The 137,026-nt window shown below is 46.8% G+C and overlaps 3 protein-coding genes across 5 annotated transcripts; all 3 read left to right on the plus strand.

The window, feature by feature from the left end:
* Nucleotides 1-1,647: 1,647 nt before the first annotated feature.
* Nucleotides 1,648-28,622, plus strand: LOC311183690 (calpain-9-like; the record flags this gene model as incomplete). The annotated part of the gene is made up of 16 exons (XM_084253234.1): nucleotides 1,648-1,839; nucleotides 3,807-3,876; nucleotides 6,956-7,074; nucleotides 7,419-7,552; nucleotides 9,741-9,909; nucleotides 10,764-10,847; nucleotides 12,258-12,343; nucleotides 14,638-14,715; nucleotides 17,892-18,052; nucleotides 19,323-19,480; nucleotides 19,640-19,848; nucleotides 23,461-23,497; nucleotides 28,021-28,070; nucleotides 28,162-28,273; nucleotides 28,458-28,521; nucleotides 28,615-28,622. 16 exons carry the CDS (start codon nucleotides 1,648-1,650, stop codon nucleotides 28,620-28,622), a joined length of 1,731 nt encoding a protein of 576 aa, XP_084109360.1.
* Nucleotides 28,623-59,734: 31,112 nt separating this feature from the next.
* Nucleotides 59,735-78,104, plus strand: LOC311183691 (calpain-9-like; the record flags this gene model as incomplete). Its single annotated transcript, XM_084253235.1, has 11 exons — nucleotides 59,735-59,929; nucleotides 61,891-61,960; nucleotides 64,839-64,957; nucleotides 65,306-65,439; nucleotides 67,628-67,793; nucleotides 68,648-68,731; nucleotides 70,172-70,257; nucleotides 73,059-73,136; nucleotides 76,037-76,197; nucleotides 77,480-77,637; nucleotides 77,797-78,104. 11 exons carry the CDS (start codon nucleotides 59,735-59,737, stop codon nucleotides 78,007-78,009), a joined length of 1,464 nt encoding a protein of 487 aa, XP_084109361.1. The 3' UTR covers nucleotides 78,010-78,104.
* Nucleotides 78,105-88,830: 10,726 nt separating this feature from the next.
* LOC311184284 (calpain-9) lies at nucleotides 88,831-120,232 on the plus strand (the record flags this gene model as incomplete). 3 transcript variants are annotated; one of them, XM_084254152.1, is made up of 20 exons in its annotated part: nucleotides 88,831-89,043; nucleotides 91,010-91,079; nucleotides 93,698-93,816; nucleotides 94,161-94,294; nucleotides 96,554-96,722; nucleotides 97,575-97,658; nucleotides 99,052-99,137; nucleotides 101,439-101,516; nucleotides 104,431-104,591; nucleotides 105,882-106,039; nucleotides 106,197-106,405; nucleotides 108,415-108,451; nucleotides 109,469-109,549; nucleotides 110,745-110,802; nucleotides 112,825-112,889; nucleotides 114,343-114,411; nucleotides 114,763-114,841; nucleotides 116,637-116,753; nucleotides 117,444-117,502; nucleotides 120,206-120,232. In XM_084254152.1, the coding sequence occupies 20 exons, from the start codon at nucleotides 88,831-88,833 to the stop codon at nucleotides 120,230-120,232; spliced, it is 2,073 nt and encodes a 690-aa protein (XP_084110278.1). The 3 variants fall into 3 exon arrangements, with proteins under 3 accessions (XP_084110278.1, XP_084110279.1, XP_084110280.1); XM_084254153.1 differs by lacking the exon at nucleotides 101,439-101,516; XM_084254154.1 differs by lacking the exons at nucleotides 91,010-91,079; nucleotides 93,698-93,816.
* Between the last annotated feature and the right edge of the window lie 16,794 nt (nucleotides 120,233-137,026).

A 137,026-nucleotide genomic window follows, 5' to 3' on the forward strand; every position in this document is an offset into this window, starting at 1 on the left:
TGAACTAACAGGAGCAATACAGTTGGTGAGGATGTAACGTGTACAATTGATGTGAAAGGCATGGTGATGATAAGTAATTTTCAAATGTCCGGGACCTTCAACAAGAAGGGCGTGTGGAGGGCCTACACAGGCCCTTTTGATGGAAGAGTTAATAGAATGTCCCAGTCGTTGAAAGAAGACAGTTGATGTAGTGGCCAAGAGGCGAAACAAATCATGATAGGCATGAGTCCCATTGGAAGCCTTGAAGAAGTAGGTGGGAGCAATCCATCCAGTTGAATACCATCGGGTGATGGGTTCCAAAGGTGGAAGGAGGTGATCAGACCGGTTGTAAATGGCGGAGCCCTGTCGGTAAAACTTACAGTTTTTGGAGACATTGGTGGTGGAGGCATCTGCTCCAGGCTCTGAGAAGTTATAAACAGAAAGATTAGTCTGATAAGGCTGGTAGTGAATTCCTGCTGAGGGAAATATGCAATTATGCCAAAGGGGAAATCTGTGATCATTGTCAGGAGTTTTTTAGGAATCATCTAGGTTGTTAACTCTTTATCTCACTGAGAACAAGCATATTTTAAAACATAAAAGAACGCTTTTATTTTGAGAACAGGAGAAGAGGTAAATTTTTACAGTCTGCCTGTTTTGAGGCTTTTATTAAAATCTGAGGCTTAGAATTTAGCTCAAAAATGTCTGTATTATTATTTCATATTTTACCAGGTTAATTAGTTTTAACATGAAACTTAACCTTTTACAGGAAACTTAACCAATTTACAATTAAGTAACTTTAAAAACTTTTATTCAACCAATAAGCATTTTGCATAGCTTGTTAGCCAGTCCAAAGTAACTCAGTAATTTTTACCCTAGACAATGTAGACTTTAAAATAAAAAAAAAAAGGGAAATAGAACCTTTTTTTCTAAAATGAACCAAAATAGTTTTTTAAGGTGCACGATGGAAAAGCCCAGTTCCCCACAGCAGGAAGGCAGTAGAGACCTGCCAGTGATCTCAACACCAGAGAAAAAGTCCAGGCAGCTGCTTGTTGAGACCAGGGGGAGCCCCCACCATCAGCTGCAGTGGGTTTATACTATTTTAGTAAAAAACTTTTAGTCATATTATAGTCATATACAGTCATGTAGTCATCTATAACCATTTTCTCTCACCTTAATAATTGTGAATGAACTTTGAGTATTATTACTTAAAAATACCTTATTTATTTATTTAAAAAGAACAAATGGCAAAACTGTAGTGGGGGGAACCTCCAGTGGGGGGAACATAGCCTCCTCCCCAAAAAATTAACAGGAAAAGCTTGAAGCATTTTTTTTTTTTATTTATAAGATCATGTCACATTATCTCTTACTTGTTTTTGAATTTTTATTTTTATATCCTAATAATCTCAGCCCAGTCCGGGCTGGAAATCAGTTCGGATTTTGGAAGAGTTTCATAATTAAGAACCCACGCCCTCTCTGAGAGGTCTGCATTTGCTGGAGAACTATTTTCTGACCTTTGAAAAACTATTTCATCAACTGAAGAGTCCTGATCACTTTCTTCAACACTGTAGACTATTTCTTCTTTCACTTTTGGTTTTGCCTCCTTTGTTTCGCCTTCAGCCAGGCTTAGCTGGGAGCTCTTGGGGCCCTGGGATCAGGTAGAGGTAAGACATGGCTGCTGGCTGCTCCCCAGCTCGCAAGGACGCTCGCATCATCCATTCCTCAGGCCAGAGCTTCGAGCAGTTGAGGCAGGAGTGCCTGCGGAAGGGCACGCTGTTTGAGGACCCAGACTTCCCGGCCAACAGCTGCTCTCTCTACTACAGCAAGGAGCCCGAGAGCCCCGTCGTGTGGAAACGGCCAGGGGTGAGTGCAGCCAGAGGTGGGGGTGACAGGCAGGGGGTTTGCAAGGAGGATCCAAGGACCCAGGGGAGGGCAGCAGGAGAGGAGGGAGCAGGAGGGGAGGCAGAGCACAAACCCGATCCAGGCCGGCTTCCCAGGGGAGGCCATGCAGAGTGATGGCTGGAATGATGCAGGGGGCACACAACAGCTGGCAGGGCTGGGGGTGCTCTAAGGGGGCCTCCAGGGCATCTGCTGCATCCAGCCCCCAGCAGTCTCACTCCCATGGAGGTCAGGACTCGAGTCTGATAGTGTCTTGGTAGTCAGGGAGTGGAGGTCAAGGCTATTCAGGATGAGTTGGGCCAGTCCCAGGCAACAGGTCCCACCCACGGGGAGAGGATGGGGGGCAGCCCCAGCCCCCACTCCAGGAGGGTGTTCACCTGGGTGATGTATGTAAAGTGCTCAGCAGCTTCTGCTCAGAGCCCAGGGTGCTCAGTGTGGACGGGGCTCACGAAGCAAGCGTGCAGTGTCTCCATGATAGGGGGTGCATAGGACGCAAGGGGCTGCCCAACACACCCTGTTTTCCCTTCCCCCAGTACCCATGAGCCAGTGTCCATGCCTCCCCACCCCTAACAATTGGAGGTGATGGTCCCAAGGGCCATCACATGCTGCCTGGGACAAGGAGTCAGTATTTCCTGTGCTGGGTTAGTCAGGGCTCAGCCTCTGACTGGGTGGTCCTGGCTGCCTTCCCTCAGGTGGGGACCCGCCTGGGAGAGCCCCCAGGGGTGGGCTGTGACGGCAAGGAATGGAGTGCAGAGAGGGCCGGGGCACAGGTGAGACCCTACCACCCATCTGTCCAGGGACTGTGGTCACACCAGTCACACCCTGCACTCCCCACACCTCAGTCTCCTCCCTGTGAAGCTGAGACACTAGTGTCCACGGTAGACACGGCGTCCTGCTGCGGTTACTGGCATCACCATCATTTGCTCTGCATCCCACCTTCTGAAAGGCACTGGGTGCCCCATGTCTGCCTTCATGCTGTCTCCTTTCATGAAAATAATGAAGACGTGTTAAATACACAGCCTGTCTACTTAAAACACACACACGATTCTGGAACTTCAGGGCAGAGTTCAAGGTACACATGAGTTCTTTATACAGTGATAAGCTCTTTATTGCTATTTCCTAATGGGGGTGTGTGTGTGTGTGTGTGTGTGTACTGCCCTATTTACCAGTCCACCAGAATCGTGTCTAAACTGCTTCTGGACGTCTAGTATTTTCCTAAACCTGACAAGGCTATCACTGAGTGCCTCAGGCTTTCTCCTGAGAAATTCTAGTTACTTCCTTCCTCCTGCTGGCCTCCCTGCCTCCACTTTCACCCAATCAAGTAACTCCCCCACCCCCGCCACCTGCGGGGCTCATGCCATCCCTTGCTCAGTGCCCTCTCTGGGGCCAGCACTGCGTAGCAATGAGGCATGGATTCCCCCATAGGCCTCATCCTACCACAGCCTCCCCTTGTCCCGCCACCACAACACACTGTGACCATTACTCAGAATGCTGGGCATGGTGTAGGAAGCTGAGGAACAATGGGGTTCTCACAGGCAAGCCAGTGCCAGCCTCACAGAAGACGGGCTCTGAAGGGGTCGTCACAGGCAACAACAGCACCGATGGTTTCATTCAAACAGTATGAGTTGGAAAGAAGACACCAAGGGTGCTTGGGGGGATGAAAGCTTCCGAGGGAGGGTCCCTGAGCATGAGACCAAGTTCCCCAAGCAGAGAAGAGGCTCCTGCACTGACCGGCATGTAGGCAGAGGGGACGGAGGAGCCAAGTGCTGTGACTGGCGCATCCTACCATGAGGCTAGGCTGTCCCTTTGCTTGTCCCTCCATGGGAAAAACATAATGCAACAGGAATGAAGTGTTCTGCTGCAAGAAAGGAGAGCCAGCCAGGAAGGGGTGGGAGGGCCAGGCCTCACTGACGATGCCCTCATTCTTCCAGGAAATAGTGAAAAACCCAGAATTCATTTTTGGAGTGGCCACCAGGACTGACATCTGCCAAGGGGAGCTTGGTGAGTGAGAAGGTCGCGCACGGAGAGCTGGTGGTTGGACAGATGCCCCTGGGGGTCTGAGCTGCCGCCAAGGCTCAAGCAGCACAGGTCCCCAGCCACTCCCTGCACAGGGATTGGGGAACATGACTGCTCCCATCTTCTGCTTCCCCCTCCTCCCCAGTTGGCCTCCTGCTCTGCTGAAGGGGAGCCAGAGGACTCCACATCCCTGGCGCTCTGCTCCCCACCGGTTTTCAGAGAACAGACAGACCCAGAGGCGCTGCCTGGCTGCTGCCTCCATCAGAACATTAGCTCGGTCACCTGCTAGGCCTCCCCTCAGCACTCATTGCCTCACTTCGTCTTCCCAACCACGCTCCCAATTTTACAGAGAAACCCAAGTTGAGGGAGGCAAAGTAAATTATCCAAAGTCACAGACATGATAGATATGCAGAGTCAGTGCCCCAAATTCCTCTTTTTTTTATTTTTATTTTTTAATTTAGTTATTTATTCATACAAGCACTGGGTACAGTCAGAAGCACGGGAGGGTGAGAGAATTCACCAGAGCCAGAGCGGGGAGCAGAGCAGGCAGAAGGACCGAAGTACACTGCTGAGGGGAGCAGCGGGCGGCAGGAGAGGTCTGCGCGCTGCCCCAAATTCCTCTTAACCACTTGGCCACACTGCCTCTGGGGTTCATGCTTTAAGGACCACCTCAACCCCCAGAGGAATGAACCAAAGAGAGCAAACTACTGTGAGCGGGAGCAGACACTGAGTTCCCCACAGCTGAGGTCACCACTGTGGTCTGACGGATGAAGTGGGACATGCCGGGAGCTTCATGACAAGTGGCTGAGTTACCCTCCCAGAACTCAAAAGTCGAACCTAGAATGGTGATAGATGATTGATACACAGACAGACAGACAGACACATGAATCATGACAGAAGAGAAACAGATGACGGACAGGTAGGTAGGTAGATGGTAGACATAGAGACACAGACATGGTGGATACATGGAATTATACATTCTAAATATGACCTTGGCTTTTCAAAAAAAATAAAGTGTTCAGGTTGGTCTTCATTTTCTGAGGTTTAGCCCCCCTAAGAGGTTCTCCCTGTTCCCCACAACATCTCCCTCTCAGTTGTCAACCCCATTCTTCCTCTACTCCCCTCACCCACCCCTCCACGCATCCCTCTGGTGATTCTCTTTCACTAGGGATTATCATTCACTAGAAAATCATTGATGGGACTCTTGTTTTTTTCAAAGTTTTAATTTGTCACTTTGTTTTAAAACTATTTTGAAATTACAACTTTAGTTGATGGTTGATGACAAACATTATTTTTGGTACTTTTTCTACATCTGAATACCATATATAACATATGAATGAGGGGCCTCCCCTGGTGGTGCAGCAGTTGAGCACTGGGTTGCTAAGCTGCCTGCAGCCTCTGCAGCGCTGGGTCCATCCCCGGCCACCGGGCGAGGGTCCCACATGGCGTGATAGACCTCTCCTGCCGTCCGCTGTTCCCCTCAGCAATGTATTTCATCAGTCTGCCTGTTCTGTTCCCTGCTCTGGCTCTGGTGAATTCACTCACCCTCCCGCACATCTGACTGTACCCAGTGCTTGTATAAATAAATAAACAAATCTTAAAAAAAAAAATAACATATGAATGAAGGAGGGCCTCCCTGGTGGCCCAGGGGTTGAGTCTCAGTGCTATTACTGCTATGGCCTGAGTTCGATTCCCAGCCAGGGAGCTAACCCACATATGGTGCAGCAGACCTCGCCTGTCTAGCACGTGCTGCCCTTAGCAGTGTATTTCAGTAAGTCCACCTGTTTTGCTCCCCACTCTGTCTCTGGTGAATCCTCTCACCACTCCACATGTGGCCTATACTCCACTTCTAAGCAAAAAAAAAAAAAAAAAACAAGACGTAAGTAAAGAATAACAATAAAATCGACAGCTGTGAACCAGCCCCCCAAATAAGCACTTGACTATCACCAACACCATCATTGCCCTCCCTATCAGTGGCCACCTGCAAGCTTTCACCCGACAAACTGAACTTTGCGGGCATCTTCACCCAGCATCGTGCTTGAGGTGGCCAAACCTATCCCTTGGCACAGACTCTACAGTGATCAGTAATTTTTATCTCTTCTAGGGGTTTTCCCTTATTTTGAATTGTGTAAATAGAATCTGAATCTCTCTCTTCAAAAGCTCAGCACATTTCTGGCAAAATAGTCTCTGGCAATGATCAAAAAATGGTTGTGTGTCAGTGTCCCAAGTCCAATGGTACAAAGAACTTTCCAGAAATGTCAACTCCCAGGAAGCCACACTTGAGGTCCAATGAATTCAAGTGGTATTATCGACAACAAGCAAATACATTTGGGGTAGAATGGAAGGTTGTTGGTTAAATAGGTAATTCCCATTGTCTGCTCAGACATCTTTCACAGGCAGCAGCTAGAGCTCTGATAGGTACAGATGAGGTGCTGGCCCCACGCTCAGTATGAGCACATGAACGCATGTGGGAGTCTGTACAGTGCAAGCTTAAAACACTGCTTGATGTTTGCACTCTCTTTTGTGTTTTCCCCTGAATGGGGCCTAACTTGAAGGTTATAGCTGGGGAAACCAGCAGATCAGTCTACAAATCTTGAAAATGCTAAATAAGTGAAAGTGGATGATGCCCATGGAGCTATTATTACCTACAACAAAGCTAAGTCTAGCCTGAGGAGGCATGAGCCCAGGCAAAGTGCTCCCTCCGAGCTCACCCCAAGTGCCACAGGCCAAGCAGGCATGAGACGTCACTCACCCTGGCCCGCTGACACTAACTCTTACAGCCCTGGCCTCCTGGCCCTCCACGGAGCTGACATGCAGTAGAGCACAGTGACACCCACGTGGGCAAAACCTATACCACTGCCAAGACAAGAGCTGTCTGTGCTAAGTGGGCAGGAGAGCTGGGAAGGGAGGCAGAGGGGAGAGATTTGCTGGTAACCTTCCATAGTTTAAGATACAGGAAAAAATGTGGTCACATCTGGAATGCCCCAATATCCTTTGGCCTGTAGTTGTCCTGTTTACTACAAATTAAAAGTAAGACCTGAGATTGATGACTTTTCACTTACAGGTGACTGCTGGCTGGCAGCTGCCATTGCCTCCCTGACGAGCAACAAGAAAGCACTGGCCAGAGTGGTCCCCAAGGACCAAAACTTTGGCTCCGGTTATGCTGGGATCTTCCATTTCCGGGTAAGTGAACTTACCTCATTGGGGCGCAGTGTTATGTCAGGTGTTTCTGCAGCTGCTGGTCATCATGGGTGCCTTTTCCTCTTGAGAGAGAACTGGTCGGAGAGCCCTGGAGTGCCCACCCCGGCTCTGAGGGGCTCAGGAAGAGTCTTCGAGCCGATGTCAAGGGCGGGTGGTATGCTCCGCACGTGGCTCTGTGGACAAAGCACAGCTGAGCCCATCGCAGAACCCACATGAGAGTTTCCTCCAGATCTGAGGGAGAAAAAGCCAAGTGATAACGTGGACAAAGGGGGGCTGGACCTCCTGTGAGACTCAACCCTGCAATCTCTCTCTGCCCCGGGTGACAGTTCTGGCAATACAACGAGTGGGTAGACGTGGTCATTGATGACCGGCTGCCCACCACCAGTGACCGCTTGATCTACCTCCACTCGGCCTACCACAACGAGTTCTGGGGCGCCCTGCTGGAGAAAGCCTATGCCAAGTGAGTGTCGCCCAGTGCGGGCAGGCCCCTGTCCCAGGGAGGCCAGTCTCCCTCCTGGGTCCTTTTCAGGGGACAGCCATGGAGAGGGACACTGAGGCTCTGGGATGGCATGTGTGGGCAGCAGGGCCACCCGCCTGGGGCCCAGTCAGGGCTGAGGTGGAACAGGCGTGGCTGGGGCAGCTTGCTGTCGGGGTCTAGCTGTGCCCATCCTCAGACACATGGCGACGTGCATCCCTTTCTGCCCCTGCATGTGGATCCTGCCTTTGGCAGCAGCCAGAGTGCAGGGATGTTTCTGGGCAACGTCCCTGCCAGCACAGCCAGGGCAGATCCTCAGGGCTCCTGGCCAGCCGATACTGAGATGTCACTTTCCCACTTTGGAATTCTCCTTGAAAATTTTTTAAATTGTACATTGACTGTTTTAAACATTTTTAACTGTATATTTCAGTGGCATCAAGTTCATTCACATTGTTAGGCAACCATCACCCACACAGCTTCATCCTGCCAGACTCAAACTCTGCACCCTTCAACACTACACCCCCTCCCTGCCCCCCCAGCCCCCGGCCACCACCCTGCTACTTTCTGTCTCTGTGGATGTCACTAACCTAGGAACCCCGGCTAAGTAGAATCTCGACAGTCATTTCTAATCACCCGAGTGGCTGAAGTTCCTCTGGCAATGTCACTCTCCAGCCCACCAGCTAGTCAGCAGCAGCCATGATAGCAGAGCTCCCACAGGTTCCCCTGGGCTCAACCTGGATCTTCAAGCTGTGGAAATCCATCCTCAGAGACAGGAAGCAGGGAGGAAGGCCATGCTTCTACCTCCAAGTGGGTATGTAAGTGGCCAAATAAAGTGAAGGAAAACTGAGGCTCAATTAATCCTCAAATTAGCAGGATGGAATTAAACCATGAAAGAACCCAAGGTGCTCCTTTGCCCACATGCCCACCTGGTCTGCATAAACCCCCTCGGTGCCACTGATAGGCTTGGGGTGAGCAAAGGGGATGCTTTCCAGGCCTGGTGGGGGCAACCCAGTCCTTCAATGAGTCCTACCATCAGGGTCCCTTCTCTCTAGGGTCAGCTTCTCTGCTTGGGGCTGGGTTGGGGGTGGTTTCATTCTCCAGGAGCTCAGAAGAGGGAACCCCTCACCTCCCCACACCCCAAGCTGTGCAAAAGACTTGAGTCACTTGGTAGGATTTGAAACTTTTGCCTCAAGGAGAAGAGTGCAGAATAGGTTTCCTAAAAAGAAGGCAAATTAGCTCATAGGGAGATGTTCAACATCATTTGTCATTAAGAAACTGTAAATGGGGGCCTCCCTGGTGGAGCAAGGGATTAAGCACAGCACTATGAGGCAATCCCCAGCCTCTGCAGAATGAGTTCGATCCCTGACCTGCCAGAGGGACCCACATGGCGCAGCAGACCTCTCCTGCCTCTCCCGCTGCTCCCCTCAGCAGTGTATTTCAGTCAGTCTGCCTGTTCTGTTCCCTGCTCTGTCTCTGGTGAATCCTCTCACCCCCTGCATCTCTGGCCTGTACCCCAGCTCTTTTATGCATAAATAATAAATCTTTTTAAAAAAAAAAAGAAACTGCAAATGAAAACAATAGTGAACATTGTTACACACCGACAGTTTATTTTATAATTCAAGCAGAGTATACATCCATAAAGTGTGTGTCTATATGCATATTCTGGGTGTAGGTATGTGTATGTGTACATGTACAGACATATTACGTGTGCAGTTTTGTGACTGGGTGTACCTGAGAACACGTAGGAAAAGCTCTTAGCTCTCTTTCTACACGACTAATTCTTTCTTGGTCAGGTCCTATGAAGAGAGAGAGAGACTTATTTAAACATCACAGCAGTCCTAGAGGGGAGAGGACAACTGTGCCCCCCACTTTGCAAATCATGAAACTGAATCATGAGCGGGTTCGCACAACAACACTCAGCTTGTAAGAGGTGGGTCTGGCACTTGAACCCGCCGTCAGAGTAACCCACACCAGGCTGCCTATCTCACAGAGATTTCTTGTGTCTTCAGAGCATCAAGTAAACCCCAAAACCTACTTCCCTTCTTCCTTCCATGCCACCCAGCCAGGGCAAGCCTTGGAGGTTTCTGATTCAGTTAGAAAAACCTCTGGCTGGGGGCGCCACCTGGTGGCCTTCCTCATCCCTGCAGCCGCTTCCAAACTTCTGGCTTCACAGGTTGAATGGGAGCTATGAGGCACTCTACTGGGGCAGCACCATCGAGGCCATGGTAGACTTCACTGGGGGTGTACCTGAGACCTTCACAAATGAAGAGGCTCCAGAGAACTTCTATGAGATTCTCGAGAAGGCCTTGAAGAGGGGCTCTCTGGTGGGCTGCATCACCAATGTAAGTCGCTCACCTGTCTCTCCCTTCCAAGCTCTCTGCCAGAGTCAGAGGCATGAGCAGGTGCCCTGAGCACACACAGCAGGGCTGGCACTTCCAGGACTGGGGAGTGTCAGTGTTTGTTTATTTAATTCAAAGCAGAATTTTCTATTTAATGTCTTTCAAATGACAAAGCTCAGACACCCTTGCTGTGTCAGGTAGAACAATCCCGACAAATCTCTCTCCCTTTCTCTACCCCAGCAGTGCTGTGTGTCCCCTTCTCAGCTCTGCCCTTGCTCATACAAGCAGCCACACACACTCAGGAACGCATGGCTAGGTTTGATTTCATGAAATGAAACCCTAATGTTTTCTGGACTCTTTGTTGATGTCACACATCATGGAAAATATATCAGTAGATATTTAACAGTATTTTTTCTTATCTCTTCATGTACACACATACATAGTTTTGCCTTGTCAAGTTGTGAAACTTATCCAAGTTTTCTCTTTCCTCTTGAGTTAGCCTTGGGAATTTGCTCTTTGCTACTAAATGACCCTTCTCCTGGGGTTTTCAAGCTGGTGACCCAGAGCTGAGTGTAACACAGTGTCTCCTCATGCATGTGACTGTGCACCCCCATGAGGGGATGATCAGACAGTTCTGTTTGGGGCCATAAAGTCAACACTTTGTTAGAATGAGGGGCTTCTCATCCTGGGGAGAGGCTGGGAATACCTCATTGTCACTGCTAAGGGGCCTCCTGTAGAACATTTTGTGTGTCCCTTCCTCCTGGGGAGCAAAGAGTCTGGGCCAGGCAGAGTTGGGTCTGGCCTGGTAAGGGAGTGACTTACACGATGGGCCTAACAGTGCTATTTTCATGTTATAGGCCAGAAGTACTGCAGAGTCCAAAGCCCGGGACCCTTTTGGTCTCATTAAGGGTCATTGCTACACTGTGACGGGAATTGATCAGGTAGGTGACGTACACTCCTGCTGGTAGGTGCAGGGACAGCTGTGACCATACTCGTCCTTTTCCTTAGTGTGTTGAAGCCTAAACTGCTTTCAGACTTCAGAGAATGTGTCATCTAGAGGAGGCAGCCAGCATTTAAAACTGAAAAACAGGGAAGAAAGCAACATGAGCTTCCCTCATAGTTCCCAACTTGTGCAGCAGATAGGAGAACCTGGAATTTGTTTTTCTTTTCTTCTCTAATTTCACATCAATCCTGTAATAGCGTTCTCCAGAGAAAAGAATCAATAGGATGGATGGGTGGCTGGCTGGCTGGCTGGATATATGGATGGATGGATGGATGGTAGGTAGAGATAGATGGATAGATGGAGATTGGTACAGATACAGGTGCACAGTGGACCCTTGATGCAGGGATACTAGCTACACATAACTGTTGACTCTTCAAAAGCTTAAGTGCAATTGTCCTTTAGTGCCTGTGGGATATTGGTTTTAGAGCAACCCTCCACCCTTATGGATACCAAAATTCACAGATGCCTAAGTCCCTTATAGCAGGTTCTCCAAATTCAAGATTCAACCAACAAAGCAACAACCAGGGTTGCTTATATCTGAACTTGGAACTCTCTGAAAGAATAAAATCCAAGAAAGTGGAGCAACTCAGTTCATTCACACTGATATTGTTTTGTCATGTGTAGTGTGATGTATGTGTATACATACATATACACCTGTGTGTATATACATGTATACCTATGTGTATATACACATATACATACATACCTATATCAGGGGAACTGCTCTGAGAGCCCAAATTTCTGGCTAGTTGATGAGTAGAAGTCTTATTTTCTCTTTCTCCAAAGCCCTTGTGAGCTGTGCAGTTCCTGCCCCAGAGCAGAGTAAGGACGGCTGGCTGGGCTTTCTTTCCTGACTCCGGGCTATTGATGTGGACAGCAGAGATCCTCAGATGACACCCCAAATAGGAGACTATTGGCTTTGGAAGACATAGACGTGGTTTTTTTTTGTTGTTGTTGCTGTTTAAATTCCCAACATGTGTTTCTATGCTTGTCGTTCTCTGTGAGTAAGAGGCTAAGGAGGAAGGAAAGTCAGGAGTAGCTCACTGAGAATTTCTGAGAATTACTCTTCACCTTTCTCTGTGGATTCTGAGGCTCCCCAGATAAACAAGCCTCTAGGAAAATTGCAGTCTAGCAAGTCACTCATTCATTTGAAGATTCATATAACGTTAGCCACTATGTTTAGCAGGACAATTCCGAGAGCAAGTTAAGAATGGATGAGTTTTGCCATGATTTTAATGTATAGAAGTCAAGAGTCTTCCGGTAAAGCCAGCCCTGGCTGAGAGGAACCACTCCAGAACTCACACATGAACTGATCCTTTCACATTCCCCTGCTGCCTTTGCCTTCCAGGTAAACTTCCGAGGCCGGAAAACTGAGCTGATCAGAGTCCGGGACCCTTGGGGCCGGGCCATGTGGAATGGGCCCTGGAGTGACAGGTGGGTCCCCACCACGTCTCTCTAGCTCATGCCCACCTTAATGCTTTTCATGGCGTCCAGTGGGCCAAGGCTGGCTGGTGTGTCCTGGGAAGTTTGTCTAACATGCTCCCCTGGCTTCTATATGACCTCACCTCTTTCCCCTCATCCCCTGGGGCCTGCCTGGCAGTCAAACTTGACTCTCAGGAAAGATTCTTAGAGTGGCCTTTTATCTTCTCTGGGATTGTAGTCATGTCAGTGACTGTATTGCCTCCCATGTGGATAGTTCACATCCCCATGTATCGTGGGGCTTTATCTCCACATATGAGTGGCCCCAGTGAAGTGTGTGTGTGTGTGTGTGTGTGTCTGTACGTGTGTGTGTGTGTGTGGTGGCAGTGAGTATTTTGGGTGTGAGAATCCCTGAGTGCTGACAGCAGGTCAGTACAGGATTCTCTGGCCATTGGCCAGAAGCCCAGTGGCCCAGGAGAGGCAGACAAAGTGGAATAGAAAATTCAGCCACTACGACTGCTCTGATGACCAGCATTATTTATTTGACTCCAATTATAGGAAAGGTCTTCCTTTCAGACCTGTGTCCCCTCCATGTCCCTTGAGTGGTGGACCCTGTGACTGGGATGATGGGATGGAGCAGGTGTGCACAGGCAGGATGCACCCTGACCTGTCTCTACCGCCTCCCTCTCTCCTTCCTCACCCAGAGCTCTGGCCAGCTTGGGCTCTTGCTGGCCTCTCTGCCCACCTGCAGCTCCTGGGATTCTAGGGAGTCTGCACAAATCTAGAACTTGATTAAAGCCAAGTCCGTGTTTGTCCTCAGCTCAGACAAGTCTCCAGGGGGCGCCAGTCATCTGTGTGTCTGTGGCTTTATTAACCAGACTCCAGCTTGAGGGCACAAGACTGACACTGAAGTGTCCCCCATCACTGCTCCCTTCCTGCCACCCCCACCTCTCCTGCCTTCCACCGCCTCAGAACCAAGGGACTTTGGCAGAGACTGATTCACACCAGACCCACATCAAAGCAGGCATGAACTCGGCCTTCCTCTCCTGGCGGAAAGGGAAGGAAGAGAAATCACGAAATCTAAAGGAATGAGACTGCTTTTAGCTCCTAAGATTGATAGAGTCCCTTAACTCAGGGGACAGAGTCTCTAAAAGGACAAAGCCTACTTTTTCCTTTCCCTGAGAGACATGATGAAGAGGGAGAAATGGGTTTACTGGAACACAGCTGGGGACTGCCTGCCTCCAGGCAGCCTTGGAGGGATGGGAGGGTCTGTCCTCACCCTGCTTCCAGATGCTGATTCTGCCTGGTGCCAGAGGGCGGCTGAAAAGCTCAGCTTAGCCTTTGGACCCATTATGTGGTGTGAGCCATTAGAAGAAAATGGCCCAAAGGAAAAATCTAGGCTCTTAGTTCTGTTCTCCAGACCCCGCCAGGGGCAACCTGGAGAGAGCCTCTGGGTTCACTTGGCTCTTCTGAGCCCTCCCCCAGGAGTCAAGACCCATGGGGTTGGGGAAATGGTTCACCCCGTGAGAGTGCTGAGGTGGTGGCAGCGCCATTTGAACTGCACTTGGTCCTTCAACAACACAGATTTAACTGTACACGTTCATTATACTCAGATCTGTTACCTCTCAGCAGATTCTGCTGCCACTGATTCAATCAACCTTGCATGATGGTTGGCTGAATCCTCAGATGCAGAACCTTCAGGATAAGGAGGACTGACAATAAGTTACATTTGGATTTTCTACTGCACAGGAGGTTGATCACCCCAAGTTGTTCAAGGGCGAACTGCACCTGGAGACAGGGGTGTGTGTGTGTGTGTGTGTGTGTGCGTGTGTGTGTTGGAGGGAGGAGGATGTCCCAAAGAAGTAGTGGCCTTAGAGGTGTCATTCCCAATCTGGAGGGCAGTAGGTAGCTGCTCACCTGAGGACAGGCAAGGCCCTCTGGCAGAACACGATGCAGCTTCCTAGGGAGGTCGCAGAAAGAAAGTACTTGGTAGATGAATGTCAAACAAGCTTGTCAAACAAATTATGATTATGACTTTTCAAAGTGTCAGGTGACAAAGAACAGAGGTCAAGTGAGTTTCTCTGCCTGTGGTGGTCTCATGAGAAGCACCTTCTTCCATTGGCTGTGCTTTGAAATGTACTTTCTGACCAATCTCAAAGCCTCTGGCACATTTCTGGGGTCCATGGTATAGTCACTGACCAGGATCTATTCCTTTCATAACCGCACACCCTGGTTCCTAGGAAAGGGTGCTCCCCCAACCCAAGGCCAGTACTGCTCATGACCCACATGCTGATTTCTTTTCCTCCTAGTTCTCCTGAGTGGCTTCATGTGGACCCTGCTGAGAAAAAGCGCCTGCGTCACCCTTCTCTGCATTATGGAGAATTCTGGTACAGTTCTTACCTCTTTATTTCTGTATTAACTGCAAAACAGATATAACAGGCCCCAGTGGCCTTTGGTTGTAAAGAACACCCCATTTCTTCCTATCATTTTATTGTACATTTCAGTAAATCACAGACACCTGTCTCAAAACCCTTATATCCACCCAGGTTGGCAAATCCACGTGATTTAATATATCACGTGTTGGGGACTCTCCCCATCTCCAGACTTGTTTAGAGTGTCAAGGAAATCCATATGACCCAGGAAACAGAAGGCTCAGCCTCCCAGCTCTCACCCAGCCTCCCTCCACTAAACCATCCATCATCCAAGTTTGCATTTGAATCTGCAGCCCAGTGAATTTGCATGCAGGCAGCAAGCTGCTCCTGGGTCACTACCTCCAGGCCCAACTTGGTGACAGGGACCCTTGAAGGCAGCCACCTTTGGAGCATCTCAAAATACAGATCAGTGGGAAGGAATTCTTAATGTGGCCTTTCCACAGAGCTGAACATCTTTGCTAATGGAAAGTTGGTTAATGGCCCTTTATCTCTAGAAATCATTTCAAGTCTTGTTTCTTCCTGTGGGACCTGGAAACAGTTGACTCTTTCCAACTCTGCAAGACCACAGATGTCTGATTTCTGGTTCTGTTTCCTTTCATATGCTCACACCAGTGAATTCTTGCCTGAGTCCTTCCCTTTTTTTGTTTTCATTTTATATATTTTTACATCATTTTTCATTTTTGCACAATGTATGCATTTTCATCTTGATTATATTCCCCATACAATTCCCACCCCCTTTATTTTGACACTAATCCCTCCCCTCCTCTCGCCCACCCCTGCCCATATTGTGTCTCTGGTTTATAGTTGCTTATTGATTTTGATTTTTACTTTATTTAATTGGTCTTTTTCCTGGTCCCTTATTTAGGTTTTCCAAATTCCAGCTATGGGTGAGACCATCCGGTATTTTTCTTTTTCTGTCTTATTTCACTGAGCATGATCCCTTCCAGCGCCATCCATGTTGCTGCAAATTGCCTGAGTTTATCTTTTTTGATTGCTGAGAAATATTCCATTGTGTATATGTACCACATCTTCTTGATCCAGTCATGTATTTTGGGGTATTTGTGTTGTTTCCATAGCTTAGCTATGGTAAATAGTGCTGCTATAAACCAAGGGGTGCAGGTGCCTTTTTGAATTAGTGTTTTTGTGTCCTTTATGTCATTATACACAAGCAAAACCTAGTCCCTCTCATTAGATGCTTCCCAAATTCCCTTTCTTTACTTAAAAAAAAGACACTTTTTATCACTTTCAACACTAAGAAAATCCAAGTTTGGGGAGCCATTTGTCAGAAACTGTGGATAAAGACCAAATATATGAGAAATATACTTTGATCACCTTAATGACAAAATATTTCTTATAAATTACAATATCACACTGTCTTTACACTGATACTGAAACCAGCAATAGGCTCACTTCCTGTCACTCCTCAAAATCAACCACTACAGCACCATTTTGAGGGAAAGAAAGTTGTTTTTTTTTTTTAAGAGGCATGTTTCATTTATTTATTTGTTTGTTTGTTTGTTTATGCATGCACTGGGTACAGTCAGAAGCATGGGAGGGTGAGAGAATTCACCAGAGCCAGAGCAGGGAGCAGAGCAGGCAGAAGGACCGAAGTACACTGCTGAGGGGAGCAGCGGGAGGCAGGAGAGGTCTGCGCGCCATGTGGGACCCTCCTCTGGTGGCCGGGGAGCAGCTGGGGATCGAACCGGCACCGCGGAGGCCGCGGGCAGCTTCACAACCCAGCGCTCAACCGCTGCGCCACCGGGGAGGCCCAGAAAGTTTTTTTTCATTGTGAGGTCAACCAACAAGGAGATAGGAGGTAAGGCTCAAATCTGGAAAGTAGAAATGATTTGATAGAAATGGAGGAAGAAAGGAAATAAAAGTTAGGAATGTAAAGTTTATGGGCTTGACTGAGTCTGATCAAATAGTTACAAATGGATCTATATATGAAAAGGTTTCCAGATTCTTGGGATGGACCCCTTGCTTCTGGATGTGGTCTAATCTGTTCTTTTTTCCTGTTTTCTTGGTTTTGTGTCAGTAGTCTCTTGGTTTTGATCAGTTGGAATATGGCTTAAGATCAATTTCTTCTGCACACTGTTGTGTCATAGGACTCATAGAAAAGTGTCACACGATGTTGCCTTCCTAGGAGGAAGTTCAAGAGATTGTCAAACATGCACAACTATCTGAGGATCACCCATGGTTGCAATACTCCCAAGTTTATATCTGCAGTTCCTGTCCTTGGAATTCCAGATCCATATATTCAAGGATCTACTCAGTGTCTCCCTGTGAATATCTACTCAATAGCACATCACAGGATCACATGCCTGAACCTCAAATCCTTCTCTCCCAAACTTGCTACAACACAGTCTTCTCCATCTTTATCCATCCAACTATTCAAACCACACATCTTCTTGCCTTTCTTTCTTTTCCTCACAATTAATCCTCCAGCCAGTCCTATAGGCTCAACCTTCAAAATATGTCTTAAACCTGATCACTGCTCACCACCTCCCATCCTACCAGCCTGGACTGACCCACCCTCATCTGTCACCTGGACAACAGCACGCACTTCATAGCTGGTGACTCCACTTCTATCTGTGCCCTTTCTCATGGGTCAAGGGTTATAGTCATGTTAACATGTCCTAATGTTTCTCCATCTATTCAGAGTCAAAGCTGAAAACCTTATGATGACTACCCTGGTCCACCATTATCTTTGAACATCATCCTTTACTGACTTAGCTGTCTTAAGATCTTGTTCTCCAACTTCCTGGACTGCCAAAAAGCATTATGTCCCTACCCCTACACTCCAGGCCTCCACCTGAACAGTCAGAAGTTCCCTTAGCTGTTTATCTAAAATATCCCCCACACTGCACGCTAACCCTTAACCCTACTTTGTTTTCCTTTGTAGTGCTTCTATATATATAAACCTGTATTTTAAGGTTTTCTTCCTTTTTACCTTTCTTAACCTTTTCTTTTCCTTTTTTTGGGAGGGAGTCTATCTTCTTCTCCCCAGGCCTGATTTCTCCCCAGTCCTCCAGGACAGAAGCAAGTGCTCAATAACTGTTGGATGATTGAATGAATGAGTTGGTCATGCAATGTCATCTCTCCACAGCATGTCTCTCTCTACTTGGCTGCAGGATGGCATTTGCAGACTTCAAGGCCCATTTTGTCAAAGTGCAGATCTGCTACCTCACTCCTAATGCCCTAGAGGAGGATGCCCACCGCAAGTGGAAAGTGACGGTCCACCAAGGAAGCTGGGTGAGGGGCTCCACTGCTGGAGGCTCCCATGAATTCCTGGGTTGGTAGTCTCCCTGCCCTTCTCTTTGTCATCCCCAAGTGTTGAGTCCAAACCAGGACATCAGTGGATCAGGCCCAGGACCCTAGAGAACGCCCAAAACATGGAGCTAGACAGAAGCATTTCAGTGATGATTGGGAAAAGAGGATGGCAAAGGTTTGGTAGGACTTTGAATAAGAATTGCTCAAGGAACCTCCTTTGTTTTACCACTTGGGTTATCTACCCTGGCAAGTAATAGAAAACACAATACGCTGGTTTAGAAAGAAAAAGAATTGGGCCTCCCTGGTGGCATAAGGGTAGCATTATGCAACTATCTACAGCCTCTACAGCATGAGTTCAATCCCCGGCCAGAGAGGTGATCCACATATGGCGCAGCAGACCTCTCCTGTCTCGCCTGCTGCTCCCCTCAGCAGTGTATTTCAGTCAGTCTGCCTGTTCTGTTCCCCATTTTGTCTCTGGTGAATGCTCTCACACCCACACCTCTGGCATGTACCCTAATTCTTGTATGCATAAATAAATAAGTCTTCAAAAAAAAGAAACAAAATAAAAAGAATTTATTGTCCTACATAACTGAAAAGTCCAGAGGAGTAAAGTGGGCTTCAAGCACAGATCGATCAGTGATATGCTTGTGATAGTCTGTTCTGCCCTCTTTGCTCGGTTGACTTCTCCCTCAGACTGTTTCACTTTACAGGGATGGGAGGGCAGCCAGCTCCCCAGCCCTCATTCACTGACCTGCTCAGCAAGAACTCCTAAGGGTCATCAGACAAAAGCCCTGAACTTCCCTCTAACTGGGGATTCCTTAAGCCTGCATGCCTGGTGAATGCTGTTGACTGGACTTGTCGCAGTTCCCTGTGGCAAGAGGGAATCGTGTGGAACAGTCAGCTTTCACTCTGGGAGGTGGCCTGAGGTCACTTCTGCTCAAATCACACCACCATTGAGTGGGCCCTGGGAGGCAAGCACAGCGCCCTGCACTGTCCTTTGAAATGCCAAATGGGAAACAAAAAGATAGAACAAATTGCAGTGGACAAAATGCAGAAGAATGTCTTTGAACAGTTGCATGGGAAATGGTTCCAAGAGGTAGAAGGAAAAGAGACCCCTTTTCATTCTCCCAGGGGGTTGTAGAAAATAGGGCAAGAGGGAAATCAGGACAGGGAGAAACACTTTCTCAGGTTTGGGAGAATTAGTTGGGCATGGGTAGGATGTGTGTGTCCCCTTTGTTTTTTGTTTTGGGAGTTTTTTAAAGGGAAAATAACCTGCGTCTTTCGAATGGCAGATACCTTTTGGACCAATCCACAGATAAAATTTTCTCTGACTGAGAAAGATGAGGGGCAGGAGGAATGCACTTTCCTTGTGGCCCTGATGCAGAAAGATCGAAGGAAACGCAAGAGGTTTGGAGCTGATGAGCTGAAAATCGGCTACGCTATTTACCAGGTGGGTAGATGCCAAATTACAGTTGAGAATCCATGGAGTCCTAAGTTCTTGGTCCCTTTTCAGTCTCACACCTGACACTCAATGCCAGTCCCTCAACTGTGTCCAAATAGTCGAAACCCGCAGCCAGGAAAACCACTTTCTGTCACACTCCTGTTGCAGTGCCCAAGCAAAGACGCGCACCTGAGCAAAGAGTTCTTCAGAGACCACACTCCCCAGGCCAAAAGCAAGTTTTTCCTCAAAGAGAGGGAAGTTTCTGACCGGTTCAAACTGCCCCCTGGGGAGTACATCCTGATTCCCAGCACTTCCGAGCCCAATCAGGAAGCAGATTTCTGCCTGAGGATCTTTTCAAAGAAGAAGGCCATTACCCGGTGAGTTTCAAGACTCCCTCTTTGGTGCTTTACTCCCAGAGATGTCACCAGAGGGTGGTTGGAGTCATGGCCCCCTGTCCTCTTCCATGATCTACTTGAGAAACCAGGAGGGGGCCAAAGGGAGGGTCTGAACCCATCAGCAAGCAAAGGCATATTTCCAGTTTCGTTCTCACATGAAACAGTTGCTCTGTCCAACTGACCCCAGAACCATGCTCACAAGACACTCTTGGTGAAGCCCTTCATTTTCCAGACTCTATTACCAAGAACCTTCTGGAGTGGGAGCGATGTGAGGGGGATGCTAGAGGTGTTTCTGTGCATGATAAAGGGGGTGGCTATTCCAGCTCTCAAGAATCACATATTCTTTCAGCTCCATTTTAGTGCCCTTTTACATACCCAATATGCTGCCATCTCTCCCTCATAATGTCTTAGCAAAATTATTTTGTATCTGTTATTTCTGTGGAAGAAGTTTCTCTTTCATGCATTTACCATTAATAACTCTGTGGCAGATATGGTCAACTAATCTTTGACAAAGGAGCAAAGAATATGCCCTGGAGCAAAGAAAGTTTGTTCAATAAATGGTGCTGGGAAAACTGGGTCGCTACTTGCAAAACAATGAAGCTTGTCTACTACCTAACACCATACACAAAAACCAACTCAAAATGGATTAAAGAACTAGATATAAGAACTGAAACCATAAAATATATAGAAGGAAATATTGGTGAAACACTACATGACATGCACCTCAAAGACATCTTTACAGATGCATCACCCAAAGCTGTGATAGTGAAGGCAAAGATAAACAGCTGGGACTACATCAAATTAAAGAGCTTCTACACAGCAACAGAGACAATAACCAAAATAAAGAGAAACCCCAGCGACTGGGAGAAAATTTTTTACACGACACTAATGATGAAGGACTGATCACAATAATCTACAAAGAGCTGATGAGACTCAACAAAAACAAATAAAATGAATCCAGTCAAAAAATGGGCAGAAGAACTAAAAAGAAACTTCTCCAAAGAGGAAATGCAAATGGCCAACAGGCATATGAAAAAATGTTCAACATCACTTGTAATCAGGAAAAAGCAAATCAAAACTACCATGAGATAACATCTCACACCAGTGAGAATGGCACGTATTAAAAAAACTAGCAACAACAAATGTTGGCGAGGATGTGGAGAAAAAGGAACTCTCCTGCACTGCTGGTGGGAGTGCAAACTGGTCCAACCACTATGGAGAGCTGTGTGGAGATTTCTGGACCCACTAAACATAGAGTTTCCATATGATCCAGCCATTCCACTCCTAGGTATTTACCCAAAGGACACAGAAACATCAATTCCAAAGAACACCTGCACCCCTATGTTTATAGCAGCACTGTTTACAATAGCTAAGCTTTGGAAACAGCCCAAATGCCCAAAAATGGATGACTGGATCAAGAAGATGTGGTACATATATACCATGGAATATTACTCAGCATTCAAAAAAGATAAACACATGCAATTTGCAGCCACATGGATGGCGCTGGAAGAGATCATGCTCAGCGAAATAAGCCAGAAAGAAAAAGAAAAATACCGGATGGTCTCACTCATAGCAGGAATCTAGAAAACCTAAATAAGGGACCAGGAAAAAGAATAACTATAAGAAAGAAAAAAAATCAAAATCAACAAAAAACTATGAACCAGAAACACACTTTGGGGGGGGGCAGGGAAAGGAGGGGATGGGGTCAAAATCAGGGGGTTGCAATTGTATGGGGAATATTAAAAAAAAAATACTGTGGCAGGGGCAGGAGTGGGTGTTTCAATTTTCAAGAACCTATTTCTTCTCCCAATGGAAACTCTCTAGGTATCCCAGAGAGTGACAAGTTCTACTTATTCTGTTTCTGTTGATTCCCATCAAAGTATCAACCTGTGACAACAAGATGGAGATGACTGTGGCTGCGTGGCCTGTTCTGGATAAGGGTTATAAGTATTAGAGCTCCTGTTTGTCCTTTGGCATTGTGAATTGCTATTATTTGTTTTGGCTAGTGGCATGGAATTGCACTGTGTTGTGGACTGAGTTTCACAATTACAAAGTCTGGTTGGGTTTCCCAAGCTGACTGCAGAAGCTGTGGTTCTTTCTCGTCAGCAACAGAGAAGCAATGCAATCTTAGATTTTTAAAACTCGGCTGCAAAGTCTTTCTCCAGTCTTCTCTCAGTCACTGATACACACTGAGGATGAACTGACCAGTATCCACTCACACAAAAGAACTCTATGCGATATCCGTGCCGATCAGCAACTCCCGTGGCTGAGCCAATATTTTACCCTCATGTTCTCTCTCTGTTGGGGGGTGAGGTCAAAGGTAACTCCATTCTCAGTGCATGTACAATAGTGTATATTGAACCTAAGAAATGCAGCGTATAGTCTGCTGTGATAGTGAATATCATACACATGCACCATCTGCTGTGATTCCACAAGTATCAGTAACAGACACAAGTAGCTCAGTCACAGAAAAGCCACCTTCAGCTCAATTTCCCTTGGCTTCATCCTCACTGGAGACTCCTAAACTATAATGAAAAGCTCTGAAAGGGTTATGTTGTGGAGGCCCAGGGCATGAGGAATTAAAGGGGACTGTCCTGGTTTCATCTTAATGTTTGATTATTTTTTTCCCTTTGAATTTTCAATAATTTGTCTTTGGAAATGCTTCAGGATTTAATCTGTAAAACTGAATTCTTCCAGGGCCTCCCGTGGTGGCGCAGCGGTTGAGCGCCAGGCTGCGAAGCGGCCCGCAGCCTCTGCAGGGCTGGATCGATCCCGGCGCGGCTGCAAAGCAGCCCGCAGTCTCTGAAGTGCCCATTGGATCCCCAGCAGCTGGCAAGGGTCCCACATGGTGCGATGGACTTCTCCCCGAGCTGTCCTCCCTCTATGAAGCTGTTGTCTCCCTGCTCTGACTCTGGTAAATTTTCTCACCTCCCGCGCTTCTTGTATAAATAAATAAATAAATTTATTTATTTATTGTGCTTGTATAAATAAATAAATAAATCTTTAAAAAGAAAAAAAAACTGAATTCTTCCAGGTATTTCCATATTCAACAGCTGAAGCCTGCTCCTCCCCTAATCTGACTACTTCCCAAGTACTGTGGGTTCCCCTATATGTATGGGCAGCAAAGTAACCTGCTGTCACGGTTCTCCTGATTCCTCCACCTGTGAGCACAGAAACTCAACCTCCCAGTGGGTTCAGGGGTTCACATCCATGGGGGAAGGTCTAAGGGTGAAGAATCAGGCTTCAAAAGTGATGTTGTTGGTTCCACCTCAACTTGCTTTATAAGCTTTTAAAATTTTCCCACGAATGATTAACCCTCAACGAGCTGAGTGTCTCCTTTCACAATCCAGAATGGACAAGTTCTGCTTGGAGTGATGACCACATGGTCTTCCTCCAACTTTCATGCTGAGCAAGGTCTGAGTGACAAGTGGAGAGGGAGGTCCGTGCCTGGAGGCTGCACACCCTGTGAAATGCAGTCACAGAAGAGGAAGGCTTCTATGGTACAGAACCTTCCAGCACTTCTGAACCTGTAGCTCTGCAGCGTCTAGTGGGGAAGTGAATCTATGATTATCAACATGGTTTTTGTGCCCACCGGGACATGGATGGAAATGTAGACATTGCCCTTCCTGAGGTGAGCCTTCTTGGGCTACTGTGGAGGGTGGGATTCAGCGACTGTGCTGATAATTTCCTTCAGACCATAACATCACTTAAAATTCCCAAGTTCAAGGAATGGTTACCGCGATGCAAGGAAGTATCTTGATTCTAACCTCTTGGAGAACAAAAGTGACCTTTCTTCCAACAGAACTGCCCACTCCCTCTGTTCCCTGAGAGGTTACTGATGGTTTAGGTAGATGGAATCTCTTTAAAAAGTATGCAATTTCAGAAAAGCAACTGATAAAACAAAAACGGGAGAAACAGGCAGAATTTTTGACCATGGACTTGGGGAACACATCAGTTCTCCCTGATGTTGTCTGTTGGGAGAGAGGTCGGGGCTGCTTTTATTCTTGTCCAAGGGTTGTAAGGCTTCCAAGAGATGCTGGTGTGACCAGAACATCTGACACCCCCATCTCGGGCAGTGACCAGTTTTCAGGAAGGACTTTCTTCTCCTTGCTGCCCTCTCTGGGATGCAGCTTATGAGCAGACCCGAAACAAAACATCCAAAACCTTTACTGACCTTTTGCCATGACCCGACCCAGTGCTCTGTACTGGAAAGATCCTGCCTATAAAGATTTACCACCTACCGTGACAAATGATGAAGCAGGTAATGATAGTCAAGGTGGTGCAGTATGCCCTGGCAGAAGGGGAGGGTGATGGCAGCCCTGGCTGGACCAGGCCTCTGCCAGGAGTCAGGTTTCCATAAATCCTCTCATCTGTCAGATGAGGAGTGCACCACCAGTCCCAGGAAGTCCTTCCAGATGTTTCTTCTAACGAGCCCTCACAAGGAGAGGAAACTCTCATTCCTAATGCTACTGGCTGTGGCCAGTCCTGGGCACCACCCAGCACAGGCCTGTGAGGCTGCCATGGAGGTCCTGGCCTCTCCCCCGGGGGGCGGCGCCACCTCCTGCCCAGGGCTCGCCTTTCCTGCTTTTTCTTTGGGAAAATAAATGTCCATTTCTCTCTTGTGGCTCCCAAGCAAGTTCCTCTGGTTCATTTTTTTCTTCAGCAGCCAACTTCGCCTGCTCGGGAGACAGAGGAGGAGCAGCAGTTCCAGGTCCTGTTTGAACAAATCGCTGGTGAGGTAGGGCTGCCCGTGCCCTTGATGCCCTGCAGGGCTGAGGGGCCTGGCCTCCCCCTCCAAGCATGAGGTGACACTTCCCAGAGACGGACCCAGAGGCAGGCAGGAGCTGGCGGGGAGAAAGCAGCCCTGTTCTCTTGAGAAGGGCTGAGGACGGCCTCCTCCTCACAGCTCTCACTCCAGACTGCACTGATGGGGCCACAGCACCCAGCGGAGCCCAGCCAGGCCCAGAAACTTTATGTGGGAACCACAGAAAGCCTTAGGAGGGAATTCCTTTGACCTCTGCCCAGAAATTGGCACCTTCATCCTGCTCTCTCTGCTCTGCTGAAGGTGGTGTTGCCAGGGCAGTTCCTGTGATGCCACCAATGCATGCCCGCATTTTGCCATTTAACAGATGTGGCCAGGTTGGGCAGCTGCGGGTCAGGCAATCTGGAGCGTCTGTGCCCTGCTTCCTGCCTTTCCCTGCCTGTTCCCACCCTCTCAGCTGCTCAGCTTGCTTGTTGGAGACCCTGGCTGTTTGGGGGTCGGGGGAGTGGGGGTCTTCCCTGTCCTGCCCAGGCTTCCTATGTCCTTGATACTGCTCTAGCCGTGTTCCCTTGAAAGCTCTCGGTTGGTAGTTGTAAATAATATTAGCCTAGGTCTAAGACTCTGTATTTCTCTCAAGCTTCTGAGCACAGCTTGTGCCGAGATTTAGTGGGATTTACTGGACCATCTAGGTCAATGGTTCTGAAATTCATCCCCAGAGCTTCTAAAAATAATCAATGAATCATACCCCCAGTTGTCCTGATCAAAGTGGGATAAGCCCCAGTATGGGCATTCCTGAAGCTCTCCCGGTGCTTCTGCAGTGACGGAGGCTTGGACACTCAGATCCCAGTGTCCTCTGACACAGGAGCCATTTAGGGATCTCAGGCTCAGGGCTGGGGGAAGCATGCTTGGGCTGGCCTGACTTACCTCCCTCCCTGGGTGGCTGGAAGGTCCCAGAGATGTGAGCTGGCTGCGGCCAACAGTGCAGGGGACCTGGGCAAGCAACAGGGTGCTGAGGGATGGACTAGCTCTCAAGTCAAATGTGAAATTCACATACATACAGTATAACCATTTAAAGCACACAACCCAATCGCTCTTAGTAATTCACAGAATTATGCAATCATCACCACAATCAATTCTGAGAGCATTTCATCACTCTAAAAAGAAACCCTGTACCCATTTGCCTTCGCCACTTCCTCCAACCCTGCCACCACTATTATACTCTCTGTCTCTATAGATTTGCCTGTTCTGGACTTTTTATATAAAAGGAATCGTGTAATATGTGGTTCTTTTGTATCCGGCTTCTTTCACTTAACAGGACATTTTCAAGGTTCATCCACGTTGTAGCATGTAATATACAGGATAATATTCAGTCATATGACATGTTTGTTGTGTCGAAATGTATTTTCATGTCTCTTGAGAATACAGTTAAAAGAATTGCTCAAATTCAGAAGTAATTTTATAGCCAATGTTTTAAGGAACTGCCTGACCGTTTTCCAAAGCATTTCTTTCACATTTCCATTAGCAGTGTATGAATGTTCAATTTCTCCAATAATTTTAACCCTGTTTTGTAGACTGAATTTTTATGAACATTTCCCCCAGATCATTAAATATGCTTAAAAATTCCTAAAGACTGTGTAATAACCCATCATAGGAACATAACCCAACTTATTGTTGAGACCCTTCCATTGGTCCTTTCTAGAACTTCTAATTTTTGCCATTATAAATAACCTAATAATAAGTCTTCATTTACAATTCTTTGCTTACAAATCATAAGGAGAGGGCCTCCCTGGTGGCGCAGGCAGTTGAGCGCCGCACTGTGAAGCTGTCCACAGCCTCTGCAGTGCAGGTTTGATCCCAGCTGGCCGGTGAGGGTCCCACATGGCACAGCAGACCTCTCCTGTCTCGCCCGCTGCTCCCCTCAGCAATGTGTTTAATCAGTCTGCTTGTTCTGCTCCCCACTCTGTCTCTGGTGAATCCTCTTCCCTTCCCGCACATCTGGCCTGTACCCCAGTTCCTGTATAAATAAAAATCTTTTTTTAAAAAGAGGGGGGGAGGTTTAATTTTTAAAAAAAAAGAAATCATAAAGAGAGGATAAATGGATGGAAGGATATTCCCATTTTTAAGGCATTATTCATATTTTGTAAATTTTCCTCCCCAAGGGCCATACCAACTTCTACTTTTCTTGGTATCCTAAGAGACTGACAAGGTCAACACCCTAGTCAGCCACAGATCTGACCACACTGTGGGACTCTCAGCAGCTGGGAACAGTCTTATCAGATTTCAACTGAATTCTGCTTTCATGTGTGATTTCAGAAAAGGACATTCAGTTTAAGAAGCTAAGTCTGATTTCCTGTAAAAACATCATTTCTCTAATGGACGTATCATTCCAAATAAGTGGGCAAAAATAGATGTTAAATGTTTTGGTCTGCAGACCTCCCTAGGACATGACACCCATAACCTGCAGGCTAGTCTTCACAAACAGTAGCCAAATACTGGTAGACGCCTGGAACTAGAAATGGAACAGAACCCAAAGGCATTGACTCTCTGTGGGGGATTGTTTTTGATGTTACCAGAGCCAGGGTCCAGCTATGTGCAGCTTGAAGGCCAAAGCTCGAGAGACCAGAGCTGGTGGAAGGAAAACAGGTTTAATCAGGAGCCAGTGACCTGAAGAGGTGTAGGCTATTTTCTCAAAGGCCATCTCTGACCTCTAAAGGTGCAGGGGCTGTGGGGCAGGTGGATGAGCATGTGCTACCTGTTATGTTGACTCACGGCCATTAGGTGACGGGTTGGCATCATTCATCAAGGGTAGGGGCTATGGAATTCACCACCTCAGTCCCAACTCCTGTTTTCCTTAAGTCAATTCAGTGTTGGTGATTCCTGCAAAATTTCTCCATCTCATTCTCAGCTGGGTTTGTCTTCAGGACCAGAGCAAGGAAGAGGAACTTTTAGTAACCAGGCTGGTGATATACCTCATTCTGGAGTTACTCCTGCTCCTCACCTCACCAACCTGCTCCTCATTCTTGAGGGGTGATGAGCAAGGCCTTTCTTCTGGACCTGCTTCCCACCAAGAGCAGGGGCTGAGATTTGGGGCCCAAATGAATTATAACTGATTGTCACAGGGTTGTAAGCCCAATGTTTTATACCATTGAGGGACAATTATTTGGAAGTTTTAATGTCCCCAGCCTTTGGGAGACAAAGGGAACTAAGCAATTCAGGGCAGAAAGGGTCCAAGATGAAAAGAAGCTGAACAATAGGTGAGAGGCAAAGAAATACGGGCTTGGCTGAAGGTTATTGGCTAGTCATGGGACACTTCATAATGATGAATGAAGAAGCTTCTCATCAGATAATGGCAGTTTTGAATTTCCGTTGGTGCTGCCCCCCTCCCCTGGCAGTATCTCTCTCTGCATCTCAGTTCCCAGCTGGCCCTGGAGCTCAGCCCAAGGTTGTTTGCATTTGCTGCATTGAACCATCTCCCTAGAAGGCCGAATCCACGTCACCCATGCCAGTCACACTGCCCGGGTCTGAATTCTCAGGTTGAAACATACTTGCTTCTTCCTCAACTCACTCCTGACACAAACCAGCGGCAACGGGAAGCTGGAGTTTGACGAATTCAACAAGTTCTGGGACAAACTGAAGAAGTGGATGGTACTAACCCTGCCGTGCTTGGCCCCGAGGGGATTGTACAGACCTAGAGCAGAAGGGGCTTTTAAAGATCATGGTGTTGTAGGCAAGAGGGTTAATTTTCAGAAAAGGCACAAGAAAACAAACATAATGAAATTCCAGGAGGGCTTGTGATACTTCTGGAGGCACCACGTGCTTCCTCCCCAAGGGAAAGCCAAAGGAAGCGACCTTCTTTGCAGGGCTCAACACAGCCCTTGGCTCTTTGGGCCCTGGTGAGGACTCTGCCCTCCACACTGGCCGCCCCCCACTACTGCACGGCCCTCCCCGGGGGCCCTCCTCCTCCATGCTCTGCTCTCCTCCCCCAGAACCTTAATACACTGACAAATCCGGCCCCATGTCCTCCTATGAGCTGCGGATTGCCCTGAAGGCCGCAGGTAACAAAAGCCTGGGGCCAGGGGCAGGCTGCCTGTGTGTCAGGTGCTGCCTGCAGACACCGCTTGCTTTGCTCTGGACTCCAGGAGGTGGCGGGTTTTTGACCTGAGCAGATGCCTCTTAAGGGCAGAGCCAGAAGTCAGACCCAGAACTCGCTCAATCACTTCAGGGCCCACATTTTAAATCACTGTGCAATGTTGGCAGGATATTTAAAAATATATCCACAGAAGATGAACTTATTGTGACCCTCAGAGGCCTCTGAGCCTCGGACCAAGTTTTCTGCCCAAGCAGAGTTACATGGGACCCTTCGGCGCAAGCCACAGTGCTGCCAGGCCTCCGATCTGCTTTCAGAGGGTGAGGGTTACGCACAGACAGGGCACGCCTGGGCTGTGGTTTGCAGGCAGCGGCCGCTCAAGACTCACACACTCACAGACTCTGCCGTCGGCGGCCCTTCCCCCGGCTTGCTCCCCAGCAGACTGAATCCTAACCGGATGATTTATACATAGTTCGTCCACTGCTCCCGGCAGGAAGGATGGGTTTGGGGGTGCCTCTGGCTATGCCACGGCCATGGCAGGCTGAGCCTCTGGGGCTCCACTGTCCTTTGCACCCCACAGCCCCCGCCAAGCTGTGTGGTACTTCTCACAGAGCATGTTTCAGGGAAATGGCCCCTGGCCTCTACCGACACCTGTGCTCTCGTTCCCTCCCAGGTAACCAAGCACCTGGAAAGCTCGTCAGCTTTCAGATCTAAAGGGACAGAATTTACAAAATCAGCACCATTTTGGTCCTATGTGAGGGAGAAGACAAGAGATGACTTTCAAGTGTGAGAAACAGTTGAGATGAGCCTGGTTTTCCTAGGGGTTGGTGACCTGTTTCCAGAGGAAGAAACCCAAGTAGGGGACACAAAATTTGCCCTTCCGAGAGGGATGTGACCAATCTTTCCCATCCTGATTTGGGGAGAGAATGGGGTCGTCCTCCCCACCTTGTCCCCAGTGAGTGCAGCTGCAGCACTCTGGGCACCCACCCTGCAGGCTCCCAAAACTACTCAGGGGTTGGTCTTCTCTGTGTGGAGCCGGGACTGAGCAGACAGGGAGACCCTGGCAGGGCTTCTAAGTAATACTTTGACCATTTCCTGGCCAGGGAGTATGCAGGTTAAAATAAAATTGAAGGGGGAAAAATCATTCCTAAGGAAATTGGTTAAAAATCAAAGCATTAAATTTTGCCTCTAGAAGGAATTTTACTTGGGGAAACCCCATATTCCACCAATGAGGAAACTCAAGTAAAGCCCACCCCCCACCGGCCTGAGCAGCACCCACCTTGCATGCAGGCCTGTGACCCACCTGGTGTTCTCCCTCCCCCAGAAATGTGTGTGAATGAAGCCTGCACCTTTTCATTCACTCTGGGCAGCGGCATCTCCTTTGAGAAACAGGTTTCTGGAACCCCCAACAACTTTTTGTCCAAATGCCACTGAGAAATGTTCACTTACTATGGGTTTTGTGGCTGGAATCCCCAGATGCCCAGCAGGAGCAGCTGGAGGTGAGCTCAGGCAGGGAACTAGAGGGAGGCTGGGGGAGAACGTGAGTGGGTCTCATTGACATCAAGACCCAATTTCATTGAACCCCGGCAAAGCTGCCTCCCTCCTGGACATACTCCACCTGCTGCATTCAAACCCAGGACAGTTATCAAAAAATAAAGTGGCAGGCCTAAATCTAACCATCTCCATAATTATATTAAATATAAATAGACTAAACACTATAATCTAAAGACAATGATTTTCAGACTTTATAAAAAAAAGCAAGAGTCAACAGATATTATATACAAGAGGGACATATTTCATGTAAAAAAATACAAATGATGAAAAGGGTATACCATGCAAACAGTCGCAATAAGAGTCAAGGTGACTTGACTTTATACTACTTGATACTACTATCAGGCAAGATAGACTTTAAGATAAAAAAATGTCACTAGAGACAAGGAGGGGCATTTCATCATGATAAAAGGTAAATGCATTAGGAAGATAGAACAATTATAAATGTAATAGTACCTAATAGCAGAGTCTCAAAATTTAGGAAGCAAAAATGAATAGAATTGAAAGACAAAATAAACAATTTAACAATTACAGTTGAATATTCCACTTTCAATAGTTGATAGAACTACCCTGTAGATTGTCATTCAATATTCAGACAATCATACAAGTTTGGTCTTCTCATCCCCCTAAGACACATTTTAAAACAACCCAAACCGAATCTCCAAGGGCTCTAGAACTAGCTGAGGAACAATTTGAAGCCAATGCCATCCACTTTCTATTGGAGCAAAAATTGGATGAAGATGTTGAAGCCTCAGTTGGAGGAAGTGGAGTTCTTCTCAATCTTCAGAATCTATGTTTTCATTAAAAAACCTGAAAAGTATTCTCATAACAGTCTATGTGATTAAGGAAATTTTAAAAACAATCTCCTCCTCTGCTCTCATTTTGAAGTGAAATTTGCTGGAAGCCTAAGGAGTGGTGTTCCTCTTGGGATGGAAGGTTGCAGTGTGGACACCCTCTCTGTGAGCAGTGCCTGCTCACCTGAGCCAGCTCCACTCAGAAGGGTGACCCAACTTTCTGGGATGAAAGATGCACAATGGGAGACACAGTGAAATGTGTGTGTTAGATAGCAGTGCTTGACACATTGTAAGTCTTTGGGAAAAGACAATCTAGAAGGAAAAAATTCTCTAATAGCACCAGAGCAGCCCTGGGCCACAGCGAAGAACATCACTCCTCCAGCCTATTCCCTGGGGCGGCAGAGGTGACTCCCCCAAGCATCTCCCAACAGGCCTGTTCCCAGACACAACAGTTGCAGCCCTGCGGTCACATCTAAAGAGCCTGCACCCAACTCAGGGAGTGAAAATCTTTCCTCACAAGTCCTTACACTAAGTCCCTTGTGCCTCAACAGGTGGGAACCATGGGCCTAGACCAGGAATGCAGAAACTTCTCCCGGCTGCTTTCTCTGTCCTGTCCTGTGCAGGTGCACTGAGGGGCAGGGATTCAGAAAGTGCCAGTCATGTGGCCTGTTGGCAGGAGTGCTGAGGTTACTGGTGCCAGCTCAGTTCAGTGCACTGGATCATTTGTGATAACAAAGCACCGTTGTGCTGAGAGCCAAGACCTCCTGCCAAGTACCACTTGGAGGGCTGTGCCCGTGCTGGCACTGCAGTGAATCAACAGTAGGCTGTGCTTGCTACTGAGGCCCGCCTGGGGCATTTTCTCAGCCCACAGTGCCTTTCTGATAGGGGAAGGGGCTGGGGAAATGAAAGTGGGACTAGGGGGAGAAGGAGAGAGAGGGAGGGGGGAGTAAGAGGAGAAAGGGGGTTGGGGAGGGAGAAAGCAAGAGACAGAGGGATGTCGAGGGAGAGAAAGACTCCCCTGGATGCCTGAATGACACTTGAAGATGGAAGAACTTAGCCAGGGATGTTCCTGAGGATTATCCGTGCTTCACCACGGATCTCTGCTGGGGGAAAGAGTCACTCTCTTGCCAAAGGAAGGGGAAAACCATCGTTAGGTAACTGAGCCATATGAAACAAATACACAATCATATTATGGAAATGACACTGGATTTGCAGTCCAGAAACGAGTATTCTCGTCTGGAATTTACCTCCAACCAGCAGGTGCTTAACCCCGTCACTTGACCTGTCTGGGCTTGCCTTGCCCTGGGCACGTATATGGCTGCTTCGTTAACTCCGGACCTCGAAGGCAAGGCAAGCCCTGGCTCCACGGGTCGGAGACAGGCAGAGGTGGGCCCGGCAGGCCTCAGAACTCATTGATGTGATTCCTAAGAGGCTTCTGAGAAGAATGAGACTGTCTAGAGGATTCTCTAGGCATGTCAAGTCCTGGCTCCTAAAAACCCTTTGTAGACAATCCTTCCTTTCAGCATCTCAACATACAAAGCTCCTCTGTCTTCTAAACTCACTAGAACTCAACTTACCCATTTGGTTTCAACTTTCCTTATGGCGGTCCTTCTGGAAGCGGAAAATGTCCAAAGTTATGTTGAAATTGATAGTAAAGGGGAAGGCAATGACACAACTGCTGCAGTGAAAGTCCCATTAGATGAACATTCCAACCCACGTGCAATAAGCAAGTTTGATTTCCCTCATCCCTTGCAAGTTCTCCTTTTGTCTGATGGAGTCAGGCTGGCCTTTACACTAGCAAGGCTGCATGCCAAGAGGAGGGGGCTGCTGGAGACCAGCTCCAGCTAGATGTCCTGTCAGGGGTCCCCAAAAGGAGAGGACATCGTCTGTGAAAACTTGGGGGGCTGAGGGTGAGGCAGACACAGGCACTCTTATATTGGTGCAAGTCTCTCCTACTGAGGGTCTCAGCGGGTCTTTTTTTATACAATAAGGTGAGCGGTGAGATTACATCAGCACAAGCATTGAGTAGCACAAAGACAATCATTACATATTTTCTCATGAAACTATAAAGACTACCTTGGTCTCATCACAAAAGGGCATTTCTTTGGTTACCTTAAAAAACATCAAGACAAATAGTTTTCTAGGTACAGGTCATATTCTAACATGATCAATTATTTCAGACAGCACATTTGGTGACAATTAATCATTCTATTAAACTTTCCTAGTTTTGGAGTGGGTGTGAAAGTCCTATTCTATATTGTATCACTGAAATCAGCCTGCCTCCTAGCACTCAATTAACTTGGCTAATTTATCAATTACTTCAAAGTGGCCTAAAGCAACTCATCAAATCTATGTTAGTTCTACTGAAGTCTAACTCTAAACTAGAAATTTTAAATACTGAGAGAACCACAAATAATTCAGTCTTTTGGGCTGAAGTTTCAGTTGTTTGAACGGACATTTGTTTGTCATTGATAATGAAATCAGCCTTGCCATTGGAGGAACCGTCCGTAAACACCAAACCTGGCAAACATGACTATTCTAAATGGGTTCTGCCATCCGCCGCATCAACACAAAACATAGGAGACTTTAGTGGGAAAGAACTTTGATACAATTAGAAAACAATGCAGAAAAGGCAAAGAATATAGTTTCTAAATCAAGCACCCAAAATTACCTGTCCCCTCGTGGGTAAAATTTCACCCAAGCAGGATTGGCCCAGAGCCGGCCCCAAAGCCTGCCCAAAGTCTGAAGCATCTTCCAGTGGGGACCCACAGAAAAGGATCAGAAACAACCAGACAAGTCTGGAAGGAAAAGAGCAAAATCAAAATCAAGACAAAAACTGCCATTGTCACCTCCCCACGGGTCTCTCACCCACATCTGTGTCACTCAGTCCACGACCAAAAGGCAAGTATAGTTTCTTCATGTGTCTCTTGGCTCCATGTGCCTCCTCCAGGTCTCCTTCTGGATCTCCATCCTGCTTCCTTCCTTCCTCAGTCTCATCTGCAGCTTCTTCTCTCCCTGCTCAGCTCCACCCTCCATTTGGGTGGGGCAGGGAACCTGGAACCTCCCCCTTTCCTGGGGACCACCCTGTTACAAAATGAGAACAGGGAATACTTGGCCAAAAAGTTCAATGCTCCTATGCCTTCCTTTAACAATGAACACAGCTACTAGAGAGGCATAGGGACAAACAACCTTCTTTGCTGTGACTGGTAAATGCAACCATTCCTATGGCCCTTTTTGCCACAAAATTCCGGTGGCGTGTGTGGGGTGGCTACGATTATGAATTCCCATGGCTTGGTACAATCTAGCCTTAATAGTTGCTGATCGTTCAACACAGCATTAACCTTTTCTAAGGCTTGTGCAGCTTCTGGTGTTAACTGCCTAGGGGAGTTTGGATTAGAATCATCTTTTAACACATCAAACAGTGGGCTTAAATCAGCAGTTGTCAGTTGCAAATGAGCTCGAATCTAATTTATGTCTCCAAGTAGTTTCTGAAAATCATTTGACATTTGTAAAGAGTCTGTTCGCAGCTGCAGTTTTTGTGGTAACACAGTTAAAGAACAAATGACCCTTCCCAAATAATTAATTGGCAGAGATGTTTGGATTTTTTCTGGTGCTACTACAAGTCCAAAACTCTGCAATAAAACCACCAGACGCGTCAAGGCCTGATTTAACAGATCTACTTGGGCGTTACTGATTAGTATGTCGTCCATATAATGAACACAGTAAATGGAAGGATACTGATCCCTAAAGGATGATAGAACCATGTCTACGTATTTTTGGCATAAAGTTGGACTGTTTTTCATGCCTTGGGGAAGAACTGCCCATTCATATCGCTGAAATAGCCTCCTTAAATTTACAGAGGGGACACTAGATGCAAATCTTTTGCAGTCTTGGGGAGACAGAGGAATGGTAAAGAAGCAATCTTTTAAATCAATAACAATAATATGATCATTTTTTGGTACGGCCATGAGCGATGGCAATCCTGGTGTTATTTCCTATATCTTGCATAGTAACATTTATTGCTCTGATGTCTTGTAACAGCCTCCATTTTCCTGATTTCTTTTTTTTTTTTAATATTTTTTTTTATAGAGGCATGTTTTATTTATTTATTCATTTGTTTGTTTTGTTTATACATGCACTGGGTACAGTCAGAAGCGCGGGAGGGTGAGAGAATTCACCAGAGCCAGAGCGGGGAGCAGAGCAGGCAGAAGGACTGAAGTACACTGCTGAGGGGAGCAGCGGGCGGCAGGAGAGGTCTGCGCGCCATGTGGGACCCTCCTCCGGTGGCTGGGGAGCAGCCGGGGATCGAACCGGCGCTGCAGAGGCTGTGGGCAGCTTCGCAACCCAGCGCTCAACCGCTGCGCCACCAGGGAGGCCCCTGATTTCTTTTTTATCACAAATATAGGAGTGTTCCAAAGGCTGGTTGTAGGGCGAATATGTCCCTTTTTTAATTGTTCCTGATTTAAAGTAGTTACAGCCTGAATCTTTTCTTCTGTCAGGGACCACTGCTCAACCCAAACTGGCTCGTCACTCTTCCAGACAATTGGTTGGTTGTAACCTTTGCAATGGCCCCCTTCATAAATTTGAATTGTACCCCAAACCTTGTCCTGGCTCTCTTTGAGTCACCTCAATGGGACACCTGCCTCCCTCCAGTCTCTTTCCTAGACCTTGATCTGGATGAAAACCCATTCGTAACATCTGAGCAGTAACTTTATCATTGGGGCTAAATGAAAGCACCCCCATCTGGGAGAGAATATCCCTCCACCATAATGTCATAGGAAGAGATGGCACGGCATAAGGTTGAAAAGTCCCAGATATTTCTCCATCATTCCAATTTAAAATTTGAGAGCTTTTAGCCACATTGTTTGCATATCCTAAGCTGACCAGAGTAGCAGGCGTGGTCTTAGTAGGCCAGGCACTAGGACAACCATGTCCCGCTACACAAGTTAACATCGGCGCCTGTATCTAGCAATCCTTCGATTGCTTTTCCTTGAATTTTTATAATTTTGATTATTGGTCTAGTGTCTTTGATTTGTTGGACCCAAAAAGCCGCGTCACTGGATGCAAAACCTGAATCCCCTTTCCACGTATTGGATGCAATATTTTTTTATTTATAATTTTATTTTCATATTCCCCATACAATTGCAACCCCCTGATTTTGACCCTAATCACTCCTTTCCCCGCCCCCCACCAAGTGTGTCTCTGGTTCATAGTTGTTTGTTGATTTTGATTTTTTTCTTTCTTATAGTTATTCTTTTTCCTGATCCCTTATTTAGGTTTTCTAGATTCCTGCTATGAGTGAGACCATCCGGTATTTTTCTTTTTCTTTCTGGCTTATTTCGCTGAGCATGATCCCTTCCAGCTCCATCCATGTTGCTGCAAATTGCATGTGTTTATTTTATTTGAATGCTGAGTAATATTCCATGGTGTATATGTACCACATCTTCTTGATCCAGGCATCTATTTTTGGGCATTTGGGTTGTTTCCAAAGCTTAGCTATTGTAAATTGTGCTGCTATAAACATAGGGGTGCAGGTGCTCTTTGGAATTGATGTTTCTGTGTCCTTTGGGAAAATACCTGGGAGTGGAATTGCTGGATCATATGGAAGCTCTATCTTTAGCAGGTTGAGGAATTTCCACACAGCTCTCCATGTGTACCCAATGCTGGGCAACAGCATTGCAAAGTTCTGGTTGTAGCCTTGTCCGCTTGGAATTGTGTACTGGTTGCTGGTGCTCTGTCTTTCAAGACTGTAGCTCAGTGTTCGACAGGTGCTGGTGGCTGTTGTTTTGGCCCTGTTAGCTACATGACAGCTTTCCATAGTGGTTGGACCAGTTTGCACTCCCGCCAGCAGTGCAGGAGAGTTCCTTTTTCTCCACATCCTCGCCAACATTTGTTGTTGCTAGTTTTTTTAATATGTGCCATTCTCACTGGTGTGAGATGGTATCTCATTGTTGGATGCAGTTTTATTGTCAATCGATACCATGGGCAACAAAAGCAATTGAGCAACTTTTTGTACCGGGGCGAATTTGTATTGTTTTTCCTGGAGGCTCCAGTTATGACTTTTATTTCATTGGTAAAATTTGAGTTAATAACAGCAGATATTATTTAATGACTTGCAATGAGGTAGAGCCCCGGCCAAATACCAGCCCCGCTGTGTCAGGCAGGAGGGGCCCATACACTTCCGTCACTGCCGCAGTATATGATTGATCAGGAGGTAACGTCCTGTGGAGGTGGAAGGCCAGTCCAGGCCTGCTCTGGTTGAAGTCGTGCGGGCGAAATCAGAGACTACTTTCCGCTCTGGCCATTCAAGTCCCCAATTATTTGAGGAGCCTGGGCTGGGCCCCTCACCCAGTTTCCCAACCGCAAGGTATTGTTTGAAAAACCAGTCGGGGCGGTGGCAGCAATAGATTGTCCATGAGGTGGCAGTAAAGTGCCGTTTTTATGAAATTTGCATCGACAGTGCTTTACCCCATGAAATCCTTTATTGCATGGAGGACAAAGACCTTTTGGAGGCGTTACATTCAAAGGAGCCACACTATTATTGGCTGCAAATGGCTTATTGAACTGTTGAAACAAGGTTGATGGAGGCCCAGAGACTGGTTTATTGGGGCAATTTCTGCTGAAGTGCCCCTGTTGTCCGCAAGAAAAACAGGTACCAAAAGTTTGGCACCACCATTGTTTGTTTGTTTGCCCTTTTGTCTATGAATGGAGGCCAACCACTGGCTGCTGGTCTGTCCCTCTAAGGCAGCCGCTATAGCCACTCCTTGAAGGTAGGATGGTGTGACTTCTGAACAGACTCAGACATATTCTTTAAGGACATATTCATTAAGGTCGCCTGTTCTTTGAATTGGTCTTCTTAATGTCTGACATGAGATCAAACCATTTTCAAAAGCCAGCTGTTTTATTAGCATTTGAGCTGCCTCCTCATTATGAATAGTTTTGTAGACAGCATCCATCAGCCGAGACAAAAAATCTTGGTAAGTTTCCTCGGTTCCCTGTTTGCTATTACTAAGGCCAGAGGTTTTCATTTCACCGGCTGGTAACTGGGTCCATGCAAGAACTGCAGCCTCATGCACAATATGGAAGGCTGCTGATAGAATCCGGATTTGAGCACTATTTTCATGCCAATCATCTTGGCCCATAACCATTTCAAGCGGAATTTCATCTTTTTTCCTTTTTGCTTCCCTATTATGTTTATTTACTAGTCTCCGTGCCTCCTCCTCATAGTTTGCATTCCACAGCAAGAAAACGTCTCCATGGGCTTCCCCGGTGGTGCAGTGATTGAACACTGGATTGTGAAGCTGCCCACAGGCTCTGCAGTGCCGGTTCGATCCCAGGCTACCGGGCGAGGGTCCCACATGGCATGCAGACCTCGCCTGCTGCACCCGCTGCTCCCCTCAGCAGTGTACTTCATCAGTCTGTCTGTTCTGCTCCCCGCTCTGGCTCTGGGGAATTCTCTCACCCTCCCGCGCTTCTGACTATACCCAGTGTTTGTATAAATAAATTAAATAAATCTTTAAAAAAAAAAAAAAAACACCTGCAGGCAGACTAGATCTTGCTGTCATTTGCCAATCATGAGGAGTGAGAAATCAATCAATTGGCCACTGATTCTATTAGGTATATAGTATAAGGGGAAGTAGTTCCATAATCAATGGTTGCCTTTTTTAATTCTTTTAAAAGCTCAAAGGGGAGGGGCTCCCAATGAGGTTCCTGGAAAGGTCCATGCAGGTGGCTGGAATGCAAAAGGCTACCAGGAAGCCCACCTGGGGGGCAGGAATGCGGATACCTGCCTGGAGGACTCAGACAATGAGCCTCCCTCCTCCCCCTATGAGTCTCTTCTCAAAGAACCTCTACCTGCCCCACTAAACTTTTCACACCCTACAAATTTTTCCCACAATAGGAACCCAACTTCCCACCTGACCCCTCCGTACCCTATAAAACCCTGCTTCCCCCTAACAACGTGCGCAGCTTCACTGACCCCCACCTTGGGTGTGTGAGGTCCACCCGGGGCGCAATAAACTTACTCCCTTTGAGAAATTTAGCCTGGCTCTCCTTTTCTTTACCGTGCCGAACATTTCATTCCTCAAGTTGGCTATCAACATTAAGTACAGGAAAGCACCGAAAGGTAAAAATTTATAGGACAGGGAGAGGGACAGCCCAAACCCCACAAACCTGCCTATTCTAAATGGGTTCTGCCATCCGCCACATCAACACAAAACATAGGAGACTTTAATGGGAAGGATCTTTAATACAATTAGGAAACAATACAGGAAAGGCAAAGAATCTAGTTTTTAAATCAAGCACCCAAAGTTACCCATCCCTTCATGGGTAAAAGTCCATCCATGTGGGATCAGCCCAGAACAAGGCCCCAAAGCCTGCCACAAGTCTAAAGCATCTTCCAGTAGGGACCCACAGAAAAGGGTCAGAAACAACCAGACAAGTCTGGAAGGAAAAGAGCAAAATCAACATCAAGATAAAAGCTGCCATTGTCACCTCCCCACGGGTCTCACATCTGTGTCACCCTGTCCACGACCAAAAGACAAGCGCAGTTTTTTCACGTGTCTCTAAGCTCCATGCACCTCCTCCAGGTCTCCTTCTGGCTCCATCTTGCTTCCTTCCTCAGTCTCTTCTTCAGCTTCTCCTCTCCCTGCTCAGCTCCACACTCCATTGGGTGGGGAGGGGAACGTCGCACTTTCCTGGGGACCACCCTGTTAAAGTTTGTGGTCTCAATGTGGAGGAATTTGATTGAACATTACAGGAATAAGGCTTGAGATCTGTATTTCCTTTGGCTAAGTCACTGACATATCTGTTAATGATCTCAGCCAAGTCCAGGCTGGGGGGCAGTTCAGAATTTAGACTGGTTTCATAATTAGGAGCCGACGCCCTCGCTAGGAGGTCTGCATTGGCGCGGGAACTATTTTCTGACCTTTGAAAAACTATTTCATCATCTGAAGAATCCTGATCACTTCCTTCAACACTATAGACTATTTTTTCTTTCACTTTTGGTTTTGCGTCTTTTGTTTTGCCTTCAGCCAGGCTTAGCCAGTCTAATTGCTCAGGCAATTGTTTTGTTAATACAGGGCTGTCAAAAAAAAAAAAAAATACAGGGCTGTCAGCTTTGGGTTCTTTGATGCCCTGTATGGTTAAAGAGGCACCAGGCATGGACAGTCGTGATCCCCTGAGTTTTTTATTTGTTTTTTTCCAATTCAGATCCTTGATCTAGCATGTCTTATAGAGTGAAAATGCATCTATGAGTACCTTCTTGGGTCCATGGAGAGTATAATAGGTTGTCATTTCCTCTCCTACTCTGGCCCAGGTTTTTGCATCCAGAGTTCCATCCCTTGGAAACCAAGGACAACACATCTCAACAAAAGTTAGAAGCTAGCCAATAGTGCATGAGAGGTCTTCACGCCTCTCTTAGCAAGTGTATGCTTAATGATATCAATAAAGAGTCCTCTTTCCTTAGACTCAGGATGGCCCATAACTTCTCAATAGATAAGACACCCACTCGACTTCTCTGTTCTGAATTACTGCTCCGGTACACACCTTACCCGCGAGCAGAGCCTAACCATCCCCGAAAAGGAAAGAAACTTACCTCTCAGGTCCCTGTTCGGCAGCCACCTGCTGGAGGCCAGCTCCAGCAGAATGTCGTGTCAGGGATCTCAGAAAGGAGAGGATGGCTTCGGTGAAATCTAGGGGCGCTGAGGGGAAGTGGAGATGAAGCAGACACAGACACCTTCTCTCGTGCAAGTGTCTCCTACTGAGGGTCTCAGCGGGTCTTTATTTATACCTTAAGGTGAGGGTGAGATTACATCAACACAAGCATTGAAGCAGAACAAAGACAATCAGTACATGTTTTCTCATGAATATCTAGAGACTCCCTTGGTCTCATATCAAAAGGGCATTTCTTTGATTACCTGAAGAAAAACATCAGAGACAACTGGTTTCCTAGGTACAGCTCATTCTCTAACATGATCAATTATTTAAGACAGCACAACATTTGGTAACAATTAAGCACTCTACTGACCTTTCCTAGTGTCAGAGTGGGCATGAAAGCCCTATTCTATATTTTTTTTACTAAAATCAGCCTATGTCCTTAGCACTGAATTGGGCTAATTTATCAATTACTTCAAAGTGGCCTAAAGCAATTCATCAAATCTATGTTAGTTCTACTGAAGTCTAACTCTAAACTAGAAATACCTAACCTCTGCACGGCCTGTGAACTATTGACCTTTCGCATACACCAGGGAATGTACTGCTGCCACAAACAGGTATCCCCTGTGTTAGGTTACGGTTTCCAACAACAGCTGGTCCAGGGCAGCTTGTTCTCCACAGTTCTTAGGGCCAAAACATTTCTTTCCTGTCTATACCTTTTACCATTTTTTACTGTCTTTGACAATGATTCATGCTGTAGGGGCAGGAAGATCACAGAGCAGGTTTTCTGATCCAGCAGACCAGGTAAAGGAGGAGTCAGAGTCCTCAGTGGCTTTTTCAGGTCTTTTATTTAGATTTACCAGGCATATGGCAGGCATGGGTGCTGGGGGGCCGGGAGGCTGGCAGTCCTCCCAGCCCCCAGCAAGTCCTCACTCTATCTGGGCTCTCTCTGGCATTCTCTCTGCTTCTCTTCTTCTTCTCTCAGCTTCTGTTTGTTCTCGGCTTCTGCTGGCGTCCCTGTGACACTGCCCTTATAAACACAGTCTTAGCCCAGGTGAATCCCATCTACCTATGCCCACACCCTATTCCTGGTGCCCGCCATCAAGTATTCATTCAGGACCGCAAGGATCCATCATCTGTCCTGATGGCGGGAGGGCAGAAAAGCCTGACATTTTTCCTTACCCTACAGTCCACCCCCTCAGGGTTTTCTGCCATATAGTCTTTATCAGTCTCAATATACAAGTCATAAACACATGTCTCTTGGCAATATGAACACTGCAGCCATGGCCCACGAAAGTAAATGAAATACATCACAATATCACAAAATACAACAGAACACAAGTAAGTCCAGACAGGGCACCAACCTAGTGGCAAAAGATAATTATTGGTACCAGCAGATGATTCACCACTTCTGCTGCCAAAGGCACTGCTCATACGAGGGAGGGGCAATCACTCAGACATTTGTCACATGCCAGGAGCCGTCAGGCTTCCTGACCTTCTCTGGCTGTAGTCTTGGCTACAAGCCACACATGGCATCCACCCCCAGGATGCACTCACTCCTGGATTGGGGTTTCTCTACTGTTTGGGGGTAATCACCCAACCTTCAGGGTTTCTGTCTGCTGTCACTCCAACACTCGACTTTCATAGCCACCAATGCGACACACAGACCCCTGCACTCAGGCCAACCCACTGCACAAGCACATGGGTCGGGGATCCAAACTCTATATGCAGCTTCTCTCGGGTCCCCTCTTTGGCTTGGGGTCCACCCCAAGCCACGTTCCCCACCATTCCCCCAAGAACGGATTCCTCAGCTCCTCACCCTCACTCGAGAAGGAGCAGGGCATCACCCATTGGTGATTTTATGAGACTCACTGGCCTTCCTCAGCTTACTTAGTGCTTAACAGCCGCTCAGGGCTTCCCAAACTTATCAGTACCAGCTTTTGCCTTCTCAGTTGGCTTTTCTCCTCTGCCTAGCTGCTGGGCATACATAGACTGCTTTTGGCCATCAAGGCCTACTGGCCACCCCCAGATTCCCATCTCTTGGGGTTTACAAACGATAGCATCCTCCCCCAGGGTCCCAAAAACTTAACCTGCCAAGGTTCCTCTGCCTTCTGGTGGAATTGTCAGTCCAAGTTCACCAGTCCAAGTCCATTAGACCTCTCCCTGCATCAGCACTGGTGAGCTCCAAATCGTGATCCTCTCTTCCCCGATGACTCTTGCTGCCTCGGGGGTCATTGGCTGGTTCTCCCGGGCGTCTCCTCCATGCAAGGTCTCATCCCGCAGCTCCCGGACCTTGTCCATCTCCTGTGCCACCATGGCGCCACCAGCGTCGTCACAGGGACACATAGTCTGTTACTCCTTAGTCCCTCCAGGTCTTCGGAGGGCTCCATACCCATCTGCATGGATCATCTTGCCAACTTATGCCAATTGGAGGGACAGGAAGACCACAGAGCAGGTTTTCTGATCTAGCAGAGTGGGTAAAGGAGGAGTCAGAGTCCTCAGTGGATTTTGCAGGTCTTTTATTTAGATTTACCAGGCACATGGCAGGCAGGGGCACTGGGGGGCCGGGAGGCTGGTAGTCCTCCCAGCCCCCAGCAAGTCCTCACTCTATCTGAGCTCTCTCTGGCGCTCTCTCTGCTTCTCTTCTTCTCTCAGCTTCTGCTCATTCTCAGCTTCTTCTGGCATCCCCGTGGCGCTGCCCTTATAAATGCAGTCTTAGCCCAGGTGAATCCCATCTACACAGGCCCACACCCTAGTCCAGGTGCCCGCCATCAGGCATGCATTCAGGACTGCAAGGATCCATCATCTATCCTGATGGCAGGAGGGCAGAAAAGCCTGACATTTTTCCTTACCCTACAGATGCCCAGATCGCCTCCTCCACACGCTTATAACCAAATTACACCTAAGCCAAGGCAGCAGGCTACGTGCCCACTGAGAGGCCCAAGGTCAACAAGACGTGGTCTGTCCACACAACAGAACACTATTCAGCCACGTGTCAATTACCATTGACAACCAAATGCATGGAATTGGAGGGACTCCTATTGTAACAGGGTGGTCCCCAGGAAAAGGGGAGGTTCCAGGTTCTCTGCCCCAGACCAGGAAGGAGGAGTTGTGCAGGGAGAAGGGGAAGCTGCAGAGGAGACTGGTGGAGGAAGGAAGCAGGATGGAAACAGGAGGAGGCCTGGAGGAGGCACGTGGAGCAGAGAGACAGGTGAAGAGGCTGCCCTTGCTTCCTGGTCTTGGACAGGTTGAAAGAGAGGGGGGGGAGAGAACTGGGGTACAGTTACAGTGGCAGCTTTTAAAAAAAAAAGATTTATTTATTTATACAAGAACCGAGGTACAGGTCAGAAGCGCGGGAAGGTGAGAGGATTCACCAGAGACAGAGTGGGGAACAGAAGAGGCTGACGGACTGAGATACACTGCTAAGGGGAGCAGCAGGTGAGACAGGAGAGGTCTGCTCGCCTCGCTGGCTGGCCAGGATCGAACTGGTACTGCAGAGGCTGTGGACAGCTTCACAGTGCGGCACTCAACTGCCTACACCACTGTAGGATAAGGAAAAATGTCAGGCTTTTCTGCCCTCCCGCCATCAGGATAGATGATGGATCCTTGCAGTCCTGAATGCATGCCTAATGGCGGGCACCTGGAATAGGGTGTGGGCATAGGTAGATGGGATTCACCTGGACTAAGGCTGGGCTTTTTAAGGGCGGCATCATGAGGATGCCAGGAGAATCCAGGAAAGAAGCAGAGAAGTCAAAAGAGAAGCCGAGAAAGATGCAAGAGAAGCAGAAGCTGAGAGAAGGCCAGAGAGCCCAGAGTGAAGATTTGCTGGGGGCTGGGAGGCCTGCCAGCCTCCCGTGCCCTCAGCACCCCTGCCTGCCATATACCTGGTAATCCCAATAAAAACCTGCAAAACCACTGAGGACTCTGATTCCTCCTTTACCCGGTCTGCTGGATCATAGAAAACCTGCACTGTGGTCTTCCTTCCTGGCCCTTACAACCACCAAGGAGGCCCCAACAATGGCAGCTTTTATCTTGATTTGGATGTTGCTCTTTTCCTCCCAGACTTGTCTGGCTTTTGCTGAACCTTTCCTATGGGTCCCCACTAGGGAGTGCCTTGGACTGAGGCAGGTTCTCAAGACCCCAATACACAGTGGGCAAAGGAGCCATGTAGCCACATCTCAGAGGAGACCCCATCGCTGTAGACATGTGCAGACACTTGGACATCATTATTATTGGAAGAATAAAATGAAACGCAGGGATGAGCCTAAGCGTTGTGAGATGGTCCAAGAAAGAACATTCCATGACTCCCGAAATGCAGCAGCAGGTGGACCCAATTGACAAGAGCTGAGCTGAAGAAGCTACCAGGTGGGGCCACTGAGCAGACCCCATGCACCTCCCAGTGTGAAGACAGGGGTGGGAAACAAGGATGCCAAGCCCAGAAGGACAGGAGGGGGCACCAACTCCACCCGCCAGGGAGAAACCCACATGGCAGACCTGTCCAGTCTCCCTGCTGCTCCCCTCCTCAGTGTATTCAGGCAATTTGCCTGTTCTGCCAAAGACTAGCTTTAGGCAAAATGTCAGGTCAGATGTCCCTGAAAGGATGAGAGGGCCTAGGCCAAACTTTCTTAAGGGCTGAAGGGAAGGGGAGTGAGGCAGACACAAAGCACCCTTATTTTGGTGTAAGCATCTCCTGCTGAGGGTCTCAGCGGGTCTTTATTTATACGTTAAGGCAAGCGATGGGATTACATCATCATATGCATAGAAGCAAAACACAACAATCAGTACATTCCTTTCCCATAGACATTTTGTCCCCTATGTGTTCTTAAGAAAAGAAACAAACTTTAAAGTTAATAGATAACTAAAACTTAGACTCATTATTTCAGACTAAACAACTGCCTAGCTCAGCTAACAGTCCTTGGTGCCGCCCTGTCGCCAAGGCTACAATATCAGGAGACTCCTTTATCTACATGGCTTACAGCTAGAGACCAGTTGCTTTCCAGTAATCAGTTGTTAGAACTTTTTTCTATTACTTAGAGACTCCTAGCGTAATCCACTTCATGATTCATTACAAGGCTTCTCTATGGAACTTCCATATGAGGAATATTATTATGACCAGCTCTGGGTTGTTTATCAGACATGCCCTTGCACAGTAATTATTTCCCATTGTCAAGTGGGCCAAATTATTCAGTGTCTAATTTTTCAGCAAGTAATTTTCCATGCCATGTACTTACAATATTCTTATAATTTATTGCCCAATGTATATTCCATGAGTTTTTTTGTTTTAATGACCAAGAACAAAAAACAAAGGGATATTTAATCTTCAGACCCACAGTGTGAGGCACAAGCAATCATCAGCACCAAGGTGTGAGGCTCTTTAAACTTCAGCCCCACAGTGTGAGGCCCTTTTCTTAGCAGCTTGCCAGTATCTTACCTGGCTGGGGCAGCTAGGCCTCCTGCAGCATTTCCCCCTTTTTTTGTTTTTGGTCATCATTTGCATAATTTTTAACTCAATTTGTCATTGTCTAATAGCATGGAAAAGTAATTTGATAAACAATGGGAAGAGAAGTAGCATAAGCATGGTGACAAACAAAATGATACCAATAGTAATAAATGATGGGAACCAGGCGGCCCGAGTGGTGTAGTGCTGCAAAGAAGCCAGGAAGGAATCAGCAACCTCGGCAGGAGTGGAACAGGAGACATGAGCTAAAACAATTGCCTTGATGTCTTCCTGCAAAGCGGTATGGTCCGGGGAAACATTTGTGTTATCCCATACACCCAAAAAATGATTTTTGACATTGTTCCAAGGAATAGAAGAGGAATTATAAATATGTGGAGTAACACAGATCATTTATAATCAGAGTGACGTTTAGTGGTCAAGTGAGTTTTGATATGCTGCATTTGATTACCAATATATAATATAGTTTCTTCAAGGATATTCAAACGAGCCTCAAATTTTTTATCAATGTGATCTTGGACAATTAAAGCATATGTGATGTTACGAGATAATTGATTAACATGTGAGGCAGTATGAACATGTTGTACAAGGGTAGTAGTAGAAACAGCAACAGAATTAATAATGGCAATAAGTGCTGTAATACCCAGTATAAACGCCGCTGCAAACCTTTGAGAGCGATGCAGGCCCCGTTCAATAAGTTGGAGAGCATAAGCTCCAGTGTCATCATACCATGGCTGCTTTAGATGCACAGGAAGAACAACATAAGGAGGCTGATGTAAAATAATAAATGTCATACTAGACCATGAGCTAACAGGAGTAATACAATTGGTGAGGATGCAACCTGTACAATTGACATGAAAGGCATGGTGATGACAAGTAATTGTCAAATGTCTGGGGCCCTCAAGAAAAAGGGCGAGTGGAGGGCCTACACAGGCCTGTATGATGGAAGAGTTAATAGAATGTTCCTGTCATTGAAAGAAGACAGCTGATGTAGCGGCCAAGGGGCAAAACAAATCAGGTTATGCATAGTCCCCTTGGAAGCGTTGAAGAAGTAGGTGGGAGCAATCCATCCAGTTGAATACCATTGGGTGATGGGTTCCAAAGGTGGAAGGAGGTGATTGACCGGTTGTAAATGCTGGAGCCCTGTAGGTAAAACTTATAATTTTTGGAGACATTGGTGGTGGAGGCAACTGCTCCAGGCTCTGAGAAGTTATAAACTGAAAGATTAGTCTGGTAAGGCTGGTAGTAAATCCCTGCTGAGGGAACATGCAATTATGCAAAAGGGGAAATCTGTGATCATTGTCAGTAGTTTTTTAGAATCATCTGGGTTTTGAAATGAACAGGCTGGGAGAGTGGAGGACACAGGAACTTGAGTTATTTGTTCATTAGCGCTGCGAGGACCAAGAAGAGGTAAAAGCAATATCCATAAATAACGCTTTGGCCTGGAGGAAGATTTTGGGGAATTTGTCAACAAATATTTACCATTAATGGGTAAACAACCATGCAATGGAATCATCATATACCTGGAATTAGAAGTAAAACACATGGGAGGAGAATCCACTCGCCCATGAAATGAAAAATTATTAGCATTTTTGAACAAAATAAAAGAGTCCCAATCACTACCTAACAAATCAGAGTAATTAGTAAATACACGAGGTGAGGGAAATCTCCAAGGAGTAGGATGGAGAATTGGGGGATCAGGAATACGCACGTCAGTAGAAGTCTTTGGGACATGATGTCGATTCAGTCTATCAGGAATTCAAGTGGGACTGTCTGAATTCTGCGGAAAAACACTAGCATAGTCTCTCCCATTTGCTAATAATATATCAGGGCTTTTCCATATACCGGAGAGGAGATCTTTCCACATAACATGTGGTTTTGGCTTGGACTAGAGGACTTAAATGTGAGCACACAAGGTAATATGACATTAGAATTTTCAGCTTTCACAAATAGGTGCAAAAAGTAAATCTGAAAGTTTAGTTGTAGCTTTAGTTTCTGTTATGACTGGAATTTCATTTTGCATGGCTGTTAATAAAACAATGGCACATACCAAGGTTGTTTGTTTTGTTTTGTTTTGTTTTGTTTTTTAAGTTGGCTAATAATTTAGGCAAATTAATAAAAACAAACAAAAAAATTAGAGCACCATATAGATATTATGTACATTTTTCACATACATGTGACTCAATAGGAAAGACAAAAGTAACTTTTATACCAGAAGTTTCTTTTGAAATAAACACATTTAAATAAAGTAAATTATTAATACTTAACATAACTGTAAAGCATGTATGCTTTGAATTATATTATAAAATTTGAACTAGTTTTTGTTTAAAAAAAAGTTTTTTGATCGTGATTTTAAGATTTGTTTTTATAAAAATTTATATAGGCGCCATTTACAATAAGTCCTCTGGAGGTAACAAAACAAAACACAACACAACACAAAGACAGTCAAACAAATACAGAGATCTCTTGATATACATTTAAAATTTTGGCCATGTGTAAATATTTAAGAGAGTTATTTTACCAATATCTGTGAAGATACTGAGGTTTTTAATGAGTTAAAAGGTAAAATATATGCAGAGAATAAGTGTTTAATCTTAATTATTACCAGAGATCTTGGTCTCGAGACCACAACAGTCATGGCAGTGTTTACTAACTTTTTTAGATAAGAAAATATTTTTTGTTTATATTTTTAAGAAATGATTCTTTGGTTTTAGGTTGTTAACACTTTATCTCACTGAGAACAAGCATATTTTAAAACATAAAAGAACACTTATTTTGAGAACAGGAGAAGAGGTAAATTTTTACAGTCTGCCTGTTTTTAGGCTTTTATTAAAATCTGAGGTTTAGAATTTAGCTCAAAAATGTCTGTATTATTATTTCATATTTTACCAGGTTAATTAATTTTAAAATGAATCTTAAATTTTACAGGCACAATAAGTAAATTTAAAAACTTTTATTCAACCAAAAAGCATTTTGTGTAGTTGGTTAGCAAGTACAAAGTAACTCAGTAATTTTTACCTTAGATAATGTAGACTCTAAAATCAGAAAAACACAGGGAAATAGAACATTTTTTCCTAGAATGAACCAAAATAGTTTTTTAAGGTGGGCGATGGAAGAGTCCAGTTCCCCACAGCAGGAAGGCAGTAGAGACCTGCCAGTGATCTCAACACCAGAGAAAAAGTTCAGGCAGCTGCTTGTTGAGACCAGGGGCAGCCCCCACCCATCTGCTGCAGTGGGTTTATACTATTTTAATAAAAACCTTTTAGTCATATTGTAGTCATATAGTCTCATATAGTCATATTTAACCATTTTTTATTACTTTAACAATTGTGAATGAATTTTGAATACTATTATTTGGAAATACTTTTATTTTTTTATTTATTTATTTATTTATTTATTTATTTATTTATTCATTTTCCTGGTCCCTTATTTAAGTTTTCTAGATTCCTGCTATGAGTGAGACCATACGGTATTTTTCTTTTTCTTTCTGGCTTATTTCACTGAGCATGATCCCTTCCAGCTCTATCCATGTTGCTGCAAATTGCATGTGTTTATCTTTTTTGAATGCTGAGTAATATTCCATGGTATATATGTACCACATCTTCTTGATCCAGTCATCTATTTTGGGGCATTTGGGTTGTTTCCAAAGCTTAGCTATTGTAAACAGTGCTGCTATAAACATAGGGGTGTAGGTGCTCTTTGGAATTGATGTTTCTGTGTCCTTTGGGTAAATACCTAGGAGTGGAATTGCTGGATCATATGGAAGCTCTATGTTTAGTAGGTCCAGAAATCTCCACACAGCTCTCCATAGCGGTTGGACCAGTTTGCACTCCCACCAACAGTGCAGAAGAGTTCCTTTTTCTCCACATCCTCGCCAACATTTGTTGTTGCTAGTTTTTTTAATATGTGCCATTCTCACTGGTGTAAGATGGTATCTCATTGTAGTTTCGATTTGCATTTCCCTGATTACAAGTGATGTTGAACATTTCTTCATATGCCTGTTGGCCATTTGCATTTCCTCTTCAGAGAAGTTTCTTTTTAGCTCTTCTGCCCATTTTTTGACTGGATTATTTTCTTTGTTATTGTTGAGTCTCATCAGCTCTTTGAAGATTTTTGTGATCAGTCCTTTATCATTAGTGTTGTGTGCAAAAATGTTCTCCCAGTCGGTGGCGTTTCTCTTTGTTTTTGTTATTGTCTCTTTTGCTGTGCAGAAGCTCTTTAATTTGATGTAGTCCCAGCTGTTGATCTTTGCCTTCACTATCACTGCTTTGGGTGATGTGTCTGTAAAGATGTCTTTGATGTGCATATCACGTAGTGTTTCGCCTATATTTCCTTCTATGTATTTTATGGTTTCAGGTCTTATGACTAGTTCTTTAATCCATTTTGAGTTGATTTTTGTGTATGGTGTGAGGTAGTAGTCAAGCTTCATTCTTTTGCATGTAGCGACCCAGTTTTCCCAGCACCATTTATTGAACAAACTTTCTTTGCTCCAATGCATAGTCTTTGCTCCTTTGTCAAAGATTAGTTGACCATAAATCTGTGGGTTTATTTCTGGATTTTCTATTCAATTCCATTGGTCTGTGTGTCTGTTCTTGTTCCAATACCATGCCGTTTTGATGATTATGTCTTTGTAGTAGAGTTTGAAGTCTGGGAGTTTGATGCCTCCATTCCCTTCTTTTTTTTTCAGGAGACCTTTGGCTATTCGGGGTTTTTTGTGATTCCATATGAATTTCATCAATAATTGTTCTATTTCTTTGAAGAATGACATTGAAATTTTGATTGGAATAGCATTGAATCTGTATATTGCTTTTGGTAGGATGGTCATTTTAATAATGTTTATTCTTCCAATCCATGAGCAGGGGATGTCTTTCCATTTCTTTGTGTCTTCTATTTCTTTTAGCAGTGTTTTATATTTTTCTTTGTATAGGTCCTTTACCTCTTTTGTTAGATTTATTCCCAAGTATTTGATTTTTTTTTGTTTCGATAGTAAAAGGGATGGTTTTTCTTATTTCTGCTTCTTCAGATTTATTGTTTGTGTATAGGAAGGCTACTGACTTTCACGTGTTGATTTTGTATGCTGCCACTTTACTGAACTGATTGATGAGTTGAATTAGTTTTTCTGTGGAGTTTTTGGGGTTCTCTATGTATATTATCATATCATCTGCAGATAGTGATAGTTTGACTTCTTCTTTTCCTATTTGGATTCCTTGGATGTCTTTCTCTTGTCTTATTGCTCTGGCTAGGACTTCCAGTATTATATTGAAAAGCAGTGGTGAGAGTGGACATCCTTGTCTTGTTCCAGATTTTAATGGAAATGCTCTCTACTTTTCACCATTGAGAATGATACTGGCTGTTGGCTTGTCATAGGTGGCCTTTATGATGTTGAGGTATGTTCCTTGTATCCCAAGAATTTCAAGGGCTTTTATCATGAATGGGTGTTGCACTTTGTCGAAAGCTTTCTCAGCATCTATTGATATTATCATATGGTTTTTATATTTCTTTTTGTTGATGTGTTGGATAACGTTGATTGATTTTCGGATGTTGAACCATCCTTGTGTCCCTGGAATGAATCCTACTTGGTCGTGGTGAATTATCTTATGGATATATTGTTGGATTCTGATAGCTAAAATTTTATTGAGGATTTTTGCATCAGTGTTCATTAGGGAGATTGGCCTGTAGTTTTCCCTTTTTGTGTTGTCCTTGTTCGGTTTTGGTATTAGTGTAATGTTGGCTTCATAGAACGTGTTTGGTATTTTCCCTTCCTTTTCAATTTTTTGCAAGAGTTTGTGAAGGATAGGCACTAATTCATCTCTGAATGTTTGGTAGAATTCATTTGTAAATCCATCAGGTCCTGGGCTTTTGTTTTTGGGGAGGTTTTTGATTACCATTTCAATTTCGCTGCTTGTAATTGGTCTGTTTAGGTGTTCTGTTTCTTCTTTATCTAGCTTTGGGTGATTGTAGCGTTGTGGGAATTTGTCCATCTCCTCTAGATTGTTGAACTTGTTTCCATATAACTGTTCATAGTAGTTGCTGATTATTCTTTTGATTTCTGCTGTGTCCATTGTGATTTCTCCTCTTTCATTTATGATCCTGTTTATTTGTGCTTTCTCCCTTTTTTCCTTTGTGATCCTGGCTAGGGGGTTGTATATTTTATTGATTTTTTCAAAGAACCAGCTCTTGGTTTCATTAATCTTTTGGAATGTTTTTTTTTAGTTTCAATTTCATTTATTTCTGCTTTGGTTTTTATTAGTTCTTTTCTTCTACTGGTTTTGGGGGTTTTTTTGTTGTTCTTTTTCTAGATCTTTGAGCTTTGAGATTAGGTTGTTTCTTTGAGTTCTTTCTTGTTTCTTGATGTGAGCATCTATTGCTATATATTTTCCTCTTATTACTGCTTTTGCTGCATCCTATACATTTAGGAAATTGGTGTCCTCCTTGTCATTCAGTTCAAAGAATTTTTTAATTTCTTCTTTGATCTCCTCATTAGTCCAGTAGTCTTCCAGTAGTGTGGTTTTCAATCTCCATGAGGTAGGAGAGTTCCTTGCCTTCTTGTTACGGTTTATTTCTAGTTTGATGCCTTCATGGTCAGAAAAGATGGTTGGTATGATTTCAATCTTGGTGTATCTGTTGATGTTTGTCTTGTGTCCCAGTATGTGATTGATCCTGGAGAATGATCCATGTGCACTTGAGAAAAATGTGTACTCTGTTTTTTTTGGGTTTAGTGTTCTATAGATGTCTGTTAAGCCTAAGCACTCTAGTTCCTTATTTAGAGCTTTAGTGTCTTTACTTATTTTTTGTCTCATTGATCTATCCATTGTTGATAGTGGTGTGTTGAAATCTCCCACTACGTATGTGTTTTCTCTGATGTCTGTTTTCAGAGATGAGAATAGTTGTCTGATATATTTTGGTGCTCCTTCGTTTGGTGAATATATGTTAATGAGTGTTATTTCTTCTTGAAGTATTGTCCCCTTGATCATAATGTAGTGACCGTTGGGGTCTCTTTTTACCTTTTTGAGTTTGAAATCTGTTTTATCTGATATAAGTATAGCTGTTCCTGCTTTCTTTTTTGATCCGTTTGCTTGTAGGATTGTTTTCCATCCTTTAACTTTGAGTCTATTTTTATCTTTTGTAGCCAAATGTGTTTCCTGGAGACAGAAAAAGGTTGGGTTTTGTGTCTTAATCCAGCCTGCGACTCTGTGTCTTCTTATTGAAGAATTTAGTCCATTTACATTTACAGTTAATATTTATATGTTAGCATCTGTATTTGCCATTGTGTTTGTCTTTCCTTTGATTTTATTTATTTATTCTTTTAATAACTTTTTTTGGCCTTCTTTCATTGTTATTCGTCCCTCTGAGTTTCTGGCTTTAGGACTCTTTGTAGTAATTTTTGGAGTGGGGGTTTAGTCGTAATGAAATTCTAGAGTTTCTGTTTGTCTGGGAAGGTCCTTATTCTTTCTTCATAGAGGAAGGAGAGTTTTGAAGGATAGAGTATTCTTGGTTGGCATTTGTTTTCTTGGAGTCTGTTGACTATGTCCCTCCACTCTCTCCTTGCCTGTAGTGTTTCTTTGGAGAAGTCTGATGTCAGCCTGACTGGTTTTCCTTTGAATGTTATCTGTTTCTTCCCTCTTGTCAGCTTCGTTATTTTTCCCTTGTCCTGGATTCTTGGAAGCTTTATTATTATGTGTCTTGCTGTATTTTTCCTTTCGTCGTGGAAGTTTGGTGTTCTTCTTGCTTCTTGTATATCAATTTTCAGCTCCTTCTTCACGTTTGGGAAGTTCTCTTCAATTATCTCCTGGAATATTTTCTCTGTTCCTACATCTCTCTCCTCTCCTTCTGGTATTCCTATAACTCTTATATTTCCTTTCCTCATGGAGTCAGATAGTTCCCGAAGTCTTTCTTCGATCTTTTTCCTTCTTACTTACTTCTCTTTCCTTTTCTGTTTTGGTTCTTTTCATTTCTGTGCCTTCAAGAGTGCTTATTCACTCTTCCATTTCATCTATTCTGCTTTCATTGCTTTTCCCAGAGTTCTTTAGTGCCTCCATTAATTCTTTGATCTCCTGCATTTCTTTTACTTCCCTCTTTAGGGACTCAATTTCATTCTTCTGATCATTGATTATTTTTCCCTTATAATTGTTTTCCTTTATGAATTCTGTCATTTTTTTAATCATGGTAATTTTAAATTCTCTTTCTGGAATGCTCAGAAGTTCTTCCAAGTTCCTGTCATTGCAATCTGGGGGGTGGTTTTCTTTTTGTGGTGTGCTTTTTTCCTGAGGAGTTGCTAGGTTGCGTGTGGTTCTTCTACCCCCTACTGTCTGTTTTCTAATTTGCCGTATGCATTGGGACACTGTGTTGCTGGGACTGCCCGGCATCTTGGGTGAACTTCTCCGCTCCCCTCTGGCTCCTCTCGGAGACTTCTGCTGGTTTCAGGCAGTCTTTACTGAAGAAATGTCCCTGTTCTAAAATGGTGATGCAGGACTCACTCCCTGCGTGCCCGGTCTGCCCCGGCGGTGGGTTCCTGCTCCCCCTCTGGGCTCAGACTGCAGGCCAGATGGGGCCTGGTGTGGGCAAATTTCCCAGCTCACCACTGGCTCCTCCGGGAGCCTTCTGCTGGTTTCAAGCAGTCTTTTCTAAAGAAAGGTCCCTGTTCTGTGGGGTGTTGGTGATTTTTTTTCTGGTCTCTAGGTGGTGCCAGAGATCTCTCCTAGTGTCCTTGGGGAGCTGTTTTTTTCACCCCGTGGGATGGGGAACAGAGTGGGATTGGTGGGAAAAACCTCAACGGCTTTGGGGTGCTGTGTCTACCTTGTGCCCCACCGTTGTGAGGAACCCATGCCCTGAATTTCATGCCCTGGGTCTCAGTTCCAAAGCCCTCAGGTCCAGGACACGGGCTGTAGCCCAGGTCAGTGTCCACAGGAATGACGCCTTTTGCACCCGGCTCCCGTGTCCAGGCGCGTGGTTTCTGATTACTCAGTGAGGGACGTTCACCTCAGTGAGGGCCCCCATGCATCTCCCCACAAGCCTAGGTCGCCGGCGCAGGGACATGGGCAGCCGCGATCCGCGTTTGCTTTTCAAGTGCATCGCTTTTCCGCACAAGCTTACTGGCTGGCCTGGGGCTGTTTGTATGTCTCCAGGAGTCTTTGTTTTTCCTCTAATGGCGCCTGGAGCCATTCGCTCACCTCTGCGGCAAATCCTGCAGGGTTCTCCACAGCTCCAGTTCACTGGGTGTGGTGGCTGAAACAGTTCCTTTCCACTCACAGTCCTGCTTGATGCGTAGTTTGTTCTTGTTCGTTGTTTTAGCTTTGTTTTTTGTTTTTTTTTTTCTCCTTTCTGTTGGTCAGAGAGTGCCGACTTTGTGGGTGGGGGAGGGTAGCAGGGTTCTTAGCTTTCCTCCCTTCTAGTCCTCTTTTATGGCAACTTTCTTCTTCGGGTAGTTTGCTAGAGTGGTCCATTTATCTTCTGTGTCCCAGTTCTCATTGGGACTTGCCGCTTTTCCTCCCTATAAACTTTTTTTTAATGGGAGATCTTACTCGCAGTGTTTCCTTGCCACCATGTTGATCCACTATTTATTTATTCTTAAAAGGAACAAATGGCAAAACTCTAGGGGGAAAACCTTCAGTGGGAGGAACCTAGCTTCCTCCCCAAATAATTAACAGGAAAGGCTTGAAGCATTTCTTTTTCCAATTATAAGATCATGTCACATTATCTTTTACTTGTTTTTGAGTACTTAATTTTATCTCTTAACAATTTTAGCCAAGTTCGGGCTGGAAATTTGGGCTGGAAATAAGTTTGGATTTTGGAATAGTTTTATAATTATGAGCCAACGCCCCTGCAAGGAGGTCAGCACTGGCTCTGGAATTAATTTTTGACTTTTGAAAAATAATTTCATCATCTGAAGAATTCTGATCACTTTCCCTAATATTGCAGCTATTTTTTCTTTTACTTTTGGTTTTTCATCTCTTCCTTTGCCTCCAGGCAGGCAAAAATGATCTATCTGTTCAGGCAATTGTTCTGTTAATCCAAGGCTATCAGCTGAGGACTCTTTGATGTCTTCCAGAGATACAGACAGCCATAATTTTCTAAGTTTTTTTATTTATCTTTTCTAATTCAGACCCTTAGTCTAGCATGTCTTGTAGCAGTCCCCATAGCGAAAAGGGAAAAGGCATCTACGGGGACTTTTTTGGGTCTGTGGAGAGTGTAATAGGTTGTTATTTCCTCTCCCACGCTGGCCCAGTTGTTCTCATCCAGAGTTCTGTCTCTTGGAAACCAAGGACAACACATTTCAACAAAATTTAGGAAGTTAGCCAATTGTGCATGAGCGGGCTTAAGGCCTCTCTTAGCAAGTGTATACTTAACTATATCAATAAAGAGTCCTCTTTCCATAGAGTCAAAATGGCCCATGACTTCTCAATTGATGACCCCCACTCATCCAGTTCTTGATTATTGCTCCCCCCTTACCCTGTTTATTCTCTACAGGGGGGTATGTGCCCTACCCTATGGAGCAGATCCTATCCATCCCCGTAATGGATGTCCCTGTTCGGGCGCCACTTGCCGAAGACCAGCTTCCGGCAAAATGTCGGGTCATGTGTCCCTGAAAGGATGAGATGGCCTAGGCGAAACTTTTATTTTTTTTTAAGATTTATTTATTTATACAAGCACTGGATACAGTCAGAAATGCGGGAGGGTGAGAGAATTCACCAGAGCCAGAGGGGAGAGCAGAGTAGACAGACTGATGAAATACACTGCTGAGGGGAGCAGCAGGCGGCAGGAGAGGTCTGTGCGCCATGTGGGACACTTGCCCAGCAGTCAGGGATCAAACCAGCACTGCAGAGGCTGTGAGCAGCTTCACAACCCAGCTCTCAACCGCTGTGCCACCGGGGAGGCCCAAGGCAAAATTTTTTAAGAGCTGAAGGGAAGAATGTGAGGCAGACACAAAACACACTTATTTTGGTGTAAGCATCTCCTGATGAGGGTCTCAGCGGGTCTTTATTTATACGTTAAGACAAGCGATGGGATTACATCATCATAGAAGCAAAACGCAACAATCAGTACATTCCTTTCCCATAGACATTTTGTCGCCTACATGTTCTTAAGAAAAGAAACCACCTTAAAAGTTAATAGATAAGTAAAACTTAGACGCATAATTTCAGCCTAAAAAAATACCTAAGTCAGCTAACAGTCCTTGGCGCTGCCCTGTTGCCAAGATTACAATATCAGGAGACTCCTCTATCTACTGTCTATATGGCTTACTGCTAGAGACAAGTTGCTTTCCGGTAATCAGTTATTAGAACTGTTTTCGATTACTTAGAGACTCCTAGCACAATAAACTTCATGATTCATTACTAGGCTTCTCTATGGAACTTCCATATGAGTAATATTATTATGACCAGCTCTGGGTTGTTTATCAGACATGCCCTTGCACAGTAATTATTTCCCATTATCAAGTGGGCCAAATTATTCAGTGTTTAATTTTTTTAAGATTTATTTATTTATTTATACAAGCACTGGGTACAGTCAAGAGCACAGGAGGGTGAGAGAATTCACCAGAGCCAGAGCAGGGAGCAGAACAGACAGACCAACGAAGTACACTGCTGAGAGGAGTAGCGGGTGGCAGGAGAGGTCTGTCGCTCCTGTGGGACCCTCGCCCGGTGGCCGGGGATTGAACTGGCACTGCAGAGGCTGTGGGCAGGTTACAGCCCAGCACTCAACCGCTGTGCCACCAGACGAGGCCCTCAGTGTTTAATTTTTAAGCAAGTAATTTTCCATGCCATGTACTTACAATATTCTTATACTTATAATTTATTGCCCAATGTATATTCCATGAGTTTTTTTCTTTTTATGACCAAGAATAAAAAACAAAGGGATGTTTAATCTTAAGCCCCACAGTGTGAGGCACAAGAAATCTTCAGCCCCACAGTGTGAGGCCCTTTTCTTAGAGGCTTGCCAGTGACTTACCTGGCTGGGGCAGCTAGGATCCAGCAGAACTGTTCTCCTCCCACTCTCTCTGGTGAATCCTCCCTCCCCCACCCCCAACACACCCCCTTTCCCACCCCCACCTCTGGACTACACCCCAGTGCGTGGATACACAAATAAATAAATCTTTTTAAAAAATGAAAAGAAAAGACCCCCACAGGGGCACACACTAAGTCCATCGTCCTTGTGAAAACAAGGAGCAGGGACAGGAACAGTTGCAAAAGAGAAAAGTCCATCAGACGGAAGAAGACAATATCGCCCAGTTGGAGAACTGTAGAGAGTTAAAATGGGCCAGGGGGGCCTCCCTGGTGGTGCAGCGGTTGAGTGCTGGGTTGCGAAGTCTCTGCAGCGCCAGTTCAATCCCCAGCTGCTCCCCGGTCACGGGGGGGAGGGTCCCACATGGCGCGCAGACCTCTCCTGCTGCCCGCTGCTCCCCTCAACAGTGTACTTTGGTCCTTCTGCCTGCTCTACTCCCCGCTCTGGCTCTGGTGAATTCTCTCACCCTCCCGCGCTTCTGACTGTACCCAGTGCTTGTATAAATAAATAAATAAACAAATAAATAAATAAATCTTTAAAAAAAAAAAATGGGCCAGGGATTGGATTCTAACATGGGAACGGACATGGTTTATTGGGGGGTGATGTGCTGGGTCCCTGGAATATTCTGGTTAAATGCAAAGTGGAGGATTGTGATGAGAACACACAGTGCTGCATGGAGGGTAACTATTCAGTGAGGTGGGCTCTGAGAGTGAGACGAGGGCACCTGAGCTGCTGGGAAAGTCTCCCACACATTTGCAGTCACTGGAGCATCAGTCACTTTCCCAAGGCCTCTCCCCAAACACAGACAAGATACCGCGACCCTTCGTGGAGTGAAGCCCTGAGCAGATCCAGGGCACGCACTATCGTCGTGGGGCTGGTGAGCAGGAGTCTGTGGGGTACAGGCATCTGCTCCGGCTGGGGCACCAGGGGCCCTGTGGCCATCACCTGGGCCCTGCCTGCGGGGGCGCTAGGGCGGGCAAGAGCACAAACCTGGGAGTGCAGGGGCAGAGCAGATAAGCACATCTAGCTCTCTAGAGTGAAGTTTGCCCCTGCTCTATGTCAAATTAGGTGTTGTGTGAGGGCTGTGTGAGCCCTGATCAAATAATAGGTACCACAATGATTCACCACTGCCCAGATACAGGTGACAATTCTCAACTTGAAGACACGATTCCAGTTCCCACAGAGCTCTCCCTGATCAAGCAAACACTGCCTGCCACATCCTGGACCCATGTGGTTCCCGACGCTCCTTCCTCATCCAGCATCCTCCAGCTCCTGCGGGTCTCCTCAGTGCATTAGACAGAGGGTACTGGGTGCTGCCTTGCCCAGAATTGGCCCCGCCCCACAGCTCCCATAGGTCTGCAGTCCCTGGAGGGAGGAGGGGTCTCTCTGCAATTTATCAACAGGGTGTGCCCCAACCAGGGAGGTTCCCAGGCTAAAGGTAAGACCAAGAGCCACTCAGCCCAGGAACCCCTGAGCTGGTTCCCTCTTGACTGGCCCACACATCGTGCCTCCCAGCCCATCGCAGACCCCAAGCCCACCTGCCAGTTGGGGAGCAGCCAGCAGCCATGTCTTACATCAAACAGGCCCCGGGGCCCCAGGATGCTCGCATCATCCACTCCTCAGGCCAGAGCTTCGAGCAGTTGAGGCAGGAGTGCCTGCAGAAGGGCACGCTGTTTGAGGACCCAGACTTCCCGGCCAACAGCTCCTCTCTCTACTACAGCAAGGATCCCGAGAGCCCAGTCGTGTGGAAACGGCCAGGGGTGAGTGCAGCCAGAGGTGGGGGTGACAGGCAGGGGGCTTGGGAGGAGGATCCCAGGACCCAGGGGAGGGCAGCAGGAGAGGAGGGACAGGAGGGGAGGCAGAGCACAAACCTGATCCAGGCCAGCTTCCCAGGGGAGGCCATGCAGAGTGATGGCTGGGATGATGCAGGGAGCACACAACAGCTGGCGGGGCTGGGGTGCTCTAAGGGGGACTCCAGGGCATCTGCTGCATCCAGCCCCCAGCAGTCTCACTCCCGTGGAGGTCAGGACTCGAGGCTGACAGTGTCTTGGTAGTCAGGGAGTGGAGGTCAAGGCTATTCAGGATGAGTTGGGCCAGTCCCAGGCACCACGTCCCACCCAAGGGGAGAGGGTGGGGGGCAGCCCCAGCCCCCACTCCAGGAGGGTGTTCACCTGGGTGATGGGGTAATGTATGTAAAGTGCTCAGCAGCTTCTGCGCAGAGCCCAGGGTGCTCAGTGTGGACGGGGCTCACGGAGCAAGCGTGCAGTGTCTCCATGATGGGGGTGCATAGGAAGCAAGGGGCTGCCCAACACATCCTGTTTTCCCTTCCCGCAGTACCCATGAGCCAGTGTCCATGCCCCCCCACCCCTAACAATTGGAGGTGATGGTCCCAAGGGCCATGAGCTGCTGCCTGGGACAAGGAGTCAGTATTTCCCGTGCTGGGTTAGTCAGGGCTCAGCCTCTGACTGGGTGGTGCTGGCTGCCTTCCCTCGGGTGGGGACCCGCCTGGGAGACCCCCCAGGGATGGGCTGGGACGGCAAGGAATGGAGTGCAGAGAGGGCCGGGAGGCAGCTGAGACCCTGCACCCATCTGTCCAGGGACTGTGGTCACACCAGTCACACCACTGACTCCCCCACCTCAGTCTCCTCCCTGTGAAGCTGAGACACTAGTGCCCACGGTAGACACGGCGCCCTGCTGCGGTTACTGGCATCACCATCATTTGCTCTGCATCCCACTTTCTGAAAGGCACTGGGTGCCCCATGTCTGCCTTCATGCTGTCTCCTTTCATGAAAATAATGAAGATGTTTTAAATACACAGCCTGTCTACTTAAAACACACACACGATTCTGAACTTCAGGGCAGAGTTCAAGGTAGACATGAGTAATTTATACAGTGGTAAGCTCTTTATTGCAATTTCCTGATGGAGGGTGTGTGTGTGTGTGTGAGTGTGTACTGACCTATTTACTGGTCAACCTGAATCATGTCTAAACTGCTTCTGGTCATCTAGTATTTTCCTAAACCTGACAAGGCTATCACTGAGTGCCTCAGGCTTTCTCCTGAGAAATTCTAGTTACTTCCTTCCCTCCTGCTGGCCTCCCTGCCTCCACTCTTAGCCCATCAAGCCACCCCCCTGCCGCCTGCAGGGCTCATGCATCCCCTGCTCAGTGCCCTCTCTGGGGTCAGCACTAAGTAGCAATGAGGCATGGATTCCCCCAAAGGCCTCGTCCTACCACAGCCTCCCCTTGTCCTGCCACCACAACACACTGTGAACATCACTCAGAATGTTGGGCATGGAGTAGGAAGCCAAGGAGGCAATGGGGTTCTCACAGGCAGGCCAGTGCCAGCCTCACAGAAGACGGGCTCTGAAGGGGGCGTCACAGGCAACAACAGCAAATATGGATTCATTAAAACAGTGTGAGTTGGAAAGAAGACACCAAGTGTGCTTGGGGGGAATGAAAGCCTCCGAGGGAGGGTCCCTGAGCGTGAGACCAAGTTCCCCAAGCAGAGAAGAGGCTCCTACACTGACCGGCATGTAGGCAGAGGGGACGGAGGGGCCAAGTGATGTGACTGGCGCATCCTACCATGAGGCTGTCCCTTTGCTTGTCCCTCCACGGGGAAACAATAATGAAACAGGAACAAAGTGTTCTGCTGCAAGAAAGGAGAGCCAGCCAGGAAGGGGCGGGAGGGCCAGGCCTCACTGACGATGCCCTCATTCTTCCAGGAAATAGTGAAACACCCAGAATTCATTCTCGGAGGGGCCACCAGGACTGACATCTGCCAAGGGCAGCTTGGTGAGTGAGAGGGTCGCGCACGGAGAGCTGGTGGTTGGACAGATGCTCCTGGGGGTCTGAGCTGCCGCCAAGGCTCAAGCAGCACAGGTCCCAGCAACTCCGTGCACAGGGATGGGGAACATGACTGCTCCCATCTTCTGCTTCCCCCTCCTCCCCAGTTGGCCACCTGCTCTGCTGAAGGGGAGCCAGAGGACTCTACATCCCTGGCGCTCTGCTCCCCACCAGTTTTCAGAAAACAGACAGACCCAGAGGCGCTGCCTGGCTGCTGGCTCCATCAGAACATTAGTCGGTTGCCTGCTAGGCCTCCCCTCAGCACTCATTGCCTCACTTCATCTTCCCAACCACGCTCCCAGTTTTACAGAGAAACCCAAGTTGAGGGAGGCAAAGTGAGTTATCCAAAGTCATAGACATGATAGACATGCAGAGTCAGGACCCCAATTCCTCTTAACCACTTTGCCACACTGCCTCTGGGTTCATGCTTTAAGGACCACCTCAACCCCCAGAGGAATGAACCAAAGAGAGCAAACCACTGTGAGCGGGAGCAGACACTGAGTTCCCTACAGCTGAGGTCACCACTGTGGTCTGACGGATGAAGTGGGACATGCCGGGAGCTTCACGACAAGTGGCTGAGTTACCCTCCCAGAACTCAAAAGTCACACCTAGAATGATGATAGATGATTGATGCACAGACAGACAGACAGACACATGAATCATGACAAGATAAACAGATGACGGACAGGTAGGTAGGTAGATGATAGACATAGAGACACAGACATGGTGGATACATGGAATTATACATTCTAAATATAACCTTGGCTTTTCAAAAAAAAAAAAGTGTTCAGGTTGGTCTTCATTTTCTGATTTTAGCCCCCCTAAGAGGTTCTCCCTGTTCTCTTCAACATCTCCCTCTCAGTTGTCAACCACATTCTTCCTCTACCTCCCCTCACGTACCCCTGCACGCATCTCCCTGGTGATACTTTTTCACTAGGGATTATCATTCACTAGAAAATCGTTGATGGGACTCCTGTTTTTTTCAAAGTTTTAATTTGTCACTTAGGTATAAAACTATTTTGAAATTACAACCTTAGTTGATAGTTGATGACAAATATTATTTTGTGGCACTTTTTCTACATCTAAATACTGTACATAACATATGAATGAGGGGCCTCCCCTGGTGACACCGTGGTTGAGCGCTGCATTGCAAAGCTGCCCGCAGCCTCTATAAGCACCGGTTCGATCCCCGGCCACCATCGAGGGTCCCACATGGTGGGACAGACCTCTCCTGCTGTCCACTGCTCCCCTCAGCAGTGTTTTCATCACTCTGCCCATTCTGTTCCCTGCTCTGGCTCTGGTGAATTCTCTCACCCTCCCACGCTTCTGACTGTACCCAGTGCTTGTATAAATAAATAAACAAATCTTTAAAAAAAATAACATATGAATGAAGGAGGGCCTCCCTGGTGGCCTAGGGGTTGAGTCTCAGTGCTATTACTGCTATGCCCTGAATTCGATCCCCAGCCAGGGAGCTAACCCAGATATGGTGCAGCAGACCTCGCCTGTCTAGCACGTGCTGCCCTTAGCAGTGTATTTCAGTAAGTCCACTGTTTTGCTCCCCACTCTGTCTCTGGTGAATCCTCTCACCACTCCACAGCTGGGCTATACCCCACTTCTATTAAAAAAAAAAAGTGAATAAAGGATAACAATAAAATCGACAGCTGTGAACCAGCCCCCCAAATAAGCACTTGACTATCACCAACACCATCGTTGCCCCTCCCTATCAGTGGCCACCTGCAGGCTTTCACCCGACAAACTGAACCTTGCTGGCACCCTCACCCAGCAGCGTGCTTGAGGTGGCCAGACCTATCCATTGGCACAGACTCAACAGTGATCAGTAATTTTCATCTCTTCTGGGGGTTTTTCCCTTATTTTGACTTGTATAAATGGCATCTGAATCTCTCTCTTCAAAAGCTAAGCACATTTCTGGCAAAATAGTCTCTGGCAATGACCAAAATAGGGTTGTGTGACAGTGTCCCGAGTGCAGTGGTACAAAGAACTTTCCAGAAATGTCAACTCCCAGGAAGCCACACTTGAGTTCCAATGAATTCAAGTGGTATTATCGACTACAAGCAAATAGATTTGGGGTAGAATGGGGAGGTCCTGTTGGTTAAATAGGTAATTCCCAATGTCTGCTCAGACATCTTTCACAGGCAGCAGCTAGAGCTCTGATAGGTACAGATGAGGTGCCCGCCCCATGCTCAGTATGAGCACATGAACGCATGTGGGAGTCTGTACAGTGTACGCTTCAAACACTGCTTGTGTTCACACTCACTTTTGTGTTTTCCTCTGAATGGGAGCTAACTTGAAGGTTATATCTGGGGAAACCAGCAGATCAGTCTACAAATCTTGAAAATGCAAGATCAGTGAAAGTAGATGATGCCCATGGAGCTATTATTACCTACGACAAAGCTAAGTCTAACCTGCTGAGGCATGAGCCCCGGCAAAGTGCTCCCTCCAAGATCACCCCAAGTGCCACAGGCCAAGCAGGATGAGACATCACTCACCCTGGCCCGCTGACACTAACTCTCACAGCCCTGCCCTCCTGGCCTTCCAAGGAGCTGACGTGCATAGAGCACAAGGGTGTTTATGCATGTCACGTGGGCATGACCTATACCACTGCCAAGATAAGAGCTGTCTGTGCTAAGTGGGCAGGAGAGCTGGGAAGGGAGGCAGAGCAGAGAGATTTGCTGGTAACCTCCCATATTTTAAGATACAGAAAAAAAGTGGTCACATCTGGAATGCCCCGCATCTCCTTGGCCATGGAGTTGTCGTGTTTACCACAAATTAGCAGTAAGACCTACAATTGAGGACTTTTCACTTACAGATGACTGCTGGTTGTCAGCTGCCATTGCCTCCCTGACACTTAACGAGAAAGCGCTGGCCAGAGTGGTCCCCCAGGACCAAAACTTTGGCTCCGGTTATGCTGGGATCTTCCATTTCCAGGTAAGTGAACTTACCTCATTGGGGCGCAGTGTGATGTCAGGTGTTTCTGAAGCTGCTGGTCATCAGGGGTGCCTTTTCCTCTTGAGAGAGAACTGGTCAGAGAGCCCTGTAGTGTCCACCCCGGCTCTGAGGGGGCTGCACCCATGACGGTCTTCGAGCCCATGTCAGGGGCGGGTGGGGTGCTCCGCACATGGCTCCATGGACAAAGCACAGCTGAGCCCATTGCAGAACCCACGTGCCATTTTCCTCCAGATCTGAGGGAGAAAAAGCAAAGTGATAAAGTGGACAAAGGGGGGCTGGACCTCCTTTGAGACTCAACCCTGCAATCTGTCTCTGCCTGGGTGACAGCTCTGGCAATACGGTGAGTGGCTAGACGTGGTGATTGATGACCGGCTGCCCACCTCCAAGGACCGCTTGATCTACCTCCACTCAGCTGACAACAACAAGTTCTGGGGCGCCCTGCTGGAGAAAGCCTATGCCAAGTGAGTGTCGCCCAGCGCGGGCAGGCCCCTGTCCCAGGGAGGCCAGTCTCCCTCCTGGGTCCTTTTCAGGGCACAGCTGTGGAGAGGGACACTGAGGCTCTGGGATGGCACGTGTGGGGTGGCAGGGCCACCCGCCTGGGGCCCAGTCAGCGCTAGAGGTGGAACAGGAGTGGCTGGGGCAGCTTGCTGTCGGGGTCTAGCTGTGCCCATCCTCAGACACATGGCGACGCGCATCCCTTTCCGCCCCCACATGTGGATCCTGCCTTTGGCAGCAGCCAGAGTGCAGGGATATATTTTGGGCGACGTCCCCGCCAGCACAGCCAGGGCAGAAGCCTCAGGGCTCCTGGCCAGTGGAGACTGAGATATCACTTTCCCCACTTTGGAATTCTCCTTTCAAATTTTTTAAATTGTACATTGACTGTTTTAACCATTTTAACTATATTTCAGCGGCATTAAGTTCATTCACATTGTTAGGCAACCATCACCCACACAGCTTCATCCTGCCAGACTCAAACTCTGCACCCTTCAACACTACACCCTCTTCACATCCCCAGCCCCCGGCCATCACCCTGCGACTTTCTGTCTCTGGATTTCACTAACCTAGGAACCCCGGCTAAGTAGAATCTACACAGTCATTTCTATTCACCCGGGTGGCCGGAGTTCCTCTGGCAATGTCATTTTCCAGCCCACCAGCTAGTCAGCAGCAGCCATGATAGCAGAGCTCCCACGGGATCCCCTGGGCTCAACCTGGATCTTCAAGCTGTGGAAATCCATCCTCAGAGACAGGAAGCAGGGAGGAAGGCCATGCTTCTACCTCCAAGTGGGTGTATAAGTGGCCAAATAAAGTGAAGGTAAACGGAGGCTCAATTAATCCTGAAATCAGCAGGATGGGATTAAACCATGAAAGAACCAAAGGTGCTCCTTTGCCCACCTGCCCACCTGGTCTGCATAAACACCCTCGGTGCCACTGACAGGCTTGGGGTGAGCAGAGGGGATGCTTTCCAGGCCTGGTGGGGGCAACCCAGTCCTTCAACGAGTCCTGCCATCAGGGACCCCTCCTCTCTAGGGTCAGCTTCTCTGCTTGGGGCTGGGTTGGGGGTGGTTTCATTCTCCAGGAGCTCAGAAGAGGGAACCCCTCACCTGCCCCCCTCCCCAAGCTGTGCAAAAAGCTTGAGTCAGTTGGTAGGATTTGAAACCTTTGCCTCAGGGAGAAGACTACAGAATAGGTTCCTAAAAAGAAGGCAAATTAGCTCATAGAAAGATGTTCAACATCATTTGTCATTAAGAAACTGTAAATGGGGGCCTCCCTGGTGGCACAAGGGATTAAGCACAGCACTATGAGGCAATCCCCAGCCTCTGCAGAATGAGTTCAATTCCCAGGCGCCCAGAGGGACCCACATGGTGCAGCAGACCTCTCCTGTCTCTCCCACTGCTCCCTCCCCTCAGCAGTGTATTTAAGTCAGTCTGCCTGTTCTGTTCCCCACTCTGTCTCTGGTGAATCCTCTCACCCCCTGCATCTCTGGCCTGTACCCCAGCTCTTATATGCATAAATAATAAATCTTTAAAAAAAAAAAAAAGAAACTGCAAATGAAAACAATAGTGAACATTGCTACACACTGACAAAGTTTATTTTATAACTCAAGAAGAGTATATATCCATAAAGTGTGTGTCTGTATGCACATTCTGTGTGCAGGTATGTGTGTGTACATGTACAGACATGTTACGTGTGCAGTTGTGTGATTGGGAGTACCTGAGACCAGGAAGGAAAAGTTCCTTACCTCTCTGTCTACACGACTAATTCTTTCTTGTTCAGGTCTTGTGAAGAGAGAGAGAGACTTATTTAAACATCACAGCAGCCCTAGAGGGGAGAGGACAACTGTCCCCCACTTTGCACATCATGACACTGAATCATGAGCGGGTTCGCTCAAGAACACTCAGCTTGTAAGAGGTGGGTCTGGCTCTTGACCCCGCCGTCAGAGTAACCCACACCAGGCTCCTATCTCACAGAGATTTCTTGTGTCTTCAGAGCATCAAGTAGACCCCAAATCTTACTTCCCATCTTCCTTCCATGCCACCCAGCCAGGGCAAGCCTTGGAGGTTTTTGATTCAGTTAGAAAAACCTCTGGCTAGAGGCGCCACCTGGTGGCCTTCCTTATCCCTGCAGCTGTTTCCAAACGTGGCTTCACAGGTTAAATGGGAGCTACCAGGCCCTGGAGCAAGGCTCTGCCATCGAGGCCATGGAAGACTTCACTGGGGGTGTAGCCGTGACCTTCACTACCAAAAAGGCTCCAGAGAACTTCTATGAGATTCTCGAGAAGGCCTTAAAGAGGGGCTCTCTGGTGGGCTGCACCACGGTAAGTCGCTCACCTGTCTCTCCCTTCCAAGCTCTCTGCCAGAGTCAGAGGCATGAGCAGGTGCCCTGAGCACACACAGGAGGGCTGGCACTTCCAGGACTGGGGAGTGTCAGTGTTTGTTTATTTTAATCCAAGCAGAAGATTCTATTTAATGTCTTTCAAATGACGAAGCTCAGACTCCCTTGCTGTGTCAGGTAGAACAATCCCGACAAATCTCTGTCCCTTTCTCTACCCCAGCGGTGCTGTGTGTCCCCTTCTCAGCTCTGCCCTTGCTCATTCAAACAGCCACACACACTCAGGAATTCAGGGCTGGGTTTGATTTCATGAAATGAAACCCTACTGTTTTCTGGAATCTTTGTTTATGTCACACATCATGAAAAATATATCAGTAGATACTTAACAGTATTTTTTCTAATCTCTTTATGCACACACACACATAATTTTGCGTCATCTAGTTGTGAAACTTATCCAAATTTTCTGTTTCCTCTTGAGTAAACCTTGGGAGTTTGTTCTTTGCTACTAAATGACCCATCTCCTGGTGTTTTCAAGCTGGTGACACGAGCTGAGTGCAACACAATGTCTCCTCGTGTATGTGACCGTGCACCCCCATGAGGGGATGATCAGACAGTTCTGTTTGGGGCCAGAAAGTCAACTCTTTGTTGGGAACGAGGGGCTTCTCATCCTGGGGAGAGGATGGGAATGCCTCATTGTCACTGCTAAGGGGCCTCCTGTGGAACATTTTGTGTGTCCCTTCCTCCTGGGGAGCAAAGAGGCCGGGCCAGGCAGAGCTGGGTCTGGCCTGGTAAGGGAGTGACTTACACGATGGACCTAACAGTGCTATTTTCATGTTTTAGGCCAGAAGTACTGCAGAGTCCAAAGCCCGGACACCTTTCGGTCTCATTAAGGATCATTGCTACACTGTGACAGGAATTGATCAGGTAGGTGACGTGCAGTCCTGCTGGTGGGTGCAGGGACAGCTGTGACCATATCATCCTTTTCCTTGGTGCATTCAAGCTTAAACTGTGCTTTCAGACTTCAGAGAATGTGTCATCTAGAGGAGGCAGCCAGCATTCTAAACCACAAAACAGGGAAGAAAGCAACATGAGCTTCCATCATAGTTCCCAACTTGTGCAGCAGGTAGGAGAACCTGATCTTTGTTTTTCTTTTCTTCACTAATTTCACATCAATCCTGTAATAGCGTTCTCTAGAGAAGAGACTCAATAGGATGGATGGGTGTCTGGCTGGCGGGCTGGATGGCTGGCTGGCTGGTTGGCTGGCTGGCTGGCTGGCTGGATGGATGGATGGATGGATGGATGGATGGATGACTGCATGGATGGATGGTAGGTAGAGATAGATGGATAGATGGAGATTGGTACAGATACAGATACACAGTGGACCCGTGATGCAGGGGCACTAGCTGCTCATAACTGTTGACTCCTCAAAAGCTTAACTGCAATTGTCCTTTAGCGTCTGTGGGGTATTGGTTTTAGGGCAACCCTCCACCCCTATGGACACCAAAATCCACAGATGTCTAAGTCCCTTATAGTAGGTTCTCCAAATTCAAGATTCAACCCACAAAGCAACATCCAGGTTTGGCTGGATCTGAACTTGGAAATCTCTGATAAAATAAAATCCAAGAAAGTGGAGCAACTCAGATCGTTCACACTGATATCGTTTTGTCATGTGTAGTGTGATGTATGTGTGTATTTACATATATACCTGTGTGTGTATATACATATATATCTATGTGTATATACACATATGCATATATACCTATATCAGGGGAAACTGCTCTGAGAGCTCAAATTTCTGGCTAGTTGATGAGTAGAAGTCTTATTTTCTCTTTCTCCAAAACTTATCTCTCTTTCTCCAAGGACGGCTGGCTGGGCTTTCTTTCCTGACTCTGGGCTATTGATGTGGACAGCAAAGATCCTCAGATGACACCTCAAATGGGAGAATATTGGCTTTGGAAGACTTAGACGTGGTTTTTATTTATTGTTGCTGTTTAAATTCCCAACATGTGTTTCTATACTTGTCGTTCAGCTGTGAGTAAGAGGCTAAGGATGAAGGAAAGTCAGGAGTAGCTCACTGAGCACTTCTGAGAATTACTCTTCACCTCTCTCTGTGGATTCTGAGGCTCCCCAGATAAACAAGCCTCTAGGGAAATTGCAGTCTAGCAAGTCACTCATTCATTTGAAGATTCATGTCACGTTAGCCACTATGTTTAGCAGGACAGTTCCTAGGGCAAGTTAATATTGGATGAGTTTTGACATGTTTTTAATGTTTATAAGTCAAGAGTCTTCCGGCTGAGAGGAACCACTCTGGAATTCACACATGAACTGATCCTTTCACATTCCCCTGCTGCCTTTGCCTTCCAGGTAAACTTCCAAGGCCAGAAAACTGAGCTGATCAGAGTCCGGGATCCTTGGGGCAAGAGTGAGTGGAATGGGCCCTGGAGCGACAGGTGGGTCCCCACTGCACCTTAATGCTGTTCATGGGGTCCACTGGGCCAAGGCTGGCTGCGGTGTCCTGGGAAGGAGGAGAAGTTTGTCTAACGTGCTCCCCTGGCTTCTGGATGACCTCACCTCATTCCCCTTCATCCCCTGGGGCCTGCCTTGCAGTCAAACTTGACTCACAGGGAAGACTCTTAGAGTGGCCTTTTATCGTCCCTGGGATGGTATTCATGTCTGTGACTCTGTTTTGCCAGAGTTCAGAATTCAAAGACCACAGAGAGCCAACACCGATGCAAACACAAGAAGGTCGTTTATTAACAAGCTCGAGCCCGGGCTCCCACCATCACCAACGCAGCGGTTCTCGGTTGAGAGCCCTGAGCCCCTTTTCTGCTGAGTTTTTGTGGGCCCCAACGGGAAATTGGAAAGATGCTGAGGGCTGATTGGGTGGCCTTCGCAGCAGTTGGGGCTGAAATTTTAGGATTGGCTCATGCAGGGTTTAAGCATTCAATTCTTATCTATCTACTGCAGGGGTTTCTGTCCAGTTTGTAGGGATCTTTGTCCAGTTACTGATGAATGGGTTGGTCTCGCTCATGACAATTTTTCAGCCCATTTCTCAGAATTGTCTGTGCTCTAGAGGAATTTGGGATTTAAGGAAATCGAAACTCAGGCCTGGTGAGAGAGGGGCCAAGGGTGAGCCTGTCATGGCGCCTGTGATACCAACATTTTGGTTTTTGCTTTTCAACTATATTGCTTCCCATGCGGATAGTTCACATCCCCATGTAACGTGGGTCTTTATCTCCACATATGAGTGGCCCCAGTGATGTGTGTGTGTGTGTGTGTGTCTGTACGTGTGTGTGGTGGCAATGAGTATTTTGGGGTGAGAATCCCTGAGTGCTGCCAGCAGGTCAGTACAGGATTCTCTGGCCACTGGCCAGAATCCCAGTGGCCCAGGAGAGGCAGACAAAGTGGAATAGGAAATTTAGCCACTACGACTGCTCTGATGACCAGGATTATTTATTTGGCTCCAATTATAGGAAAGGTCTTCCTTTCAGGCCTGTGTCCCCTCCATGTCCCTTGAGAGGTGGCCCCTGTGCCTGGGATGATGGGATGGAGCAAGTGTGCACAGGCAGGATGCACCCTGACCTGTCTCTACCGCCTCCCTCTCTCCTTCCTCACCCAGAGCACTGGCCAGCTTGGGCTCTTGCTGTCCTCTCTGCCCACCTGCAGCTCCTGGGACTCTAGGGAGTCTGAACAAATCTAGACTTGATTAAAGCCAAGTCCCTGTTTGGCCTCAGCTCAGACAAGTCACCAGGGGGCGCCAGTCATCTGTGTGTCTGTGGCTTTATTAACCAGACTCCAGCCTGAGGGCATAAGACTGACACTGAAGTGTCCCCATCACTGCTCCCTTCCCGCCACCCCCACCCCCTCCTGCCTTCCACCGCCTCAGAACCAAGGGACTTTGGCAGAGACTGATTCACACCAGACCCACATCAAAGCAGGCATGAACGTGGCCTTCCTCTCCTGGTGGAAAGGGAAGGAAGAGAAATCACGAAATCAAAAGGAATGAGACTGCTTTTAGCTCCTAAGATTTATAGAGTCCCTTAACTCAGGGGACAGAGTCTCCAAAAGGACAAAGGCTACTTTTTCCTTTCCCTGAGAAACATGGTGAAGAGGGAGAAGTGGGTTTTACTGGAACACAGCTGGGGACTGCCTGCCTCCAGGCAGCCTTGGGGGGATGGGAGGGTCTGTCCCCACCCTGATCCCAGATCCTGATTCTGCCTGGTGCCAGAGGGAGGCTGGAAAGCTCAGCTTAGCCTTTGGACACATTATGTGGGTGTGAGCCATTGGAAGAAAATGGCCCAAAGGAAAAATCAAGGCTCTTAGTTCTGTTCTCCAGACCCTGCCAGGGGAAACCTGGAGAGAGGTTCTGGGTTCACTTGGCTATTCTGAGCCCTCCCCCAGGAGTCAAGACCCATGGGATGTGAGGAAATGGATCCCCCCATGAGAGTGCTGAGGTGGTGGCAGCGCCATTTGAACTGCACTTGATCCTTCAACAACACAATTTTAACTGTACACGTTCATTATACGCAGATCTGTTACCTCTCAGCAGGTTCTGCAGCAACTGATTCAACCAACCTTGCGTGATGGTTGGCTGAATCCTCAGATACAGAACCCTCAGGATAAGGAGGACTGACAATAAGTTACATTTGGATTTTCAACTGCACAAGAGGTTGATCACCCCAAGTTGTTCAAGGGTGAACTGCTTCTGGAGACGTGTGTGTGTGTGTGTGTGTGTGTGTGTGTGTGTGTGTGTGTGTGTGTTGGAGGGAGGAAGATGTCCCAAAGAAGCAGTGGCCTTAGATCTCTAATTCCCAATTTGGAGGGCAGTAGGTAGCTGCTCACCTGAGGACAGGCAAGGCCCCCTGGCAGAACACGATCCAGCTTCCTAGGGAGGTCACAGCAAGAAAGTACTTGGTAGATCAATGTCAAACAAGCTTGTCAAACTAGTTATGATTATGACTTTTCAAAGTGTTAGCTGACAAAGAACAGGGGTCAAGTGAGTTTCCCTGCCTGTGGTGGTCTCATGAGAAGCATGAGACCATTGGCTTCTTCTTCTTCCATTGGCTGTGCTTGGAAATGTACTTTCTGACCAATCTCAAAGCCTCTGGCACATTTCTGGGGTCCATGGTATAGTCACTGACCAGGATCTATTCCTTTCATAACCTCACACCCTGGTTCCTAGGAAAAGGTACTGCCCCGACCCAAGGCGAGTACTGCTCATGACCCACATGCTGATTTGGTTTCCTCCTAGTTCTCCTGAGTGGCGTTCTGTGAGCCTCGCTGAGAAAAAGCGCCTGTGTCACCCTGCTCTGGTCAAAGGAGAATTCTGGTACAGTTCTTACCTCTTTATTTCTGTACTAACTGCGAAAGAGGTATGACAAGCCCCCATGGCCTTTGGGTGTAAAGAACAACCATTTCTTCATATAATTTTATCGTACATTTCAGTAAATCACGTACACCTGTCTCAAAACCCTTATATCCACCCAAGTTGGCAAAGGATTTAATATATCATGTTTTGAGGACTCTTCACATCTCCAGATTTGTTTAGAGTGTCAAGGGAATCCATGTGATCCAGGAAACAGAAGACTCAACCTCCCAGCTCTCACCCAGCCTCCCTCCACTAAACCATCCATCATCCAAGTTTGCATTTGAATCTGCAGCCCAGTGAATTTGCATGCAGGCATCAAGCTGCTCCCTGGGTCACTACCTCCAGGCCCAACTTGGTGACAGGGACCCTTGAAGGCAGCCACCTTTGGAGCATCTCAAAATACAGATCAGTGGGAAGGAATTCTTAATCTGGCCTTTCCACAGAGCTGAAAATCTTTGCTAATGGAAAGTTGGTTAATGGCCCTTTATCTCTAGAAATCATTTCAAGTCTTGTTTCTTCCTGTGGGACCTGGAAGCAGTTGACTCTTCCAACTCTGCAAGACCACAAATGTCTGACTTCTGGTTCTGTTTCCTTTCATATGCTCACGCCAGTGAATTCTTGCCTGAGTCCTTCCATTTTTTATTTTTTTTTGTTTTCATTTTATATATTTTTTACATCATTTTTCATTTTTGCACAATGTATGCATTTTCATCTTGATTATATTCCCCACACAATTCCCACCCCCCTTATTTTGACCCTAATTCTCCACTCCTCCCCTCACCCCGTAGTGTGTCTCTGGTTTATAGTTGCTTGTTGATTTTCATATTTACTTTGTTATAATTAGTCTTTTTCCTGGTCCCTAATTTAGGTTTTCTAAATTCCTGCTATGCGTGAGACCATCTGGTATTTTTCTTTTTCTGGCTTATTTCACTGAGCAGATCCCTTCCAGCTCCATCCATGTTGCTGCAATTTGCATGAATTTATCTTTTTTGATTGCCGAGTAATATTCCGTTGTGTATATGTACCACATCTTCTTGATCCAGTCATCTATTTTTGGGCATTTGGGTTGTTTCTAAAACTTAGCTATTATAAATAGTGCTGCTATAAACATAGGGGTGCAGGTGCCCTTTTGAATTAATGTTTCTGTGTCCTTTGTGTCATTAGAAACAAAAAAAAAACCTAGTCCCTCTCATTAGATGCATCCCAAACTCCCCTCCTTTAATAACAAAAGACACTTTTTATCACTTTCGACACTTTTTATCACTTTCAACACTAAGAAAATCCAAGTTCGGGGAGCCATTTGTCAGGAACTGTGGATAAAGACCAATATATGAGAAATATACTTTGGTCACCTGAATGACAAAATATTTCTTATAAATTACAATATCACACTGTCTTTGCACTGATACTAAAACCAGCAATAGGCTCACTTTCTGTCACTTATCAAAATCAACCCTACAGCACCATTTTGGGGGGAAGAAAGTTTTTTTTTTTTTTGTTTTGTTTTGTTTTTTTTTATTGTGAGGTCAACCAACAAGAAGATAGGAGGCAAGGCTCAAATCTGGAAAGTAGAAATGATTTTATAGAAATGGAGGTAGAAAGGAAATAAAAGTTCAGAATGTAAAGTTTATGGGCTTGACTGAGTCTGATCAAATAGTTACAAATGGATCTATATATGAAAAGGTTTCCAGATTGTTGGGATGGACCCCTTGCTTCTGGATGTGGTCTAATCTGTTCTTTTTTCCTGTTTTCTTGGTTTTGTGTCAGTAGTCTCCTGGTTCTGACCAGCTTGGAATATGGCTTAAGATCAATTTCTTCTGCACACGTTTGTGTCACAGGACTCATAGAAAAGTGTCACACAAAGTTGCCTTCCTAAGAGCAGGTTCAAGAGATTGTCAAACATGCACAACTATTCTGGGGATCACCCATGGTTTCAATACTCCCAAGTTTATATCTTCAGTTCCTTTCCTTGGAATTCCAGATCCATATATTCAAGGATCTATTCAGTATCTCCCTGTGAATATCTACTCCATGGTACATCACAGGATCACATACTAAACCTCAAATCCTTCTCTCCCAAACTTGCTACAACACAGTCTCCATCTTTTTCCATCCAACTATTCAAACCACATATCTTCTTGCCTTTCTTTCTTTTCCTCACATTTAATCCTCCATAAGTCCTATAGGCTCAACCTTCAAAATACGTCTTAAACCTGATCACTGCTCACCACCTCCCATCCTACCAGCCTGGACTGACCCACCCTCATCTGTCACCTGGACAACAGCACCCACTTCATAACTGGTGACTCCACTTCTATCTGTGCCCCTTCTCATGGGTCAAGGGTTATGGGTCATGTTAACACATCCTACTGTTTCTCCATCTAATCAGAGTCAAACCTAAAAGCCTTAGGATGACCACCCTGGTCCACCATTTTTTTTTAACATCATCCTTTACTGACTTATCTGTCTTACGAACTTGTTCTCCAACTACCTGGACTGCCAAAAAGTCATTATGTCCCAACCCCTACACTCCAGGCCTCCACCTGAACAGTCAGAAGTTCCCTTAGCTGTTTATCTAAAATATCCCCCACACTGCACGCTCCCCCTTCACCCTACTTTGTTTTCCTTTGTAGTGCTTTTACATATATCAACCTATATTTTAAGCTTTTCTTCCTTTTTATCTTTCTTAACCTTTTCTTTACTTTTTTTTGGAGGGAGTCTATTTTCTTCTCCACAGGCCTGATTTCTCCCCAATCCTCCAGGACAGAAGCAAGTGCTCAATAACTGTTGGATGACTGAATGAATGAGTAGGTCATGCAGTGTCATCTGTCCAGAGCATGTCTCTCTCCAATTTGCTGCAGGATGGCATTTGCGGACTTCAAGGCTCATTTTGAGAAAGTGGAGATCTGCAACCTCACTCCTGATGCCCTAGAGGAGGATGCCCTCCGCAAGTGGGAACTGACAGTCCACCAAGGAAGCTGGGTGCGGGGCTCCACGGCTGGAGGCTGCCGCAATTTCCTGGGTTTGTAGTCTCCCTGCCCTTCTCTTTGTCATCCCCAAGTGTTAAGTCCAAACCAGGACATCAGTGGATCAGGCGCAGGACCCTAGAGAAGGCCCAAAATATGGAGCTAGACAGAAGCATTTCAGTGATGATTGGGAAAAGAGGATGGCAAAGGTTTGGGAGGACTTTGGACAAGAATTGCTCAAGGAACCTCCTTTGTTTTACCACTTGGGTTATCTTCCCTGACAAGTAATAGAAAACACACTCACACTAGTTTAGAAATGAAAAGAATTGGGCCTCCCTGGTGGCATAAGGGGTTAAGTCAGCACTATGCAGCTATCTGCAGCCTCTACAGCATGAGTTCGACCCCGGCCAGGGAGGTGACCTGCATATGGCGCAGCAGGCCTCTCCTGTCTCGCCTGCTGCTCCCCTCAGCAGTGTATTTCAGTCAATCTGCCTGTTCTGTTCCCCATTTTGTCTCTGGTGAATCCTCTCACCCACACACCTCTGGCCTGTACCCCAATTCTTGTTGCATAAATAAATAAATCTTAAAAAAAAAAAGAAAAGAAATAAAAAGAATTCATTGTCCTACATAACTGACAAGTCCAGAGGAGCAGAGTGGGCTTCAAGCACAGATTGATCCGTGATATGCTTGTGATAGTCTGTTCTGCCCTCTCTGCTCTGTTGATTTCTCCCTCAGTCTGTTTCACTTTACAGGGATGGGAGGGCAGCCAGCTCCCCAGCCCTCATTCACTGACCTGCTCAGCAAGAACTCCTAAGGGTCATCAGACAAAAGCCCTGAATTTCCCTCTAACTGGGGATTCCTTAAGCCTGTATGCCCGGTGAATGCTGCTGACTGGACTTGTTACAGTTCCCTGTGGCAAGAGGGAATCGTGTAGAACAGTCAGCATTCACTCTTGGAGGTGGCCTGAGGTCACTTCTGCTCAAATCACACCACCATTGAGTGGGCCCTGGGAGGCAAGCGCAGTGCCCCGCACTTGCCTTTGAAATGCCAAATGGGAAAAAAAAAAAAAAGATGGAACAAATTGCAGTGCACGAAATGCAGAAGAATGTCTTTGAACAGTTGCATGGGAAACGGTTCCAAGAGGTAGAAGGAAAAGAGACCCCTTTTCATTCTCCCAGGGGGTTGTAGAAAATAGGCCAAGAGGGAAATCAGGACAGGGAGAAACACCTTCCAGGTTTGGGAGAATTTGATGGGCGTGGGTAGGATGTGTGTGTCCCCTTTGTTTTTTGTTTTGGGCGTTTTTTCAAGGGAAAATAACCTGCCTCTTTTGAATGGCAGATACCTTTTGGACCAATCCACAGATAAAATTCTCCCTGACTGAGAAAGATGAGGGGCAGGAGGAATGCACTTTCCTTGTGGCCCTGATGCAAAAAGATCGAAGGAAACGCAAGAGGTTTGGAGATGACTTGCTGAAAATAGGCTACAATATTTACCAGGTGGGTAGATGCCAAATTACAGTTGAGAATCCATGGAGTCCTAAGTTCTTGGTCCCTTTTCAGCCTCACACCTGACACTCAATGCCAGTCCCTCAACTGTGTCCAAGTAGCCGAAACCCGCAGCCAGGAAAACCACTTCCCCTCACACTCTTGTTGCAGTGCCCAAGCGAAATCGAGCACCTGAGCAAAGACTTCTTCAGACACCACGCTTCCCAGGCCAAAAGGGAACCTTTCATCAACCTGAGGGAAGTTTCTGACCGGTTCAAACTGCCCCCTGGGGAGTACATCCTGATTCCCAGCACTTTCGAGCCCCATCAGGAAGCAGATTTCTGCCTGAGGATCTTTTCAAAGAAGAAGGCCATTACCTGGTGAGTTTCAAGAATCCCTCTTTGGTGCTTTACTCCCAGAGATGTCACCAGAGGGTGGTTGGAGTCATGGCCCCCTGTCCTCTTCCATGATCTACTTGAGAAACCAGGAGGGGGCAAAAGGGAGGGTCTGAACCCATCAGCAAGCAAAGGCATATTTCCAGTTTCGTTCTCACATGAAACAGTTGCTCTTTCCAACTGACCCCAGAACCATGCTCACAAGACACTCTTGGGTGAAGCCCTTCATTTTCCAGACTCTATTACCAAGAAGCCTCTGGAGTGGGAGCAACATGAGGGGGATGCCAGAGGTGTTTCTGTGCATGATAAAGGGGTGGCTATTCCAACTCTCAAGAATCACACATTCTTTCAGCTCCATTTTAGTACCCTTTCACATACCCAATATTCTGCCATCTGTCCCTCAAAAGGTCTTAGCAAAATTATTTTGTTTCGGTTATTTCTGTGGAAGAAGTTTCTCTTTCGTCCATTTACCATTAATAACTTTGTGGCAGGGGCGGGGGGTGGGTGGTTCAAGTTTCCGGAACCTATTTCTTCTCCCAATGGAGACTCTCTAGGGACCCCAGAGAATGACAAGCTCTACTAACTCTGTTTCTGTTAATTCCCATCAAAATATCAACCTGAGACAACAAGATGGAGATGAAGGTGGCTGCATGGCCTGTTCTGGATAAGGCACATAAGTATTATAGCTCCTGTTTGTCCTTTGGCATTGTGAATTGCTATTACTTGTTTTGGCTAGTGGCATAGAATTGCACTGTGTTGTGTACTGAGTTTCACAATTACAAAGTCTGGTTGGGTTTCCCAAGCTGACTGCAGAAGCTGTGGGTCTTTCTCCTCAGCAACAGAGAAGCAATGCAATCTTTGATTTTTAAAACTCTGCTGCAAAGTCTTTCTCCATTCTTATCTCAGTCACTGATACACACTGAGGATGAACTGACCAGTGTCCATTCACACAAAAGAACCCTATGCGAGATCCGTGCCGATCGGCAACTCCTGTGGCTGAGCCAATCTTTACCCTTCATGTTCTCTGTCTGTTAGCGGGGTGAGGTCAAAGGTAACTCCATTCTCAGTGCATGTACAATAGTGTATATTGAACCTAAGAAATGCAGCGTATAATCTGCTGTGATAGTGAATATCATACACAGTGCACCATCTGCTGTGGTATCACAAGTAGCAGGAACAGACACAAGTAGCTCAGTCACAGAAAAGCCACCTTCAGCTCAGTTTCCCTTGGCTTCATCCTCACTGGAGACTCCTAAACTATAATGAAAAGCTCTGAAAGGGTTATGTTGTGGAGGCCCAGGGGATGAGGAGGTAAAGGGGACTATCCTGGTTTCATCTTAATGTTTGATTATTTTTTTCCCTTTGAATTTTCAATAATTTGTCTTTGGAAATGCTTCAGGATTTAATCTGTAAAACTGAATTCTTCCAGGGTCTCCCTGCTGGTGCAGCGGTTCAGCTCCGGGCTGCTAAGCTAACCACAGCTCTGCAGTGCCGGTTCGATCCCTGGCCTCCAGCGTGGGTCCCACATGGAACAATAGACCTCTCCTGCCGCTCCTGCTGCTCCCCTTAGCAGTGTCCTCCATCTGTCAGGTTGTTCTCTCCCTGCTCTGACTCTGGTGAATTCTCTCACCTCCCGCACGTCTGACTGTACCCACTGCTTGTATAAATAAATAAATCTTTAAAAAAAAATTGAATTCTTTCAGATATTTTCATATTTAACAGCTGAAGCCTGCTCCTCCCCTAATCTGACTACTTCCCAAGTGCTGCGGTTTCCCATTATGTGTGGGCAGCAAAGTAAACCTGCTGTCACGGTTCTCCTGATTCCTCCACCTGTGAGCACAGAAACACACCCTCCCAGTGGGCTCAGGGGTTCACATCGATGGGGGAAGGGCCAAGGGTGAAGAATCCAGCTTCAAAAGTGATCTTGTTGGTTCCACCTCAACTTGCTCTATAAGCTTTTAAAATTTTCCCACTAATGATTAACCCTCAATGAGCTGAGTGTCTTCTTTCAAAACCCGGAATTGACAAGTTCTGCTTGGAGTGATGACCACATGACCTTCCTTGAACTTTCATGCTGAGCAAGGTCAGAGTGACGAGTGGAGAGGGAGGTCTGCCCTGGAGGCTGCACACCCTGTGAAATGCAGTCACAGAAAAGGAAGGCTTCTATGGTACAGAACCTTCCAGCACCTCTGACTTCCAGGAGTCATTTGTGTTGTGAAATGAACAAGCTGGGAGAGTGGCAGAGAGGGGAACACGTGTTAAATGTTCATCAGCGGGCTGGGGACCGAGGAGAGGCAGGAACAACACCCAAAAGTCACGTTTTGGCATGGAGGAATAAAGCCTTGTGGAATCTGTCAACAAAAAATAAATAATAGGTAGACAACCACGCAGATGAGTCTTCATATATTCAGGATTCGATGTAAAGCACATGGGGGAGGTACCTACGCATCCATGAAAGGAAAAGTTATTAGTTCTTTTAATCAAAATAAAGGAGTCTAAATCACCACCTAATATCAGAAAAATTAGTAAATACTTGCAGTGAGGGAAATCCTCAAGGGGTGGGGTGTCACAGAGGAGGGTCAGGGATGTAAGCCCAATAGGAAGTTGCAGGTGCAGAGATAAGGGCTGCGGGTGGAGGGGAGAGAACAGCTGAGGAATGAACAGGCATGACTTGGCAGGAAATAAGGGCCAACACAGCTAAGAACATGGTCTCCGGAGGAACCGCAGTATTCTGACTGATAATGAGATGAGAGCTCAGTGCATGCGCCTTTTAAGTTGGCCCCAAGACGGGGAGCCACAGAGCCTAGTAGTGGATGACAAGTGTTCATGGTCTTGCAGATGCAGATGGTGCAGGGATGAAGTCAGATCGTGGGCAGGAGAGCGAGGACATCGTTGTCCAAAAGGAGGATAACGGGAGGAGGTGAACATCTAAACCTTCTGTTTCTTGGTCTGGTCCACGGGGGCGAAGAGGCCATCGGTCGAGTTCTCCTGGACATGATGGCAAATCAGTCTGTCAGGGATCCACATAGGAGTGTTTGAGTCCTGTGGAAAAACACAAGCATACCCTCTCCCACAGGTTAGAAACACATCAGGCCCTTTCCAGGTTCCTGTGAAGAGATCCTTCCATATGACACGTGATTTAGGAGTCAGATGGTCGGGCTCCCAATGTTTATTAATTGGTGACACATCATGAGAATCACAATTCAGATAATTAATTACAAATATGGCATGTGTCAGAATATGATGAGCTGAACTGTCTTTAAACTCAGACTGTTGCAGCTTAGTTATCTGAGACTTCGAAGTCTGGTGGGCTCTTTCCATAATAGCTTGCTCCTGTGGATTATAAGGAATTCCTGTGGAATGAGCAGTTTGAAATGAAGCACAAAACTTTTTTTTCTTTTTTTGAAAGATTTATTTATTTATTTATTTATTTATTTATTTATTTATTTATTTATTTATTTATACAAGCAGTAGGTACAGTCAGAAGCACGGGAGGGTGAGAGAATTCACCAGAGCCAGAGCGGGGAGCAGAACAGGCAGACTGATGAAGTACACTGCTGAGGGGAGCAGCGGGCGGCAGGAGAGGTCTGCGTGCCATGTGGGAGCCTCGCCAGCGGCCGGGGATCAAGCCGGCACTGCAGAGGCTGCGGGCAGCTTCGCAACCCAGCGCTCAACTGCTGTGACACCAGGGGAGGCCCAAAGCACAAAATTTTTTGAAGGAAGAAGATGTATATACTGGAGCATTGTCAGTTTTAATAGCACGGGGCTAGCCTGCATAGGCAAAACAGAACATTAAATGCTGGGAGACATCCTTGAAAGCCTCTCCTGTTCGGGCAGTGGCCATGATAACATGGGAAAATGTGTCCACGGAGACATGAACAAAGCTGAGTCAACCAAAACTAGTATCATGCGTGACATCCATCTGCCAGAGGTCATTTGGTCTAAGACCTCATGGGTTGACCCCCATTGGAAGTGTATGGTGAGTAGTGGGGCAAACGGAGCAATTGTGAAGAACGATTTCTCGTGCTGCTTCTCGAATCAGCTGGAACTGTCTCCGCAGTGAAGTGGCATTCTGATGGTGGAGGGCATGATCATTAATCGCCTCCTGTACTGAGAAAGCAGCCTTTCGAGTCAGCAAATCGGCCAACTCATTTCCAGGGGCCAGAGGTCCTGGCAAATTTGAATGACCACGAATGTGGCCAACGTCTACCTTGGATGTCCTAGATCTTATTAAGCTTTGTAACTCTATTAGCCGGGGAGCTATAGTGGTTTTTGCATCAGCAATTACAGCAGTCTCAATATCAGGGAATAATCTGCTTATATACTGAGAATCAGTAAAAAGGTTAAAGGGCTGGTTCCGTAAAATTTTAAATACTGAGAGAACAGCAAATAATTCAGTCTTTTGGGCCAAAGTTTCAGTCGTTTGAATGGACATTTGTTTGTTATTGGTAATGAAAGCAGCCTTGCCATGGGAGGAACCGTCCGCAAACACCAGTGCAGCTGGCTCCGGCAAGGGCATAGCACTAACAATGGTAGGGAAAATAAAAGCCTGTTTCTTAAAAAATGAAGTACAGGGTCGTGAGGCAAATGAAACCTTATCTCCCCAGAGAAAGAATGTAGGGCTATTTGCCAATCATCACTCAAGCTGATTAAATCATTAAGTTGTTCTTTTTTGTAAGGCAAAATGAGAACAGGGAATTCTCCGCCCAAAATTTCAGTACTCCTATGCCTCCCTTTAACAATTCACACAGCTACATTACATATTATACAAATCCTCTTCAGTGTATTTTTCCCATGTACTAACTCTCGACCTTCTGTTTGTAATTTTTATAGATCCATTTCTTTTTTTTTATAGGCTTGGTAGGTCTTCTCAATTCCAAATATTGTCAGTTTCTTTTTGTGAGTTTTTTGTTGAGAAAGCTCAGCAAGTAACCTTTAGAAATAACAAAAACGTGAAAATGACCATACCTAAAATTATGACTTAAGGCAAAAGACAAGGATGTTTGCTTAATTTTGTGACATGCACATAAACATATTTCAGAATAATCAGCATCATCCAATAATACTATACTGGAACATACTAGGTTTTAAAAATCTCATCTATTTTAGAACAATTTAATCAATTTTTTGTTTTCATCAAGAACCAGTAGAAGCATTTTAAAAATACTTGAGTCTTTACTGCAAATGAAAAAGAAATTAAAGTTTGGTTTTTCATAAGTACACTACTGATAATAAACTTAAATATTTTTAAAGCAACTTATTTTAGCACATAGCATTTTTTTTAAGATGCCTCTCTCAGACCTTCAGAACTTTAACACCTTTTTTCCTTCTTATTTTGCACCATATTTTCAAAGATAGCCATTTTGTTTAGACACTAAATCTGTCAAGACCTTCAACATGTCTGTCTTAAAGACGTTTCTTGACACACCTCACTTTATTTGCATTTAGTTACAACATTTAGGTTTCAATTTTTAGATTTTAAGACTACTTTGGCAGAATTTCATCTTTATTCATGTCCGCATACCCAGAGAAGACCTTTTTCCAAAGTTTGAGCGGCCCCCTCGCAAGCAATTAGGCAACAAAGCAGCCATTGCCCCAATAGGGGCACATGAACAATGTCAAGCAAGCAGGAGACTCTCATCTGCTCATCTGTGGCACACAAGTCAGGCGCCTGGCCAGATAAAGTCCATCAGTCACTCCCTGAAACTTTTAGTCCACACTGATGATTTGTCCCAACCTAACTTCAGCTAATTAACAGGTCAGTCTTATATTTTTCACTTCAAGACATCATAAGAGCTGTTATGCTATTATTCCTTTGCAATGGATAACTTATACATAAACATGTTTGTTTTATATATATATATATTTTAGGCGATGACAATAAAGTTTAGTTTTCCTACAATAAGAAGCAAAAACTCCAAAAGCTCATTAAGCAGTCAACAAATCTTCATTATTGAACTTAGTAAATCCTTAGTCTTATAGGAGAAATATCCCACCATTTAAATAATGATAAAAAGAATAGATTTAAAATAGAGATACCAACTGTAGCTTTAGTTTTCCTTAGGACAGGAAGTTCAAATTACAGAGTTACAAATGAAATAATTTCATAATACCTGAGGTTTCTCTTAGCTAGGACAAGGGAAGGAAAAATCAGTTAAGAGGCTCACCTGGGGAAGTCCAGGTATAGACAAAAATCACATTTATCCACATTTATCTGTTAACATAGACCAGGTCAATAACCCCTTTTTACTCCAAGCTCCTTTTTTCCCCCAAATTAAACACATTTAAACATACAATAAAGCTACTAACTATTAACATTATAAATTTAAGGCATATATACTTTAATTAAACCATTACATTTTGAATTAGTTTTTATTTACCAAAAATTTTAGATCGCCATCTCAAAATTTGGGTTCATTTCTATTAGAATTTATATAGACGCTGTTTATAATTAGTCCTCCAGAGTTAAAAAACAAAACACAAAGACGGACAAACAGATACAGAGTTCTCTTGACATACATTTAAAATTTTGGCCATGTGTATATATTTTAAGAAATAGTTATTTTATTAATATTTGTGAAGACACTGAGGTTTTTAATGAGTTAAAAGCTAAAATCTGCCCAGAGAATAAGTGTCTAATCTTAATTATTACCAAAGACATTGGGCTCGAGACCACAACAGTCAGGCAGTTTTTACTAACTCTTTTTTTTTTTTTTTAAAGATAAGAAAATATTTTTCAAGTTTATATTTTTAAGAAATGATATTTTGGCTTTAGGTTGTCAATGCTTTATCTCACTGAGAGCAAGCATATTTTAAAACAAAAAGGAACACTGTTGTTTTGAGAACAGGAGAAGAGGTAAATTTTTACAGTCAGCCTGTTTTTAGGCTTTTATCAAAATCTGAGGCTTAGAATTTAGTTCAAAAATGTCTGTATTATCATTTTATATTTTAGCAGGTTAATAGTTTTAACAAGAAACTTAACCTTTTACAGGTCCAATAAGTAAATTTAAAAGCTTTTATTCAACCAATAAGAATTTTGTATAGCTTGTTAGCAAGTCCAAAGTAACTCAGCAGTTTTTACCTTAGACAATCTAGGCTTTAAAATCAGAAAAACAAAGGGAAATAAAACTTTTTTCCTAGGATGAACCAAAATAGTTTTCTAAGGTGGACAATAGAAGGGTCCAGTTCCTCACAGCAGGAAGGCAGTAGAGAACTGCCAGTTATCTCAACACCAGAGAAAAAGTCCAGGCAGCTGCTTGTTGAGACCAGAGGCAGCCCCCACCCATCTGCTGCAGTGGGTTTATACTATTTTAATAAAAACCTTTCAGTCATATATTCATATAGTCTCACATAGTCATATTTAACCATTTTCTATCACCTTAACAATTGTGAATGAACTTTAGAAACTATTATTTAGAAATATCTTATTTATTTATTTATTTAAAAAGAACAAATGGCAAAACTCTAGTGGGGGGAAACCTCTAGTGGGAGGAACCTAGCCTCCTCCCCAAATAATGAACAGGAAAAGCTTGAAGCATTTTTTTAAATTTATTTATAAGATCATGTCACATTATCTCTTACTTGTTTTTGAATTTTTATTTTTATCTCCTAATAATCTCAGCCCAGTCCGGGCTGGAAATCAGTTCGGATTTTGGAATGATTTCATAATTAGGAGCCAAAGCCCTCTCTGGGAGGTCTGCACTGGCTCGGAAACTATTTTCTGACCTTTGGAAAACAATTTCATCATCTGAAGAGTCCTGATCACTTTCTTCAACACTATAGACTATTTTTCTTTCACTTTTGGTTTTGCCTCTTTCCTTTCACCTTCAGCCAGGCTTAGCCAGTCTACTTGTTCAGGCAATTGTTTTGTTAGTACAGGGCTGTCAGCCCAGGGTTCTTTGATGCCCTCTAAGGTTAAAGAGGCACCAGGCACGGACAGCCGTGACTCCCTGAGTTTCTTATTTGTTTTTTCCAATTCAGACCCTTGATCTAGCATGTCTTGTAGTAACCCCCACAGTGAAAACACTTCTATGGGGACCTTCTCGTGTCCATGGATAGTATAATAGGTTATCATTTCCTCTCCTACTCTGGTCCAGGTTTTTGCATCCAGAGTTCCGTTCCTTGGAAACCAAGGACAACACATCTCAACAAAATTTAGGAAGCTGCCAATTATGCATGAGAGGTCTTAATGCCTCTCTTAGCAAGTGTATGCTTAATGATATCAATAAAGAGTCCTCTGTCCATAGACTCACTATGGCCCATAACTTCTCAATAGATAAGACACCCACTCGACTTCTCTGTTCTGAATTACTGCTCCGGTACACACCTTACCCATGAGCAGAGCCTAACCGTCCCCGAAAAGGAAAGAAACTTACCTTTCAGGTCCCTGTTCAGGTGCCACCTGCTGGAAGCCCACTGCAGCAGAATGTCGTGTCAGGGTTCTCAGAAAGGAGCGGACTGCATCAGCGAAATCTTGGGGGGCTGAGGGAAGTGGAGATGAGGCAGACATAGACACCTTTTCTCGTGCAAGTGTCTCCTACTGAGGGTCTCAGCAGGTCTTTATTTATACCTTAAGACGAGAGGTGAGATTACATCAACACAAGCATTGAAGCAGAACAAAGACAATCAATACATGTTTTCTCATGAACATATTATTTATACAAGAACCGGGATACAGGCCAGATGTGCAGGAGGGTGAGAGGATTCACCAGAGAGAGACTGGGGAACAGAAGAGGCAGGTGGACTGAAATACACTGCTGAGGGGAGCAGCAGGTAGACAGGAGAGGTCTGCTCACCATGTGGGACCCTCGCTGGCTGGCCGGGATCGAACTGGCACTGCAGAGGTTGCAGACAGCTTCACAGTGCGGCGCTCAACCGCCTGCGCCACCAGGAAGGCCCCAACAGTGGCAGCTTTCATCTGGATTTGGATGTTGCTCTTTTCCTCCCAGACTTGTCTGGCTTTTGCTGAACCTTTCCTATGGGTCCCCACCAGGGCGTGCCTTAGACTGAGGCAGGCTCTCAACACCCCAATACACAGCGGGCAAAGGAGCCCCGTAGCCACTTCTCAGAGGAGACCCCATCGCTATAGACATGTGCAGACACTTGGACATCATTATTATTGGAAGAATAAAATGAAACGCAGGGATGAGCCTAAGCGTTGTGAGATGGTCCAAGAAAGAACATTCCATGACTCCCGAAATGCAGCAGCAGGTGGACCCAATTGACAAGAGCTGAGCTGAAGTAGCTACCAGGTGGGGCCACTGAGCAGACCCCACACACCTCCCAGTGTGAAGACAGGGGTGGGAAACAAGGATGCCAAGCCCAGAAGGACAGGAGGGGGCACCAACCCCGCCCGCCAGGGAGGAACCCACATGGCAGACCTGTCCAGTCTCCCTGCTGCTCCCCTCAGCAGTGTATTCAGGCAATTCACCTGTTCTCCTCCCACTCTTCTGGTGAATCCTCCCTCCCCACCCCACCCACACCCACACCTCTGGTCCACACCCCAGTGCTTGGATACACAAATAAATAAATCTTTTTAAAAAATGAAAAGACCCCACACTAAACACAGGCGCCAGGGCCCCTGTGGCCTTCACCTGGGCCCCGCTGGCGGGAGGCGCTGGGGCAGGCAAGGGCGCACACCTGGGAGCGCCTGGGCGGAGCAGATAAGCATATCTGGCTCTCTGCAGTGAAGTTTGCCCCTGCTCTATGTCAAATTAGGTGGCGTGTGAGGGCTGTGTGTGCCCATACTAATGGGCACACACTAAACCCTTCGTGCTTGTGAAAACAAGGAGCAGGGACAGGAACAGTTGCCAAAGAGGAAAGTCCATCAGATGGAAGAAGACGATCTCGCCCAGTTGGAGAACCGTTGAGAGTTGAAATGGGCCGGGGATTGGATTCTAATGTGGGAAGGAACATGGTTTATTTGGGGGCGATGTGCTGGGTCCCTGGAATATTCTGGTTAAATGCAAAATGGAGGGTTGTGATGAGAACACGCAGGGTGCTGCAGGGAGGGTCACTATTCGGTGGGGCGGGCTCTGAGAGTGAGACGGGGGCACCTGAGCTGCTGGGAAAGTCTCCCGCGTTTGCAGTCACCGGAGCGTCAGTCACTTTCCCAAGGCCTCTCCCAAGGCTGAGTGAGCAGGAGTCTAGGGTACAGGCAGCCGCTCCTCCAGCTCAGGGGCCAGGACCCCTGTGGCCATCACCTGGGCCCTGCCCGTGGGAGGCCCTGGGGCAGGTGAGGGCACACACCTGGGAGCGCCAGGGAAGAGCAGATAAGCGTGAAGTTTGCCCTGCTCTATGTCACATTAGGTGGTGTGTAAGGGCTGTGTGAGCCCTGATCGCATACTAGGTACCTCAATGATTCACCACCGCCCAGCTACAGAGGACAACTCTCCACTTGAAGACACGATTCCAGTTCCCACAGAGCTCTCCCTGACCAGCGAACACTGCCTGCCACCTCCTGGACCCATGTGGCTCCTGGCACTCCTTCCTCATCCCGCATCCTCCAGCTCCCGCGGGTCTCCTCAGGGCATTAGGCAGAGGGTGCTGGGTGCTGCCTGCCCAGAATGGGCCCCGCCCCTCAGCTCCCATCTACAGAGTCCCTGGAGGGGGGAGGGCTCTCTCTGCAGTTTACCATCAGGGTGTGCCCCTTTGGGCCTGATAGGGAGGTGCCAGGCAAATGGTAAAACCAAGAGCCACTCAGCCCAGGAACGCCAGAGCTGGTTCCCTCTTGACTGGCCCACACATCGTGCGCCTCCCTGCCCATCGCAGACCCCAAACCCACCTGCCAGTTGGGGAGCAGCCAGCAGCCATGCCTTACCTCTACCAGGCCCCGGGGCCCCAGGAACCACCAGCTCCCAAGGACGCTCGCATCATCCATTCCTCAGGCCAGAGCTTCGAGCAGTTGAGGCAGGAGTGCCTGCGGAAGGGCACGCTGTTTGAGGACGCAGACTTCCCAGCCAACAGCTCCTCTCTCTTCTACAGCGAGACTCCCCAGATCCCCTTCGTGTGGAAACGGCCAGGGGTGAGTGCAGCCAGAAGGTGGGGGTGGCAGGCAGGGGGCTTGTAAGGAGGATCCCAGGACCCTGGAGAGGGCAGCAGGAGAGGAGGGAGCAGGAGGGGAGGCAGAGCACAAACCTGATCCAGGCCGGCTTCCCAGGGGAGGCCATGCAGAGTGATGGCTGGGAATGATGCAGGGAGCACATAACAGCTGGCGGGGCTGGGGGTGCTCTAAGGGGGACTCCAGGGCATCTGCTGCATCCAGCCCCCAGCAGTCTCACTCCCATGGAGGTCAGGACTCGAGTCTGACAATGTCTTGGTAGTCAGGGAGTGGAGGTCAAGGCTATTCAGGATGAGTTGGGCCAGTCCCAGGCACCAGGTCCCCCCCCAAGGGGAGAGGGTGGGGGCAGCCCCAGCCCCCACTCCAGGAGGGTGTTCACCTGGGTGATGTATGTAAAGTGCTCAGCAGCTTCTGCTCAGAGCCCAGGGTGCTCAGAGTGGACGGGGGCTCACGAAGCAAGCGTGCAGTGTCTCCATGATAGGGGTGCATAGGAAGCAAGGGGCTGCCCAACTCATCCTATTTCCCTTCCCGCAGTACCCATGAGCCAGTGTCCATGCCCCCCCACCCCTAACAATTGGAGGTGATGGTCCCAAGGGCCATGAGCTGCTGCCTGGGACAAGGAGTCAGTATTTCCCGTGCTGGGTTAGTCAGGGCTCAGCCTCTGACTGGGTGGTGCTGGCTGCCTTCCCTCGGGTGGGGACCCACCTGGGAGAGCCCCTAGGGGTGGGCTGTGATGGCAAGGAACGGAGTGCAGAGAGGGCCGGGACGCAGGTGAGACCCTGCACCCATCTGTCCAGGGACTGTGGTCACACCAGTCACACCACTGCATCCCCACACCTCAGTCTCCTCCCTGTGAAGCTGAGACACTAGTGTCCACGGTAGACACGGCGTCCTGCTGCGGTTACTGGCATCACCATCATTTGCTCTGCATCCCACCTTCTGAAAGGCACTGGGTGCCCCATGTCTGCCTTCATGCTGTCTCCTTTCATGAAAATAATGAAGATGTGTTAAATACACAGCCTGTCTACTTAAAACACACACACACACGATTCTGGAACTTCAGGGCAGAGTTCAAGGTACACATGAGTTCTTTATACAGTGGTAAGCTCTTTATTGCTATTTCCTGATAGAGGGTTTGTGTGTGTGTGTGTGTGTGTGTGTGTACTGACCTATTTACCAGTCCACCTGAATCATCTCTAAACTGCTTCTGGTCATCTAATATTTTCCTAAACCTGACAAGGCTATCACTGAGTGCCTCAGGCTTTCTCCTGAGAAATTCTAGTTACTTCCTTCCCTCCTGCTGGCCTCCCTGCCTCCACTCATCAAGCCACCCCGCTACTGCCTGCGGGGCTCATGCCATCCCCTGCTCAGTGCCCTCTCTGGGGTCAGCACTGCGTACAACAAGGCATGGATTCCCTCAAAGGCCTCGTCCTACCACAGCCTCCCCTTGTCCCGCCACCACAACACACTGTGAACATCACTCAGAATGTTGGGCATGGTGTAGGAAGCTGAGGAGCAATGGGGTTCTCACAGGCAAGCCAGTGCCAGCCTCACAGAAGACGGGCTCTGAAGGGGGCATCACAGGCAACAACAGCACCGATGGTTTCATTAAAACAGTATGAGTTGGAAAGAAGACACCAAGTATGTTGGGGGGGGGATAAAAGGCTCCTAGGGAGGGTCCCTGAGCGTGAGACCAAGTTCCCCAAGCAGAGAAGAGGCTCCTACACTGACCGGCATGTAGGCAGAGGGGATGGAGGGGCCAAGTGAAGTGACTGGCTCATCCCACCAGAGGCTGGGCTGTCCCTTTGCTTGTCCCTCCATGGGGAAAACATAATGCAACAGGAATGAAGTGTTCTGCTGCAAGAAAGGAGAGCCCGCCAGGAAGGGGCGGGAGGGCCAGGCCTCACTGACGATGCCCTCATTCTTCCAGGAAATAGTGAAAAACCCAGAATTCATTCTCGGAGGGGCCACCAGGACTGACATCTGCCAAGGGGATCTTGGTGAGTGAGAGGGTCGCGCATGGAGAGCTGGTGGTTGGACAGATGCTCCTGGGGGTCTGAGCTGCCACCAAGGCACAAGCAGCACAGGTCCCCAGCAACTCCCTGCACAGGGATTGGGGAACATGACTGCTCCCATCTTCTGCTTCCCCCTCCTCCCCAGTTGGCCCCCTGCTCTGCTGAATGGGAGCCAGAGGACTCTACATCCCTGGCGCTCTGCTCCCCACCGGTTTTCAGAGAACAGAGAGACCCAGAGGCGCTACCTGGGTGCTGGCTCCATCAGAACATTAGTCAGTCGCCTGCTAGGCCTCCCCTCAGCACTCATTGCCTCACTTCATCTTGCCAACCAATTTTGGCAAAAGCTCCCAATTTTACAGAGAAACCCAAGTCAGGGAGGCAAAGTAAATTATCCAAAGTCATAGACATGATAGATATGCAGAGTCAAGACCCCAAATTCCTCTTCACCACTTTGCCACACTGCCTCTGGGGTTCATGCTTTAAGGACCACCTCAACCCCCAGAGGAATGAACCAAAGAGAGCAAACTACTGTGAGCAGGAGCAGACACTGAGTTCCCCACAGCTGAGGTCACCACTGTGGTCTGACGGATGAAGTGGGACATGCCGGGAGCTTCATGACAAGTGGCTGAGTTACCCTCCCAGAACTCAAAAGTCACACCTAGAATGATGATAGATGATTGATACACAGACAGACAGACAGACACATGCATCATGACAGAAGATAAACAGACGATGGACAGGTAGATAGGAAGAGAGATGATAGACAAAGAGACACAGACATGGTGGATACATAGAATTATACATTCTAAATATGACCTTGGCTTTTCAAAAAAAATAAAGTGTTCAGGTTGGTCTTCATTTTCTGAGGTTTAGCCCCCCTAAGAGGTTCTCCCTGTTCTCTTCAACATCTCCCTCTCAGTTGTCCACCCCATTCTTCCTCTACTCCCCTCACGCACCCCTCCATGCATGCCCCTGGTGATACTCTTTGGGTAGGAATTATCAATCACTAGAAAATCATTGATGGAACTCTTTTGGTTTTTTCAAAGTTTTACTTTGTCACTTTGGTATAAAACGATTTTGAAATTACCACCTTAGTTGATAATTGATGACAAATATTATTTTGTGGCACTTTTTCTACATCTGAATACTGTATATAACATATGAATGAAGGAGAGCCTCCCTGGTGGCCTAGGGGTTGAGTCTCCGTGCTATTACTGCTATGGCCTGAATTCGATCCCCAGCCAGGGAGCTAACCCACATATGGTGCAGCAGACCTCGCCTGTCTAGCACGCTGCTGCCCTTAGCAGTGTATTTCAGTAAGTCCACCTGATTGCTCCCCACTCTGTCTCTGGTGAATCCTCTCACCACTCCACATCTGGCCTATACCCCACTTCTATGCAAAAAAAAATCTACATATGAATAAAGGATAACAATAAAATGGACAGCTGTGAACCAGCCCCCCAAATAAGCACTTGACTATCACCAACACCATCGTTGCCCCTCCCTATCAGTGGCCACCTGCATGCTTTCACCCGACAAACTGAACATTGGGGGCACCCTCACCCAGCATCGTGCTTGAGGTGGCCACACCTATCCATTGGCACAGACTCAACAGTGATCAGTAATTTTCATCTCCTTTGGGCTTTTTCCCTTGTTCTGAATTGTGTAAATGCCATCTGAATGTCTCTCCTCAAAAGCTGAGCACATTTCTGGCGAAATAGTCTCCGGCAATGACCAAAAAAGGGTTGTGTGACAGTGTCCCGAGTCCAGTGGTACAAAGAACTTTCCTGAAATGTCAACTCTCGGGAAGCCACACTTGAGTTCCAATGAATTCAAGTGGTATTATCGACTACAAGCAAATAGATTTGGGGTAGAATGGGGAGGTCCTGTTGGTTAAATAGGTAATTCCCAATGTCTGCTCAGACGTCTTTCACAGGCAGCAGCTAGAGCTCTGATAGGTACAGATGAGGTGCCCGCCCCATGCTCAGTATGAGCACATGAATGCATGTGGGAGTTTGTACAGTGTAAGCTTAAAACACTGCTTTATGTTCACACTCACTTTTGTGTTTTCCTCTGAATGGGGGCTAACTTGAAGGTTATATCTGGGGAAACCAGCAGATCAGTCTACAAATCTTGAAAATGCTAAATAAGTGAAAGTGGATGATACCCATGAGTTATTATTACCTACAACAAAGCTAAGTCTAGCCTGGGGAGGCATGAGCCCCGGCAGAGTGCTCCCTCCGAGCTCACCCCAAGTGCCACAGGCCAAGCAGGATGAGACGTCACTCACCCTGGCCCGCTGACACTAACTCTCACAGCCCTGGCCTCCTGGCCTTCCACGGAGCTGATGTGCAGTAGAGCACAGTGACACCCACGTGGGCATGACCTATACCACTGCCAAGCCAGAGATGTCTGTGCTCAGTGGGCAGGAGAGCTGGGAAGGGAGGCAGAGGGGAGAGATTTGCTGGTAACCTTCCCATATTTTAAGATACAGAAAAAAACGTGGTCCCATCTGGAATGCCCCACATCTCCTTTGGCCATGGAGTTGTCGTGTTTACCACAAATTAGCAGTAAGAACTGAGATGAAGACTTTTCACTTACAGGCGACTGCTGGCTGTTAGCTGCCATTGCCTCCCTGACACTTAACGAGAAAGCGCTGGCCAGAGTGGTCCCCCAGGACCAAAACTTTGGCTCCGGTTATGCTGGGATCTTCCATTTCCAGGTAAGTGAACTTACCTCATTGGGGCACAGTGTGATGTCAGGTGTTTCTGCAGCTGCTGGTCATCATGGGTGCCTTTTCCTCTTGAGAGAGAACTGGTCAGAGAGCCCTGGACTGTCCATCCCGGCTCTGAGGGGGCCACATAGGGTCTTCGAGTCCATGTCAGGGGCGGGTGGGATGCTCCACACGTGGCTCCGCGGACAAAGCACAGCTGAGCCCATCGCAGACCCCACGTGTGAGTTTCCTCCAGATCTCAGGGAGAAAAAGCAAAGTGATAACGTGGACAAAGCGGGGCTGGACCTCCTGTGAGACTCAACCCTGCCATCTGTCTCTGCCCCGGGTGACAGCTCTGGCAATACAATGAGTGGGTAGACGTGGTGATTGATGACCGGCTGCCCACCTTCAGGGACCGCCTGATCTTCCTCCACTCGGCCGACAACAATGAGTTCTGGAGCGCCCTGCTGGAGAAAGCCTATGCCAAGTGAGTGTCACCCAGCGCGGGCAGGCCCCTGTCCCAGGGAGGCCAGTCTCCCTCCTGGGTCCTTTTCAGGGGACAGCCGTGGAGAGGGACACTGAGGCTCTGCGATGGCACATGTGGGGCGGCAGGGCCACCGGCCTGGGGCCCAGTCAGGCTGAGGTGGAACAGGAGTGGCTGGGGCAGCTTGCTGTCGGGGTCTAGCTGTGCCCATCCTCAGACACGTTGCGACGCGCAACCCTTTCCACCCCTGCATGTGGATCCTGCCTTTGGCAGCAGCCAGAGTGCAGGGATGTGTTCTGGGCGACGGCCCCGCCAGCACAGCCAGGGCAGAAGCCTCAGGGCTCCTGGCCAGCCGAGACTGAGATGTCACTTTCCCACTTTGGAATTCTCCTTTCAAATTTTTTAAATTGTGCATTGACTGTTTTAACCATGTTTAACTGTATATTTCAGCGGCATTAAGTTCATTCACATTGTTAGGCAACCATCACCCACACAGCTTCATCCTGCCAGACTCAAACTCTGCACCCTTCAACACTACACCCCCTTCGCATCCCCAGCCCCCGGCCATCAGCCTGCGACTTTCTGTCTCTGGATTTCACTAACCTAGGAACCCCGGCTAAGTAGAATCTCGACAGTCATTTCTATTCACCCGAGTGGCTGGAGTTCCTCTGGCAATGTCGCTCTCCAGCCCACCAGCTAGTCAGCAGCAGCCATGATAGCAGAGCTCCCACGGGATCCCCTGGGCTCAACCTGGATCTTCAAGCTGTGGAAATCCGTCCTCAGAGACAGGAAGCAGGGAGGAAGGCCATGCTTCTACCTCCAAGTGGGTATATAAGTGGCCAAATAAAGTGAAGGTAAACTGAGGCTCAATTAATCCTCAAATCAGCAGGATGGGATTAAACCATGAATGAACCCAAAGGTGCTCCTTTGCCCACATGCCCACCTGGTCTGCATAAACACCCTTGGTGCCACTGACAGGCTTGGGGTGAGCAAAGGGGATGCTTTCCAGGCCTGGTGGGGGCAACCCAGTCCTTCAACGAGTCCTACCATCAGGGACCCCTCCTCTCTAGGGTCAGCTTCTCTGCTTGGGGCTGGGTTGGGTGTGGTTTCATTCTCCAGGAGCTCAGAAGAGGGAACCCATCACCTCCCTCCACCCCAAGCTGTGCAAAAGGTTTGAGTCAGTTGGTAGGATTTGAAACCTTTGCCTCAAGGAGAGGTTGCCTAAAGGCAACCTTAAAGAAGGCAAATTAGTTCATAGAAACTAATTAGTTCATAGAAACTAATTAGTTCATAGAAACTAATTCTTTCCTTAAAGAAGGCAAATTAGTTCATAGAAAGATGTTCAGCATCATTTGTCATTAAGAAACTGTAAATGGGGGCCTCCCTGGTGGCTCAAGGGATTAAGCACAGCACTATGAAGCAATCCCCAGCCTCCGCAGCATGAGTTCAATTCGCAGTTGGCCAGAGGGACCCACTAGGGATAGCAGACCTCTCCTGCCTCGCCCACTGTTCCCCTTAGCAGTGTATTTCAGTCTGTCTGCCTGTTCTGTTCCCCACTTTGTCTCTGGTGAATCCTCTCACCCCCCACATCTCTGGCCTTTACCCCAGCTCTTGTATGCATACATAAATCTTTAAAAAAAAAAAAAGAAAAGAAACTGTAAATGAAAATAATAGTGAACATTGCTACACACCGACAAAGTTTATTTCATAACTCAAGCAGAGTACACATATATAAATTATGTGTCTATATGCACATTCTGTGTGTAGGTATGTGTGTGTGTACATGTACAGACATGTTACGTGTACAGTTGTATGATTGCAGTACCTGAGACCAGGAAGGAAAAGTTCCTTACCTCTGTCTACACGACTAATTTTTTCCTGGTCAGGTCCTATGAAGAGAGAGAGAGACTTATTTAAACATCACAGCAGCCCTAGAGGGGAGAGGACAACTGTGCCCCACTTTGCAAATCATGAAACTGAATCATGAGCGGGTTCGCACAACAACACTCAGCTGTAAGAGATGGGTCTGGCACTTGAACCCAGGGTCAGAGTAACCCACACCAGGCTCCTATCTCACAGAGATTTCTTGTGTCTTCAGAACATGAAGTAGACCCCAAATCCTACTTCCCATCTTCCTTCCTGCCACCCAGCCAGGGCAAGCCTTGGGAGGTTTCTGATTCAGTTAGAAAAACCTCTGGCTGGGGGCGCCACCTGGTGGCCTTCCTCATCCCTGCAGCCGCTTCCAAACTTCTGGCTTCACAGGTTGAATGGGAGCTATGAGGCACTGATGGGGGGCAGCGCCATGGAGGCCATGGAAGACTTCACTGGGGGTGTAGCCGAGACCTTCACAACCAAAGAGGCTCCAGAAAACTTCTATGAGATTCTCGAGAAGGCCTTGAAGAGGGGCTCTCTGGTGGGCTGCTCCATCGAAGTAAGTCGCTCACCTGTCTCTCCCTTCCAAGCTCTCTGCCAGAGTCAGAGGCATGAGCAGGTGCCCTAAGCACACACAGGAGGGCTGGCACTTCCAGGACTGGAGAGTGTCAGTGTTTGTTTATTTTAATCCAAGCAGAAGTTTCTATTTAATGTCTTTCAAATGACGAAGCTCAGGCACCCTTGCTGTGTCAGGTAGAACAATCCTGACAAATCTCTGTCCCTTTCTCTACCCCAGAGGTGCTGTGTGTCCCCTTCTCAGCTCTGCCCTTGCTCATACAAACAACCACACACACACTCAGGAACGCATGGCTAGGTTTGATTTCATGAAATGAAACCCTACTATTTTCTGGAATCTTTGTTGATGTCACACATCATGAAAAATACATCAGTAGATACTTAACAGAATTTTTTCTAATTTCTTTATGTACACACACATAGTTTTGCCTCATCTAGTTGTGAAACTTATCCAAGTTTTCTGTTTCCTCTTGAGTAAACCTTGGGAATTTGTTCTTTGCTACTAAATGCCCCATCTCCTGGTGTTTTCAAGCTGGTGACCCGGAGCTGAGTGTAACAAAATGTCTCCACGTGCATATGACTGTGCACCCCCATGAGGGGATGATCAGACAGTTCTGTCTGGGGCCAGAAAGTCAACTCTTTGTTGGGAACGAGGGGCTTCTCATCCTGGGGAGAGGCTGGGAATGCCTCATTGTCACTAAGGGGCCTCCTGTGGAACATTTTGTGTGTCCCTTCCTCCTGCGGAGCAAAGAGGCCAGGCCAGGCAGATCTGGGTCTGGCCTGGTAGGGGAGTGACTTACTCGATGGGCCCAACAGTGCTATTTTCATGTTTTAGGCCAGAAATATTGCAGAGTCCGAAGCCCGGACACCTTTTGGTCTCATTAAGGGTCATGCCTACACTGTGACAGGAATTGATCAGGTAGGTGACGTGCACTCCTGCTGGTGGGTGCAGGGACAGCCGTGACCTGCTCATCCTTTTCCTTAGTGCATTGAAGCTTAAACTGTGCTTTCAGACTTCAGAGAATGTGTCACCTAGAGGAGGCAGCCAGTATGCAAAACAGCAAAACAGGGAAGAAAGTAACATGAGCTTCCATCATAGTTTCCAACTTGTGCAGCAGATAGGAGAACCTGGTCTTTGTTTTTCTTTTCTTCTCTAATTCCACATCAATCCTGTAATAGCGTTCTCCAGAGAAAAGACTCATTAGGATGGATGGATGGCTGGCTGGATGGATGGATGGATGGATGGCTGGCAGGCTGCGTGGCTGGATGGTAGGTAGAGATAGATGGATAGATGGAGATTGGTACAATACAGATACACAGTGGACCCATGATGCAGGGGCACTAGCTGCACATAACTGTTGCCTCCTCAAAAGCTTAACTGCAATTTGTCCTTTAGTGTCTGTGGGGTATTGGTTTTAGGGCAACCCGCCACCCCTAGGATACCAAAATCCACAGATGCCTAAGTCCGTTATAATAGGTTCTCCAAATTCAAGATTCAACCAACAAAGTAACATCCAGGGTTGGTTGAATCTGAACTTGGAAATCTCTGATAGAATAAAATCCAAGAAAGTGGAGCAACTCAGTTCGTTCACAGTGATATTGTTTTGTCCTGTGTAGTGTGATGTATGTGTGTATATACATAGATACCTGTGTGTGTATATACATATATACCTATATCAGAGGAAACTGCTCTGAGAGCTCAAATTTCTAGCTAGTTGATGAGCAGAAGTCTATTTTCTCTTTCTCCAAAGTCCTTGTGAACTGTGCAGTTCCTGCCCCAGAGCAGAGTAAGGACAGCTGGCTGGGCTTTCTTTCCTGACTCCAGGCTACTGATGTGGACAGCAGAGATCCTCAGATGACACCCCAAATGGGAGAATATTGGCTTTGGAAGACTTAGATGTGGTGTTTATTTATTGTTGCTGTTTAAATTCCCAACATGTGTTTCTATGCTTGTTGTTCAGCTGTAAGAGGCTAAGGATGAAGGAAAGTCAGTAGTTGCTCACTGAGCGCTTCTCAGAATTACTCTTCATCTTTCACCGTGGATTCTGAGGCTCCCCAGATAAACAAGCCTCTAGGGAAATTGCAGTCTAGCAAGTAACTCCTTCATCTGAAGATTCACATCACGTTAGCCACTATGTTTAGCAGGACAATTCCGTGGGCAAGTTAAGAATGGATGAGTTTTGACATGTTTTTAATGTATAGAAGTCAAGAGGCTTCCGGTAAAGCCAGCCCCAGCTGAGAGGATCCACTCCAGAACTCACACATCACATGAACTGATCCTTTCACATTCCCCTGCTGCCTTTACCTTCCAGGTAAACTTCCGAGGCCAGAAAACTGAGCTGATCAGAGTCCGGAACCCTTGGGGCCAGGTTGAGTGGAATGGGCCCTGGAGCGACAGGTGGGTCCCCACCGCGTCTCTCTGGCTGGCGCCCACCTTAATGCTGTTCATGGGGTCCAGTGGGCCAAGGCTGGCTGGTGTGTCCTGGGAAGGAGGAGAAGAATGTCAAACGTGCTCCCCTGGCTTCTGGGTGACCTCACCTCTTTCCCCTTCATCCCCTGGGGCCCGCCTTGCAGTCAAACTTGACTCTCAGGGAAGACTCTTAGAGTGGCCTTTTGTCTTCCCTGGGATTGTATTCATGTCGGTGACTGTATTGCCTCCCATGCGGATAGTTCACATCCCCATGTATCGTGGGTCTTTATCTCCACATATGAGTGGCCCCAGTGAAGTGTGTGTGTGTGTGTGTGTGTCTGTACGTGTGTAGTGGCAGTGAGTATTTTGGGTGTGAGAATCCCTGAGTGCTGACAGCAGGTCAGTACAGGATTCTCTGGCCATTGGCCAGAAGCCCCGTAACCCAGGTGAGGCAGACAAAGTGGAATAGGAAATTCAGCCACTACGACTGCTCTGATGACCAGGATTATTTATTTGACTCCAATTATAGGAAAGGTCTTCCTTTCAGGCCTGTGTCCCCTCCATGTCCCTTGAGAGGTGGCGCCCGTGCCTGGGATGATGGGCTGTATGTAGCAGGTGTGCACAGGCAGGACGCACCCTGACCTGTCTCTACCACCTCCCTCTCTCCTTCCTCACCCAGAGCTCTGGCCAGCTTGGGCTCTTGCTGTCCTCTCTGCCCACCTGCAGCTCCTGGGACTCTAGGGAGTCTGTACAAATATAGAACTTGATTAAAGCCAAGTCCGTGTTTGGCCTCTGCTCAGACAAGTCACCAGGGGGCGCCAGTCATCTGTGTGTCTGTGGCTTTATTAACCAGACTCTAGCTTGAGGGCAGGAGACTGACACTGAAGTGTCCCCCATCACTGCTCCCTTCCCGCCACCCCCTACCCCTGCTGCCTTCCACCGCCTCAGAACCAAGGGACTTTGGCAGAGACTGATTCACAACAGACCCACATCAAAGCAGGCATGAACTCGGCCTTCCTCTCCTGGTGGAAAGGGAAGGAAGAGAAATCACGAAATCAAAAGGAATGAGACTGCTTTTAGCTCCTAAGATTTATAGAGTCCCTTAACTCAGGGGACAGAGTCTCTAAAAGGACAAAGGCTACTTTTTCCTTTCCCTGAGAAACATGGTGAAGAGGGAAAAGTGGGTTTTTCCTGGAACACAGGTGGGGACTGCCTGCCTCCAGGCAGCCTTGGAGGGGTGGGAGGGTCTGTCCCCACCCTGATCCCAGATCCTGATTCTGCCTAGTGCCAGAGGGAGGCTGGAAAGCTCAGCTTAGCCTTTGGACACATTATGTGGTGTGAGCCATTGGAAGAAAATGGCCCAAAGGAAAAAATAAAGGTTCTTAGTTCTGTTCTCCAGATCCCGAAAGGGGCAACCTGGAGAGAGGCTCTGGGTTCTCTGGGCTCTTCATCCCCAGGAGTCGGGACCCACGGGGTGTGGGAAATGGTTCCCCCCTTGAGAGTGCTGAGGTGGTGGCAGCCCCATTTGAAATGCACTTGATCCTTCAACAGCACATTTAACTGTACACGTTCATTATACTCAGATCTGTTACCTCTCAGCAGGTTCTGCAGCCACTGATTCAACCAACCTTGCATGATGCTTGGCTGAATCCTCAGATGCAGAACCCTCAGGATAAGGAGGAGTGAAAATAAGTTACATTTGGATTTTCTGCTGCACAGGAGGTTGATCACCCCAAGTTGTTCAAGGGTGAACTGCTTCTGGAGACAGGGGTGTGTGTGTGTGTGTGTGTGTGTGTGTGTGTGTGTGTGTGTGTGTTGGAGGGAGGAGGATGTCCCAAAGAAGCAGTGGCCTTAGAGGTGTCATTCCCAATATGGAGGGCAGTAGGTAGCTGCTCACCTGAGGACAGGCAAGGCCCCCTGGCAGAACACGATCCAGCTTTCCAGGGAGGTCACAGAAAGAAAGTACTTGGTAGATCAATGTCAAACAAGCTTGTCAAACAAGTTATGATTATGACTTTTCAAAGTGTCAGCTGACAAAGAACAGGGGTCAAGTGAGTTTCCCTGCCTGTGGTGGTCTCATGAGAAGCACCTTCTTCCATTGGCTGCGCTTGGAAATGTACTTTCTGATCAATCTCAAAGCCTCTGGCACATTTCTGGGGTCCATGGTATAGTCACTGACCAGGATCTATTCCTTTCATAACTGTACACCCTGGTTCCCAGGAAAGGGTGCTCTCCCGACCCAAGGCCAGTACTGCTCATGACTCACGTGATGATTTTTTTTACTCCTAGTTCTTCTGAATGGCGTTCTGTGGGCCTCGCTGAGCAAAAGCGCCTGTGTCACGCTGCTCTGGACGATGGAGAATTCTGGTACAGTTCTTTCCTCTTTATTTCTGTACTAAATGCAAAACAGGTATGACAAGGCCCCAGGGCCTTTGGGTGTAAAGAACACCCCATTTCATCGTATAATTTTATCGTACATTTCAGTAAATCACTTACTCCTGTCTCAAAACCCTTATATCCACCCAGGTTGGCAAAGGATTTAATGTCACGTGTTGGGGACTCTCCCCATCTCCAGATTTGTTTAGAGTGTCAAGGGATTCCATGTGACCCAGGAAACAGAAGGCTCAGCCTCCCAGCACTCACCCAGCCTCCCTCCACTAAACCATCCACCATCCAAGTTTGCATTTGAATCTGCAGCCCAGTGAATTTGCATGCAGGCAGCAAGCTGCTCCTGGGTCACTACCTCCAGGCCCAACTTGGTGACAGGGACCCTTGAAGGCAGCCACCTTTGGAGCATCTCAAAATACAGATCAGTGGGAAGGAATTCTTAATCTGGCCTTTCCACAGAGCTGAAAATCTTTGCTAAGGGAAAGTTGGTTAATAGCCCTTTATCTCTAGAAATCATTTCAAATCTTGTTTCTTCCTATGCGACCCGGAAAAGGTTGACTCTTTCCAACTCTGCCAGACCACAGATGTCTGATTTTTGGTTCTGTTTCCTTTCATATGCTCACACCAGTGAATTTTTGCCTGAGTCCTTCCCTTTTTTTTTTTTTTTTCATTTTATATATTTTTTACATCATTTTTCATTTTTGCACAATGTATGCATTTTCATCTTTATTATATTACCCATACAATTCCCACCCCCCTTATTTTGTCCCAAATATATCCCCTCCTCCCCTCCCCAACCCCCTTCCCACCAAGTGTGTCTCTGGTTTATAGCTGATTGTTGATTTTGATTTTTACTTTATTACAATTAGTCTTCTTCCTGGTCCCTTATTTAGGTTTTCTAAGTTCCTGCTATGAGTGAGACCATCCGGTATTTTTCTTTTTCTGGCTTATTTCACTGAGCACGATCGCTTCCAGCTCCATCCATGTTGCTGCAAATTGCCTAAGTTTATCTTTTTTGATTGCTGAGTAATATTCCATTGTGTATATGTACCACATCTTCTTGATCCAGTCATGTATTTTGGGGTTGTTTCCAGTCATGTATTTGTGTTGTTTCCATAAATTAGCTATTGTAAATAGTGCGGCTATAAACATAGGGGTGCAGGTGCCCTTTTGAATTAATGTTTCTGTGTCCTTTGTGTCATTAGACAAAAGCAAAACCTAGACCCACTCATTAGATGCTTCCCAAACTCCCCTACATTACATAACAAAAGATACTTTATCACTTTCAACAATAAGAAAATTTGAGTTCGGGGAGCCATTTGTCAGGAACTGGGGATAAAGACCAAATACATGAGAAATACACTTTGGTCACCTGAATGACAAAATATTTCTTATAAATTAAAATATCACACTGTCTTTGCACTGATACTGAAACCAGCAACAGGCTCACTTTCTGTCACTCATCAAAATCAACCACTACAGCACCATTTTGGGGGGGAAGAAAGTTTTATTTTTATTGTGAGGTCAACCAACAAGGAGATAGGAGCCAAGGCTCAAATCTGGAAACTAGAAATGATTTTATAGAAATGGAGGTAGAAAGGAAATAAAAGTTAGGAATGTAAAGCTGTGGCCTTGAATAAGTCTGATCAAATAGTTACAAATGGATCTGTATATGAAAAGGTTTCCAGAATCTTGGGATGGACCCCTTGCTTCAGGATGTGGTCTAATCTGTTCTTTTTTCCTGTTTTCTTGGTTTTGTGTCAGTAGTCTCTTGGTTCTGACCAGCTTGGAATATGGGTTAAGATCAATTTCTTCTGCACACATTTGTGTCATAGGACTCATAGAAAAGTGTCACACGATGTTGCCTTCCTAAGAGCAGGTTCAAGAGATTGTCAAACATGCACAATATTCTGAGGATCACCCATGTTTTCAATACTCCCAAGTTTATATCTTCAGTTCCTTTCCTTGGAATTCCAGATCCATATATTCAAGGATCTACTCAGTATCTCCCTGTGAATATCCACTCACTAGCACATCCCAGGATCACATGCCTAAACCTCAAATCCTTCTCTCCCAAACTTGCGACAACACAGTCTTCTCCGTCTTCATCCATCCAACTATTCAAACCACGTATCTTCTTGCATTTCATTCTTTTCCTCACATTTAATCCTCCAGCCAGTCCTATAGGCTCAACCTTCAAAATATGTCTTAAACCTGATCACTGCTCACCACCTCCTGTGCTACCAGCCTGGACTGACCCACCCTCATCTGTCACCTGGACAACAGCACGCACTTCATAGCTGGTGACTCCACTTCTATCTGTGCCCTTTCTCATGGGTCAAGGGTTATGGGTCATGTTAACACATGCATGTTTCTCCATCTAATCGGAGTAAAAGCTGAAAGCCTTATGATGACCACTCTGGTCCACCATTATCTTTGAACATCATCCTTTACTGACTTAGCCAATTAAGATCTTGTTCTCCAACTACCTGGACTGCCAAAAAGTCATTATGTCCCAACCCCTACACTCCAGGTCTCCACCTGAACAGTCAGAAGTTCCCTTAGCTGTTTATCTAAAATATCCCCCACACTGCACACTCCCCCTTCACCCTACTTTGTTTTCCTTTGTAGTGCTTATATATATATATATATATATATATATATATATATATATATATCTCAAACTATATTTTAAGCTTTTCTTCCTTTTTATCTTTCTTAACCTTTTCTTTACCTTTTTTGGGGAGGAGTCTATTTTCTTCTCCCCAGGCCTGATTTCTCCCCAATCCTCCAGGACAGAAGCAAGTGTTCAATAACTGTTGGATGATTGAATGAATGAGTAGGTCATGCCATGTCATCCGTCCAGAGCATGTCTCTCTCCACTTTGCTGCAGGATGGCATTTGCGGACTTCAAGGCCCATTTTGATGAAGTGGAGATCTGCAACCTCACTCCTGATGCCCTAGAGAAGGATGCCCTCCACAAGTGGGAAGTAACGGTCCATCAAGGAAGCTGGGTGCGGGGCTCCACGGCTGGAGGCTGCCGCAATTTCCTGGGTTGGTAGTCTCCCTGCCCTTCTCTTTGTCATCCCCAAGTGTTGAGTCCAAAGCAGGACATCAGTGGATCAGGCCCAGGACCCTAGAGAAGGCCCAAAACACGGTGCTAGACAGAAACATTTCAGTGATGATTGGGAAAAGAGGGTGGCAAAGGTTTGGGAGGACTTTGGACAAGAATTGCTCAAGGAACCTCCTTTGTTTTACCACTTGGGTTATCTTCCCTGACAAGTAACAGAAGACACACTCACACTAGTTTAGAAATGAAAAGAATTGGGCCTCCCTGGTGGCATAAGGGGTTAAGTCTCAGCACTATGCAGCTATCTGCAGCCTCTATAGCACGAGTTAGACCCCCGGCCAGGGAGGTGACCCACATATGGTGCAACAGATCTCTCCTGTCTCACCCGCTGCTCCCCTCAGCAGTGTATTTCAGTCAGTCTGCCTGTTCTGTTCCCCATTTTGTCTCTGGTGAATCCTCTCACACCCACACCTCTGGCATGGACCCCAATTCTTGCATGCATAAATAAATAATTCTTCCCAAAAAAGAAAAGAAAAAAAAAAGAATTTATTGTCCTTCATAACTGAAAAGTCCAGAGGAGCAGAGTGGGCTTCAAGCACAGATCGATCCGTGATATGCTTGTGATAGTCTGTTCTGCCCTCTTTGCTCGGTTGACTGTTTCACCTTAGACTGTTTCACTTTACAGGGATGGGAGGGCAGCCAGCTCCCCAGCCCTCATTCACTGACCTGCTCAGCAAGAACTCCTAAGGGTCATCAAGCAAAAGCCCTGAACTTCCCTCTAACTGGGGATTCCTTAAGCCTGCATGCCCGGTGAATGCTGCTGACTAGAATTGTCGCAGTTCCCTGTGGCAAGAGGGAATCGCCGTAGAACAGTCAGCATTCACTCTTGGAGGTGGCCTGAGGTCACTTCTGCTCAAATCACATCACCATTGAGTGGGCCCTGGGAGTCAAGCACAGCGCCCTGCACTCACCTTTGAAATGCGAAATGGAAAAAAAAAAAAAAAAAGATGGAACAAATTGCAGTGGACAAAATGCAGAAGAATGTCTTTGAACAGTTGCATGGGAAATGGTTCCAAGAGGTAGAAGGAAAAGAGACCCCTTTGCATTCTCCCAGGGGGTTGTAGAAAATAGGGCAAGAGGGAAATCAGGACAGGGAGAAACACTTTCTCAGGTTTGGGAGAATTGATGGGAGTGGGTAGGATGTGTGTGTCCCCTTTGTTTTTTGGTTTTGGAGTTTTTTAAAGGGAAAATAACCTGCCTCTTTTGAATGGCAGATACCTTTTGGACCAATCCACAGATAAAATTGTCCCTGACTGAGAAAGATGAGGGGCAGGAGGAATGCACTTTCCTTGTGGCCCTGATGCAAAAAGATCGAAGGAAACTCAAGAGGTTTGGAGCTGATAAGCTGACCATCGGCTATGCTATTTACCAGGTGGGTAGATGCCAATTACAGTTGAGAATCCATGGAGTCCTAAGTTCTTGGTCCCTTTTCAGCCTCACACCTGACACTCAATGCCAGGCCTCAACTGTGTCCAAGTAGCCGAAACCCGCAGCCAGGAAAACCACTTCCATTCACACTCCTGTTGCAGTGCCCAAGCGAAATCGAGCACCTGAGCAAAGACTTCTTCAGACACCACGCTTCCCAGGCCAAAAGGGAACCTTTCATCAACCTGAGGGAAGTTTCTGACCGGTTCAAACTGCCCCCTGGGGAGTACATCCTGATTCCCAGCACTTTCGAGCCCCATCAGGAAGCAGATTTCTGCCTGAGGATCTTTTCAGAGAAGAAGGCTATTACCCGGTGAGTTTCAAGAATCCCCCTTTGGTGCTTTACTCCCAGAGATGTCACCAGAGGGTGGTTGGAGTCATGGCCCCCTGTCCTCTTCATGATCTACTTGAGAAACCAGGAGGGGGCAAAAGGGAGGGTCTTAACTGATCAGCATATTTCCAGTTAGTTCTGACATGAAAAAGTTGCTCTTTCCAACCTACTCCAGAACCATGTTCACAAGACACTCTTGGGTGAAGCCCTTCATTTTCCAGAAGTTCTTCTATTACCAAGAAGCTTCTGGGGTGGGAGCGACATGAGGGGGATGCCAGAGGTGTTTCTGTGCATGATAAAAGGGGTGGCTATTCCAACTCTCAAGAATCACACATCCTTTCAGCTCCATTTTAGTAGCCTTTCACATACCCAATATTCTGCCATCTCTCCCTCAAAATGTCTTAGCAAAATTATTTTGTATCAGTTGTTTCTATGGAAGAAGTTTCTCTTTTGTCCATTTACCATTAATAACTCTGTGGCAGGGGGAGTGGTGGGTGGTTCAAATTTCAAGAACCTATTTCTTCTCCCAATGGAGACTCTCTAGGACCCCAGAGAATGACAAACTTTACTAATTCATTTTCTGTTGATTCCCATCAAAGTATCAACCTGAGACAACAAGATGGAGATGACGGTGGCTGCATGGCCTGTTCTGGATAAGGGACATAAGTATTCGAGCTCCTGTTTGTCCTTTGACATTGTGAATTGCTATTACTTGTTTTGTCTAGTGGCATAGAATTGCACTGTGTTGTGGACTGAGTTTCACAATTACAAAGTCTGGTTGGGTTTCCCAAGCTGACTGCAGAAGTCGTGGTTCTTTCTCGTCAGCAACAGAAAAGCAATGCAATCTTTGATTTTTAAAACTCGGCTGCAAAGTCTTTCTCCAGTCTTTCTCTTCTTCTCTCAGATACTGATACACACTGAGGATGAATTGTCCAGTATCCATTCACACAAAAGACCCCTATGCGAGATCCGTGCCGATCAGCAACTCCTGTGGCTGAGCCCATCTTTTACCCTTCATGTTCTCAGTACATTAGGGGGGGTGAGGTCAAAGTAACTCCATTCTCAGTGCATGTACAATAGTGTATAATGGAAGGTGATATTGAACATAAAAGATGCAGCGTATAACCTGCTGTGATAGTGAATATCATGCACAGTGTACCATCTGCTGTGATACCACAAGCATCAGTAACAGACACAAGTAGCTCAGTCACAGAAAAGCCACCTTCAGCTCAATTTCCCTTGGCTTCATCCTCACTGGAGACTCCTCAACTATAGTGAAAAGCTCTGAAAGGGTTATGTTGTGGAGGCCCAGGGGATGAGGAGGTAAAGGGGGCTGTCCTGGTTTCATGTTAATGTTTATTTTTTACCCTTTTGAATTTTCAATAATTTGTCTTTGGAAATGCTGCAGGATTTAATCTGTAAAACTGAATTCCTCCAGATATTTTCTTCAACAGCTGAAGCCTGCTCCTCCTCTAATCTGACTACTTCCCAAGTGCTGCGGGTTTCCCTATGTGTGTGGGCAGCAAAGTAAACCTGCTGTGGTTTCCTAATTCCTCCACCTGTGAGCACAGAAACACACCCTCCCAGTGGGCTCAGGGGTTCACATCGATGGGGGAAGAGCCAAAGGTGAAGAATCCAGCTTGAAAAGTGATCTTGTTGGTTCCACCTCAACTTGCTCTATAAGCTTTTAAAATTTTCCCACTAATGATTAACCCTCAACAGCTGAGTGTCTTTTACAAAACCCAGAATTGACAAGTTCTGCTTGGAGTGAAGACCACATGGTCTTCCTCGAACTTTCATGCTGAGCAAGGTCTGAGTGACGAGTGGAGAGGGAGGTCAGTGCCTAGAGGCTGCAAACCCTGTGAAATGCAGTCACAGAAGAGGAAGGCTTCTATGGTACAGAACCTTCCAGCACCTCTGAACCCTGTAGCTCTGCAGCGTCTAATGGGGAAGTGAATCTATGATTATCAACATGGTTTTTGTGCCCACAGGGACATGGATGGAAATGTAGACATTGTCCTTCCTGAGGTGAGCCTTCTTGGGCTACTGTGGAGGGTGGGATTCAGCAACTGTCCTTGAAATTTCCTTCAGACCATAAGGTCACTTAAAATTCCAAAGTTCAAGGAATGGTTACCTCGATGGAAGGAAGTACCTTGATTCTAACCTCTTGGAGAACAAAAGTGACCTTTCTTCCAACAGAACTGCCCACTCCCTCTGTTTCCTGAGAGGTTACGGATGGTTTTTAGGTGGATGGAATCTCTTTAAAAAGTATGCAATTTCAGAAAAGCTACTGATAAAACAAAAATGGGAGAAGCAGGTAGAATTTTTGACTGTGGGCTTGGGGAACACATCAGTTCTCCCTGATGTTGTCTGTTGGGAGAGAGGTCGGGGCTGGTTTTAGTTTTGTCCAAGGGTTGTAAGGCTTCCAGGAGATGCTGGTGTGACCAGAACATCTGACACCCCCATCTCGAGCAGTGACCAGTTTTCAGGAAGGACTTTCTTCTCCTTGCTGCCCTCTCTGGGATGCAGCTCATGAGCAGACCCGAAACAAAACATCCAAAACCTTTACTGACCTTTTGCCATGCACCAGACCCGGTGCTCTGTACTGGAAAGATCCTGCCTATAAAGATTTCCCACCTACCGTGACAAATGATGAAGCAGGTAATGATAGTCAAGGTGGTGCAGTTTGCGCTGGCAGAAGGGGAGGGGTGATGGCATCCCTGGCTGGACCAGGCCTCTGCCAGGAGTCAGGTTTCCAAAAGTCCTCTCAGGAGGGCACCACCAGTCCCAGGAAGTCCTTCCAGATGTTTCTTCTAAAGAGCCCTCACAAGGAGGGGAAACTCTCATTCCTAATGCTACTGGCTGTGGCCAATCCTGGGCACCACCCAGCACAGGCATGTGAGGCTGCCATGGAGGTCCTGGCCTCTCCACCTGTGGGCGGCACCACCTCCTGCCCAGGGCTTGCCTTTCCTGCTTTTTCTTTGGGAAACTAAATGCCAATTTCTCTCTTGTGGCTCCCAAGCAAGTTCCTCTGGTTCATTTTAGCCTCAGAAGCCAACTTCGCCTGCTCGGGAGACAGAGGAGGAGCAGCAGTTCCGGGCCATGTTTGAACAAATCGCTGGTGAGGTAGGGCTGCCCGTGCCCTTGATGCCCTGCAGGGCCGAGGGGCCTAGCCTCCCCCTCCAAGCATGAGGTGACACTTCCCTGAGAGGGACCCAGAGGCAGGCAGGAGCTGGCGGGGAGAAAGCAGCCCTGTTCTCTTGAGAAGGGCTGAGGACGGCCTCCTCCTCACAGCTCTCACTCCAGAAGGCACTGATGGGGCCACAGCACCCAGCGGAGCCCAGCCAGGCCCAGAAACTTTATGTTGGAACTACAGAAAACCTTAGGAGGGGATTCCTTTGACCTCTGCCCAGAAATTGGCACCTTCATCCTGCTCTCTCTGCTCTGCTGAAGGTGGTATTGTCAGGACAGTTCCTGTGATGCCACCAATGCATGCCAGCATTTTGCCAGTTCACAGAGATGTGGCCATTTGGGCAGTTGTGGGGTCAGGCAACATGGAGCGTCTGTGCCCTGCTTCCTGCCCTTTCCCTGCCCATTCCCACCCTCTTAGCTGCTCAGCTTGCTTGTTGGAGACCCTAGCTGTTTGGGGGTCGGGGGAGTGGGGGTCTTCCCTGTCCTGCTCAGGCTTCCTATGTCCTTGATACTGCTCTAGGCGTGTTCCCTTGAAACCTCTCAGCTGGTAGTTGTAAATAATATTGGTTTAGGTCTAAGACTCTGTATTTCTCTCAAGCTTCTGAGCGCAGCTGGTGCTGAGATTTAGTGGAATTTACTGGACCATCTAGGTCAATGGTTCTGAAATTCATCCCCAGAGCTTTCAAAAATAATCAATGAAGCGGACTCTCAGTTGTCCTGATCAAAGTGGGATAAGCTCCAATATGGCATTCATGAAGTTCTCCCGGTGCTTTTGGGATAAGCCCCTGGGATAACCCCCAGTGTGGGCATTTTTGAAGCTCTCCTGGTGCTTCTGCTGTGACAGAAGCTTGGACACTCAGATCCCAGTGTCCTCTGACACAGGAGCCATTTAGGGAGCTTGGGCTCAGGGCTGGGGGAAGCATGCTTGGGCTGGCCTGACTTACCTCCCTCCCTGGGTGGCTGGAAGCTCCCAGAGATGTGAGCAGGCTGCGGCCAACAGTGCAGGGCACCCGGGCAAGCAACAGGGTGCTGAGGGATGGGCTAGCTCTCAAGTCAAGTTAAGCTCATCATTGAAAGAAACTGTAAGAAGATACTGAGTCACAAAAAGCAATTGTCTCCACTTCAACAGGACATGGAGGTGTCAGCAGAAGAACTCAAATATGTTTTAGATGCTGTGCTGCAAAAGAGTAAGTGTTCCCACTCACCACCCCTCAGGGATCCCCAGGGCTCCCCTGGAATAGTGGACACATGATGGGCACCCAGCCTGGTTCTGCTCTGCTCCCCAGGCTCCCTGCTCCAGGACTGAGTTCAGGCAGACTTTATTTATTTTTTTTTATTTTTATTTATTTTTATTTTTTTTTAATAGAGGCATGTTTTATTTATTTGTTTGTTTTGTTTATACAAGCACTGGGTATAGTCAGAAGCGCGGGAGGGTGAGAGAATTCACCAGAGCCAGAGCGGGGAGCAGAGCAGGCAGAAGGACCGAAGTACACTGCTGAGGGGAGCAGTGGGTGGCAGGAGAGGTCTGCGCGCCATGTGGGACCCTCGCTGGTGGCGGGGGATTGAACCGGCGCTGCAGAGGCTGTGGGCAGCCTCGCAGCCCAGCGCTCAACCGCTGCACCACCTGGGAGGCCCTCAGGCAGACTTTAAAAACAGCTTTTGTGGCTTCTTTCCTGATTCCAAAAATGATGCAGGTTTGCAGGAGGAAATTCTTTAAAATGCAGAAAATATTATGACAAAAATAAAAATCACTAGTAATCTCAACTCCCATAAATAACTCTTGTTAAAATTGTGTGTCTGCGGGCAAGTGTCTGTTTATCATATATCAGTGTGTGGACGGATGGGTGGGTGGGAGGTAGGTAGATAGATAGATAGATAGATAGATAGATAGATAGATAGATAGAGAGACATTTTTACTCTAACAGCTTTGAGGTATAATTCACATACATACAGTTTACCCATTTAAAGCACACAAACCAACCATTCTTAGTTATTCATAGAACTATGCAATCATCACCACAATCAATTTTGAGAGCACTTCATCAGTCTAAAGAGAACCCTGCACCCATTTGCCATCCCTTCTCCACTTCCTCCATCCCCTGGCAACCACTAGTATACGCTCTGTCTCTATAGATATTCCTGTTCTGGACTTTTCATATAAAAGGAATCGTGTAATATGTGGTTCTTTTGTATCCGGCTTCTTTCACTTAGCAGGACATTTTCAAGGTTCATCCACGTTGTAGCATGTAATATACAGGATAATATTCACTCATATAACATGTTTGTTGTGTGGACATGTATTTTCATGTCTCTTGGGAATATGGTTAAAAGAATTGCTCAAATTCAGAAGTAATTTTATAGCTAATGTTTTAAGGAACTGCCTAAGCATTTTCCAAAGCATTTCTTTTACATTTCCATTAGCAGTGTGTAAATGTTCAAATTTCTCCAATAATTTTAACCCTGCTTTGTAGAATGAATTGTTATGAACATTTCCCCCAGATCATTAAATATGCTTAAAAATTCCTAAAGATTGTGTAATAACCCATCATAGGAACATAACCCAACTTATTGTTCAGACTCTTCCATTGGTCCATTCTAGAACTTCTAATTTTTGCCATTATAAATAACCTAATAATAAAAGTCTTCATTTACAATTCTTTGCTTAGAAATCATAAGGAGAGGGCCTCCCTGGTGGTGCAGGCAGTCGAGTGCCGCACTGTGAAGCTGTCCACAGCCTCTGCAGTGCAGGTTTGATCCCAGCTGGCCGGTGAGGGTCCCACATGGCACATCAGACCTCTCCTATCTCGCCCGCTGCTCCCCTCAGCAATGTGTTTCGTCAGTCTGCCTGTTCTGATCCCCGCTCTATCTCTGGTGAATCCTCTAACCCTCCCTTGCATCTGGCCTGTATCCCAGCTCTTGTATAAATAAAAACCTTTAAAAAAAAAGGGGGGGAAGTTTAATTTTTAAAAAAAGACATCATAAAGAGAGAATAAATGGATGGAAGGATATTCCCATTTTTAAGGCATTATTCATATTCTATAAATTTTCCTTCCAAGGGCCATGTCAACTTCTTCTCTCCTCAGTATCCTAAGAGACTGACAAGGTCAACACCCTAGCCAGCCACAGATCTGACCACCCTGTGGGACTCTCAGCAACTGGGAACAGTCTTATCAGATTTCAAATAATTCTACTTTCATGTGTGATTTCAGAAAAGGACATTCAGTTTAAGAAGCTAAGTCTGATTTCCTGTAAAAACATCATTTCTCTAATGGACGTATCCTTCCAAATATGCGGGCAAAAATAGATGTTAAATGTTTTTGTCTGCAGACCTCCCTAGGACATTGCACCCATAACCTGCAGGCTAGTCTTCACAAACAGTAGCCAAAGACGGAGACCCCTGGAACTAGAAATGGAACAGAATCCAGAGGCACAGACTCTCTGTGGGGATTGTTGTTGAAGATGTTACCAGAGCCAGGGTCCAGCTATGTGCAGCTCAAGGCCAGAGCTCAAGAGACAAGAGCTGGTGGAAGGAAATCAGGTTTAATCAGGAGCCAGCGACCTGAAGAGGTGATGGGCTATTTTCTCAAAGGCCATCTCTGACCTCTAAAGGTGCAGGGGCTGTGGGGCACATGGATGAGCATGTGCTACCTGTTCTCTTGACTCATGGCCATTAGGTGATCAGGTTGGCATCATTCATCAAGGGTAGGGGCTATGGAATTTGCCACCTCGGTCCCTGCTCCTGTTTTCCTTAAGTCAGTTCAGGGTTGGGGATGCCTACAAAAGTTCTCCATCTCAGTCTCAGCTGGGTTTGTCTTCAGAATCAGAGCAAGGACGAGGAACTTTTAGTAACCAGGCTGGTGACAACACCTCATTCTGGAGTTACTCCTGCTCCTCACCTCACCACCTGCTCCTCCTTCTTGAGGGGTGATGAGCAAGGCCTTTCTTCTGGGCCTGCTTCCCACCAAGAGCAGGGGCAGATATTTGGGGTCCAAATATGAGATAGAACTGATTGTCACAGGGTTATAAGCCCAATGTTTTATACCATTGAGGGACAATTATTTGGAAGTTTTAATGTCCCCAGCCTGTGGGAGACAAAGGGAACAAAACAATTCAAGGCACAAGGGTCCAAGATGAAAAGAAGCTGAAAAGTAGTGAGGGGCAAAGAAATATGGACTTGGCTGAAGGTTATTGGCTCATCCAGGGGCACTTCATAATGATGCATGAAGAAGCTTCTCAGATAATTGCAGTTTTGAATTTCCATTGGTGCTGCCTCCTCCCCTGGAGAACCCTTTCTTTCTCTGCATCTCAGTTCCCAGCTGGCCTTGGAGCTCAGCCCAAGGTTGTTTGCATTTGCTGCATCTGTAAGGACCAGCCTCAAAGAGAAGAGTTTAGATAAGTTTGTTTTTCTTTTGTGCTCTTTAGGGTCTGAAATCAATTTACCTTTCCACCTCACTTCCAAAAGGACTTGAGAATCTTACCGCCACTTTGGGGTCCCATCCAAGGAAATGAAGAGGGGTGTGTTGGGGGGGTGCATGGGTGTTTCATCTTCAGGTGTACTCCCTGTCTGACCCCGACCTTGTGCCTTCTCTAGAGATTCCTGGTTTAACAATTGAACCATCTCCCTAGAAGGCCGAATCCATGTCACCCATGCCCGTCACACTGCCCGGCTCTGAATTCTCAGGTTGAAACATACTTGCTTCTTCTTCCTTAACTCACTCCTGACACAGACCAGCGGCAACGGGAAGCTGGAGTTTGATGAATTCAAAGTGTTCTGGGACAAACTGAAGAAGTGGATCGTACGTAACCCTGCTGTGTTGGCCCCGAGGGGATTGTACAGACCTAGAGCAGAAGGGGCTTTTAAAGATCATGGTGTTGCAGGCAAGAGGGTTAATTTTCAGAAAAGGCACAAGAGAACACATCATGATGAATTCCAGGAGGGCTTGTGATACTTCTGGAGGCACCACGGTGCTTCCACCCCGAGGGAAAGCCGAAGGAAGCAACCTCCTTTGCAGGGCCCAACACGGCCCTTCCCTCTTTGGGCCCTGGTGAGGACTCTGCCCTCCACACTGGCCGCCCCCCACTACTGCCCGGGCGGGCGTCCCCTCGCCGGGGCCCTCCTCCTCCATGCCTCTGCTCTCCTCCCCCAGAACCTTTTCCATCAATTCGACGCTGACAAATCCGGCACCATGTCCTCCTACGAGCTGCGGATCGCCCTGAAAGCCGCAGGTAACAAAAGCCCGGGGCCGGGTGCAGGCTCCCTGTGTGTCAGGTGCTGCCTGCAGACACCACTTGCTTTGCTCTGGACTCCAGGAGGTGGTGGGTTTTTGACCTGAGCAGATGCCTCTTAAGGGCAGAGCCGGACGTCAGACCCAGAACTCGCTCAGTCACTTCAGGGCCCACATTTTAAATCACTGTGCAATGCTGGCAGGATTTTTAAAAATATATCCACAGAAGATGAACTTAGTCTGACCCCCAGAGGCCTCTGAGCCTCGGACCAAGTTTTCTGCCCAAGCAGAGTACATGGGACCCTTCGGCGGCAAGCCACAGTGCTGCCAGGCCTCTGATCTGCTTTCAGAGGGTGAGTGTGACCGACAGACAGGGCACCCCTGGGCTGTGGTTTGCAGGCAGCGGGCCGCTCACAGACTCACACACTCACACTCTGCCATCGGTGGCCCTTCCCCCGGCTTGCTCACCAGCAGGCTGAATCCTAACCGGATGGTTTATACATAGTTCATCCACTGCTCCCGGCAGGAAGGATGGGTTTGGGGTGCCTCTGGCTATGCCACGGCCATGACAGGCTGAGCCTCTGGGGCTCCACTGTCCTTTGTAACCCACAGCCCCCACCAGGCTGGGTGGTGCTTCTCACAGAGCATGTTTCAGGGAAATGGCCCCCGGCCTCTGCCGACACCTGTGCTCTCGTTCCCTCCCAGGTAACCAGGCATTTGGAAAGTTCGTCAGCTTTCCGGACTACAGGGACAGAATTTACAACACCAGGACCATTTGGGTCCTATGCGAGGGAGAAGACAAGAGATGAGTTTTAAGTGTGAGAAACAGTTGAGATGAGCCTGGTTTTCTTAGGGGTTGGTGACCTGTTTCCAGAGGAAGAAAACCAAGTAGGGGACACAAAATTTGCCCTTCCAAGAGGGATGTGACCAAGTCTTTCCCATTCTTATTTGGGGAGAGAATGGGGTCGCCCTCCCCACCTAGTCCCCAGCGAGTGCAGCTGCAGCACTCTGGGCACCCACCGTGCAGGCTCCCTAAACTACTCAGGGGTGGGTCTTCTCTGTGTGGAGCCGGGACTGAGCAGACAGGGAGACCCTGGCTGCACTTCTAGGCAATACTTTGATCATTTCCTGGCCAGGGAGTATGTAGGTTAAAATAAAATAGAAGGGGGGAAAATCATTCCTAAGGAATTTGGTTAGAAATCAAAGCATTAACTATTGGCTCTAGAAGGAATATTACTTGGGGAAACCCCTTATTCCACCAGTGAGGAAACCCAAGTAAAGCCCACCCCCCACCAGCCTGAGCAGCACCCACCTTGCATGCAGGCCTGTGACCCGCCTGGTGTTCTCCCTCCCCCAGAAATGTGTGTGAATGAAGCCTGCACCTTGTCATTCACTCTGGGCAGTGGCATCTCCTTTAAGAAACAGGTTTCTAGAGCCCCCAACAGCTTTGGGTCCAAATGCCACTGAGAAATGTTCACTTACTATGGGTTTGTGGCTGGAACCCCCAGATGCACAGCAGGAGCAGCTGGAGGTGAGCTCAGGCAGGGAACTAGAGGGAGGCTGGGGGAGAACGTGAGTGGGTCTCATTGACAGCAGACCCAATTTCATCGAACTCCGGGCACAGCCTCCTCCCTCCTGGACACAGTCCACCCGCTGCATTCAAACCCAGGACAGCAGCCTCCACTGGACAGGGGTGTCCCTTTTGTTAGTTCACCCCTAGGCAGACTGGGCACCCTGGAGGTGAACCCCTTGGGGCTCAGCCACAATGGCCTGTGTCTTCACGCGCTTCCCCACAGGCTTCCAGCTGAGCAACCACCTCCTGCAGCTGATGGTCCTCAGGTACGCAGACGAGGAGCTCCAGCTGGGCTTCGACGACTTCCTCAACTGCCTGGTGCGGCTGGAGAATGCCGGCCGTGAGTATCCGCTGGGGCTGCCTGACCCTGACCACGGGACACTCTCCACTTTGGTCACCTTCTGGGAGCTTGTCAGTGGCAACCCGCCAACAACTACAGCAAAGACAGGCCCCAGGGCTGTGGACTGATCTATGTGGCGTATATGGCTAGCTGAGGGGCCGTCATGTGTAAGTCTTCTCTGCACAGCATTTGTTACAATAATCACGCTCTCCACATCCCAGCCCCTTTGTGTAGGACGACAGGGTGGAGGTGAGGTTGGGTTTCTGACTCATATCTGAGGAACTGTCCAGTTTCTGGTCAAATCCTGTCATAGCACAGAGAGTCAGAACAGTCTCTCTCCCTCTCTCTCTTTCTCACTCCGTTTTCCCATCTTTCTGTATTATAAATCCCGGACACCTGCCCTGTTATCTCAAACAGAATTTGCAGCCCTTGGAAGAGAGAGAGATTATGTGTGACTGGTCTTTAGAGTTTGCAGCCTCTGGTCATTCATACCTACTCTGCCCCTCAAGACAGGGCTGTGACAGAGTTGAAGCTGAATGACAAACGCCCGAGTCTGCAGCTCTAGACTCCTGTACACCCCCAGAGGAGCTGCCCAGCCACAAAGGGAGGGCCCCTTGGTGCTGGGGAGAGAATGAAACCTGCTGCAGGAGCTACCCCAGCAATGACCGCTCTCTCATTCTCTCCCCTCAGGGGTGTTCCAGGCTCTCAGCACAAAAAACAAGGAGTTCATTCATCTGAACATCAATGAGGTATGGCCAAGTCAGACCTTTGGCTCAGGGATGCAGCCAGGGGTGGGTTGACAACCCACGCTCCATACACATTTGCTGATTACACGATTGTTCATGAGGGCTGACATGTAGCCATGAGGGTTATTAACCATAATAAAATTGCAATGTTTTTGAGGTACTGTTCACTTAACAGTCGATGTAATCTTCACAACAGTCCAGTGTGGTAAGGTCTAATGCTATACCGATTTTGCAGAGGTGGAAATTGAGGCATGTAGAGATTTATCACCTGGAACAGAGTGAGCAAACTCTGCCTTCTTGTCTTTCTGCCATATCAGCTCCTCGGCCTGCCTGCCTTCTAGCTCCAATTTGATTGCTGCCCCCTGCTTGCTCATATCATCTGTGGGTTTCGTCATTCTTGCCTATATGCCCATGTACACAAACACACACACCTCTACCTGAAAAGCCTGGAGAAATATACAGTGTTTTCCAGTTACAAGGACACAGCAGAGGGAGATGACAGAGGGAACATGTGGTTCAGAGTTTCAGGGGCCTCGAAGATACGTCCTGGTAGGGCTCACCTTTTCCCTGCTGCCCAGTATGTGGTCTGCAAATGGCATATGGGCATCACTGGGGAGCTGCTTGGAAACGCAGAGCAACAACATAGTGATTACATTCAACAGCGCCCTGTTTTATACCTCCAAGCTGCTAAAAGACTAGGTCTTAATTGTTCTTGCACAAAAAAGAAATGACAATTCTGTGATGCGTAAGGGAACCAGGACCACAGTGGCCACCAAACTAGTATGAAAATGGGCGGAACCAACAAGTTGTCGCTTTCAGCATACACAGTGTTGCATGTCAATTACATCTCAATAAAATAAGTGAATAAAATAAAACAAACACTGCAGAGGAGATCTGAAGTCCCAGACCTGTTCCATCAGGTCTTGTTTTAGCTGGGTCCCCAGTGACTCTGAAATGTCCTGCAGTTTGAGGATGCTGGTGAGACAAGCTCCTCCCAAAGGTAGAGTAGAAACTGTGGGGTGATTCATGGTTCCCATGGTGTTTGCTTCCCACTTTTTCCTTCTCTCCCTGTCTCTCTGTGCAGCTCTGCTCTCCCTAACAGCCTTCCCCATGTCTCAGGTCTTTCTCTCCCCACCCGACTTCCCTCCTACCTTCCCAAATTCAGTAGCAGCTTTGGACTTGGCTACCATTTTATTGACTTGTCCCAGTGGAAGGTTGATGACAGCGTGTAGTAGATGGGGATGGACCCTCTCCTTTTGCTGATTTTGGTCACTCCATCTGCTCTGTTCCTCAGTTTCACCATTTGTGGAAAGAGATCTAGGCCTTCACCTCATACCAAAACTTTGGTTATCATCATTGTGTGCAATTTGGCAGTTTATTATACTGGATCATCACTACTTTTCTTACATGTGTGTCTCAGATCCCTGACTACATTATAATGTCAATGAGAACAGAACCTGGTCATTTTTCATTTCTAGTATTCACTTCTACCTTTAGCATGTGCCACAATGCAGTGAATGTAGCTCCCTGATTGATAACTGTAAAAAATAACACCCCAGTGTTTAAAAAAAAAAAAAAAGGACACACTCAAACGAATACCTTATGAGAACAAGAGTGACCCTAGACCCACTTTTATTTCTCATTGACTTCAAAGTTTACCAAAACATGCACGAAGGGAGCGTGACAGTCGCTGCCTGTCCATGTGGCAACAGGGGGGAGGGGAGGGTTGTCTTTCCACAGCAACTTGTCCCTCAAAGACCCAAAAGCAGAGAGGAAGCTTTCCATTGTTTCAGGTTCAAGGTGCCGCTTCCAACCCAACGTCCGCTGGCGTGAGGACTGCTGAATGCTTTGTCCCTGTCCCCTTCGGCTCAATAGACCAAAGTCCTCTGGCAGGTTCTTGCCCTCATCCCATGGTTATTTACCAACATAACTGGAAAAATCTTTGCATCCTCTCCTTTCATGCTACTCTTGCTCGACTCTGATTGTCCATCAGCATCACAAGGGGAGATTTTAAAACCCAGTGCCCTGGCCATGCCCCAGTCCAATAAATCCAAATACCTAGAGATAGGACCCGAGCATTGATATTTTTGTTATTCCCATGTGAGTCCAGAGTGCAGCAAAGCCATTGTCCTGAATGCAGCCTCCCTCCACCTTGCAAACAGCCGGTCCCAGCCTGAGTTGGCCTCACCTGCAGTTTTTCTGCCAAAAGAATCCAGCAGCCTTCCAGAGGGCAGAGAGGAGAGAAAACCTATTATGCTCTTGCAGCCCCCATGCTGTATTCAGAATGCTGGTGGGAAGAAGGAGGTGGGATGAGCTCAGGACATAGATGAGGAGGAACTCTGTGCTACTTCAGAGGCTTGCTTCCCTTTCTGCAACCCCTCCATAATGGAGGATCACCTCTCTCCTCCAGCTGAGGGCACTCCTCCTTAAAGCAGAAAAAGCAACTTATTTTGCTGCCCTCGGTGCCTCAGGCACTGTCTGCTTTGGTGGGGAGAAAGCAGGCTTGCTCTCTCTCACCATCCATGCTGGACTTGACTTCACCCAGCAAAACTTAAAGTGCTGAGGTGTCTGTTGAGTTAGAGTCCATGTTTGTGGACAAAAGGATCAGATGTAGGTGCTCCTGTGACATAAACTGGTAGAGACATGGAAGAAAAACCAGCCAAGAATAACCAGCCCTTCTCTCTCCCTTGATCTCTCACTTCCCAGTTCATCAACTTGACAATGAATATTTGAAGCCTCCCTGGCAGGGGTGCAGCCACTCCAGCTGAGCCTCCACTTGGATCATGACCTTCAGGATATCTCCTGGTGTTGAGTCATCATGCTCAGGGCTCTCTCCTCTTCCCTTGCCCAATCTTCTCCTCTCCACCCCTCACCCAACACCATCCGGTCCTCAGAAGAATGAAATGGACTCAGCTATGCTCTCTGATTTTATGCTACTTCATTGCAAAACAACTGCCCCAGCTGGCTGGTGACACCTGTGCCTTCCGTCCAGTTTCAAGCATCACTAGCAATTCCTCCCTTTACATCCCCGTCTCCTCTCACTATTCGTCATTCAAAGTGCAGCTCCATGCGCAGAACCCTGGCTTTGGTGTAACTGCAATCACTGCTCTCATGCATCCTGTAAGGACATGGTTTTATAAATGTATGTGGCCTGAAGTGAGAAGGAAAGGCAAGTGGTCATAATTAGGCATTTTCAGCATCAAATGTATGTTTCCCTACTGAGGCAAACATCAGAGAATTCTGGATGCTTTCTTAATAGGAGGAGGATCAAAACAAGGGGGGTGGGAATTGTGATGGGACTATAACCAAGATGAAAATGCAAACATTGTGCAAAAATGAAAAATGATATAAAAATATATAAAATAAAATAAAAATGCTCAAAAAAAAAAAGAGTACATCAACATGAAAATCTCACCCTCCTCTTCTGAGAACTGGTAAATTAGACAGTCTCTGGCCAGTCCAGAAGCTCTTTGTGTCCAAAACTTGTGGGTAAAAAGAGCAAAGTACAATGTTATTCCTCCTCAAGAAGTCCAGATTCGGGCCTCCCCTGGTGGCGCAGCGGTTGAGCGCTGGGTTGCGAGGCTGCCCACAGCCTCTGCAGCGCCGGTTCAATCCCCGGCCACCAGCAAGGGTCCCACCAAAAAAAAAAAAATAAATAAATAAAAATACTAATACCTTTAAAAAAAAAAAAGAAGAAGTCCAGATTCATATCAGACTTGATCTCCTTCATCTCCACCATCATGGGGAAGAACAGGGCGGAGAAGACTTCCTCTAGCTCCCTGGAACAGGAAAATCCCCCTGAGTTAGAATAGTGGAAGTAACATAAAATATGGCTCAATATATATTAGGTCTTGGGCCTCCCTGGTAGCGCAAGGGATTAAGAGGCAACATATGAAGCTAACTGCAGAAACTGCGGCACGCGTTCAATCCCCGGCCAGGGAGCTACCCACATGGCGCAGCAGACCTCTCCTGTCTCACCCACTGCTCCCCTCACCAATGTACTTCAGTCAGTCTGCCTGTTCTGTTCCCTACTCTGTCTCTGGCGGTGAATTCTCTCACAGCTACCCACCTTGCACTTCTGGCCTGTACCCCAGTTCTTGTATGCATAAAAATAAAATAAATCTTTTTTTAAAAAAATAAATATTAGGTCTTATTTCTTATTAGAATTATGTACCTTGCTAACCCCACACCCAACCTCCTTCTCTATCAGGCTCTCACACTCTGGGAAACACTTGTGGTGGATAAGGGTGAATGGAGGGGTGAACAGAGAATGAGGGAGGAAGAATGGCTGGGAGGAAGACCAAGTCAAAAGTGGAGCATCATCAGAATACTATGTCCTTACTCATGGCCAAAGCAGCAAGGCATTATGGTCTTCTCCAAAGCCTTCCCTCACCCAGAATGAATGCAGGGTACAAGTATTCTGTAGTAACTATATTTTCTAGTTTCTGTACTTGATATTTTACATGTTGGGGTTATCAAACTTTGTTAAAAGACATAAGATTATATAAAGCAAAAGTTATAATAATATATTAATGTGGTTATAAACTATATAGCTATATGTTGATGACACAAAGGAGTGGTGTTGGAAATGAAAATATACATAAATTGTTATATTTTACTGGAATTACGTTAGTATTCAGTGGAATAAATGGTATAAATTAATGTGCATATTTAATCTGTAGAACAACCACTAAGAATATAACCAAAAAAAAAAAAAAACCAATAAAGCTCCCCTAAAAAAATTGCTTAGCAAAAAAGCACAAAGGGGCAACAAATTTTTTGAATGAGTTATCAAAAATAAAGTGACAGGCCTAAATCTAACCATCTCCATAATTACATTAAATATAAATAGACTAAACACTATAATCTAAAGGCAATGATTTTCAGACTGTATAAAAAAAGCAAGAGTCAATAGATATTATCTACAAGAGGGACATATTTCATGTAAAAAGATACAAATGATGAAAAGGGTATACCATGCAAACAGTCACAATAAGAGTCAAGGTGGCTATACTACTATCAGGCAAGATAGACTTGAAGATAAAAAAATGTCACTAGCGACAAGGAGGGGCATTTCATCATGATAAAAGGTAAATGCATTAGGAAGATAGAACAATTATAAATGTAATAGTACTTAATAGCAGAGTCTCAAAATTTAGGAAGCAAAAATGAATAGAATTGAAAGACAAAATAAACAATTTAACAATTACCGTTGAACACTCCACTTTCAGTAGTTGATAGAACTACCCTGTAGATTGGCATTCAATATTCAGACAATCATACAATTTGGTTTTCTCATCCCCCTAAGACACATTTTAAAACAACCCAAACCAAATCTCCAAGGGCTCATGAGCTAGTTGAGGAGCAATTTGAAGCCAATCCCATCCACTTTCTGTTGAAGCAAAATTGGATGAAGATGTTGAAGCCTCAGTTGGAGGAAGTGGAGTTCTTCCCAATCTTCAGTCTATGATTTCATTAAAAAACCTGAAAAGTATTCTCATAATAGTCTATGTGATTAAGGAAATTTTAAAAACAATCTCCTCCTCTGCTCTCATTTTGAAGTGAAATGAGCTGGAAGCCTAAGGAGTGGTGTTACTCGTGGGATGGCAGGTTGCAGTGTGGACACCCCCTCTGTGAGCAGCGTCTGTTCACCTGGGCCAGCTCCGCTCAGAAGGGTGACCCAGCTTTCTGGGATGAAAGCTGTACAATGGGAGACACAGTGAAATGTGTGTATTTGATAGCAGTGCTTGACACATTGTAAGTCCTTGGGAAAAGACAATATAGAAGGAAAAAATTCTCTAATAGCACCCGAGCAGTCGTGGGCCACAGCCAAGAATATCACTCCTCCAGCCCATTCCCTAGGGTGGCAGAGGTGACTCCCCCAGGCATCTCCCCACAGGCCTGTTCCCAGACACATCAGTTGCAGCCCTGCGGTCACATCTAAATAGCCTGCACCCAACTCAGGGAGTGAAAATCTTTCCTCACAACTCCTTACACCTAGTCCCTCGGACCTCAACAGGTGGGAGCCATGGGCCTAGACCAGAAACGCAGAAACTTCTCCCGGCTGCTTTCTCTGTCCTGTCCTGTGCAGGTACACTGAGGGGCAGGGATTCAGAAAGTGCCAGTCATGTGACCTGTTGGCAGGAGTGCTGAGGTTATTGGTGCCAGCTCAGTTCAGTGCACTGGATCAAATGTGATAACAAAGCACCGTTGTGCTGAGAGCCAAGACCTCCTGCCAAGTACCAGTTGGAGGGCTGTGTCCGTGCTGGCACTGCTGTGAATCAACAGCAGGCTGTGCTTGCTACTGAGGCCCGCCTGGGGCATTTTCTCAGCCCACAGTGCCTTTCTGATAGGGGAAGGGGCTGGGGAAATGAAAGTGGGACTAGGGGGAGAAAGGTGGGGGAGAAGTATGAGGAGAAAGGGGGATGGGGAGGCAGAAAGAAAGAGACAGAGGGATGTTGAGGGAGAGAAAGACTCCCCTTAATGCCTGAATGACACTTGAAGATGGAAGAACTTAGCCCAGGGATGTTTCTGAGGATTATCCGTGCATCACCACGGAACTCTCCTGGGGGAAAGAGTCACTCTCTTGCCAAAGGAAGGGGAAAACCATTGTTAGGTAACTGAGCCATATGAAACAAATACATAATCATATTATGGAAATGACACTGGATTTGCAATCCAGAAACGAGTATTCTCGTCTGGAATTTACCTCCAACCAGCAGGTGACCTTAACCCCGTCACCTCACCTGTCTGGGCTGCCTTGCCCTGGGCACGTATATGGCTGCTTCCTTAACTCCGGACCTCGAAGGCAAGGCAAGCCCTGGCTCCACGGGTCGGAGACAGGCAGAGGTGGGCCCAGCAAGCCTCAGAACTCACTGATGTGATTCCTAAGAGGGTTCTGAGAAGAAGGAGACCGTCTAGAGGATTCTCTAGGCATGTCAAGTCCTGGCTCCTAAAAACACTTTGTAGACAGTCCTTCCTTTCAGCATCTCAACATACAAAGCTCCTCTGTCTTCGAAACTCACTAGAACTCAACTTACCCATTTGGTTTCAACTTTCCTTATGGCGGTCCTTCTGGAAGCGGAAAATGTCCAAAGTTATGTTGAAATTGATAGTAAAGGGGAAGGCAATGACACAACTGCTGCAGTGAAAGTCCCATTAGATACACATTCCAACCCACGTGCAATAAGCAACTTTGATTTCCGTCACCACTTGCAAATTCTCCTTTTGTCTGATGGAGTCAGTCTGGCCTTTCCACTAACAAGGTTGCATGCCAAGAGGAGGGGGCACCTCAGAGTAAGCCAACTGCCCTTATCTCTGCTGGCCCCCTTCCCTCTCCCACTGTGTAACTCCCTTTTTGCTTTCCCTCCGTCTGAAGGACAAAATGTAATCTGCCTATGTAACCTGTGTTAAAATAACTGAGTATAAAAGGAAACTTGTCTGTATGCTCAGAGCCCAGACCTCTCTCTGTCTGGCACCCACTTGTGTGATAAACCTGTACCCACTTGACCTTAGAGCACTGTTGGGTCCTTTCTAGCCTAACAGAATAGTTTTCCTTAACACTTCAATTTCTTTGAAACCTCTAGGTTCTATTAAGTCAATTGTCCTCCTAGATGGACTTCTCATCTAGTGGTCACCTAGATGGCCACTTCTTAACACGGCTGGAACAGGCTGCCTCCTGCCATCACTGGGCCGATACCTGTCAGGATGAGGCCAGCTCCAGGGGACCCATTAGTCCTCATGCTGCGAGGTCTCTAGAGCCCATGCCCTTTTTGAACTAGCTCCTTGGCCCCACGCTGCTACAACCTGGCCACTCTTTGATAGTCTCATTTTCATGCTGTTTCTGGTGTTCAAACTTAAACAGTGGTGTTGGTGGGGATTCAGCCCTCTCCCCATTTTGTCTCACTCTGAACTTCAATTGCCATTCCTATGCCACTTGTTGCCAACCAAACCCATGTGTCCCTTCTGGCCCTTCTGGGTTCCTTGACAATGCACTGTGGAGGAGAAAGCATATCTGAGTTTGCCTCGATTAAGTCAGTGTGGCGGCGGGCACTATGTAACCTTCCTCCTTATTATAAAATGGGTTTCTGCCTTCGCTCTTATTCCCAGGAAAATGTCCAAAGCCTTGGCAGAGCTCTGCTTACCTCCACGTGTGTTCTTGGCTGAATCTTTCTTGTCCTTCAGGAAGCAGCCTGCAGCCAAACCTGCTGTACTATTCCTTGGAAACATGCCCTTGGCCTTGCTGAGTTACAGCACTGTCTGTGCTAAGGTCTCTATCCTGCACACCGCAGGCGCCACCATAAACAAGGTAGTAAGGATGGGGTCAAGTCATCCCCACTTCTGTGAGACCTCAGTGTCCAGCAGTTGGGGAGATGTCCAGTTTGTGTTTGTAAGACATAAGCCTGAAGGAAGGGAAATTAGAACCAAAATACATATTCCCAGGCCTCTTTGATCCCTTCCAGTGGTCAGAACAGGCTCGGCTTTTGGGCATAAATGAAGGGCCACTGGCTGAACATCCATTTGCTGGCATGCAACCCTGGCTCTGCCGTTGCTTGTAAAACGCCAGGCTGTTCTGCTCTAGGAATGGTATTATGCCTTCCAGATACTCATAATTTCAAGCATTCAGGGTGGCCTTCATGGAAGCAAGGAGCACTTTGATAGAAAACAGGTGGGAGTCCCTTTTTCTAAACAAAGAATCATAGCACAGGCCACGGAAAATGTCTGCTGAATCCAACAATTACAATTTTTAAAAAATCTAAGCATCATTCAGTTGGTTGAAATACCCTAAAAAAGTCAGAAAATGTGAATTTGACATTCCCACAGAAAACGTAGACCATGTTTACTTTTATCTATTATTATATGTGGTGGAAATATATAAATTCAGTCCTTTTCTTATAAAACTGATAATTTCTTTTGCTGGTGATTGGTGACTGTATTTACAGAAACAAATTTGACTTAGTTGAAATCACAGAGCTATGTGTGACTGCGGATGGCATATCACAGGGCGCTCACAATCATGAGTAATAATCATGCAGCCCTCATCGAGCAGTTCCAAGGTCTCTTAAAAGCTGTGACATTTCTAAAAACCACCCCAACATTTTACAACCACTTTGTGTCCGTGTTATATTATTACATTTATTATAACATTTAAGGGATAAAAATATAAAGAATGAGGTTGAAAAAAGTTATCCTAAATGTCATTGTCCAGGAGAAAACAATTTTTTACTCTATTTTACTGCATTAAAATATATGTAACATCAAATTTACCATTGTAACCTTTTGTTAAAGTAGATAATTCAATGGCATTAAGTGCCTTCTCAGTGTTGTGAAATCATAACCCCTTTCTTCATCTCAACAGAAATTCTGAGCTCATTAAAATGTAATCCCCCTTCCCTTCTACTCCCATTCTCTCTTCTACCTTTGGTCTATATGAACTTGCCTGTTCTAGGTGCCTCAAAAAAGTAAAGTCACACTATACCCTGAGATCTATGCCACCATAGATATGGTGGAATTAAAATTAAAAGGGGGGAGTGTAACACGTGGTCCCCCGGAAAGGGGGCAGTTCCAGGTTTCCTGCCCCACCCACAAGGAGGGTGGAGCTGAGCAGGAAGAGAAGAAGCTGCAGAGGAGACTGAGGAAGGAAGGAAGCAGGATGGAGAGCCAGAAGGAGACCTGGAGGAGGCACATGGAGCTGAGAGACACATGAAGAAACTGCGCTTGCCTTTTGGTTGTGGACTGGTTGACACAGATGTGGGTGAGAGACATGTGGGGAGGTGACGAAGATTTTTCCTTATGTTTTCTTCTAGAAGTTTTATACTTTTAGGTTCTATTTTTAAGTTTAGGTTATTGATCCATTTTGAGTTAAATTTTGTTTATTGTGTATGGGGAAAATTCAACTTCGTTCTGCTTGTGGATATTCAGTTCTTCCAACACCATTTGTGCAAAGTCCTTCCTTCTTATTGAATGGTCTGTTGAATGCTCTTAGCATTCTTGTTAAAAATCAATTGACAGTTTGAGGCTTCTAGAGAGGGTGACGGGGGTGAGGTATAAAGGAGGGAGGGACCATAATGATCAATGATGGAAGAATAACGGTAATTTGGTGGAGGGTGTGGCACGGTAACATACATCTGAAGTGGTATGAACTTATCTCTCTAAGGTTACAGAATAAATAAGTATAAAAAATGTAAATAACAAAACCATAAAAATCAAACTTTCCTTATTGACAATGATTCTCTACGTCACCAACATCTAATTACGCTCTTCAAAATCTTTTTCCCTGCTAAGCCTCAACTTTTGGAGATTGCAGTTTGTCTCTACATCTACATTATTCAAGTTTAGCAAGAATTCTGTTTTCTGTTTAGTCCAAATTCCCCTTACTCCATATCTGATTACCCTGTGATATCTGATTGGGTGCTACAACCCTCATCATCCTCCAGATAATGTCTGCTCCCCCTGGCCTATCTTCAGCAACAATCTGTTAGGTCAGTTTAGGCAGATCCTTCCTTACCTTTGATGTTTCCTCTTGGCAATTTCCCATGCACTGACCTTTACCTGCCTCCTGGCTTATACATTTCCATTCTACCCTGGTGTATTCAGAGTGATCCCAGCCCCTCCCCTCTACTACAAAACCCCATTCCGGCAGTTCCTACACTTACTGCAATGGGGCTGAATAAAACACATCTTCTATCTTCACCAAGTGTGATGAATAATTTAAATATTCTCTTTTACCCAGTCCTCTGCCATCTGTAACTCCACCTGGAAGGGCAGCTAAGATCATCTGCTGTACATCCCTCCCACTCAGCCCCTGCTCCTAAATCACATGGCTTTTATTTTCCAGACTAAAAAATTTCCTAAAACAAACCAAACCACAGGCACACATTACCACAAGTTTTTTTATTACCACAGTGCTGAAAGAAACATATGGACACCTACTGAGATGCATGTATGAATTGGAACAATACATATAACCACATGTGTCAAATCACTTAGAAGGAAACTGTGAGACATTCTGTACCTATTAAATAATGGAAAATGAAATGTGCATTTGAAAAATAAGCCTTTCACCAAGATAAATGAGTTCATTTTCTTGGAAAGAAATTGGCCAGGAGTGGAAGAACTTTACTCTCTGTCACGCAAAAAAGGATGGTAAAAGACCATAGGCCAAGGCTGCTGATGTGCCCTCCCCAAGGGTGTGGGGTTGGTACTATGATGTCCAGTGGACTTTGTTTCTCAGTCTCTTTCTCTCCCACTCACATCTTAATTATCCAACCACTGCCCATAGTCTACCGGTGATGGGGCCCAGACAAATGAAAACTAATTGGTGCCTTGTTTCCTCATCCATAAATCCAAAAATCATAACATCATCTTTAGAAAAGGGTAGAAGATGCACTGAGAAGGGGTTACTTATTAATGTCTCCACGACCTTCTGTAGTAAAAGTGGGAGGGCAGTCAAAAGTCCAATGAAAGAGAAAACGGAAGATGTCCTCACCAGGAGGAGGAAACAAAAGATGGCTGAGGGGAGACTCAGTTAGAGGGGAAGATGGCAGTGCTGATAGAAATGGGTAAACTGGGATGAGGAACCTGTTCCACTTGAAATCTGAGCTAATGACAGAATATCAACGTGAAAACATTCCAATAGAATATGGCGCTGTAAGAGTGGCTTCTTCATAAGATTTCCGCACTAGTGGTTTGAATTTGGAAGATGCCAAATCAAATGAGCCATTGAAAAGCTTTGACAAGAATGTGAGTGTAAAAGGAGAATATCTAAGGCATAGAACCCCAAAGAAGCCAGAGTTAAGACACAGAGGAAGGTGAGCAGGTGCAAATCTAGTGACTTGACAGTGAGAGGCATGAGATTAGTCAGCAGGGTCTCATAGTGGACAGCAGGGACAAGGAAGGCATTTAAAGATGAGAGAGAACATCTACATAAAAGCAGAGCAAAATGAGCTCTTAGAGACTGAGGTTGAGATGGGAGAACACATTCAATTCCAGCCCCCAGCCCTGAGTACCTGCTGGGGGTTGGCCCCATATTAAGCATTGGAGCTACAACCATGAAGAGCTACAACTCCTGGGTAGTAAGAAAGGGCAGATGCCTAAACAAACAACTGTCATTCAGAGAGATGAATACATTGGTTGTGCTAGAGCCCCACCCTTTACCCCTCTGGACCCAGGCAGGTTCTATAGTGTAGAACTCCCCTTGGACTCCAGGAGCCAGCAATGGGACTTGCTTTGTGCTGCCAATGAACACAACACAGGGTTGAAAAGCCTCGTCATTTTGGGCTGGTTCTCTGCCACCACCATTAGAACATTCTGGCCTAAGATGCCAGTACAAGAGAGACATGTGGCTCGGTCACCCTGATGTCCAATGCTACCTGACCTTGGACATGTGAGCAAGTCCAAGACTGAAATGGTCCTGTTGACACCCCCAAATCCTTTATCCACAGACTTCTGAGCTAAATATTTATCATACTAAGGGGAATGCTAGTGTGGCTTTTATATAGTGTTTGTTGGAAATAGATAACTGATTCACTATTTGAATAAAAAGCAGGGAGGGCTGTTAGGGTGGCAAGAATGACCCAAAAAAGAGTTTTTAAAAAGAGACAGGATGCAAGACTACACAAACATGAAGATGGGGAGACAAAAATATCTGGAGTGTAAGGCAAGGCAGCTGTTCCAGGGGGGAGAGCTGAGGCATGAATCTGGGAGGGGCCTCCATGTGGAGGCCCTGAAGCCCCATGGAGAGCTGGGATTTAGTCCTCTGAGGACGGAGACAAACCGTCCCCGCGGGTAGAAGGACAAAGTTTAAGAAACTAAGCGAAGGAAGAGCTTGAAACAGAAAACTCTGCCATAACGCTGCAGCTCTCATTCGCCGGGCACTGATTTGGGGCAGGCTTCATCCTCAAGAAGCCCTGAAGAAGGCGCTGTCAACCTTCCTGCTCTACAGAGGAGGAAGGCGGGTCACTGCCAAGGAGGATGCTAGTTTTCCTCTACCCTTCCAGGCCCCTATAGTTGGAAAATGGACAAACTGTCCTGATTTTTCATTCATTCATTCATTCATTGTGTAAAAGAACTGAGGTGTAGGCCAGATGTATAGGGGGTGAGAGGATTCACCAGGGACAGGGTGGGGAGCAAAACAGGTGGATCTACTGAAATACACTGCTGAGGGGAGCAGCAGGCGAGAGAGGAGAGATCTGCTGTGCCATATGTGGATCAGCTCCCTGGCTCGGGATCAAACTCAGGTCGTAGTAGCGATAGCGCTGAGACTTAACCCCTAGACTACCAGGGGGGCCAAGAACAGACAAATTTTAATTACATGTGTACAGAGGCTCATATACAGAATAATGGAACTTCTCCTTCCTGGGAGATTATATCATCTCTAGAAAGGGACCAAAATTTCAGGAGGGAAAAACAGAAAAGAGAACACTGCAATTTTTTAAAAAAGAAATTTTGCAATATTTATCACATATGCATCAAAAATAGACCTTACATCACCTTCTAGACTACCACAGAGATTTATCTTCTTTTTTTAGGGAGATGATTAGGCAAAGAGCATCATTTTTGGATTTTCCACCTCCCTGATAATCTCTTCCAACTCAAAATAGTCAGCACACCAGTTAGGCCCATCCTGGAGCAGCTTCTTTGTCACCAACATCACAGAGAACTTGGGCATCTTGCCCGCATCCCCTGCTCAGGAGTGACTGAGAGAGTAATAATGGAGAGAGTTGAGGTCAGGCAGGAGCCTCCTTTTTCCAGAGAGGTCAGGTCCTGTGAAGAGAAGTTTACAACAGGATGGGAGACTCAAGAATGGAAGCAGAGTTTTCCTAAGAGAAGAAAAATGGGGAGAGACAAGGGCTGCTTCAGCTCTGCCCAGCAGCTCGGAAGCAGGAGCCACAGAGAGATTCAGGGCCTGGGGCTTTTACACAGGCTTCCCTAGGAGGCCCGCTGGCCTAGGAATTTACAGTCTGGGTCACAATGGTGTATGGTATAAGACAAAGGGGGCTTTGGTGGTGAGTGTGGGTTGGTGACATACATCTGAGGAGTTGTTAACCTACTCCCCTAAATCATAGATGGTGTTGCAAACCAATATCACCTCAATAAAATCAGAAGGAGGAGGAGTAGGAGAAAAAGGAGGAGAACTAGAGGTAGAACACATAGGAGGCAGGAAGGAAACCCCACAGAGGGTTGAGGATATAGAAAATTGGAAGAAGGCTAATCAGAGGGTCCCCCAAAGAACTGGACAGGTATGGGTTAGGGAATAAGAGCTCCCATACAAAGAATATGTGAGCAGAGGGGACATGGGCACCACTGGGCATTTAGAAGCCCCTGCCCACCATCATCTCTGTCCAGGTCACTAAGAAACTGTCCTTGCAAATTGTAACCTTCAGTGACTGCCAGGGATGATTACTCCCCTGAGTCAGGTGACCCCAGACATGTGGACACTAGCCATCTTCAAGATCTTTTGCAATGAAAGAGAAGAAAAAATCCACCCCAAATTTCATGTTACCCATGTGGACGGGAAGAATCAATACCTCTTCTTTTCTTTTAAAGTTTGGCTTCTCCTCATCCCTTTCCATGTGGGTGAGGCAGATGGCGAAGCCAGCGTTAGGGAGGTGGGAGTAATTTATGGCATACAGTTTAAGAGCTTAGACCTTGTTGGAAAAGCCCTTCTTGCTCATTTGTCCAGGGAAAATATTGCTCTGTCTATGGGGAGAGCTAGTTCAGCTGGCTGGAGAGGCTGCCCAGCAGCTGGCAGGATATTACCAGTGAGGTTCTTGGGTGGAAAAATCAAACTTCTCACCTTTCCTGCCAAAAGGATAGTCAAACTGGCAAGCCTGCTTGAAAAGGGGCGTCTTAGGATTGGCCAGAGGAAAGCAAACTGTACGCAAAAAATGAGCTGTCCAGTAGCCCTAATCTAAAGAGAATCACACGTCCAGGAGAGGACTCTGGGCCAGCAGACTGGGACAGGGGGCTGGTTTGGCCTGGGTTTTGAGAAACAGCCTATAGTGAAGCTGCAAATGAGGATTCTTTCTCCCCAGAAGTCCAGGGAACTCACACTTCAGATCATTCGCCTCTAGAGATTCAAGAATTTCTTTTTGGGGACCTCCACATCCTGGGATCTTCCCCCTGAAAAGGTTGGAGGTGTGGGGCAAGAGAACCCAAGTAAGAAAAATGTTACATCTGCCAAGGTTGGTTGTTCACCTCATCTCGTCTGTGAGGTTGGATTCCGCAGGCCCCACGCTGCCTCTCTTTATGAATTTCTGCCCTGCTCTAGAGACAGGAGGAAAAAATAAGGTTTAATCTAGAAAACTGACAAAACTCTTTCTGCATATCTAGAGAAGGTAGGTTGTCTTGAGGGGCTATGAAATACCCCAGGTGCATTTTCTTCCTCCAGCAATGGGCCCTGCGGCTCCAGCAGCAGCCACCACCCGAGGTGTACTGGAGTCATCCCAGATCATAGCCAGCAAACGGGATGATGAGATGGGAGCTGGGGCCAGATGTCTGCCCAGGAGATGCCCCCAGAGCCTGTGGATGAGGAATGAAAGGAAATAGTTTTAACAGTAGTATCTGCATCCAATTCCTCAGGAAGAACATCGTACTTTGGAGAATGCTTTTTCTTCCACAATGCAGGGAAGAAACACAAATGCCCTTTCTTTACAGCTTCTCCTCAGAATCACACCCTCAGATCCCCTCAGAATCCTGTTGCTCCAGGACCAGACACAAACAATGTTAGAAATCTTCAGATAGGACTCGGAGACCTTAGTGTAGCATCCAGAATGCATGTGATGGAAAGAGCACAGTCACCCTGAATAGTGGTTCTTATTTTTCTGGATCAAGGAATCATTTGAGGAGCTGAAAAACAAAGTCATGAACCCTTTCTTCTAGAAGATCACATACACACAAAAATCTGTGCATTCCTCTAGAGAGTTCGCAGGTTTTCCAAAGCCTCCTGCAGTTAGGTTAAAACCCTGTGCATCCTCTGCTTCCCTGGGGTGAAGGGCTGATTATCTGTAGAGCAGAACTGAACTCAGCTCTCCCAACTCAGCTCTTTTTTTCTTTCCCCCTCACTGCATCCATCTGCCTGGTGGAGTCGAGGGCTCCTTTCTGAGGTCCAGTGACCCTTCCTTGGAGGACTGGAAACTTCCCTGTCTCTATACTTAACCTCAGCCTCGTCCTCACTTATCTCAAGAACTACAGCTGGGCTCTGCTGTCCCTCCTGCCTTTGTTGCATTCAAGGCGTGGGGTCCCGACCCCTTGGTTGGGCAGCTCAGGATCAGTCAGGGCTTGGATATAAGCAGGCTTGCCTCCCAGGGCTGGGCTTAGTGGCAATGGGCCTCATCTTGGCTCAGCCACAAGGGTTCCAAGGAAGTCACCAGGCAAACAGGGCTTTTTCTCAGGCCATAGCCTGGGGGAACAATCCAAACACATTTTTTTTTCCTCCGATTAATCATTTCCACCATACTACCTCTGTCAAATCTCTCATCTTCCCCTGGATAATCTGCAAACCATCTAGAGGCCTTCTTAGGGGACATGCCTCACTTTCTGGTGCTCCACTTCCAGCTCAAGCTGATCTCCCTCCTGAGGCTCCACTGGAGCCCTGGATGGAAGTGATTTTGCCATTGTCTCATTACAGCACAGACCACCCCAGCCAGCCCACCACCATCCTGGGGACGGATGGTCTTGCAGAAGGAGGAAGTGAAGACAGGGACCACTTGTCAGCAGAGGTGGGCCGAATGTATGTTGACTTTCCTGGGAGTATGCAGGGTCTGAAGAACTGACAGTCCCTGCCCAAAGGAGCTTATTGTCTAGCGGACATGCAGGTAAAGGATGCTTATAACTGGTAGCAGGAAGGTGAGTTTGTTTGACAATATCACCGGGTTATTAAGACCACAGAGATCAGAGGTTTTTGCCCATAAAGACATTATGTTTTATTAAAACTGAATTCAAAAATAGCTCCATGAGTCACCATCAGAAGCTCAACTCAGGGAAGATGGCAGATGCTCTGAGGAAGGAAGGCTGCCTCAGGAACCGGGCGCTGGGAATGCATTACACCTTGTGCTTCTGGTTTAAGGTAAGGTAAATAACAAACTAATGGAATGGTGAGCAAGATCTATGCTATAGACTATACAGATGTACAGAATTCAAGGGAAAGAAAGGTGTCTATGAGTTTGTTTTCAGGCTGCTTCAATGATAATTTATTACTCACTAATAATAATAATACTTATTGAGTGTTGGCTGTGTCAGGCCCTATTGACTGTGCTTTACATTTTCACTCCTTTCTCCTCATAGAACTATTATTCTTATCCATATTACAAATGAGGAACATGGACAACAGAAAAGTTAAGTTTGTTTTCTTAGGAAGCAATTAGAACCCAGACTCTCAGCTGTAGGTTATTGGCAATATCCATATGGCAGGAAAGATAACCAAGAGCTTCGGAGAATTTTTATGAGTGGTCTGGTTCTAGAAAGCCAGAAATTCATGAAATAGCAGTCTCCTAAATGGTTCTGCAAAATGGCTAGGGCTAGAATCCTATGGAACTTGGGATTCTGGCAGTGAGAAGAAGAGGAGAGAAACAATTCCAACAAGCAGGTCTAGAAAGCCACATCAACTCCAGAACTCTGAGTCAGCACTGACTGGATTTGACACACAGGCTGATCCAAGATGAGTGGTTCCAGAAGAAATGCTGGCCACAGCACCCTGAGCAGCCCTGTCTGCCTGACCAAGGCAGGCCCAAAGTTGGAGGATAGCCATTACCAGGGGAGCGGGCTGGCGTGTAAGGGTTGGCAAGCAGAAGGCTGCGTCCACAGGTCCCAGCTGCCAGGACCAAGCCTGGGCACCTGCCCGACCCACAGCCCAAGGCTGCCAGGGCTTCTTACCACTAGCTCTGGTGCCAACCTACTTGGAATGCACAGGGGAGGGGGAGAGAGCTGGCCAGGCTAGGGGGACCAGAGGGTGGGAACTGGATTGTTGACGGGCATTTCAGCATGGCCAGAGTGGACACTTGACATGCATTCTCTGTGATCAGCACTGGAGAGCCAGAAAACAGAATAGCAGAGCCGCCAGCCCACTGCTGGAGCACACAGCAAGGTGGCATACAGGAGAAGCCAACGGAAAGTGCACATCACAGCAGCTTCCAAATGGTCGTGAAATCACAAAATGGCATGAGGCCCTTTGGAAGGGACGAGCATTGCCTGAGAGGTGCTTTTTGAGGGAGGGGATGGGACTATGACTAACTGTGCAGAAGTATTTTTAGCCACCAGGAGGGGAAGCCACCTCCTTCTGCTCCTTTTCCTCTCTGAGTCATAGTCCCACTGCCACAGAACTCATATCTGCCGGGCAGGCACAGAGGGTTTGCTAGGTGCCAGACATTACATTAATAGCTCTCCTCGGTCGATCCTCTCAGCTGCACTTCGAGACCCATATCACCTTTTGAGAGAAGTCACGTGACCTCAGTCTGTGGGACTCCAGAGCCAGATCTCAGCCCCCCTAACCCTCCTGATTCCTGGAGCTGAGACTAGAGGTGGCATCAAGAAGAGTCCCCACAGGGACTGAAGGCCAGAGATATCAAGGGCATTAATCATTTTTTTATTAATTTTTTTTCTTATATCGTTGCCGCCCCTGTATTCCTTCCACCACCACAGAACCCATGAACCATCACCATACTCCTTTGTGTTCTTCCTCCCTTCCTTTCAACCTACTCCCTCCCTCTCCTTTGCTGTAGGCTTCAGCTCTATGGTCAGCTTGCTAGTTTTGACTCTTCTTGACCTTTTGTTTGATTTCTCTACATTCCACATATAAATGAGACCATCCAATATTTATCTTTTTTCCTTTTTATTTCAGCTAGCATCACCCTTCCAGCTCCATCCATGTTGCCCCACATGGCCTCCTGCCTTGTTGCCCGTTTGTAACTTTCTCCACCCCGTTTCAGCCTCTCCTTGCCTTCTCAGTCAATAAAGTCAAATTCCTTTGTTCTCAAACTCTAACTCTAAAACCATATGGATCCTAACCCTGGCACTTTGGAGAGTCTATTTGTTTAAGGAGGTCTCCCTGGAGTTCTATTTTTTACTCTTTCCTTTAACCAGCATCTCAAGTTCTTCATGCCAATCTTATTTAAATGCTCAGGTTTCTGTTGGCTAACAGGATGCACCATGGTTTCTCAGTTCCCAGCAGATGAAACGGTGGGCCGAGGCAGCACTGGCATTTCCAGACACTTGAAGGAGACACTGTCTTTCCATTTACATTAGCACTTGCCACATGTCAGTAACTGCACATGGCCACTGGCTACTATGGGACAACTCCATCCAATGGCAGGACAAGTACCTCCTGTAAAGCTATTTCTAATCTGGAACAGCTATGAGCTGAAACAAGACTGGCTCAGTGGGCCTGGAGTGCTCCTTATAGACGGAGAACATGTAAACAAAAGCAACCCAAGCTCTCAACAAGCCCATGACTCTTCCCCCACTGGAACCTTTTCATAACAAAGATCTGATGCAAAGACTCAGTGTAGCAAAAAATCAAGTTAGAGCACT

This window comes from Talpa europaea (genome assembly GCF_964194135.1).
Source record: "Talpa europaea genome assembly, chromosome: 14".
Classification (NCBI taxonomy): domain Eukaryota; kingdom Metazoa; phylum Chordata; class Mammalia; order Eulipotyphla; family Talpidae; genus Talpa; species Talpa europaea.